The 144,179-nt window shown below is 37.7% G+C and overlaps 8 protein-coding genes, 3 long non-coding RNA genes and 1 pseudogene across 35 annotated transcripts; 4 read left to right on the top strand and 8 right to left on the bottom strand.

Annotated features, from left to right (window-relative positions):
- Positions 1–12,311: 12,311 nt before the first annotated feature.
- Positions 12,312–14,478, top strand: LOC129768158 (zinc finger protein 57-like). Of its 4 annotated transcripts, none has more exons than XM_055770821.1 (11): positions 12,312–12,467; positions 12,636–12,955; positions 13,006–13,089; positions 13,146–13,229; positions 13,285–13,368; positions 13,440–13,523; positions 13,580–13,663; positions 13,719–13,802; positions 13,857–13,940; positions 13,995–14,078; positions 14,133–14,478. In XM_055770821.1, exons 1-11 carry the CDS (start codon positions 12,445–12,447, stop codon positions 14,360–14,362), a joined length of 1,245 nt encoding a protein of 414 aa, XP_055626796.1. In that variant the 5' UTR covers positions 12,312–12,444; the 3' UTR covers positions 14,363–14,478. The 4 variants fall into 4 exon arrangements, with proteins under 4 accessions (XP_055626796.1, XP_055625997.1, XP_055627582.1 ...); XM_055770022.1 differs by having other exon boundaries at positions 12,314–12,467; positions 12,633–12,955; XM_055771607.1 differs by lacking the exon at positions 13,006–13,089 and having other exon boundaries at positions 12,314–12,467; positions 12,633–12,955.
- A 15,114-nt stretch (positions 14,479–29,592) lies between these two features.
- LOC129770361 (zinc finger protein 501-like) lies at positions 29,593–34,821 on the bottom strand. 3 transcript variants are annotated; one of them, XM_055774318.1, is made up of 10 exons: positions 34,736–34,821; positions 34,595–34,668; positions 33,692–34,236; positions 33,555–33,638; positions 33,416–33,499; positions 32,943–33,026; positions 32,803–32,886; positions 32,666–32,749; positions 32,527–32,610; positions 29,593–32,471 (listed from the first exon to the last, which is right to left on the bottom strand). In XM_055774318.1, exons 2-10 carry the CDS (start codon positions 34,615–34,617, stop codon positions 32,323–32,325), a joined length of 1,221 nt encoding a protein of 406 aa, XP_055630293.1. In that variant the 5' UTR covers positions 34,618–34,668; positions 34,736–34,821; the 3' UTR covers positions 29,593–32,322. The 3 variants fall into 3 exon arrangements, with proteins under 3 accessions (XP_055630293.1, XP_055629514.1, XP_055631108.1); XM_055773539.1 differs by lacking the exons at positions 34,595–34,668; positions 34,736–34,821 and adding an exon at positions 34,424–34,464; XM_055775133.1 differs by lacking the exons at positions 32,666–32,749; positions 32,803–32,886; positions 34,595–34,668; positions 34,736–34,821 and adding an exon at positions 34,424–34,464.
- Positions 34,822–41,810: 6,989 nt separating this feature from the next.
- Positions 41,811–55,287, bottom strand: LOC129761937 (zinc finger protein 271-like). 10 transcript variants are annotated; one of them, XR_008740515.1, is made up of 21 exons: positions 55,147–55,287; positions 54,381–54,904; positions 54,244–54,327; positions 54,101–54,184; positions 53,961–54,044; positions 53,821–53,904; positions 52,587–52,670; positions 52,448–52,531; positions 52,216–52,389; positions 51,971–52,054; positions 51,828–51,911; positions 51,688–51,771; positions 51,548–51,631; positions 51,313–51,492; positions 51,098–51,181; positions 50,955–51,038; positions 50,815–50,898; positions 50,675–50,758; positions 50,421–50,618; positions 42,015–42,191; positions 41,811–41,958 (listed from the first exon to the last, which is right to left on the bottom strand). XR_008740515.1 is itself a non-coding variant. In XM_055759798.1 (19 exons), exons 1-19 carry the CDS (start codon positions 55,167–55,169, stop codon positions 50,530–50,532), a joined length of 2,166 nt encoding a protein of 721 aa, XP_055615773.1. In that variant the 5' UTR covers positions 55,170–55,287; the 3' UTR covers positions 44,138–50,529. The 10 variants fall into 10 exon arrangements, 6 of the variants coding, with proteins under 6 accessions (XP_055615773.1, XP_055615790.1, XP_055615798.1 ...); XR_008740516.1 differs by having other exon boundaries at positions 42,015–42,181; XR_008740512.1 differs by having other exon boundaries at positions 42,015–42,098.
- Positions 55,288–61,102: 5,815 nt separating this feature from the next.
- LOC129761977 (zinc finger protein 501-like) lies at positions 61,103–80,002 on the bottom strand. Of its 5 annotated transcripts, none has more exons than XM_055759865.1 (14): positions 79,822–80,001; positions 79,191–79,579; positions 79,056–79,139; positions 78,916–78,999; positions 78,776–78,859; positions 78,639–78,722; positions 78,500–78,583; positions 78,365–78,448; positions 78,228–78,311; positions 78,092–78,175; positions 61,710–61,793; positions 61,571–61,654; positions 61,434–61,517; positions 61,103–61,382 (listed from the first exon to the last, which is right to left on the bottom strand). In XM_055759865.1, the coding sequence occupies exons 1-14, from the start codon at positions 79,842–79,844 to the stop codon at positions 61,234–61,236; spliced, it is 1,485 nt and encodes a 494-aa protein (XP_055615840.1). In that variant the 5' UTR covers positions 79,845–80,001; the 3' UTR covers positions 61,103–61,233. The 5 variants fall into 5 exon arrangements, with proteins under 5 accessions (XP_055615840.1, XP_055615849.1, XP_055615860.1 ...); XM_055759874.1 differs by having other exon boundaries at positions 79,724–79,978; XM_055759885.1 differs by having other exon boundaries at positions 79,191–79,739; positions 79,822–79,933.
- Positions 65,532–67,096, bottom strand: LOC129761999 (uncharacterized). The gene is made up of 2 exons (XR_008740521.1): positions 66,499–67,096; positions 65,532–66,439 (listed from the first exon to the last, which is right to left on the bottom strand). It is a non-coding gene; the product is annotated as an uncharacterized LOC129761999 (long non-coding RNA).
- LOC129761993 (uncharacterized) lies at positions 66,901–68,460 on the top strand. Its single transcript, XR_008740519.1, has 2 exons — positions 66,901–67,493; positions 67,553–68,460. It is a non-coding gene; the product is annotated as an uncharacterized LOC129761993 (long non-coding RNA).
- Positions 71,019–71,699, top strand: LOC129762001 (uncharacterized). Its single transcript, XR_008740522.1, has 3 exons — positions 71,019–71,265; positions 71,338–71,462; positions 71,539–71,699. It is a non-coding gene; the product is annotated as an uncharacterized LOC129762001 (long non-coding RNA).
- A 6,365-nt stretch (positions 80,003–86,367) lies between the features above and the next one.
- Positions 86,368–97,195, bottom strand: LOC129762081 (gastrula zinc finger protein XlCGF26.1-like). Its single transcript, XM_055760067.1, has 12 exons — positions 97,045–97,195; positions 96,347–96,864; positions 96,207–96,290; positions 96,068–96,151; positions 95,929–96,012; positions 95,646–95,873; positions 95,418–95,594; positions 95,278–95,361; positions 95,136–95,219; positions 94,997–95,080; positions 94,857–94,940; positions 86,368–94,800 (listed from the first exon to the last, which is right to left on the bottom strand). Exons 1-12 carry the CDS (start codon positions 97,065–97,067, stop codon positions 94,547–94,549), a joined length of 1,788 nt encoding a protein of 595 aa, XP_055616042.1. The 5' UTR covers positions 97,068–97,195; the 3' UTR covers positions 86,368–94,546.
- A 4,635-nt stretch (positions 97,196–101,830) lies between these two features.
- Positions 101,831–107,297, bottom strand: LOC129762799 (zinc finger protein 501-like). Its single transcript, XM_055761338.1, has 7 exons — positions 107,037–107,297; positions 106,904–106,987; positions 106,761–106,844; positions 106,621–106,704; positions 106,481–106,564; positions 106,341–106,424; positions 101,831–106,284 (listed from the first exon to the last, which is right to left on the bottom strand). The coding sequence occupies exons 1-7, from the start codon at positions 107,191–107,193 to the stop codon at positions 105,689–105,691; spliced, it is 1,173 nt and encodes a 390-aa protein (XP_055617313.1). The 5' UTR covers positions 107,194–107,297; the 3' UTR covers positions 101,831–105,688.
- A 2,806-nt stretch (positions 107,298–110,103) lies between these two features.
- Positions 110,104–110,261, top strand: LOC129763668 (U4 spliceosomal RNA; annotated as a pseudogene).
- Positions 110,262–112,895: 2,634 nt separating this feature from the next.
- Positions 112,896–117,269, bottom strand: LOC129763080 (zinc finger protein 782-like). 5 transcript variants are annotated; one of them, XM_055761838.1, is made up of 7 exons: positions 117,199–117,269; positions 117,069–117,145; positions 114,555–114,865; positions 114,401–114,484; positions 114,124–114,348; positions 113,985–114,068; positions 112,896–113,928 (listed from the first exon to the last, which is right to left on the bottom strand). In XM_055761838.1, exons 2-7 carry the CDS (start codon positions 117,089–117,091, stop codon positions 113,744–113,746), a joined length of 912 nt encoding a protein of 303 aa, XP_055617813.1. In that variant the 5' UTR covers positions 117,092–117,145; positions 117,199–117,269; the 3' UTR covers positions 112,896–113,743. The 5 variants fall into 5 exon arrangements, with proteins under 5 accessions (XP_055617813.1, XP_055617812.1, XP_055617816.1 ...); XM_055761837.1 differs by having other exon boundaries at positions 117,069–117,202; XM_055761841.1 differs by having other exon boundaries at positions 114,633–114,865; positions 117,069–117,202.
- A 7,053-nt stretch (positions 117,270–124,322) lies between these two features.
- On the bottom strand, positions 124,323–143,361 carry LOC129774325 (zinc finger protein 501-like). Of its 3 annotated transcripts, none has more exons than XR_008742722.1 (11): positions 143,225–143,361; positions 142,503–143,005; positions 142,319–142,402; positions 142,178–142,261; positions 142,041–142,124; positions 141,821–141,985; positions 126,031–126,114; positions 125,896–125,979; positions 125,754–125,837; positions 125,190–125,697; positions 124,323–125,115 (listed from the first exon to the last, which is right to left on the bottom strand). XR_008742722.1 is itself a non-coding variant. In XM_055778054.1 (11 exons), exons 1-11 carry the CDS (start codon positions 143,245–143,247, stop codon positions 125,468–125,470), a joined length of 1,374 nt encoding a protein of 457 aa, XP_055634029.1. In that variant the 5' UTR covers positions 143,248–143,361; the 3' UTR covers positions 124,324–125,467. The 3 variants fall into 3 exon arrangements, 2 of the variants coding, with proteins under 2 accessions (XP_055634017.1, XP_055634029.1); XM_055778054.1 differs by having other exon boundaries at positions 124,324–125,482; positions 125,534–125,697; XM_055778042.1 differs by having other exon boundaries at positions 124,323–125,697.
- Positions 143,362–144,179: the final 818 nt, after the last annotated feature.

Below are 144,179 nucleotides of genomic sequence, written 5' to 3'. Positions count from 1 at the left end.
AGAATTTTGGCTCAAATTATCATGCAACCGTGAGTACTTTCAACATTGTTTTGTATCTTCCATATACATTCCATATTGAATGCAAATGATTACGACACGATATTTTGCTTGCCAATACAGATATACTTCGCCTACTGCTCCACGTCTATATGTATCTCATTGATCAATGAGTAAATACCTAAGGGTGGGTTTAGACTAGTGATATATTCGTGTGAAGAAATATGATGAGATTTATAGAAATCGCATCAACCACTTACACTAGCATGAACTTATATAGCGAATATATTCATACTTCAGTCTGCATTCAACTTCATACTGCATTCAACTTCAGTTATTTCTCACCAGTGAGAAATTCACCAGCGTTTACATATGCCCGAATTTATTCTATTCATCTTATACATTTATCCCTCGGAGAAGTGTATCATATATATTCTCACCCGTTTACATCTATTTTCGGGTGAATAAATCCATCTATAGCAATAGACCTCCCTAAGGGGCTGTCCACATACCACGTGGACAGAAAAAGCACGATTTTAGACACCCCCCTCCGTGGACAAGCGTGGACTTTATCTATACCCCTCCCCCTGTTGTCCACGTGGACATTTCTCCATTTTTTGAAAAAAATATAAAATAATTGAATTGCGCTTCAATTTCATTTTAAATTTGTTCCTGTTTAGTTTTCTATGATTGGACATTGATAGAAATGTTAGCTTTATAAATAGTAACGGTTTGTTTTCAATTTTTCCCCAGCATTTCCCGTGACGTTATTTGTATAGCTGTTTAGTTTCTTCCAAATCCCATTGACGTAGTTATTACGTTATATTACGTTTTTTATTCTTTATTTTTTGAGACTTTAAGCTATTCTCTCCTGTTCTGCTAAACTGGTTCGTCTCAGCAAAAACGACCTAATAAGTGCCGCAAGGTGTATTTACGATGAACTTGATTTTACATACAGATACGGATAAACAGTTCCAAATTTTTATATCACGAGAATTTCAACACATTACAGGGTTACGAAAATGTCCACGCTTGTCCACGGTGAGGGGGGAGGGGGTTTTGATAATGTCCACGTGGATACGTTAAGTAATTTTGTCAAGTAAAACATTCATGTTAAAAGTCAAAATTGAATGTGATCTGTTTTGTATTTACACGATTTTTTGAACTTCACGCCCGCCCTGAGTACTCAGTATTCATTTATAAAAAGACTGAACTGCCTGAGAGTGCTGCTCGGTCAAACATCCATATTTTTTCATATGACTGAACCTCTTTCCGGAAATGTATATTCTGAAGGTAACGCACATGAACTACACAGTAAACATTAAATCGTATAATTTTACACGTGCGAAGTTCAATCAAAGTATGTATCGTGTATATTTGAAATCGCATAAAATGTAAAAACTCGGTTTTAAATACCATTAGCAAATTAAGTCGCAATTCGGTATAATAAACATCAATTTTATGATGCACATTGTCATAAAATATATTTAATCCGCATCATATGCGTATATTACGCTGATGCAGTTTGTGTGTCGTATAAGCTTATAATTTAAATCGATTCAGTACTGTAGTGAATCGTGTTGCATGTCGAAGAAAATCAGGAAACAGTGAATCATATTAGAGAATTTCAGATAGCCGCGCGAGATAGCTGGTGGATGATAATCCAGACGACCGGAGTTCGAATCCACATCGGAGCAGTTTTCACCAAACATCAATCTGTGCCATTTCAAACATTCATATTCCACTCCCAACACAAGTCAATCAAACAATTATTATTTCTACAAACATAAATACTCATATATAAAAATGGCAATTCGTGAGGCTATAATAAACCTTTCACGAAAATATTTTGCGCCATTTGTTTTTTTCTATGTCTGTAATAAATCGTATATGAATATGGCAAAAGTCGTATTTGGTGCTTTGACAATTCATGAATATATTCATATTAGATTGCACTTCAATTTCAACATAATCGCTATTATAGCCGGTCAAAGTTGCATATTCATCCAAACAAATTCGGTAAGCATTTGCCATGTATGTATATCCCAGCAAACATTAAGTCGTACGAATAGCTATAATTGGAGGCGATATACATACAACCAAGACACATTTGTATGATATATGATGCAGATAACTAGCATATACACACAAAAGTGGAGGCAATATACGTATATGCCATATTTTGTACGCATATAAAGCCATATATAACGATATGCGATGCTTTTTGGACTGATATGCGATTTGATACGACAACGTTACCACTCAATCCATCGATGACGTGGAAAATCGTGTTTTTGCATTTTATGCGATTTTAGATATATATGATCGATATTTTGATTGATATTTTATGCGATTGTGATTTGATACGAAATTATATGTGACTTATCATGTGCAAAGTTATACGATTTAATGTTTGCTGGGTATGGCCTCCACTTTTGAATGCATATGCCAGTCAGGCGCATTATATGCCAACCAAATTTTAGGGCATATGATGTTATATATACGCTTGTTATGCGATTTAATGTTTGCTGGGTTACGTAGCCAAGTTTCAGGTTCACTCATGAATATAAATATTTGTAATGAGTCTGCTATTTCTTGTGTCGTGTACTGAGGGTTATTCTTGATCTGCATCTCGATTTGATTAACATCAAGGGTGGCACGAACTTCCCGGACAACTCAATAGAAGTGTATTCCAGAGAATATTACATTTCAATGAAGATTATCTTCGTTACTAGGTACACTTATCCAGGGATACGTTCTGTGCACCATTGAAAAAAAATTGTTGTTCGTGTTTCATGTTTGCAAAACTTAGGAGTTCTAAAAACTTTTAAACAAGTAGTTTTTACATTGGTGGCGTTGTTTCCTCTACGTATTGGACCCTTGCCCTGTGGATGGGTTCCTCTCTCGCAATTACTCGGATGGTAAATTTAATTTTGAAACCACTTCGTTTTGTAAAAACGCTTAATCACACAACTTTTTGCTTTATTTCACAATACAACTACAGCTCGAGCTTGGGTAGACTGTACAACTCGTAGTTACTCTCCGTGATTGACCTGAACCAACCAAATTGCACAAAGAACACACAGAATGACGCTTGGGACTAGCAAATCATTCTCATTGTGCAATTTACGGTGATTCGGTTTATTTCACAATACATGTACAATTCACTAATTTATATTCAATTTACAATGAGTTCTTGGTACTTGGGTATAGAAATCGATTGTAGGTTTTATAAAAGGTTTGTCCTCCAATCCTTCCGAAATTGTAATGATTGGGGTTTTCTATTGGGTAATGGGTGTCTTGTTTAAAACCTTTTTGATCTTCTGTTCCTTTTGAAATTTATTTTCAATAGTTACAATACTTTCCCTTGTATTTATTGTTTTCTCTTTTCTATCCCTATCCTTTCCTGATTCTATTTACGTGTTTATGTATTGGTGAGTGAAGTTTAGAAACCAAATAATTCGACCTGTGCAGCAAATTTTGTTGTGCCCGGGGGGTTCACCAACTTCAATTTTCACTTGTATCCAACAGGCGTCTTTCATTTTCATCAATGACTCTCTAAACTAATTGAAAGTAAATCGAACGCTCTCAGTTCATGTACGTTAATCTCAGAATACACATTTAAGAAAAAAAAATTCAACGATATGAACAAATATGGACAGACAGTTCAACCCTGTTACTGATAAATATGGCTTTTCTTGGAAATGCAGAATAGGTTTCACGTATTGTTGAATACAGAAGTGATTTTTTTTAATATTCATTTAACGTGTCCACGTGGACATTATCTGAACCCTATCCTCCCTCACAGTGGACAAGCGTGGACATTCTCGTATCCCCTACCCCCCTAAAGTTGTCCACGTGACAATGAGCTTTAATTGAAAAATATTGAACTTGCAGAGAATATGGATCCTATTTTCGTAATTATTGATTGTAGTAGTTTTTTATGTTTTCATGGGTTTGGACTAGGGGGCGCTATATTTTTAAATATTTTTTCTTGAAAGCTGAGACTTTTTTACATAAAATATCTCGATATCAGAGATGTAATTTTTTTCGTTTTTGAAATATGATTTTTCAAAACTAATTGATGGTTCGAAAAACAATTTTCCCACTACAAAAAGCCATAACTTTTGAACTATTGGACCGATTCATATCATCGACATATCAAATTGAAGCTTACGAGTTATTTTTCTTTGAAAAAATATTACTTTTGCGAAAAAAAAACGAATTTTTGTTTTTGTAATTATTGATTGAGGTAGTTTTTCATAGTTTTCTCGGTTAAAAATAGGAGCGCTATATTGTTTTATATTCTTTCTGGAAAGCTGAGGATTATTTACCTAACATATCTCGATATCAGAGATGCTATAATTATCGTTTTTAAATCATAATTTTGTAAATTTAACATGTTTTAAGTCTTCGATCAATATTCCTATGTGACTAAACTAGACCTATGCGACTAGAATCCAATCTTCCTGCAAGTGTGATATTTTTTCAAGGAAGGCTTGTTTTAGCTTATTGGCTTCAATTCAATATATCGATCATCTAAATCGGTTCAGTAATTCAAATGTTATGATTTTTTGCAGAAAATTATAGTCTGTCCAACTGAACAGACTATAATGATTGAAATTTGGAAAATGATTTTTCAAATCATATCTAAAAAACGAAAAAATAGCATCTCTGATATCGAGATATGTTATGTAAAAAATCCCAGCTTCAAGAAAAAATATTAAAAAATATAGCGCCCTCTAGTCCGAAGTCATAAAAAAATAAAAACAACTACAATCAATAATTACTAAAATATAATAATTTTTAAATATTTTTTAATGAAAGGCTTGGTCATTAGTTTCAATTTTATATGTCGATTATCTAAATCGGTTCAGTGATTCAAAAGTTATTAATTTTCATTTGTCATTTTTGGGAAAAAGTAGAAAAAAATTATTTTTCGGACTACCCTAAAATGAGAATGGAAACCCCACTGAGAAAATAAAAAATACGGGTCTGATTTTTTGCGATAAAAAACAAAATTACCACTTTTGACGAAAATCGGAGAACCACTATATAGGTTTTGCACGGAATGGCTGTATATATACCCGGCAAACGTTGTTCTGTGATAAAAAATATTTCTGATGACAGCTGATGAAGGTTCAGTACGACGTGTTTTAATTAGTAAATTAACAAGAAGTAAAATTTTTCATTCAATAGTGAATATGTGAATATGTTAATTGTAAAATAAAAAATTATTTATGTGTTATAAGTGTGTTTAAATGTTTCAACGATCTACACATACATACATACACATACACACGCGTTGTTAATTTCTATAATCATTATAATCAGTATTTCTTCGTTGATATGTTGGACATCCACCAAGGCTTGCGGTCTTGTCGTTGGTGAAATTTATAAGAAAATGCAGTGTATATTTTCCATCCGCCATGAGAGGCTATACAAGCTTTAGATCACCACACGGCCATGAACCATGTCTGCTGTAACAATATCGAACAGTAACCCATATTTCGTCATAAGCAGACCCGAAAGCAAATGTAAGTTGTTGAAAATAGAATAAAAATTGTTATTCGATGTCGTTAAATACTTAGAAGACATAGTCCTGACCCTAACTTAACTATTTTTCTATAAATCTCCTTGAATTTCAGCAAAACGAGCTTATCCAGAACAGAAAATAATTATCAGAGACAATTTTCGTTCAAGATTTTTTCCTACCTGCAGAGGAAGCAATTTTTCATTAATTGGGAATAATCGTATCCTCTCTTTCGTCTGCAATGATGTCAGGGCAGAAGTACTTATGTGGATGAGTTCCAAACTTCATACACACCAGATGAGCCAACCAGAAAGTCTGCCGGGCCGCAGGTGTATCGCTGGTCTAACGTCATGTGTGTTGATATAAACTAAATATAATAACTTTTCTGTATTTAGTTGAAATGTAAATACATAGTAGTTATAAGATAGGTTTAAGAATTGAGTGTGATGAGTGTGAGTGAGAGTGTGAGTGTGAACATTGTCAACATATCCTTATATCCCATCCTATTCCTGATAAAAATATGTCGCCCTTCTAAACTCGAGTCTACCGCGAGTAATCGGTTTTCTACCTTATTCACAATAGAATTAAGGAAAATTGTTCATATATATATATATATATATATATATATATATATATATATATATATATATATATATAGATATAGTTAATATGTTTAGTTAAGAATTCAGCTCCTTTAAACTTATGTGACTGAGCCTGTAAAAATAAACGAATTAATAAAAAAAAAACTTTTCTGTATTAAAACTATGGAAAATGTCATATGGTGAGTCAAATGTCTTTGATGTGATGAATAGAGCCTCTTATTTTTCAAAAACCTGTGAAATATTATTGTATCCAAAAAGTCTACAACAAAAATAAAGTTTTTTACAGATATGTCTGTAAATTTACAAACATATTTGTAGTTCTGGCATCTCTGGTGGTCTGACAATTTATTGCCAGAAATCGCTTGAAAGCATGCATGAATTTGCTTGAAAATGAAGTGAATTGAGTCCGCACCACCTAGGTTTATACATGTCCCAAATACAGTAAGTTACATCTAATTCGACATATCACTGCACCACTAAGTACGGCATTAAGTGCGCTACACATACAGCGTCACCGTCACCGACCCGTCAACTATTCTCTTGGACTTATTTTGCCGACGTCAAAGTTGCCGGTGATTATGTATGTGAATGCCACCATACGATTTCCATAGGAGTATATTTGACATTTCATTCCTCTACGTTGACTTCACGGTGACGAGACGTTGTATGTGTAGCGCACTTTAGAGGCGATTGTGACCTGTAATTGGACTTTCTCGATGATAATGGTACAGTGCCTGGGCCCTGTTGCATAATCGAAATGTCACTAATAATATTAGTCTTGTAACTTGTAACTTGTAGATCCCTGTTGCATAATGAATTTAGAAGTACAAATCTACAAGTCTAATATTACAAGTTGTTTACACTGAAATTATCAGCGTAACATATCACATATTACAAGTAAATGTTGCATAAACAAAATACGAAAGCAAATTATTAGTTTCGACTTGTACTTTTTTCTACAACTTTGAGTGGACACGTAACTTTATTTACAAGTTCGGTTTTTTAAGTTCGATTTTTCTTTTGAATTTTGCGAGTACGGAAATGTACCGTTAAACTTTTAGGACAAATCGAATGACGAAGAAAGTGTTATTTTGTGTAAACAAAAATACCACATAGTAAAATATTACGCACCATGAACAAATTTCACTTTTAATCATGAAGCTGATTTTTATGCAGCGTTTCGGATGACTCCTGCGAAAGTAGAGGAGATTTTGCGGGTAATTGTTCCTGACATCGAGCTTTAAAATCGTGGAGGTGCACTCAAGCCACATCAACAATTGTGTACAGTCTGACATTGGTTCGGACAAGGGAGCGTATCAATGTACTTGTGTATGCCGACGACATGAAGCTTTTCGCGGAAATTGGAAATGAAAACGACATCGAAGCATTTCGAAACGAAATACATGTATTCCATACTTGGTGTGATAAAAATCTACTAACACTGAATGTGAAAAAGTGCAACTCTATAACATTTAGCAGAAAAAAACATGTACCAAATATTGTAATATGTCTTGGAAATCAAAATGTAGAAAAATGTGAAATAGTTAGAGATCTAGGCGTCGTCCTGGACTGTAAACTCACATTCATAGAACACTACAACTCTGTAATAAATAAGGCGAATAGTGTGTTAAGTTTTGTCAAACGCTTCTCACATAACTTCCAGGACCCATACACAATAAAGCTTTTATATATTACATATGTAAGGCCTATTCTGGAATACTGTAACATCGTTTGGAACCCGTATATGGTCGTACATGAAGAACGCATTGAGTCAGTCCAGAAACAGTTTCTTCTATTTGCACTTCGTAAACTCAACTGGACCTCATTTCCACTTCCTTCATATGAAGCACGTTGCATGCTCATAAACATCCAAACACTAAAAGAACGCCGTGAATTTGCAATGCTTTCTTTTGTTAATGACCTAATTTCGCAACGAGTACAGTCAGCTGAATTACTAGAAAAACTAAATTTCTATGTACCGTCAACTAAGCGTCGCGTCAACTAAGAACGCGAAATTTGTTTCTAACCAAAACATCCAGAACAAATTATGCAAATAACGCCCCTATCAATCGCATGATGCGTATATACAATCAGCACTGCGAAATAATTGACACAACAATGAATAAAAAACAGCTAAAAAGAAACATGTACCGCAAAAATAATATTTAACCTAAGAAAACATTGTAACATTAGTGTGTAGTCTACATTTGTTTGACGAAATGAATAAATAAATAAATAAAATAAACAAGGGAGCCAATACCATGGTACCGGGCCATGCCACGGAATTCACAAATCAACAGTGGGAAAAACGGTACTTCGCGTCGTAAAAGCGATTAACAGAAGACTGTTTCAGTGTACAGTTCGTTGACCATCGAACATCCCGGTAGTAGTGGAAAAAAAAATATAGGATTGCAATTATAGATGGATCGTTCATTCCAATCGATGCGCCTCCATTGAATGAGGAAGCTTTCGTTTATAGAAAAGGTTTCCATTCCATTAACTGTATGGTTGTTTGTGGCTTACAACTTGAGTTTTTCCACGCGAGTGCTATTTGGCCTGGAAGTGTACATGACGCAAGAGTGTTGCGCAGAAGTCGCTTATACCAGCATATGGAACAAGAAAACGTATTCCCAATGGTGTCATATTAGGTGATTCAACTTACCCGTTGAAGGTATGGTTGATGAGACCATTGAACAATGACCCAACGAGCGAGAGTGAGCGTAGATACAACAACAGATTGAGGTCTGCGGTATTCTAGATTTACAGTGTAATTGGTTTGACAGCACGAGTGTGTTGATTATTACATTTAGAGAGAAATGGATGTCGGTTTTCGAACAATTGATAGTGTTGTGTGTTGTTGATTGTGGGAATATCACAAGGTCCACCCGACAAACAGTTAAGCGGGCACTGGGAGTTCTCGTAGAAAAATTTTCATGCTTGAACTATTTGAGAATAGATTCTTGCTTTGCCAAACAAATAGTGAAATGCTGTGCAACATTATGCAATATAGCCAGGGAAAATGAAGCAAATGATCCAAATCTTGTAAATCAGAGCAACGTGAAGAAGAGCACAATTATGATTTGATTGATGATCACGTAGAAGATGATGCTCGTGGACGACAGTGGCAAAACATCCAATCTATGTGTTGAACGGCAGAAACATTTTCTCAGGCGTGTGTTGATATCCATAAGTAAACATAACTATGCCACTTTCGATTTTTTCGAAACGTTAATATAAAATATAATTACCAGTCAAAGCTTGTTAGAATACGAATAGCAAAATAAATGTAATCAAACTATGTTTTTGAATCTCAAATATATTTCTTTCAATCTTTATCAATCTTTATCTATTGTTATAATTCTTGTCCAAACATTGCATATCGTTTAAAATACTGTTTATATTTTTCCTCATCAGACATCGCAGCAGCCCACCATTCATACAGAACACTAGGTTTGTGATTGGGTCCAGTTGACTCTCCAACCGAATCTGATAGACAACCGTTTATCCAAGCGGTTCGTTCCGCTCGAAACTGACGCAATCAGCCACCATAATGGCAGACAGCTACCGTGGCTGAGTGAAATGATTCGGCAAGGTTCCCCTCGTTGACAGCATGCATCCAGAATATACTGTGGAACTTGTGTGGTTTTTCCGGAACTGGTGGTGCCTGACAGGATTATCACCTGATTCTGATTGAGACAACTTAATATAGCTTCTCGGTAGGGTGCTATTGGAAGTCGGGTGGGCTCCCGCATCACCTGTAGACTGGTGGCTGTTGGCGGAGAGACACATTTGACGATATTGTTCGGTGATCCCAGGTTCAGACTGTATGTGGTGAGACAGGGAAAAAGTCTGCTATCTCTTTTTGGAACAGACCCTGCTTTTGGACAAGCATCTCCACCATCTTCTGGAAGTTCTCTCTCATATCGAGACTAGCGTAATCGTCGACGATTGGCTCTAGAGGAATTCTGTCGGTTACCTTCTCAGGTTTTCCAAACAAAACTCTCCGCCGTCGCGATTCAAGCTTGATTTATTTATTTATTTATTTATTTTATTTATTTATTCATTTTCGTCAAACAAATGTAGATTACATACTTATATATTAATGTTACAATGTTTTCTTAAGTCAAATATTATTCTTACGGTACATGTTTCTTTTTAAATGTTTTTTATTCATTGCTGTGTCAATTAATTCGCAGTGCTGATTGTATATACGCATCAACGCTCCTATTGTTTGCATAATTTGTTCTGGATGACGCCCAGGTACATAGAAATTATTTTTTTCTAGTAATTCAGCTGATTGTACTCGTTGCGAAATTAGATCATTAACAAAAGAAAGCATTGCAAATTTACGGCGTTCCTTTAGTTCTTGGATGTTTATGAGCATGCAGCGTGCTTCATATGAAGGAAGTGGAAATGGGGTCCAGTTCAACTTACGGAGTGCAAATATGAGAAACTGTTTCTGGACTGACTCAATGCATTCTTCATGTACGACCATAGACGGGTTCTAAACGATGTTATAGTATTCCAGAATAGGCCTTACGTATGTGATATACAAAAGCTTGATTATGTATGGGTCCCGGAAGTTATGTGAGAAGCGTTTGACAAAGCTTAACACACTATTTGCCTTATTGATTACAGAGTTGTAGTGTTCTATGAATGTGAGTTTACAGTCCAGGACGACGCCTAGATCTCTAACTATTTCACATTTCTCTACATTTTGATTTCCAAGACGTATTACAATATTTGGTACATGATTTTTTCTGCTAAATGTAATGGAGTTCCTTTTTTTTATATTCAGTTTTAGTAGATCGCCAAGTATGGAATACATGTATTTCGTTTTGGAATGCTTCGATATCGTTTTCATTTCCAATTTCCGCGAATAGCTTCATGTCGTCTGCATACACAAGTACATTTATACGCTTGAGAACGAAGGAACGAAGGAAAACTGGTGAGAAAAGCGCGTATTAGCCATTTTCATTGTTCCCATAAGGCAATACGGAGGTATAATAAGGATATAATTCTGATACGTGCATTTTCGGCGAGAAAATGTAGCCGATATTGGGCTTCCGAATCATGGTTCTGCTTGACATATGTGTTTATTAGTACGGTCGAAAATGACTATAGATTGGTAGTATTTACCAAAAAATTCGTTATATTTACTAATTATTTCTCTCAGTGTAGATACAATTCAAAATACATATTCGAATTATACACTAAGTGTATAATTCGAATATGTATAAGTAAAGTATAAGTAAAGTTTCTAAGTGTACACAAACCAGATTGTTTTGTTTTCACTCCTGAAATATAAAGCAAGACGGGTCTATGGTACTAGGTGAGGCCGTTTCGTCACTAAGTTGGTTAGGGGAGCGGTATATGAAAACAGTACGGAAGAAAGCAGAAGGGGAATTATTTGCTTGAAGCGTGAAAGAGACAGACTGATCAGGAACGAGCTTCGGCACTAGCGTATTGTGTTTTGTTTACAAACAAAACACAGTAGATTTCCAAGATGCCTGAAGAGTGGTTTTAGCAAGTTGGCCCACCTTAGGATATACTTCTACGCGCCTTGGTTTTAGCCAAGGCGTTGTACTATAGGTGGACCGCAATGTCAAAATTGCTGTTCGGCCATTGCTCGTGAAAAAACAAATTTGTTTACAAAACAAATCGTATCTTTTGGTGACAAATGCATTCGTTGGCAAAAAAGCTGCTCGCGCTTTATTGTAGTATATCTTTTCGCCTTTCTTTCCAAGCAAAATGTACTTCTGTTTGGCTCCCATCGGCGGGGAAAAGAGTACTATCAGCTTACGGCGATGGTGACAAAAAATAACGCTGATTATGGCTCCACTGATTTCGCTCAGGGAGGAGGAGAATGCTGTGCATATACCGGGAAGGAGATCCAGAAAGGGCCGTTACAAGTAATTGGCTAGAGCAAAAGGAGGTTGTGCACTATCTTTCACAAATATATATTTGCTTATTTTTTCCTTCAGTTATTTTCCTGAGCAAGTTGACATTGAAATCATAACCACACACCCAAACAAAAAGTAAATAATTCTGAAAGTTACGTCTCGCTACTCGTCTCACGTCATGTCCTGAAAGTGTCAAGAACGAAACACCTATAGTTCATTATCTTGGATTTAGCAAGTTGGCCCACCTTAGGAATACTTCTACGCGCCTTGGTTTTAGCAAGTTGGCCCACCTTAGGATATACTTCTACGCGCCTTGATATAAAGGAAATGTTAATATTTCCATATTATAATTGGGCAGTTTTGAGGTTTGAATTCATTCTAATAAAATAAATAGCACCTAAGGGTTGAGATGGCGATTGTTTGCAAATACCCGTAAGTACATTGGGAAAACGGCTAGGAAATAACTTGAATTCTGTTGTGTTTGTATTTCTTCCTAATCAGTCAAATATTTGTAATCCGTATGCATATCGTGATTGCGATTGTAATATATTAGTAATACCCTAAATGACACCGATGTTCGACTGCATTCCGTTCTAGCAGTGACCAATGCAGCTTTTGTTCCGATTCATACAATGAGGAATTTCTTCACACACTGATCCCTACTCATCATCAAGAGCAGAAACTAAAAACTATCCTGCAGAAATTGAGCAGTTTTACTTCTCCGCTGACCAGTTATCCTACATGCGAAAAATGTCGCCAAGAGTTTATAACCGTCCACAATATTCCTGAGAGCTGCTTTCAAATTTTGTTCAGAGTTGAACCGACTGACATCAAGATTGAGCCAGAGTTAATGATTGATGACCTCGAGTTGTCGGATAGTGATGGCCATTTGGAGACAGACCATATACGAAACAACACGGGTGAGAGTGTGCAGTTATTTTTGTAAACATTGACTGATATTCTGTTTCAGAAAAGAAACCGTTAAAATGTGAAATGTGTGAGAAAAAATTTCGCTCGAAATACAAACTCCAAGTGCACGTTCGAACTCATACGGGTTGGTTGGAAAGCAATATATTTAATTAATCATTCAGCATGATCGTATCTTTGTAGGTGAACGTCCTTATTCTTGTCCACATTGTTCAAAAGGGTTCAAGGAGTCTTCAGCGCTCCAATTTCACATTCGAACACATACGGGTTGGTAAAATATGTTTACTATAATGAACTTCTCAGCAGAGTTATTGCCTTGCAGACGAACGTCCCTACTCCTGTATACATTGTCCGAAGGCGTTTAAGCGTCCTACAACTCTCAAAGAACACATTATAACTCATACGGGTTGGTGAAGAACATTTTACTGTCTCACATTTCACTATAATGAACTGTTCAGCAGAGTAATTTCTTCGCAGGTGAACGTCCCTATCCCTGCCCACAATGTTCGAAAGCTTTTAAGAATCCTAAAACGCTCCAATGGCACATTCGAACTCATATCGGTTGGAAAACAATGTTTTAGTACAATGAACTATTCACCAGATTTATTTATTTGCAGATGCACGTCCTTATACTTGTATACATTGCCCGAAGGCGTTTAAGCATCCGACAACGCTCCAACTGCACATTCGAACTCATACGGGTTGGTGAAAATGTTTTATTATAATGGAAGATTGGACAGAGTTATCCCTTTACAGGTGAACGACCCTATCCTTGTCCACATTGTCCGAAAGCGTTTAAGCAATCTAAAACACTCAAACAGCACATTCTAATTCATACTGGTTGGTAAAGAAAATTATTATAATGAACCGTTCAGCAGGGTCATTCTTTTGTAGGTGAACGACCCTATCCTTGTCCACATTGTCCGAAGGCGTTTAAGCAATCTAAAACGCTCAAAAAGCACATTCTAATTCATACTGGTTGGTAAAGAAAATTATTATAATGAACCGTTCAGCAGGGTCATTATTTTGCAGGTGAACGTCCATATCCTTGTCCACATTGTCCGAAAGCGTTCAAGGACAGTTCAACGCTCCAATATCACATTCGAGCGCATACGGGTTGGTAAACGGGTTCACTATAATGAACCATTCAACAGAGTCATTCCTTTGTAGGTGAACGTCCCTATTCGTGTCCACATTGTTCCAAAACGTTCAAGATATCTCCAGCGTTACAGTTGCACATCCGGACACACACTAATGAGAGGCCATACATTTGCGAGTATTGTAAGCGAGCGTTTATCCAGTCCTACAGCCTCACCAAGCACCTCCGTCGACAGCACGGCCAGATCAAATCGGACTCGGAATCACTGGTGACCGTAGAAGAAGAGAAAACTGGATGCTAAAGGATCTCTATGCCACGGAATATTGTGGAAGGATAATCGGAAAAAACGTTACTGAATTAGTTCATAAGACAAAAATTTTCAGGAATTTTAAAAATATATAACAATTTTTTTGGATATCGGGGATCTGTCATTGAGGTGGTGCTTCCCGTGACCGAGTAGTTAGCGTCACTCGTGTCTCTTCGGGTTGCTTTTGTTTCGATTCCCGGACGGGAGATTTTTCTTTCGATTTGCGCTTGTATACGCATATTATCAGTCCTCCAGAATTATATCAGGGTGTATTTTCCGGCATAGAGATCTCAACCTAGTACTAATAACAGAACGGATTTGGTGGTTGTCATCATTTTGAATGTCTCTACAAATGTGTGAGCTTTTCCGTTTGCACCCTTTGCTACCTTCATTGTTACCCAATCAGCAACTGATCGACGAAATTCCCGTCCGGATATGTCGTGGTTAACCCGTTTTATGCCAAGCGTTCGAAAAATCGAACAGAAACTTCGATAATTTTTCACGGCTTTGGAAAGGAAAGCCATACGGCAAGGTTTTGGCATCATGATAGCTTAGTATATTAGCTACCACTTACTACAAATTTCATTCAATTTTGTACAACTTTATTGGGTATTAGCTGACCCGGCAAACTTCGTCCCGCCCAAAATTAGTTTTTTGTTATCAATACCTTTAAACATTTACGTTTTCTTACTATGAGCGAGTTCATGGGTCCAATCGCAGAACTGTTCATTGATTGATCTTCTAATCGACCCCGTTGAATTTACCGTTTACTATAAAATTCCTAGTATTTCTACCAAAATTCATCATTATAATATCAGATTATTTTCAGACACAATTCTCGTTCAAGATTTTTCAACCACTTGCAAATAACATGTTTCAGTCCTAAATCGGACAATTCCTTCCTCGAGTTCTGCTCTTATTCCTCGAGTTCTGCTTTTATTGGTATAGATAGAAGAAGATATAGGAGTGCGTTTCATCACTTTAAAATACATTTCCAGTTTCGAACAAAGATCAATTTCGCTAGCACAAACATCAAATGGACTAACAGCACTTGTCACTATGTAATTGTAGAACATATGGGAATTTAATTTTCCGAATTTTCCCTTTTTCCTTCCGAGTTTTCCGAAAATTTTCAATTGTCATGTTTGGTTGGAATATTTTTGGTTGAAATATGTGTAATATTTTTATGGGACCCCTCTATATTCCAGAGGAGGGAGAGGTGTCATTCCATCATAGAAACATTTCTCATACCCAAAAACCCTCCCATCCCAAATTGTGCTTGATTAGTTCTCGAGGAAGGTGGGAGGAGTGTTGAAGCACTTTAGCAATATTTCTTGCCCCTTTAAACCTCCACATGCTAAATTTGGTTCAGCTTGCTTGATTAGTTCTTGAATTATGCAGAAATGTATGCTTCATTTCTAGGGCAGTATACCCCCCTCTCCCCTCAGATGGAAACGTTTCGTGTCCCGTGATATATATATATATATATATATATATATATATATATATATATATATATATATATATATATATATATATATATATATATATATATATATATATATATATATATATATATATAACTTACGTTTTTAAATTAAAGGAGAGCGTTTTTAAAAAAGAACTACACTTGTTCACTGTAAGATTAAGACTAACTTTATTATCGCTTCCAGTTTACATGACTTATGATTTATGCCTACTCAATGAGCCGAAGGGAATTTGATACCTACATTCTCGAGTTGCGTACCGTTGCCTGTTATGCTGATTCGTGTTGTGGTGTCTACGTTGAATATGTTATTTCAGTGAAGATGGGACGTTTGGCCAAAAGTGATGATGCCGCTGTTTAGGTTGTTCGAGCTGGTGCATGGCTGGTGTTGCCGTTTGGAATTGACGGTAACTGCTCCCTCATGAAGTTCGAACCGTCCCGGTTCGATTTTAGCGGATGTTGGTTTCTCTGAATTTTCCTTCTTCTCTGGTAATGTTCTGCGGGGTTCTGGGAATGGATGCTGGCCAATTTTAAATACGTTACTAGTGCGTTTGTTGATTTTCGTTATGGCTATTACTATTCCAGAAATTATAATTATCGAAAATATTCCGATATTTGTTGAGATATGGATTGCAAATGATTCTTCTATTGAATCCATTCGTTCACGGTTGCGGATGTTTAATTCTTGTAGGTTTTCTATAGTTATATTCTCCTCGAGAGCCTTTTTCTATTTGTAGACCATCTAGCGATATTGCCAGTGGTGTTTGTTTGTTGTGTCTTTCTCGATTGTCAAACTTTGTGCCATTGATGATTACTGCACAGTTTGAGAAGTATATTAGAAAACTACCTGATAGTGTTCTGTTTGTCAGTTTGCAATCCGTTTGTATGAATACTTTTTGAACGTCCTTCAGCACGATATGGAAATCAGTTAGCCGCTTGACGCCTGAATTGGCATCGTGATCCACGAAGCTGCACTTTCCGGAAAATCCTCGTAGGATTTTGGAATAACATGCGTCGTTGGAAACGTCTATCAGATTGTTCTGATCGCACATGGTATTTTGTCCCACAGGTTGGCATCGCCCGTTGAGAAGATAAGTTGATTGGCTTCCTACTATGGCTGTCCTTGATGGTAGTTTTAGAGATGTTCCGTTGATTGGTAATGGTTCCAGCAGCAACTCGTTAAATATTTCCGTTTTAACAAATGGCACTGAGATAACAAAATATAATTTGCTGTTCTTAAAGACTATTTTTATACTTATAAATTCATAAGCCTGTTCTGAATTAAGCAATGTAATGTTCTGTTTTTCTAACTGATGCACTATGACTTTTAATTCCTCCGGTTCTAGGAAGTTCCTCGAAATCACATTTACGCGAGCTAATTGAATGGTTTCGAATACGGTGTCTAGGTGGTTTCGTATTTGGTCTAGGTGAAATGAAACTCTGATTACTTTGCTGAGGGCCGTGAAATTTTGGTTTACATTGTTGGGATCTAATATAGCTTGTCTATTTGAAATAATTTGTTTTACCAACTTACTTTGTTGGTCATTAATGGATTGGATTATTTTATTTATTCTATTTTGTAGTTTTTCATTGATTGTTGCTTGTAAATTGTTTTCATTAATTAACTGTCGATTTCCTGCCTTGAGATGTTCAATCTCCGTGTTAATTCTGTCTAAATCTTCTTGGTCTAGGTTTCCTGTAATTAATTTTATTGTAGACCCTAAAAAATTGAAGGCTCCTCTTCTGTGTCTCTCCTTAGGGGAAAGGATTCTGTATAAGTTTGTAATTTCATGCATTTTACTACGCAACATTCTTGTGATTTCTCTGATGTTAGGAAAGGTTTCTAATCCGGTGATTATGGTGTTGAGTTGGTTAAGTATAGGTTGGTATAGGTCGAGGTCTACTTCGTGATAAACGTGAATATGTCCGTTTTTGATATATGTTGATTCCATTCGTATGGTCAATAGTCCGGGGTTTGTTGAAATGTCTTGAATTTGAATGATTTGTCCAAAATAAAGTTGCATTTGCAGAACAAGAAGGATCAACAGACAAAGTGCCATCTGAAAGAAAAAATATTATTAGTTATTATTTATTCTTTTTATATTATTTTTGTGTAATCTACGATTCGAGTCGTCAATAAAGCTTTTCAATCTGTCTTCGACAACTTGAACCGTTGAATATCGTTTTCTCGTTTTATTCCGAATTCCCTGCACTTTATGTAACACTTGCTGATCTGGGACCAATTTTGGTTCGTCTTCCAGATGCCGGTTGTGTTGTTTATGTGTGTTCCTTTGTGTTTTGGTCAGTGTTAATACGACTTCGTCATATAATTTATCTCTTTTTGCCAATATTTCTTCTTCATCTTGGTCCTTGATACCTAAAAAGATTTCTCGGGGTTTCATGTTAGTTGCAGAATGTATGGTTTCATTATATAAAGTGCAAGAAATTCTGTATAATTCTTTGTTGGATAGTGATTCATACTTATGCCTATTACAACGATAAATCTCGGCGAGTGTACTGTGGAATCTTTCCACTATTCCGTTGGTCTCGCTATGATTTGTCGGTGTAAAATATATTTGTATGCCTAGGTCATCGAGGAGTCCTCGAACCTCAATAGATCTCATGGATGGCTCGTTATCGCATACAATAAGTTGAGGTTTCCCATGAGTGCTAAAGAACTTCAGAAGGGCTCTTCTTATATCTTGTATTGTTCTGGACTTGATACTTACTAAAACTCCGAACCTAGAGAATTTATCTACAATGGATAAGAACATATCCGGTTGAGATATGAATATGTCCACATGGATAATCTCTAGTGGCCGTTTTGGGATGGGGGTCTGTCCTAGTTTGATTTTGTAAGGTGCTCTATCATATTTGGCTTTATTGCATTGATCGCATAGTCTTATGTACGTTCTGATTTTTCTTTTCATGCTAGGGAAATAGTATGTTCGAGAGATTTGCTGAAGATTTTCCTGAATACCTCTGTGGGCGAAATCGTGTTGTCCTCGTATGATTTCGTTCTGGCGTTCTTCGGTAGTAACGTCTTCTAAGGTGATTTGGTATATTCTCATTCTAAAAGTTTTATTTCGGCTAAAATAGTTTTTGTAGACTATTTGAAGAGAAGGTAGGACGGTCTCTGGACAATTGATGCAATTTAATTTTTTTGGATTTGTGTAATCACGTAGTATTCTTAGAAGGGTCGGAACTCCGAAATGTAATTTTGTTATCGTTTTTCTGAACACGCGTGGAAAAATCTCTTCGACTTCTTCACTGTCTGTCTGTCCAATTTTTAAAACTATTTGATTTGAAAATGCATTCAGTGGTTTTAGTGTCATAGGTATGAATTCCGAGTCATCCGTGTCTGCCGAATGAACGGTTGCGTCGTCGGTATCGTTTTCGTCTTCGTTATTATCTGTGTCTTCGTTGAGATTGATCTCTAGGGGAATCCGAGATAGGGAGTCGGCAACAGTGTTTTGTTTGCCTGGTCGGTATTTAATGTCATAGTCGTATTCTTCAAGATCTAATCTCCAGCGGATCAATTTACTGTTGGGGGTTTTCAAATTTAAACCGTAAGTCAAGGGCTGGTGGTCAGTGTATAGTGTGAATTTGCGGCCAAATAAATATGGTCGAAAGTATTTACAGCCCCACCAAATGGCTAGTAATTCCTTTTCGATCGTTGAGAGATTTTCTTCGGATTTGGTTAGAGTTCTCGAGGCGAACGCTACTGGTTTGTCTCGACCTATTATGCCTTGGGATAATACGGCTCCAATCGCGTGGTTAGAGGCGTCTGTGGTTAAGATGAAGTCTCGTGTAAAGTCGGGGTATTGCAGTATGTCGCTACTTGTTAATATATTTTTACATTTGTGAAAAGCTTCAATAAATTCCTCTGAATGATGGACTTCCTCACCTTTCCTCAAACAGTTTGTTAGGGGCTTTGCGATTTTCGCAAAGTCTCTAATGAACTTCCTATAATATCCTAACACGCCGAGGAACCCACGGAGTTGTTTCTCATTCTTAGGTAAAGGCCACTCTTTTATTGTTTGTATTTTATTGGGATTAGGCTTAACTTGAATTTCAATTTGGTGAAACCCACTAGCTAAGTCCAATGTAGAGAAATAGTGACAACGTCCCAGTTTGTCCAATATTTCATTTATATTGGGTATAGGGTACTTGTCTTCGATAGTCTTTTGGTTCAATTTTCTATAGTCTATCACTAGACGCCATTTTCGCTTCCCTGATGCGTCCTCTTTCTTGGGGACAATCCACACCGGGGAAGACCAAGGGCTGCTCGAGTGACGAATAATACCCTGATCGAGCATTTTGCTTATTTGCTGTTGCACTTCAGCTTTATGGCAATAAGGGTATCTATAGGATTTCGAGTGTACCGGTATTTCATCTTTGGTGTTAATTTCGTGTTTAATAGCACTTGTGAAGGTCAAGTTTAGTCCTTCTTGATGAAATATATCGCTGTATTTCTTTATTATTTTGAACAGATTTTGGCGTTCTTCTGAGTTTAGGTGGTCTGAGCGGATTTGTTTCAACAGTTCTTGAGGGTTATTATTCATTGAATCAGGAGGTGAGACTTCGTCAAAATTGTTTAATTCGGAAAAAATAGGTCTGTTTGAATTAACTTTCACCGGACAATGGCTAGTATTTCTAATCATGACAGTAGCTTTATTATCGGTTGATCGATAGAGTCCTGGAAGGATATTCACGTCGTTTGTTAAGGAGTAAAGTTCTGGAATATAGAAGTCACCGTTCTGTATGTCTATTGGAAGTTTTATAGGAACCTCTTCATTTGCATTCAAGTTGATGTCGTAGGAATTAGGATATTTCCTACTCATCTGGATGGTATAGTCTGGAAATTTAAGTGTGTTAGAAGAAGTGATTATGTCGGCTTCAAGTTCAGTCAATGTTTGATAGCCAATAAGTCCGTCAAAGTAGGGATGAAATTTGAACAAAAAGAATGTGATGGGAGGTTTTCCATCGAAGGGAGAAAATTCAACGGATTCGCTAATGGAATGGGTGCCGTTGATATTTCTGACGAAAGAATGATTTAGTTTGGAAATTTTTAGATTTGCAATTTTCGCAGGATTGATGTAATTTTTGTTAGCGCCACTGTCTATCAAAAATTTCATCTCTCCTATTTTCGTGTTTAATTTTACATATGGGATAAAATTTGTTATCTCCCGTTTGAACTGTCTGAATCCGGTTGAAAATTTAAATCATCTACATTTCCTTCTGTGTTCTCAGATGTCTCATTGGTTTCGATGTTTCCTCCGAAAATGTTTGGATCATTTTCTGAATAGATGTTGTTATGGGGGTCATAGTCTGGGTAATTTCCCTCAACCTTCGCTAAGGCATAATTGTCATTTTCAGCATGTCCATAATCGGGCAAATATGTTTCTTCACAATGTTCGAAATGATAGTTGGGACTTGGGTGAAAAGGATTTAAATTCTGGCGTGGTTTAAAATGGTTATTATTGTTTCTATTCATGTAATTTACGTTCCTACTTCGGATCGAGTGATCCACCTCCATAGGGACTGGTTTGGGAAAATTATTTTGATGGTTTTGTCCAAACTGATTGCGGGGAAAATTAGGATTTGGTTGCTGGGTGAAATTATTTCTGAAAATTGGGGGTCTCTGAATTGGGTTTGGAGAGAAATTAGGTTGCCAATTGATTGGTTTGGGGTTCGGTGGAAAACGGGGTACGTTCACAGGACCATTGTATGGTGCTGAAAATTTAAAAGGATTCACTGGCCGGGTAGGTATGTTTGGAGGAATAGGAGCTCTTGGATGATTAAATGGTTTCGGTGGTAGCATTGGTTTATATGATTTTACATAATTATAGTTTTGCTCCTCCATACAAAGTCGGAGAGCGTCTTTCATTGTAGTGGGGCATTGGGCTCTAATGATTGGTCCTAGCGGCTCTCTTAAGCCAGCGAGGAAAACTTTTAGCCCTATGTCCTGGAAAAATTCTTTCTTTGCTTGTTTCACGGCTGCATTTTGTTCTGTTATGCTCAGATTATTTGTGAGCAGTGAAACGATGTGCGATACCTTGGAGTAAAATTCTTCCACGTTTCCGATTTGGTTCAATTTGAAGAGGTCTCTGGTGAGGGAGACCTCGTCACGCCTGTCGCTGTAATGTGTGATTAGGGTTTGTTTTATCTCGGCCCACGTTAGGTTGGTGCCGTATAGTTCGAGTACGTTGTCAGCGTCCCCAATTACTTTTGTGCGGATCGCTTGAATCCACACTCTATAGACGTTAGTATTCTGTGCCTCATTCAGCAGAGGGATTATATTATCAATCCCCTTTAAAAATGAGTTTAATTTTAACGGGTTTCCGTCGAAACACGGAAGATCCCGAATAATTTGGGGCGTCTGTAACGATTTTAGTATCGATTCCGTTCTTTGCTCCGGCACTTGAATCACCTGCACGGGGTTCGCTTGCCTGTTGGCAGCCAGTTGGGCGGCAAGTGATTGAGCATTTCGCTCACCTTGCGCTGCTTGGATTTGTAATTGAGCGATCTGCTCATCCTTCTCGGCCAGACGGCTGGCCAGTTGTTCCAAACTCGCTTGGAGAAGTTCGAGCTGGTTCTCTGCCATGTCTCGGCCTCGATTGAAATTCCTAAATCGCTTAATTTTGGAAATTAAAATTTCCTTGTTTAAAAAAGTATTTTACTTGGTACCGGTTATAAAAATTCACCTTTTTATTCGTTATTAAATCACTAAATATTAAATCACTACACCTAGTCTCTAGGAAATTAAAATATCTTTTTATAAAGTATTTCACTTGGTACCGGTTATAAAAATTCACCTTTTGATTCGTTATTAAATCACTAAATATTAAATCACTACACCTAGTCTCTAGGAAATTAAAATATCTTTTTATAAAGTATTTCACTTGGTACCGGTTATAAAAATTCACCTTTTGATTCGTTATTAAATCACTTAATATTAAATCACTATACCTAGTCTCTTTTTGCTTACCTTAATTTTTGCGATATTCCTTCGCTGGTTCTGATCGCTTGGTTTTGTTAGTTGTCCTTGGGGTGCCACTACAATCGATAAGCCGTCGATTCGGTCACACACGCGAACTTCTAACTAAAACCGCAATCCGCACGACTGCGCCACTTACGTTTTTAAATTAAAGGAGAGCGTTTTTAAAAAAGAACTACACTTGTTCACTGTAAGATTAAGACTAACTTTATTATCGCTTCCAGTTTACATGACTTATGATTTATGCCTACTCAATGAGCCGAAGGGAATTTGATACCTACATTCTCGAGTTGCGTACCGTTGCCTGTTATGCTGATTCGTGTTGTGGTGTCTACGTTGAATATGTTATTTCAGTGAAGATGGGACGTTTGGCCAAAAGTGATGATGCCGCTGTTTAGGTTGTTCGAGCTGGTGCATGGCTGGTGTTGCCGTTTGGAATTGACGGTAACTTATATATATATATATATATATATATATATATATATATATATATATATATATATATATATATATATATATATATATATATATATATATATACCCAATATATAGGGTATAAAATTCGGTTTAAGGTGAAGGCGGAGAAAGCCCCAAATGATTGCCACAATGGCGCTCATTTCTTCCATCTCCCTCGGCAAACCCGGGTGTTAACGCGCCTAAATATTATCCGAAAAATGTGTTTGATGATGTATTGTAATACATACGTAGTAATATTTCCTGTCGATTAATGCAAACATCTTTGCGAACAAACGAGAAATGGTGGAACTGCAGCTTAAATATATGCTCTCTCCACTCTCATTGCCTGTTCAATTCTCGTTGCGTTTGATTCGTGTGTCAGTCAACTCACACAAACTATAAACACTTTTGCTCCTATGATACGCCTGAGGTGGGAGTGAATCCTAGCACATACCATAGTAAGGTTGTATTCCAAAATTCTAGGTAGCCTTCCATATCCATACTGGTACGGAAATTCCTCGTTCGTTGAAGTTACCTTCTTTGATACACAAGGCTTCCTTTTCTTCGATACTATTGTAGTAAATGTGAACGAAACTGCACTGGTATTTTGCAATATCTTCCATTCATTCCATTCTTATATCGTGTACATGTGTGTGATACTAGCATTGGGAATGAATGTTATCTGTTCGTCTTGCTGTGCTCGCATACTCGCTCGAGACTTTTATTTGAAATCGCGGATGGCTTATTTATACCAAAAAAGTTGGAAACGGGCGGAAACCAACGTATTAGTTGCTCGTTATTGACGATAGGAAAGCATCCAAACCAGCAGAACAAATGTACGGAAAAGTTGGAATGCTTCCAGTTTTCATTAATTTACACCGTTTAGGGATTAGGAAATGTATCAAACAAATCTTAGATAATTTTTGATTCGATTGGTATGCAAATCATCAGAGTTCGTTCGTAGTGAAACTAGTTATTAACGTTTTTTTCCTAAAAATGTAACCTGTTTTCTGATTTGGCACCCTTCCTGAAAGACCTGAATTCTCTAGTTCTCCGTCAAAAATCTGAATATTTGCATAAGCAGAGATTCATTATCCATACCTTAGCGCAAATATTCCTCTTCTGCTACCTCCCTCTTTGTTTATCGCGTCTGCCTAATTTGCACCACCCAACCATGTCCATCATAGCATCAAAATATTAGGTGATTGTTGCATCGCGACAGGGCCAATGCACACGGGAGTAGATATAAATGGGGTTTCAGTGTAGCGAAGATGCTACTGTCATGCGAAACCAAATCACACACAATATTTCTGAACAATTATTTTCTTGGTGAGCCGATGATAGCCTAATTTGATGATTCCCCACACAATTGTGTAGTTCAGAACCTTAATGGAATGACGTCAGTTTGATGTAATGATTGCAATGCCAGAGTCATCAGCGAGTAAGTAATTTGGTCGCGTCCACAGCTCAATCCGAAACGAAGACATGTGATCACACAAAACAAGGAAGAACAAGCGATATTCATTGCTTCGTATCTAGAACGATTCTGGAAGTTTGCCTCAGCGAGATTTTATATTTACACTCTAGTCAAATATTCTCCTTTGTTCTTAATCTGGTTTTTTTCTTTATTCACAGAGACTTTAAGTCATTCCCCTTCGTTGCTCGTCGATAAGTTGCTCGTTATAGACGGCACGGTTCGGGAGGCTCACAAATGAGCAGAACGAATGTATGGGAAAATGGAAATGCTTCTAGTTTTCATCAATTTAAACCGTTTACATACCGGAGGTTTATAATACATAACATAAAAAACAAATCTTAGGGAATTTCCGATTCGTTTGGTATGTGAATCGCTGAAATCCGTTCGGGACAAAAATAGTTATTAACGTTAACTTTATTTCATAAAAACGTAATCTGTTTTCTGATTTGACCCCCTCACGAAAGACGTAGTTCTACGTCAAAAATACGATCAACGAAAGAGAAATATTAAGGAATTATCAACAACGAGTGACTGTGCGGAAGAACTTGTTAATACCAAAAGAGCCCCAATTCGCATGTGTTATAATTTTGCTCACGTTACGCTCGCGTATAATCAAAATTTCACTTCAGTATTGAATTGTTATATTTTTTATATAACACTCCTATACTCGCGCATTGGTCTGTCAGACCGAGAAATCAATAATTCGTTCATTTCTCTGAAGATATCAACACTACGACTTTGCGATTCTCTCTAGCTTCTGCGGGCGCTACACGATTCGTCCAACGTTTCACTCGAACGGTGGACTCAAACATTTGACTCGATGAATCGACAAATGTTGTGACGAATGTGCTGCTACATGGTGAAGTGAATGTTCGATTCAATGCAATCGGTCCAAACAATCGGCGAGTATTTGAATCGAATGTTTATTGTTTTTATTTACCATCAAAAACGTTAGGAAACTGGCTGACGATGCGAGTATTGAAATTGCTGCCGTAGCAATTGTACTGATATCGGGCTTAGAAATACTTGAAATCAACATTATAAAACTGCAATATTTTGAATTTTATGAATTAATTTCATAGTTCCTTCATCTAAAACTTGTAAACAAACCAATCTGTCAAAGATAGATTCGGACGAATCGTGTAGCGCTGTATCGAATGTCATCGAGTGTCGAATCAACGAATGACAAAAATCCTTTGACTCGTGCCACTCGCGTTGGAAGGTAATCCACAACGAACGGATTACCTTCCAACGCGAATATTCGACACTCGCCATTGGAGGTTTGTAGCTCGTCAGTCGACTACACGATGCGTCGAATCATCGAGCGTCCAGCATTCGAGGGTGTTCGTAGCATCGTGTAGCGCTGGCTTTCGTTATTCGTCGTTCGTAATCGTTTAGCGTATCGCATGTGTTGGTACAAAGGGGACGTGTGCCACTTTTTCCACACTTTCGGTCTGACACACTGACGCGAGTATAGGAGTAATTTTTTTGGACAAGTGCCTTTTTTCATATACTAGAATATTGTTGAATGAAATGTATAAATTAATGTTAGTGGCGTGGAATATTTATTGAATATAATACATCAGATCATTACCGGACTATTCTTATTTGATTTCAGTCCCTTTTGTAACTGGGTTGAACGGATCCATATATTGACTATTCGTCGATATATTCGTCGTTAGATTCATACGTTCAAAAGTAAAATATAAATGTTTGACTTTCGTATAGTTATTCGCTAAATATACTGGTCATACATATATACACTTGTGAAAGAATTGTTAACAGTAAACTATAAACTAATCGGTAGCTTATGGTAATTTTTAACAATTACTGTTTCGGGGATATTTTTTTATAATGGATAATATCGACAAGAAAGCAAAAAAAAGAAAAGGAAGTTCCTAGAAATCCTTTTATATCATCTTTTTATGTCCCATCTAAAAAAGGCTTAAATTCGTGGTTTACCAAGAAAACAGAGACAAAGGATATTAGAAATATGCAAACTTCATATTCCAGAACCTTTATCATCTGGTAATTATCTAGAAGGTCGTTATACATTCTTCTCTTCGATAAAAGACCCGAAAAACACACAACAGCTGCATGAAATGTAAAAAATATGTTTGTTTCGAGCATGCAGTTATGCTATGTTCTGATTCTTACTCCAATGAAACCACAATCGATTAATACATTTTTATGTTATTTTATAGCTCTTTATACTTCCATGAATTATATTCAGTTGCTTACTTTTAATTAATAACAGTGAAAAATTCGAATTTCGTTATTTGTGTTGAAGTATCAAAAATTGCTCTAGTTTAAGGAGGCTGAATAAGATGACTATTAAAACATAATAAAGACGAAGTAAACATACTGTTTGATTACCTAACACATGTAGTTCTGACACTCACTTAACCATTTGTCGATGCATTTCCTGTTTGTTCCACAAATAATTACTATTATAATATAAAATCATTATATACATAGTTTTCGTTCAATATGTTTCTGCGATATCGAAAAAAACCTCTTATTTCATCACATACAACAAATATTCGATACGTTAAAGTGAATTTTCATTCATAATTTTGATTTTGAAAGCAGGTTTATTCCACCTGGATTTCCATCATTATTTTCGCGTCCTAATAAAAGCACACGTAGCTTAATGCCGTCAACTCGAATATACTCTTCAAAATCAGAATCCGAATTGGATTGTGTATTACGCGTTACGTACAAAAGCAAAAGCAGCAGGTTTTCTATTTTCATAGTCTTTATTTTTAGATTTTCCAAAACAATACTCGGAACTTGACAGTTTAGTATAGTTGTATTGGTGAACCCGAGTGCCAACCCGTGAAACATCTCAGTGCGAAACTAACAGTTTCGGAGCGAACCTAGTGCGACACTGAGTGCGAAACTGAGTGAATAAACAAACATTTTGACAGCAGTTAGTGCGGCACTGGGGTTGAAACTGAACAAAAACGAATTCGATATAAGACGCATGCAGTGCAGTGAAGCGCCACACAGTCTGATGTGAAAAGTAGTGAAAAGTATCCCATTAAAACACGTGCTTTTACCTATACCACTACAATGGCTTCCTTCCACCTTCACCTTAACGAAGCGAAAATGTATATTTTATTTATTTTTTGACATACCTCCCTCCTCAAAATAACAAGTTCATTTAGTTGAACGGTTAACGACTGAACTGTTCATCAAAGTGAACTGTTATGCCCATCTCTAGTTTGCCATTGTCATAAAATTTCTATAATACATGCATTGTTTCCACGCGTAGAATAAATATTCCAGTCAGAACTGGGGTGACATTGCGCATTTCGAAACGAGTGATTTTTGTTCGTTTCGACCACTTTTGCCATTATGAATTTCGAAGCCAACTCGAAACGAGCGAAAAGGCAGTAGTAGAGTTTCGAGCAAAGTTTGACATTACGTAACATTATGTTCGAGCATTTTTAACTCGAAACGAGAACAAATGTCTCGACAAGAAAGGGTTGATCGTCGTATGGGAAAATGTTAGTCAAACGTTGATTTTAATACTAAACCTTACATCAAAGAAAATTTCAATTGTATCTCCTTTGGTTTTGACGTCTATTTATACAAGTATGTGAGTATAAATACAATACTTCTATTCCAGCATGATGGAATCACAAAGAAATACAATAAGTGTCACATACATACAGTACATTTGTTCATTTTCCGTAGGCCTTAGAATGGGTATATGAGTACCATCAATACACCGAGTATCTTGAATTTGTAGAAGGAATATTGCTTTGTTTCAATAAACGATGTTGTATGCAATTCGATCAATTTTTCGCATAAGCTTCTTTCCAGAAGTGACATCATTTCATTGAGCACTGATGAAACTGTTGGTTGAGCCACACCAAGTAAAAAGTTTTCTCCTTCATTACATTAATTTGGTGCGACCAGAAGCCACAAGATTCAAAACGACCTTTCGCTGCAGGAGTAGCTGTGCTTCTGAGAGTTGTTTGGAACACGGTTGCATCCGAAGTATTTTTAAATGCTTCTCGACTAAGTCTGATATACTGCCTGTCGCGAACAGATAGGACTTTGTTGTAAATAAGCAAAATTTAACATTATATTTAAACAAGACCCCAGCTGAGCGAAGGAAGAAAATGATTAAGAGCAAGACAAACACAAGTGTTTGCTTTAATTGTATAGATTAAGTTCCAAAATACTTGTGGTCCTTTAGTTATTGCTTATCATAAAACCCAAATGGGAAATAGTCGCTTAGTTAGGACGAAGCGCAACATTTAGATTGGGTCTTGTAAACAATTTATTGTATGCATCACTTAGGATGCATTTTATTGCCCTTTTCATATTTAGCTGCGCGCAAACATCTACCAACGGGAGAAATAAAACATAATGCATGTTTGTTCGAGTTTACACAGCCTATCGCTTAGGCGAAGGATGGAAAGGACAGTATACACACATAGGAAGATTGTCCACGTGGGTGATCTAAAAATGAAATCGATGTGTTATCGGTTTCAAGAAAAAGAGAGGAGATATTCCTCATATTTTATATTAAGATGGTGTATATAAATATTGCACATGTTGAAAATAAAGTCAGTCTCAAATCGCGAACTCACGCGAAAGCGTTAAATTTCTTGTTTTTTAAGAAAGAAATTTTCACTGCCGAAATTTTATATAGGAAACGTATATAAGACAAACTCACTTATTTTCACTTAGCGAAATAGTCACTTTTATCTCTCAACTCTCTCCTCTGTAGAATAACCGTACTCTCTTCTCCACTATCGTCATCGTCAAAAAACATTTCGCGATCTTTTCTTTCTAATCACAAGTCTAATATTATATCAAATTAAATTTGTTTTTCGGCATTGATATTTGCAATAGCCATGAAGTTTACTTTGTTTACAAACCCAAAAATTTGACATTTCCCTTCGAGACAAAATCTAGTACACTGAAAATAATAACTCGAAAAAGATACATAATACTTAAATCAATTAGATTCGAGTTTGAATTATCTCAAAACGAGTTACTCGTTTCGAAATGCGCAATGTCACCCCTGTTTTCTTTCCCTTTCTGTCTGTTATGCCGGCGCTATACGATGCTACGGACAGCCCCGAATGTTGAACGCTCGATGGTTCGACGCATCGTGTAGTCAATTTGACACTCGATAGTATTCGATACACCGCTACATAATGCGTTCGAATCTATCTTCAACAGATTGGTTTGTTTACAAGTTGAAAATGAAGGAACTATGAAATTATTTCGTGAAATTAAAAATATGCGGCAAGATATTGCAGTTTGATAATGTTGATTTCAAGCATTTGTTATTTAAATCCGATATCAGTATAATTGATACGGCAGTTATTTCAATACTCGCATCGTCATTCGATTTCCAAACGTTTTTGGTGGTAAACAAAAATAATGAACATTCGATCCAAATACTCGCAGATTGCTTGGACCGAATGCATTAGATCCAACATTCACTTCACTGTGTAGCAGCACATTCGTCTCAACGTTGGACGAATCGTGTAGCGCCCGCATTAGTTGAATTCCAATGACCGTTTCTGCTAATTTTATTCTAGAGACTGACGTTCCATCAAACTAGTGGCATGCATCAGCCAAAGAGATATTCTTTAATTGCTCATTTTTCTCATTCTTATTAACTGATACTCTTTCGGACCAATGGTGCCAATGTTTCCGAATTATGTTTCTTTTACTTCTAATGTATCCGAATAATTGTATAGCCTATTTGGCAACGCTGAACGGAACAGAGACAAATTAGAGCTTTTTCTCATTTCGCTCTTATATTATTTTCCTCTCCTTATTTGTGGAGGAATGTTCTCACGTCTTGCTTGCGTGTTGAGTAATCCAAGAATTCATTTGCATACAATGCCAACGCTTTACCAAAGATCATGAGCAGATGAAACACAAAGATTTTGTAGCCGATTTATATTTATATTTACCTATATTTTGATTATTTCGCATTTCTTCTCTTGTCTTGTCTCATCTCCTACAAAAGAATTTTTGGCATTCGCTCAATTTGACACTCGATAGTATTCGATACGCAGCTACATAATGCGTTCGAATCTATCTTCGACAGATTGGTTTGTTTACAAGTTGTAGATGAAGGAACTATGAAATTGTTTCGTGAAATTAAAAATATGCGGCAAGATATTGCAGGTTGATAATGTAGATTTCAAGCATTTTTGATTTAAAGTCCGATATCAGTATAATTGCTACGGCAGTTATTTGAATACTCGCATCGTCATTCGATTTCCAAACGTTTTTGGTGGTAAACAAAAATAATAAACATTCGATCCAAATACTCGCAGATTGTTTGGACCGAATGCACTGGATCGAACATTCACTTCACCGTGTAGCAGCACATTCGTCACAACATTTGTCGATTCATTGAGTCAAATGTTTGAGTCCAACATTATGCGGGCGCTACACGATTCGTCCAACGTTCTACTCGAATGTTGGACTCAAACATTTGACTCGATGAATCGACAAATGTTGTGACGAATGTGCTGCTACACGGTGAAGTGAATGTTCGATTCAATGCAATCGGTCCAAGCAATCGGCGAGTATTTGGATGGAATGCTTATTGTTTTTATTTACCATCAAAAACATCAGGAAACTGGCTGACGATGCGAGTATTGAAATTGCTGCCATAGCAATTGTACTGATATCGGGCTGTAAATTAGAAATGCTTGAAATCAACATTATTAAACTGCAATATTTTGAATTTTATGAATCAATTTAATAGTTCCTTCATTTAAAACTTGTAAACAAACCAATCTGTCAAAGATATATTCGGACGAATCGTGTAGCGCTGTATCGAATGTCATCGAGTGTCGAATCAACGAATGACAAAAATCCTTTGACTCGTGCCACTCGCGTTGGAAGGTAATCCACAACGAACGGATTACCTTCCAACGCGAATATTCGACACTCGACATTGGAGGTTCGTAGCTCGTCAGTCGACTACACAATGCGTCGAATCATCGAGCGTCCAGCATTCGAGGGTGTTCGTAGCATCGTGTAGCGCTGGCTTTAGAGTCAAACGTTGGACGAATCGTGTAGTTGAGCCATGTTTTAAATGGTTTCAGAAAACATTTCTGCTATGGGCTTTAGGGCCTGATTCTCGAATACACTTCGAATACACTTCACGGTGGAAACGGAATTAAACGTATTCGCGATGACAACGGTACGGTGTCGACATCTGGATGCGAGATTAGTTTCCCACTAAACTTATCAGAATAATATCAAATTATCTTCAGATAAAATTTTTGTATGGGATTATTATATCACATGAAGAAAACAACGTTTTCCACTCACATTGAATACCAGTTTGATACGAAGAAGTTAATTTTCATTAATAATTTTTTATTTGAAAAGTGCTCATTCTGCATGAAAACTCATTATTATCTTCGGCACTTCACTAACTCGTAAAACGTAGTTCAATGCCGTGCCGTTTATTTCGTTTCCACCGTGAAGTGTATTCGAGAATCAGGCTCTTATTCTTCAATCGACAAAGGAATTCATCAGCATCCAGTCATATCTTCCCTTGCGGTCGTCAATGATTCCATCCCGGAGCCGCCTGTTTCATTACAGTGTGTATGCAGGTGTTTTCCAAGAACTGTAGACTGCCTAAACGCTTTGAAACAATACGGACATGAATAGGGACGTTCATCTGCAAAGTAGTTACGCAATCGAATTATTTATTGTAGTGAAACATTTTTACGTACCCGTATGAGTTCGAATGTGCTCTTTGAGCGTTGAAGCCTCCTTAAACGCTTTCGGACAATGTGAACAAGAATAGGGACGTTCACCTGTAAAGGGATGACTCTGCTGAATGATTATTTGTAGTAAAACCACTTTACCAACCCGTATGTGATCGATTGTGCTTTTGGAGCGCGGAAGGATTCTTAAACGCTTTCGGACAATGGGAACAAGAATAGGGACGTTTTTCTGCAAAGAAAATGCTGCTAGATGGTTCATTAAAGTGAAACATAGTTACACACCCGTATGAATTCGAATGTGCTTTAGGAGCGCGGAAGGGTTCTTAAACACTTCTGGACAATGTGGACAGGAATAGGGACGCTCATCTGCAAAGGAATGACTGTTCTAATTGATTCATTGTGGTAAAACTTTCTTTACCAACCCGTATGAGTTCCAATGTGCTGTTTGAGAGTTGGTTGATGCTTAAACGCTTTCGGACAATGTGGGCAAGAATAGGGACGTTCATCTGTAAAGGAATTATTCATTTGAATGATTCACTATAGAGCAAATCCACGCCATATCAGCCGATTTTGACGCGATTTTTTAGACCTTGTACATAAGGTGGCAGCTCCTGAAAACGCAATTTTTATAGAAGCGTATCCAAAATAATTGAATTCTTTCCAAGAAACTGCAACCTTGAATGTAATGAGGTTTTGGGTATTTTTAAAAAATTATAAAAGTTCATTGCTCTGCGGAATCGTAACCATTTCAGAAAATAGCAATAACTGCAAAAAGGTCAATGAATCTGGAAATTGTGATTTCAGGTAGGTGCCACCATATGTACAACATTTAAAAAAAATCGGAAAGCTGAGACAACGGCCGACTGTTTTGGTGTGTTTGGCATTCTTTATCAACCCGTATGAATTCGAACATGCAGCTTGAGCGTTGTATGTTGCATAAACGCCTTCGGACAATGTGGACAAGAAAAGGGACGTTCACCTGCAAAAAATTACAATGCTGAATGGTTCAATATACAAAAGCATTCTTGATCAACCCGTATGAATTCGAATGTGCTGTTTGAGCGCTATATGTTGGGTGAACGCCTTCGGGCAGTGTGGACACGAAAAGGGACGTTCGCCTGCAAAGAAATGACTGCTAAGTGTGCATTGCAGCAAAACATTGTTTACCAACCTGTATGAATTCGAATGTGACGTTGAAGCGATGAAGAGTCCTTGAACGCTTTTTCACAATGTGAACAAGAATAAGAACGTGAAGCATTCAAATTATTTTTTCTTCGCATATTTGTTCTAGCAACCGGAATCAATGGTATATTGTTGCCTTCTCCGTCAATTTCACTGATGAAGAATACCTCTCCTTTTTCTCCCTTGATTTGCACTTCGGCTTCCTGTGCAAGTGGCGCAAAGTCCGATCTTGTATCTCTCTCAAAAATGTTGTCAGTATTCGATAGTTCGTGGTCATCGATCATTAACTCTGGCTCCGTCTTGATGTCATTCGGTTTGGTGCTGGGCAAAATTTGGAAGCAATTCTCAGAAATGTTGTGGGTGATTATGAACTCTTGTCGGCATTTGTCACACGTAGGATAACTACTCAATTGGGAAGTGACACCGCTCAGCTTCTGATGAATAGGTTTCAGCTTCTGCTCTTGAAGGAGAGAAGGAACTAGCACATGATGAAACTCCTCATCGCACATAACAGAGCAAAAGCTGCATTGGTCACTATTGGAATGGAATGTGTTCAAACATTAGTGTCTTCCACGATATTTATGATTGTTCGATTGAGATGCAATTGTTAGTTAATAGCTATTGAAGCATGCAAACCCTTGGATGCTTTGATAATTATTTACTTCATTGAGTTATTCAAATCCGACGAGAATTCAGAGAAGAAATATATTATTTACATCACCTTCTTCTTTTTGATTTGCGGATCATTTTTTAATGATTTATTACCGAAAGCAGAATAGTATTAACAAAAATAGAACGCATGAGACTAAAATACAAGCATGTCATGTCACCCTATCGAGTTATTCTGGGGATGCGATGGTGCGGCTTTAAAAGGTTTTCTCAACAAACTTACAAATTGTTGCTAACAATCGCCATCTCACTTTTGCAGCCGAAATTTAACTTGATTGAATGATTTCAAAGACCAACTTAGAGGCGAATGAACTGCAAAGTTTAAAGCCTCTTAAAAACAAAGAAACAAACAACAAAGACCAACACTGTCCAACTAAAACATTGAAACGCTTATATTTTATATTTTAGAGGCAAAACAAGAGGTTCTTCTTGTATAATTTGAATCCCTTGCATTGTTTTGATTGAAGGTTTATGCAAAATCAAGGCTAATATATATAAAGGTTATACATGCCGAAAATAAAACATGAATGTAATGTCATTTGTATCGCTTTCGTCAACAAACACTGTAAACTATCAGCCACGTGGGCAACTGAGGCTAAGGTTACTTTGGATCGGAGTAGGCACGAAAATTTGATTGTACGAAGAGACACAAACAATTTTGTTCGATAGGGCTCTTGCTACACATACATGCAGAGCATCTGTTGGGCAAACATTTTTTTTTTTTTTTACATTCGTAGCTTCTATGCAGCAGAAGCGGATTCATTATCAATCGACGTTCTTGTAGATGATTTAAATATATAGTTGCGGTCTTTCTTTTAGCGCGAAATATTTCATAGAACTAACATGAACTTTGTGAAACAGTTAGGCAAGCTATTTACCGAACAAGAGCTTTTGTGTGACGCATATTGATTGACTTACTAGAACCTATTTCGCGATGTTCATTGAGCGACTTTCCCACTAGATTTGAATCGAAAAAAAGACGGGTGGGTAATGTCGGGGACATAACCGGAGTGACGTAGGACTATACAAACGGAACAGCTTTTGTTAAATATATATTTTAAATATATTGTTTTATTTTCTTCTCCTACGTGAATACCTACCTATCTACCTGAAAAATGGATTAGTTTACTGTTTACTCTTTATGAACATGTTGATGGTTCTGAAAAGAACCTTTGGTGTTGTGTTTTTGTTATCACTCGATATTCCCATCTTGTTCGGTTAAACCTTCCTGTTTAGCTATTGCGTTTGCCACTCGTCACAGCTTTCACAGTTGGAAAATTTCTTCCTATCCAGCTTGTACATGTTGTTCAATAAATTACATTTAATGCGACGTGCCGGAGAAACACTTTGCCACTCACTGAAACTAATTGTTGCCTTGATGAGCGCCGAACCGAAGCTGCTCTGTTCTTGATGCGGGTTTTCTGATTGTCGTGAGCAGCTTTGCAAGCCAACTCGAGCACTCCGACGGCCGAAACTCTATAATCGCTGCTAGGAATATTGGTGCTCCGGCACCAATCCGTTCGGCCTAGTTACCCTTGCGGAGCAATCAGTGAATGCGACCAACAGGGAACTGGAGACCTGCACGGTTCGAGTGAGACTTTGCCTTTCCCTTAACTTGTCCTCCTTTGTTACGTCCACGATGCCGATGCCGTACAACCACACGGGTTTACGGTTTGAAAGAAAATAAGATATTTTTTTGGGGTCCGCGTGTTTTATACTCTAGCGGTACACACTCACAGAATAGAGACAAATCGGCAGACTCAGCCAGAGGGGCGAGTCCAACGAGACGAACGAATGAGCGTTAAAAGGGAGCGATGGCAAAAAAATACATTCATTACGATTTGTTCGCTCGTTGGATTCACATGCAGGCTAAAAAGGGTCCTTTTCAGGATCACAAAATTATCTTCAATCTAAAGAGTTTATTGTTTTGTTATCACTCGATATCCCCATCTTGTTCGGCTAAACCTTCCTGTTTAGCGATTTGTTGCCACTCGCCACAGCTTTCACAGTTGGAAAATTTCTTCCCATCCAGCTTTGTGACATGTTGTACAGTAAATTACATTCAATGCGACGTGCCGAAGCGCCACTCAGTGTCGCATTGGAGGCGATTTTAACCTGTAATTGAACATTTGCGATGACAGTGGTACAGTGTCGACTTTCAATGTGGGGTCATAATTTGGATCTCTATGTTTACAAAAATGTCCAACTAAATAAGTCGCATTACATGTCCGTCCAATTAGCTAACTGTCGAACTAATTGTAAATTGCTGTACTTTCAATCTGGAAACAATTTAAGAATTGGTGAAAATTGAATAATCAGGAAAGTCCCCAACTATCAATAAGCTCAGAACAACTGCCAAATTCACATACTCATCAGATCCTGGCAAACAAATTATGAAAAAATCAATTTGTGTTTTATTATTATTTTGGATAATGTTTTAGAAAGCATTGAACTGTATTTCGTAAACTCTTTTTTGGAAGGTTTAATGGCCCTGAAAAGCGCCTTGTTTTATGGAATGGTTCCAATTTAGACAACTTAGTACTCGTGGTTTTGAAAAAAAACCATTTCGAATGCCCTCGATGCCGCCTTGTTCTGGATTTGCCACCAACGCAGTTTGTATAAAGAACAAACTTTTTTCTTCTGGTACCTGATGCCGTTTTGCGATTGCGTTTGCCACTCGCCACTCGCTGCAACTGCCTGTTGTCTTGATGTCCACCGAACCAAATGTGTTCTGTTCCGAATGCGGGTTTTCTTATCGTCGCGAGCAGCTTTGCCAGCTAACTCGATCACTTCGGCGGCCGAAACTAAACACCAGCCTTGAGAAAGGCCCTTTGAAAACTCTACTCTATTCTACTCCAGCGCTACCACCTCCGCCCTCTTGCCTTGAGAAAGGCACTCGATCCCTCGCCGTCCAGCCCGTCCAGCAACGATGTTGTCCAGTCGGTGTCCACACAAAGAATGATCGTTACGGCAGCGGAGCGGGGATTTTTAAGCTGACTGGCTGGCTCGAGAATTACGCATGTGTGAGACTGCGACCAATGTATCGTTCATTTTTTTCTTTTTCCTTTCCAAGCGTGCTTCATTCTATTTCGCTGCTGCCGCTGGTTGCCCGTTTTGGTCGGTACGATTTGAGGAGCACAAAATGGACCAATCAAAAATGGGCACATAGTGCATTTTGACAACGCTTGATATTTCACAATTATTCAATTATTTATCTCAAGAAAAATGAAATGTTATTCGTTATGATAGATGCGTAGATATATTTCCTATCAATTGATGCAAAAACCTTTGCGATCTATTGAGAAATGCTCGTGTTATAAGCGTTCCAAATCTTGCATTTTTTCCTACTTGTTCAGTGCCTAGATTTCCATTTCACCCCCTATATCTTCCGGTTAGACGTAGTCCTACGTCAAAATAACAGGAAAGGATTATCAGCATGTTCGGACCTAGATTCAAGACACAGAGGCTCGAACTCACGTTCGAATGCTTCCTTGTATTTTCCATGAATTAGCCAATTGATGGATTTTCTTGGTTTCCGATAAATTTTCTTATAACCATATTTCACTTCTCCGCAGAGCATTCAGGTACCCGGAAATCATATCTGAGAGTTGGTTGATCTTTCTAGCTGAACATGTTCCTTATTTCAACATGATCATCTGCTTTTTTTGGCGAAACAAACCACCGATTAGGGTTATCTGCACTTGAATATTCATTATAGTTTACTTAATCACGAGACCAGCATTTCAGGGCAAAAAGGACAAAGCCTAAATGGGAGCACACTTCACCTAAACCGGCTATTCAATCGCAATTTGCAATTTGCATTGTTTCTGTAAAACTTTTTGAATAATCAATCTGCTTCTATTGATATGAATCATAGCCATAACAGAAATTTCTATTTGTTCCGTGTATTTGGCTTTGACGCTAAAAGTAAATATTTTTATGTAAGAACATATGAGGAGCTTAGAATAAAAGGGGTGTAAGTGATTTGATCGATTTCTCTGCATTGACTCTCTCTTTTGGTCATAACTTAGCTGCAAACTCATTCCCAGCTGTGTTTGACAATGTGGAAGATAGGTCAGAACCTCCTCTATCGGATTCTATAGCAAACTCAAATTGGAATGTTTTTGCAGTTGAATTATTAACTAAAGAAAAAGTTGATGAAGAGAAATCGATCAAGTCACTTACACCCCTTGCATTCTAAGCCCCTCATATATATTCGCATGTTATTAATATAGTTTAGTGCGTAATTTCTATAACTATTTCACTAAATTAATTATTTAAACAAAGCTCAATCTTGTCGATCCATATAAATCCTCTGCAGCGATCTCTTTTGCCTGCCCAACAGATCACTAATACATATGCACGCTGCAAGCGCCCTAGAGAAATAGTTATAGAAATTACGCGCTACACTATATTAATAACATGCGAATATATGTCTCTTTACACAAAAATATTTACTTTTAGCGTCAAAGCCATATACACGGAGAAAAATAGAAGAAATTTTTGTTATGGCTATGATCCATATCAATGGAAGCAGATTGATTATTCAAAAAGTTTCACAGAAACAATGCAAATTGTACATTGCAATTGTATAGCCGGATTAGGTGAAATGTGCTCCCATTTAGGCTTTGTCCTTTTTGCCCTTTTTGTCCTTTTAAGCCGCCTTACGAAATCATGCGAATCTGTCAAACTATCGTCCTCACACAAAGTACGTAGAATATTACATTGATGAGTTTTTTTCTTTATTTCATCCATACATAACACATAACATACATAACCATCTCGTTCAGGGCCACAGAGGGCGCCTTTCATCATATCTCATTCCACTTTTTTAGATGAGTTGAGCTGATCTGAGCTGTTCATCATGATGAGCTGAATTGCACGCCTAGTGATCTCCGATAATCGTTCGATTAATCGATTAATCGAATACTTCCTAAATAAATCGATTATTAATTGAATCGTTCGAAGCGAACGAATAACTTTCGTCGATTAATCGATTCAAATTCGAGAGAAAAAAACGTACGGTCGCTGCAGTTTTATCCTGAAATTCAATCATTACACCGAAACTAGCGTTAGTAGAAAACATTTCATCTTTGGCAGAAATGCCATTTCGTGTGCTGGAGGGTCAAATGCGTAAATAATGAGCTGTTTTAAAAGCTTCAAAATGGTTTGTATGCATGCAAGCCGACATCTCTTCCTGTTTTCTTTTCTCATTTCATTTGGGATTGTGCCAGAAAAAAGTCCATACGACGTCAATGGGATTGAACCAAGGCCGGCTGGAATGCAAAGCTATTTCAGACGACCACGCTATCCACATGGCTTCGGCAGTTGCTCAGCAAATACGTCATAATATTGCACCTGGTTATATAATGAAGTTGGAAAGTGTTTTCTAAGAGTAAAAAAGGAGCGCATGAAGGAGAACAATATCTATCTCGGTTTCGCTCGCTCGTATTAATCTTATATTGCAGTACCATGTATATTATACAAATGCTTACCAGTATTTGTGAGTCATGACATTTTCTGTTATGTTATATCTCATTTAATGTCATAAATCGGGATGACAAAACATGAGCAAAAAATCAATTTTGGGTGTATCTTTGGCGATCCCTTATTTCGTGTTGACTGCATTGAGCTTTGTTTGCGAGTTTGAGAAAGCGTAGAAGATGATAATTGATTTTCAGGCGGAATGAACGCTTTTTTGATTCCAGATGGCTTTCTAGCAAATGAGAAATATTAGTCTAATTATTTCTCTCAGTGTGACGATTAATCGATTATTTGAGACGATTAATCGTATCGAATAACAAACTGCTGAAAAGTATTCGATTAGCTGGTGAACGATTAATTTCAAAAATCGGGGATCACTATGAACGCCTCTTATTTTCCCCAGGCAGCTTGGATTTGATGGCTCTGTTAAGGAACACATTTAGATGGGAACAAAAGCTCCCCCTACTTTCATGTGTTTGCAATGCCGATTTCCCTCAGGCAGCTTGATTTTAATGTCTCTGTTAGGGAACACACTTCGGTGGGAACAAAAGTTCCCTTTACTTTGATGAATTTGCAATGCCGATTTCTTCGTATCATAAATCTCGACTAATCAGAACGAGGTATTTCCGTTTGGAGATTTTTCGATTGTTTGATAGTTAGTTTCATATGATATATTATTGTATCTATTTTGATGAATTGTTATGGTGTGCTCAGATCGATTGATGCAAATATCTCGTAAATCCATCAGGAAATAACTGAACAATAATTGTATGTACATGAGCCGCCGCATGTGTCGTCAATTTCCACCTATCAGAAGTGGGTATTTCCGTTAGGATAGGGGTTGAGATTTTTAAATTGTTCAATAGTTAGTTTCATGACATATATTATATTATTCAACGTAAAAAATTGTTATGGAGTGCCGAAATTGATTGACGCAAAAATCTCATCAATTCATCATGAAATGACAGAGCAATAAGCGTTTGAAAATGGATAATTTTCACGATGTGCTCGATTTTCGATTTTCAATTTGTACCCCCAATATGTTCCCGAAAGACGTAATCCTACGTCAAGAAAATGACTCGAAACCAGTCTAACAGCGTATTTTTTTACATTCAAGGAAAATTGTTCCGAGCTGGCGATAGTCCAGGAATTTTTACAGTCATCAAAGGCAGCTTTTTAAACATACCAAAACATTTTCTCATATAAGGGATTTAGAATGCAAGGGGTGTAAGTGACTTGATCGATTTCTCTTCATCAACTTTTTATTTAGTTAATAACTCGACTGCAAAAACGTTCCAAATTAAGTTTGCTATAGAATCCGACAGATGAGGTTCTGACGTATCTTCCACATTGTCAAATACAGCTGGGAATGTATTTGCAGCGAAGTTATGACCAAAAGAGAGAGTCGATGTAGAGAAATCGATCAAATCACTTACATCCCTTTCATTCTAAGCCCCTCATATGGTATTCGCACGTCAGGCCTGTTTCGGTTATCACACACTCAATTTTTACTACGTGTGAGGGAACACGGTACTCCAACGTAGAGTGTTCGTCGATAATAATCTGGTTTGTGTGCTTCCGATCAGGCCACGTTAACTCACAATTTGTGTGGTTTAACCTTCAAACCTTTAGTCACGGAGGTGGCGAGGCTAGGCGAGGACGAGAGTTCGGTAGGAGCGGAGAAATGGTGTGCTATTTGTGTGTTTTTTGTTATTTACTATTCAAATAATTTTTGATTTCTTCCCCGAGTCGCCTGTATCTTATGTGTTTTCAGGTGTTTTCTAAATGTTGAAACATGCGAAAACGCTTTGAGACAATACACGAATAGGGACATTTACCTGCAAAGGAGTTACTCTGAATTTTTTATTCTAGGGAAACATTTTTTCCTACCCATATATATTCTAATACGCTCTTTGAACCCTGAAGTCTCCCTAAACGCTTTCGGACAATGTAGACAAGAATAAGGACGTTTCTCTGCGAAATAACGATTGTGTTTAATTGTTCATTGAAGTAAAACTTTCTTTACCATCCCGTATGTGTTACAATGTGGCGTGCTGTTTGTGTCCTATGCTCCGCCGGACAATGTGGGCAAGAATAGGGATGCTGCAAAGGAAATATCCTGCTGAATGGTTCATTAGAATAAGACATTCTTTACCAACCTGTATGGGTTCGAATATGCAGTTTGAGCGATGTACAATTCTTGAACGCTTCCTGGCAATCAGAACAAGAATAAGGACGTTCACCTGTATAATAAAATAGGATGGTGGTGTTCAAGGTAGGATGAAACTGATAACCAGGGTTGCCACATTTAATTCTATAAAATTTTCTGAAAAAAACTGTATAACTGTATTTTAGCAAAAAAAAATCTGTATCGAAAAATGAAAGTAAAAAATTAAAATAAAGGTTTATTTTCATTTTGAATTTATTTTTCCTATTTATGAGTTGTTGAAGTCGTGTCAATACATCACAATAAACCATAAAAAGGTTTTCTTCCAATCCTCTGAATTGTATGATGGTTATACATGGTTCTGTTGAGCTTTGACTTCAAATAATTCGTCAATTTCCTCCTCGAAGCTCTTCCTTGTGCCGATATATAGTTTTTCGCTTTCAAAATAGAGTCTATAATTGTGGGGGCCAACCGATTTCCGAATTTTGTTTAATTGTCATTGGGAAGCGAAAATATTCAACAAATTCCCATCATGCCTTTTGACATCCAACAGCAGGGACCATTTGAGTCACTCAATTTTTGCTCAATGAGATTCGTCTTGAGTAGCCTGAATTCTTTATCCAAGCCTTGTCTATTACCGGCTTCAACGAGTTGAGGAAATTGGCGCATCAAATCATTAAGGTTTGGTAGCTTGACGAAATTTTGACGGTTTATTAAGGCCGCAGTTTTGATAACCGGATTGTTGAAATCAAATCGCTTTGAAATATGTTTCACGAGTTCAATATCGAAGTCACAACAAATCGAATTGAAGGTCAGCCTCCTAGCTGCATCCCATACTATTTCAGCTTTTACTTTTCGATACCAACGTATCCTAAGGATTCTTCAGACAGTCTTCAAATCTTTCGCGAATCGTTGCACCTAGTTCTTCAAACATAAGTTACCCAACATAATCAACAATAACATTTTTGTCTAATTATAAAGTTGTAAAATTGAGAACTTTCTGATTGAAAAGTGCAATTGACGTGATTGATGAGCGGTAGACCAAAGTTTAGGAACGGTAGAATCGGTTTAGTCAGAGGATCGTTTAAATGAGTCAATATACGTTTGCTGGTTTGATTATGGTTATACTTAATTTGGAACGAAAAGAATAGTTTAAGCTCTTCAAATCGCTCAAGATTTCGCTAAGCAACTGATTACAACGAAAGCCATCTCGTTGCGTTGCCTTCAACTTTTTTTATAAATCAAGTTATCCATGTATGCACTATAATAAGTTCAATATTCAAAATTGAATTTAAAAAAAATCTGTAATTCTGTATATACAGATTCTGTATCTAAAAAACAGGAAGTGGGTTATATCTATGGTATAACCGCAAGGGTGACGTAGGACTATCGTTGATTTAGAGATCATTTGTATGATGTTGAATCTGAATTCATTCTGAATGAATGAATATTTGGAGAACTTCGAAAACGAGAGCGGTTTATGCATCCAATATTGGATACGGAAATATCCTACTGATGGGGAAGAATAATCTTCAGAAGCTATCCTGTTGATTGCGATTGATTGAAAAACCACAAAACCAAATGTATTTGGTCACAGTGTTACATGGATAGAAAACATTCAATTAAACTCTTTCACATGAATATATTTTGAAAATTCCCAGAGGAACTGGCAGATTATTTTCAGTAACGATTAGATATTTCCACATTTTCCTCGATACTGGAAGCCCACCAGTGGTTAATACCAACTCGATAACCACCTGTTAATTGCACTTGATTGAAACATATTTGGTCACAGTGTTACATGGATAGAAAACATTCAATTAAACTCTTTCACATGAATATATTTTGAAAATTCCCAAAGGAACTGGCAGATTATTTTCCAGCAATGATTAGATCTTTCCGTAACTTTCTCGATGCTGAATGGCATCCTAACGGAAAGAGTTCTGCGCGTGTATGTGTCGATCCTTCGCCGTCCACCTCCTCCAGCACGTTAGGCAACGATGTTGTCTTGTCGATGTCCTCACGAAAAATGAATGTGTCTCACCATCAGAATATCGCTTAAGTATGCTTTTTGTGTGTGATTGAATCGAGAGAAGGTGTGGTTTACGATGGCAATTTGGAAGGCAAACGAGAGGGGAATGAACTCTCTGAGCTCGGAACTTTCGGCGATTGAGCAATAATCGATTGCGGGCGCATACAATATTGGATACGGAAATATCCTACTGATGGGGAAGAATAATCTTCTGAAGCTATCCTGTTAATTGCGATTGATTGAAAAACCACAAAACCAAATGTATTTGATCACAGTGTTACATGGAAAGAAAACATTCAAATAAACTCTTTAACATGAATATATTTTGAAAATTCCCAAAAGAACTGGCAGATTATTTTCAGTAACGATTAGATATTTCCACATTTTCCTCGATACTGGAAGCCCACCAGTGGTTAATGCCAACTCGATAACCACCTGTTAATAGCACTTGATTGAAACATATTTGGTCACAGTGTTACATGGACAGAAAACATTCAATTAAACTCTTTCACATGAATATATTTTGAAAATTCCCAAAGGAACTGGCAGATTATTTTCAGTAACGATTAGATATTTCCACATTTTCCTCGATACTGGAAGCCCACCAGTGGTTAATGCCAACTCGATAACCACCTGTTAATAGCCGCGCGTGTATGTGTGTGTAGCGATGTCTTCCCAGGGAACCGTTTGTGGCATCACTCTCCTCCTGATAGATTCCCTTCTGGCCTAGGGTGCACAAACAGGCTCTTGGTGACACCGTTCATCCGCGCTTTCATGATAAATAAAGAGCTTCACCGTAACAGCGACAACATGCTCCAATCGCTGTTCAATTAGAACTGAGTGTATTTCCGAGCGCCGCTCGCTTATATACCGATTGGTGATTTCAATAGCCTGTTTTGAAAGCAATTTTAAGACTATTGAAACAAGTTTTTGGATCAAAAAGTAACAAGTATATAACGCGTAGACATTTTATCTTTCGAATGCAGTGTTTATCATACCATTTCGTTCAGTTGTTTAGGAGCTATTAACGCTCAAAATCTCGGTCTCCGGCGTAACGCTTTCGTTTTCGAAACTTTGATTTTACACCCTGGTATAGAAATGAAAGACGTAGTCCTACGTCAAAATATGTGAAATATAGAATGTTCTGTATATGTGGAAACCCTGTTGTTAACGTAGGACTGCGAACTCATTGCAATCAATTCGCTTGTTTATAACTTTTCATATTTTCTCAGAAATGAACGAAATTATAATTTTTTAATAACCCTAAAGCGTGATTGATTTGGTTGTAACTTTACCGTAACCTTTGAAAACAGATTCTAATCCTCATGTCTTTGTTAGATCGTATCCTCTCATATATACACATATACATTTAAAACACTTGCAATAATATTTATCCTGCATGCAACGTAACGTGTCGGAATAATATAAATCCGACTTGAACTGTGATATAGCCTAAAGAAACATTCATACCACCCATATTCACGATAAAAATATCACACTTCCACGTTCGACCGGAACAACAGTCAATAATGAGCGGTGATTGGGGCTCTTCTGGTATTAACAAGTTCTTCTGCACAGTAACTCGATGTTGATAATTCCTTAATATTTTCCTCCGTTGATCGTATTTTTTTCAAATATTCACGTTGGAGAGCCTTAACCCTTCTCTTCGTTGGGCAAGGTATTTTGATTGAATGTAATACTTCTCCGTTTACTATTTTTTGACAGCAGAGGCAGCCGTGGCAGTGTTCCGAGCTCTGCAATACAATTTTCTTAACCAATGTTAAAGTTGCTAAAACTTACATTATAGACTCATTAAACGTAAATACAATAATTGTATTGATATCAACTCAATTTTATTTTTTTTTATTTTATTGAATTTCATGACATGAAACGCTATGACTCAGGAGTAACATTCTATTGAGTGGTTTTTATAGCTGTTCCGATAATGTTGTCTGACATCAGTGTCGAAAAAAAAACAATGCTTTCACCAATTACAAACAAAATCATTGCGGAAAATTGAAAATTTTACTTCCAGAGCACTAGCTCGAGTTTTCCGACGTTTTTCACTATACATTGCGACGGCAGATGAAAATTTAATATCTTGTAAGTAATCGATTAGAGTTTGGTTTATATTACTTGATGGGAAGTGTGCGAAAATGATCACTTTCTTCACACTGTTTCGCAAAATTATTGGCTTTAGGGCGAGGGAAAGAGATGAAAGAAATGAGCGCTATTGTGGCACCTTCACCTTAAAGTTGCATACGATTCAATAAATAAATTCCAGTTTAAACCTGTACTAAACGATAAATTCGTTTGTGCTGCTCAAAACCCGGTGTCCGAAGATTTTCCGCTGCTCGCAACAAGCGGCGTTTAACTTCCGCGTTACGATTTTCAATAGATCCAGTCAATTCATCTACTTCGCTGATGACGTAGACATTGTCGGCAGAACATTTGAGACGGTAGCTGAACATTACAGCACACTAAAGTACGAAGCAGAGAGAATTGAACTGAAAATCAATGCGTCTAAAACCAAATACATGTTGGCTTCCGGATTCGAGCACGACAGGACCCGATTAGGTAGTAGTGTAATGATCGACGGCGATGAGTTCGAAGTAGTAGGTAGATGATACCAGCCGTGAGATCCGGAGACGCTACTATGGTCTCCACAAACACTTATGGTCAAACAGACTTAGCATTCGTGCGAAATAACAAAACAGGGAACAAAACGCTCATAAGACTGGTTGTTCTCTACGGGCACGAAACTAAGAGGACCTGCGAACACTCGGAGTCTTTGAACGACGGGTGTTAAGAACCATCTTCGGCGGTGTACAGGAGGATAGCGTATGCAGGTGAAGGATGAATCACGAGCTCACGCAACACACCGGCGAACCCAGTATCCCAGAACCCAAAACCCAGTAGTGACCAAAGCTGACACGCCGGGCAGGACATGTTGCAAGAATGTCGGACAACTGTCCTGCAAAAATGGTGTTCATCGGAAATCCGGCTGGTACGAGACGACGAGGACCACAACGAGCATGGTGGTTAGACCAAGTGGAGCATGACATGGTGAGCACGGGGTGCCCGCGGAATTGTAGAGAGATAGTCATGAACCGAGTTACTTTGAAAAAAAATTGTGAATCAGGCCATGTTATAAAGATGTCAAGCCAAAATAAATAAACGATAACGATAGCTTCCACTAAGTCGATGGGATCGACTTGCTCGGTATTTATAATAGAAAAATAGAGTAAATTTCTTCACGACTCGAATTACATAATAGGGTCCAATGCATGACATTTTCCGGTTGTTCAAAGTTAATTTCAGAGAATATGTAATATTCTTTTTTGTAATAGGTGCATTGAAATATGAACTATCGAATGATGCAAATATCTCTGCGGTCTATCGCGAAATGGTGTACAAATTCCCCTCAGAACGAACGCTGCGCTTGATTCGCAAAACAAATATATGAGGAAATGGGAATGCTTTTAATTTTCGCTAATTTAAACTGTTTACGATTAAGAGAATCATAGCATATGAAACAAATCTTAGAGAATTTCCGATTCGATTGGAATACAAATCATCCAATTCGTTAGTAGTGGAAACATTAGGTGTACCGGTAAGTTTCTACGCTTTTACACCGGCGTAACTTGATTATTATTCTAGTGAATTAAATTTCCAGACATTCGTTGGAAAGGTACTGTCATTGCGCGTCTTTTTCAGTATATGTCAAAAAGTTGAAGCGTAAACAATATACAGGGTTTTCCAACTTCAAATTCCGAAAGTAAATTGAAATAAAACACACTTAGAATTCGAATTTCGATTAAACTTTTATTTCAAATTAAAGTTTGGTTTATGCCATTATGTGTGAAATACAACATCATTCAAATGTTCACCTAGGGCTTCCTCGCACACCTTGATCCGGAACAGGTAATTTTCGATGACTTTTCGGCACATATGGGACGGTATCTCGGTCATAAATTCACGAATGTTGTCTTTCAAATGTTCAAGAGTTTGCGGAGAGTTGGCATAGACACGGTCTTTCGCATAACCCCACAAAAAAAAGTTTAGCGGGTTCAAATCGCATGATCTGGACGGCCAATTGGCATCACCAAAACACGAAATTATGCGTCTCTCAAATTTCGAAATATGGCCATGTTCGGTCGTGTTGTGTGGCACGTGGCGCCGTCCGGCTGAAACCACATGTCATCCGTATCTATATCTTCAATTTGTGGCAAAAAAAATCGGTTAACATGCGGCCATAGCGCTCACCATTCACAGTTACCGTCTCGCCGTCCTCATTTTCAAAGAAATACGACCCGATGACTCCACCAGACCATAATGCGCACTAAACAGTGACTTTTGACGGATGCAATGGCCTCTCAACAATCATGTGTGGATTTTCTGAGCCCCATATACGGAAATTTTGGGTGTTCACATAGCCACCGAGCTCGAAATGTGCCTCATCTCTGAAGAAAATTTGATGCGAAAAATCAGCATTTTGTTGCTGTTGTTCGTTCACCCAATCGACGTATGCCCGACGCATTACATGGTCACCACGCTCTAATTTTTGTACCAGTTGGACTTTATATGGATGTAGGTGCAAGTCCAAATGCAAAATTCGCCACAATGATGTGTTTGACAAGCCCAATTGCTGAGCACGCCGTGGAATCGAAACATTCGGGTCATCCTCCACACTGGCAGCAACAGCAGCAATATTTTCGGCCGAACGCACATTACGATGATGCACAGGTTTCACAATATCCGCTACGGACCCAGTTTGTTCGAATTTACGCACTACATTAGCGATTGTGTGCTCTGTAGGCCGTCCATGACGACCAAAATCCGTCCGTAATGCTCGAAAAACATTTGCCGGTTTTTCATCATTTTTATAGTATAATTTAACAAAATTAACACGTTGTGCGATGCTAAAACGATCCATATTGTAAAATGGCAGACATTCAACTAACGATATGACGCTTTGGTTGACAGCTATGTCAAACGGTTGTCAGCGCAGGGCTGTATACTTTCGGAAGCCCGAAATGGAAAACCCTGTAGTTTTTTGCCACTTCGAATATGTCAAATTTCATACCAACGAGAGTGTTTTGCGGGGAGTGTTATGTCATTACTTCAATATGAAGAAAAAGGTTACGGAAAGTCATCGCATTTTGGTGGAAGTTTATGGTGACCTTGCTCCAACTGAACGAACGTGTCAAACGTGGTTTGCATGGTTTAAAAGTGGTAATTTTGATTTGGAAGACGAAGAACATTCCGGACCGCCAAAAAAGTTTGAAAAAAAAAGATTTGGAGGCTTTACTCGATCAATATCCGTCACAAACGCAACTAGAACTTGCAGATACACATGGAGTAGCTCAGCAAACCATATCCGATCGTTTAAAAGCAATGGGAATGATTCAAAAGATAGGACATTGGGTGCCGTATGAATTGAAGCCACGAGACGTCGAACGCCGTTTTTTCACGTGCGAACAACTGCTCCAACGGCATAAAAGAAAGGTTTTTTTTGCATCGAATCCTTACTGGCGATGAAAAGTGGGTCCATTACGACAATCCTAAACATCAAGCAACGTATGGATACCCCGGTCATGCATCAACATCGACGGCCGCGCGGAATATTCACGGCCAGATGGTTATGCTGTCTATTTGGTGGGACCAGCTGGGTGTGGTGTACTATGAGCTGGTAAAACCGAATGAAACAATTACGGACGACTTCTACCGACAATTGATGCGTTTGAGCCGTGCACTGAAGGAAAAATGGCCACAATACGAGCAAAGACACGATAAAGTTATTTTACAGCGCGACAATGCTCGGTCGCATGTCGCGAAGCCGGTCAAAACGTACTTGGAAACGCTGAAATGGGAGGTACTATCCCACCCGCCGTATTCTCCAGACATTGCTCCGTCCGATTACTACAGTAAACATTCACTAACTGGGCGGAAAGGGAAGACCAGTTTTCGACATTTGCGTTTTAACTGGTCCGGCATGTTAAACGTCAAATAAAATCGAGGGAAGCTTCAATGAATTGTTTGATTCGGGTTGATCATGAAATTGGATAAAAAAAAGGATTCCAATGGAAGTTTCGCATTGAGTGCCACGACAGATATGAAATATAATTTGAGGAAATTATTTTTCTGTTTCTGTCATGCGAAAATAATGTCAATTTTCACAACATTTCAAATTACATTAGAATGCCCCTAAGCAAATAAATATGGCGTCGACTGTTTACGAAATTCTGCTTTTTAACATCCGCCCAGTTAAAACGCAGACCAGTTAAACCAGGATCAGTTAGCTAACGATTATTGTACCTTTTTGCAGAATAAAGCATTAATTTTTGAAAAAACGAAGAAACTTACCGGTACTCCTATTAGTTATTAAAGTTAACACTTATTCCATAAAATCGTGACCTGTTTTCTGATTTGGCACCCTTATTGACAGACGTAGTCCTACGTCATCAATTCTCAATCAACCCGTATGAGTTCGAATGTGTGCCTTGAGAGATAAACGTTTTCTGAATGTTTCCTGACAATGAGGACACGGATAGGGACGTTCGCCTGCAATGAAATGACCCTGCTGAATGGTTTATATCTCTTAACAATTCTCTACCAACCCGTATGAGTTCGAATGTGCTGGTTGAGGGATGAACGTTGGATGAATGCTCTCGGACAATGTGGACAAGAATGAGGACGTTCACCTGCAAAGGAATTACATTGCTGAATGATTCATTATGTTGTAATATCATTTACCAACCAGTATGAATTCGAATGTGCAGTTTGAGCGTTCTACTACCCTTAAATGCCTTGGAACAAAGTGGACAAGCATAGGGACGTTCATCTGCAAGGGAATAACGAAGCTGAATATTTCATTGTAGTAAACCCTTTTTTACCAACCACTATGAATTCGAATGTGACGATTACACGATGAAAGATCCTTGAACCTTTTTGAACAGTGTGAACAAGAATAAGGACGTTCACCTACAAAGACAAGATGCTTCTGAATTATTAAATTATTGAACAGAACTAGTTCAACCAACCTGTATGAGATCGAACGTGAATCTCGAGTGCTTGTTTTGAGCTATATGGTTTGTCACACTCTTCACATTTAAACGGTTTCTCTCCTGAAATAGATTGTCAGTTAATGTTCACAGAAAACAATAGTCTTTCATCAAACCTTCGTTCGCAAACCCTTTCTTATGTTTATGGCGAATTGGAGGTGAGTGAACTTTCTCCTGTGAACCATCCAACTTACCTTTTCTTTGTGTATTTGTTCTACCAACTGGAATCAGTGATATATTATCGTCGTTTTCGTTCATTTCGCTCATGGAGAATAACTCTTCTTTGTCATGCATTTCGTCTACTTTTTGAATTGGCGCAGAGTACGGTATTATGTCTGTATCAGGAAAGTTACTATTATCCGACCACAGTTTTTCTGCACAGGGAAGACCCTGCTTAATGAGTCACTATAGTAAGACATTTTTACCAACCTTTATGAGTTTGAACGTGCTTCTTGAGCTCTGAAGGTTGAATAAATCTTTTCATACAATGTGGACAAGAATGAGGACGATCATCTGCAAAGGAATTACATTGCTGATTGATTCATTTTACTGAAAAATCATTTACTAACCAGTATGAATTCGAATATGCCGTTTGAGCACTGCATTATTCTTAAATGCCTTGGAACAAAACGGACAAGTATAGGGACGTTCATCTGCAAAGGAATGACCATGCTGAATATTTCATTGTAGTAAACCCTTTTTTACCAACCCCTATGAATTCGAATGTGAAGATTACACGATGTAGAATCCTTGAACACTTTTGAACAGTGTGAACAAGAATAGGGACGTTCACCTACATATACAAGATGCTTCTGGATTATTGAATTATTGAACAGAGCTAGTTCTACCAACCTGTATGAGATCGAACGTGGATCTTGAGTCCAAATTTTGAGCTATATGTGTTGTCACACTTTTCACATTTAAACCGTTTTTCTCCTGAAATAGATTGTCAGTCAATGTTTACATAAAATAATACTACATTGTCTCCCGAAAGTAACCAACGTGGTCTTTCATCAATCCTTCGTCCCTAAACCCTTTCTTATGTTTATGACGAACTGAAGATGAGTGAACCTACTCCTGTGAGCTATCCAAATTACCTTTTCTTTGCATATTCGGAATCAGTGATATATTATTGTCGCTTTGGTTCATTTCGCTAATGCATAACTCTTCTTTTGCTCCTTTGACATGCATTTCGTCTACTTTATCAATTGGCGCAGAGTGCGATATTAGGACTGTATCAAAAATGTTACTATCATCCGACCGCAGTTTTTCTGCAAAGGAATGACCATGCTGAATAGTTCATTGTAATAAACGCTTTTTTTTACCAACCCATGTGAGTTCGAACGTGCGCTTTGAAAGAAGAAAGTTGTCTGAATGCTTTCTGACAATGAGGACACGGATAGGGACGTTCGCCTGCAATGAATGTGCCTGCTGAATGGTTTATATTGCTAAAAAATTCTCTACCAACCCGTATGAATTCGAATGTGCTGTTCGAGCCCTCCTTGTTGGGTAAACGCCTTTGTACAATGTGGACAAGAATAGGGACGTTCATCTGCAAAGGAATTACCCTATTTAATGATTCATTATTGACGAATTTACGTTAGAATTGCAACCAGATGGCGCAGCGAGTAAAATGATGATGTTTTGTTTTTTTTTGCTATGGAATTGGTTTGATTTGTTTTGAAAAATCAGACATTTTCCGCATATTTCCCGGAGTCAAATATTCTTTCTACGCTGGAAAGTTAGAAAATCATCTTTTACATTGTTTAATTCATTACATATGACGAATGATTGGTACAAGTGTTATAATCTACCACTTTTTCACTAGGCAAATGATGGTTGGCATTTGTTGCGCTTCAAATACTGAAGATCCTTCTCGTATCAGCCGAAAGGAAGCCGCTGCATAATCAATGATATCAACCAACTTGATATGATATCGATTGCATCGTCATTATTCGCAGTTTGAGCTTCTGAAAAATGTCCGGTAGTTAGTACTCATAACCTATATTCACGATCAAGCATAAACATTTCGAAGATTATCTATGTCTTTGGTCCAATCGGGTGTTGAGACCATTGTAAATAGACAAAAATATTATTTTCTTACGATTAACTGATGACATTCAATGGCGAAAGTGATTTTACACAGAAATTAATGAAAATAATCACGACCGATCCGCGCTTTAAGTGCACAGAATAAACAAACATCATCACTTTTGTAGTTCAAAGCTCTAATGTAGTTGTCGCATGAGCTGACTCAGCTTTGCGTAAATTCGTCAATACACTGAGAGAAATAATTAGTAAATATAACGAATTTTTTGGTAAATACTACCAATCTATAGTCATTTTCGACCGTACTAATAAACACATATGTCAAGCAGAACAATGATTCGGAAGCCCAATATCGGCTACATTTTCTCGCCGAAAATGCACGTATCAGAATTATATCCTTATTATACCTCCGTATTGCCTTATAGGAACAATGAAAATGGTTAATACGCGCTTTTCTAACCAATTTTCAGATATGACAATATCCAAGCTTACTAATGTTATCGAGTAAAATATACTAATCTCTGGTAGGGATGCGGGTTTGTTGACAATATGTACAAAAAATTTGTACATTCTACTAATTTTGCATTACCAAATGTATTTAGTAGTTTTCGACCGAGGATTTTTCTAAGGGTAGTGAGACATTCTTTACCAACCTGTATGAGTTCGAATGTGCTGGATGAGCGATGTATGATGCTTGAATGCTTTCGGACAATGTGGACAAGAATGAGGACGTTCATCTGCAAAGGAATTACATTGCTGAATAGTTCATTATTTTGAAATATGATTTTCTAACCAATATGAATTCGAATGTGCCGTTTGAGCGCTGTTTTACCCTTAAATGCCTTGGAACAAAGTGAACAAGTATAGGGACGTTCATCTGCAAAGGAATGAGCATGCTGAATATTTCAATGTAGTAAACCGTTTTTTACCAACCACTATGAATTCGAATGTGAAGATTACACGATGAAGGATCCTTGAACACTTTTGAACAGTGTGAACAAGAATAAGGACGTTCACCTACAAAAACAAGATGCTTCTGAATTATTAAATTATTGAACAGAACTAGTTCAACCAACCTGTATGAGATCGAACGTGGATCTTGAGGCCTTGTTGTGAGCTATATGTTTTGTCACATTTTTCACATTTAAACGATTTCTCTCCTGAAATAGATTGTCAGTTAATGTTCACAGAAAACAATAGTCTTTCATCAAACCTTCGTCCGCCAATTCTTTCTTATGTTTGTGGTGAACTGAAGGTGAGTGAACATCTTTCTGTGAACCATCCAAATTACCTTTTCTTTGTGTATTTGTTCCACCAACCGGAACCAGTGATATATTATCGTCGTTTTCATTCATTTCGCTACTGTAGAATAACTCTTCTTTTGCTCCATTAATATGCATTCCCACTACTTGTTCAACTGGCACACAACAAGATATAGGATCTGTATCAATATTACCATTATCCGACGGTTCATATTCATTTATGATTAACTCTGGCTCCATCTTAATGTCAGTTATTTCGGGGCTGGACAATGTTTGGAAACTACTTTCGGAAAAGTTGTGGACCATTATGAATTCTTGGCGGCATTTATCACACGTAGGATAACTGCTTAACTGGGAAGTGATATTACTCAATTTCTGCAGTATAGTCTTCAGCTTCTGCTCTTCTACTTGAGTGGGGACCAGCGCGTGACGGAATTCCCTATTGCATATACCCGAACAAAAGCTGCATGGGTCACTGTTGAATTGGAATCATTGAGAAGCAATTGTTCGTTCAAAAATATCGAAGAATGCAAGAACGTTCCTTAAGTCACTGAAATTCGAGGTGAACAAAGTGCCATCGAGAAAGAAGAAAATTATCCTTCTTTCTTTCGTTTTATTCACTCTTCCATGTTTCTCTGTGATTTATGCACGAAGGTTGAGTAGTATTCAACTTGCGAGAATATATTCTGCGATAAAAAGGAATCACAATAAACTTACGGATTGTTGCTAGGAAATGCCATCTCACTCCAGTGAAATTTTATTTATTCAAATGATCTCAAAGCACAAAACTATCCAATTCTTAACACTTTCTCGTATTTCAAAAACAAACAAAATAAGCTATTTTGGGTATAAGCAAGATGGTGGAGTTAACAGGTGGCTCGTAATTTACACTATTTAGAAAAGACGTTTGAGGAATGGCAAGACGAAAAGTTTGGATTTGTTTATGTTATTACTTACGTTGGTATGGTTACATTTGATTTCGTCGAAGGTATTTGAAGCATTATAATAAATAAACAGTTGTCGTTGAAAATAGTAACCTAGTAACCTTTATGCACATGCTTCCGCCAGCTGACTCGGCTAATGTGATTCAGCTTTGAACATGGTACCGCCACTGGCGCATAATTTGTAGCTTTGTTTTTTGTGCTTGTTCATAACGACAATCAACCGTGCCGGCGAAACTGTAGTCAATGTTTAGTGTTGTTCTATGTAAATAAGTTCAAACTTACAGGATATGTCCGAACGGCAATTCTGACATTACGTTTTACCTTCCACTCTACTTTCCTTGGGTATAAGTTTAGTTTGGCAGTTTCAGACAAAAATAAATAAATAATACAGGGATGCCAAATGTTTTTCTTAATATTTTGACCTACACTCTCAGCAAAAATTTGTGTATATGACGAACATGACAACTTTTTTGATAAATATTACCAATGATTAGTCAATTTTTGCAATTTTTTTGTACATATTACGCGATAAAATTGGTAAAAAAATGTGAAACCGGCCAGTATAAGCCGTCGGTTCAACGTTGTTTTAACTTAAATTACATTTCAGGAACTCCAGGGTGGCTTTTCATAAACATTTGTGGTTAGCTTAGAACTCTACAATCCCTACACGAAAAGGTTTACAAATACACAAGAATGATTGAGGATTACAAGCTCGTTGGGAACAGATTTGTTGCGCTTCTATCTCAGGGCAATGCAAAGCTAGATACTCTTGCCAATCAAAGTTCATTAAGTTCAGAAATGTTAACAGATAACAAAAGTACCTCGCTTTACGGCCTAGATACGTTCCACGAAATTCGGCCGCAAAGCGAAAAGCCGTATAAGGAATCAATTATTCTAATACCAATTCATTTGTTAAATATGTAACATGGTTTATCATTCAAATTGCATTTTAACTTTTTATTTTTATTTAAATTGAATCAAAAATTAAATTCGTTTAAACTTATTTCATTTAAATAAAAAAACACACATAACATAAACATGAAACATACATAAGAATCAACAACAAACAAAAATGAAACAAATTCATGTTTCATGGAATATGTGTATGTATACAAACTTAATTTGTATGTTGCTTAAGTTATTGTCTCACAAATATTTCTTCACTTCTGTTCGCTACGGAACGGGTGATATCCGATCGCGGCTCCTTGCACGCGATGGTACGGTGAAGAAATCCCGGCGGTGGGTCAGCGACACAGGCTGAAACAAATCCTGGATGTTGCTGGGAATTTCCTCAGGTGGGGGCAGTAGAACTACTGCAACGGTAACCAGTGGACTGTAGAAAACTTTACTATTTACTCTTTAGTCTTAAAAAAGTCTTTTGTGGCGAGAAAGGCCTGGCAAGCTACACAATAGAAACACGTGTGTGACAATTCAACTGTTATATATATTTCGATGTTCACTTTACAGAGTTTGGATGTGGAATGAAATTGTTCTCATTTTTTTTTTTCATTATATATTTAATTTTATTAATTTAATTTTTGATTTACAATTAGTTTACAATATAAGAGATTCCACATGGTGATTCAATCTTTAGTTCAGCTGTTACTGATATAATTAATTTATATAAAATCAAATTTTTCCTAGATGGTTGTTGTATCATTTTGTCAGTTGTTACTGAACTATTTTGGTTTGATTTAAACTTACTTAACCTACTATATACACACACTTAAACTACTATATACACAAATTTACAACATTTAGGGATAAAGGTCCCTGATTTTGTGCCATTCCGACTGTCGGGTTCTGGCCATGTGCCGTTGTTCGAACTGCTCGATTCTAGTTCCTATTGAGTCGAAGCAAGTTAGCCGGTGGACGTCAGTGGTTCTCGTGTGCCACGGAAGATTGAGTATTAGTTTCAGGAAGCGGTTCTGAACTACCTGAAGCTTATTCAGGTGAGACCTTGCGCATCCACTCCAGACCGGAGAGCTGTACTCTAGCATCGGCGACACCACTTGTTTGAATACTGCCAGTTTGTTCTCAGTACATGTTTTAGCCCGCCTGGCGATGATCGGGTAGAGGTTACGAAGCATGGTGATGGCTTTGTTAACGCGATCATTTACGTGCGAACGGAAGATGAGTTTGCTATCTAGGATCACACCAAGGTAGCGAACCTCGGATGACCACTCTATCTCGCTGTTCAGTACTTTCACTCTCGATGTAGGCTTAAGTCGCTTCGTGTTACGGTGTGGGAAAATAATCGCTTGGGTTTTAGCCGCGTTTACCCGAATCTTCCATGAAATTGTTCTCGATTGCGCTCCTCTATTTATACCAATTTGTGTTGGGGGGATTTATTTCGTCGATGATCGGATGTGATGTCTGTGTTGGGGAGATGGAACTGGCTGGCTGTTGGTTGGTTCGTTCCGTCTATATTGCGTTGTACGCAACAACTTCTTTCATAGTGATTTTTGAACCAATCCTCAATTTTTTTTGCCGTTATAACGAAACATTTTAGGCCGTAAATAGAAAACGTGTCTGAATTGGAGAGAGCCGTTATAGCGAAATGCCGTATAAAGAGCGGCCGTATAGCGAGGTATGGATGTATTTTATATGGCCCCCCTTTGGCGTCCAGAACTTCCTGCAAACGCCGAGACGAGATTTCTGGTCACTGTAGACGGAAGTGCCTCCCAGATCTCCGTAATCGTCGTTTTGAGTTTCGCTCTGTTACCTGGATTTTTATTTTTTCAGATGGTTCTTGATTTCCCACCATAGATACTCAATAGTGTTCAAGTCCCGTGATTGCGAAGGTGTTTTGAGTTGATTGGAACATTATAGAGAAGGTATTCCCGCACGATGAGGTCAGTTTGCTTCGGGTCGTTATTCTATTGAAAGTAGTAAGCACGAAGAAGACCCAATTTCTGAACGGGAGACTGCAATTTAATCTTGTCCATCGCCGAATCGGTAAACTCCATGGTTCCAGTTCCAGAAGCCACCAATGTACCATACTGCAACTGACTACCACCACCGTGTTTCTCTGTGGGAACCAAATGCTGAGCCTAGAGCACCGATCCTGGTTTGATCCACACCATCTATCTTCCATTCGATTCAAATAGATTGGTTTCCGGCTCATCCGTATAAAAGACCTTGTTCCTGAACTCCTTAGGTCTGTTTACCTAAGCCTTAGCAAACTGTAGTCGTTTTCACCTTTGAGATACTTTCCACGGCCAACGTGACCTCCCATATTGTTCCTGTATGCTGCTCTCCGGACAGTGTCTGCGCTGACAGGTCTTCCAGTGATGCCGGATACTTCGGTAGGCAATTTGAAATGTTTGTCATCAGAAGATAGGATCCGTTTGCGTTCTCTACCCGGGAGATTTTCCATGGTTCTTTCGTATTTCCACTTGTTTATGATTTTCTTTACTGTAGAGTGGGTTCTTGCGACGGCTGCTGCTATTTTCATCAATGTCATCCCTCGACAAGTCTTTTGTACTATTTCTTTCATCTTACTTGCCATTTTGATAAAAACTTCTTGAAACATCTACAAAAAACAAAAACCAACACTGCCCAAGCAGTGGTTTGGTGTGTACGTCACAATCTGACGAAAAGAAGTACGCTAATTTGCAAAGATTAAGATAAGAAAAGGAAAGGTTGATTTGTTTGGAGAAATTTAAGGTGTACACTCAATTTTGCGATGCTTAAAATAGAGATTGTTTTCAATTTTTTGGAATAAATAATTAGCAAAAAACTTTTCGCGAAACTTTCTTACGCGCATAGTTAGTTAAATGTGTGTGTTAATCATATGCATCGAAAGAAGAAATGCGTTTACTCAATTTTGGGATCGACTACACATCAAAACAAGAAGTGTTCCGTTGAAGAAGTGCAATTACTGGAGTATGACGGACCAAATGAGATGGACATTACTCAGTGTGAAACTGTTAGTATTGCAGAATATCTTCCCGAATTATGTCTATTATGTCTTATATATCTACTGAGTTCATATTCTCACGGATATTTAATGCAAAACTCAGTGTTTCCTTATAACGATACATTTTATTTCAATAAAATCACCTCAAATGCATCCCATAGCCGAAGGATACTCGAAAAGGTTCTGAATCCTACAATTTCTGATTCATAGATGCCTTTCGCAACTGCGTAGAAACCATCTATCAGTGAATTGATTGATTAATGTATATTCACTTGATATGATTATACAAGAGAACTAAGACTTATAACAATTGAGTGAGTGATTCAATACCGAAAAAACAGGAAGTGGGTTATATCTATGGTATAACCGCAAGGGTGACGTATGACTATCGTTGATTTAGAGATCATTTGTATGAAGTTGAATCTGAATTCATTCTGAATGAATGAATATTTGGAGAACTTCGAAAACGAGAGCGTTACGTTGGAGGCACAAGGTTTTATGCATCCAATATTGGATACGGAAATATCCTACTGATGGGGAAGAATAATCTTCAGAAGCTATCCTGTTGATTGCGATTGATTGAAAAATCACAAAACCTAATGTATTTGGTCACAGTGTTACATGGATAGAAAACATTAAAAATAAACTCTTTCATATGAATGTAATTTTAAATTCCCAGAGGAACTGGCAGATTATTTTCAGTAACGATTAGATATTTCCACATTTTCCTCGATACTGGAAGCCCACCAGTGGTTAATGCTAACTCGATAACCATCTGTTAATAGCACTTGATTGAAACATATTTGGTCACAGTGTTACATGGTTAGAAAACATTCAAATAAACTCTTTCACATGAATGTATTTCTAAATTCCTAGAGGAACTGGCAGATTATTTTCCGGATCTTTCTCGATCCAAACGGAAAGAATTCCGTGCGTGTATGTGTGTGTGTAGCGGCTGCTTCGAGATCTTCCCGGGGAACCGTTTGTAGCATCACTCTCCTCCTGATGGATTCCCTTCTGGCCTAAGGTGCACAAACAGGCTCTTGGTGACACCGTTCATCCGCGCTTTCATGATAAATGAAGAGCTTCACCACAACAGCGACAACATGCTCCAATCGCTGTTCAATTAGAACTGAGTGGATTTCCGAGCGGCGCTCGCTTATATACCGATTGGTGATTTCAATAGCCTATTTTGAAAGCAAATTTAAGACTATTGAAACAAGTTTTTGGATCAGAAAGTAACAAGTATAGAACGCGTAGACATTTTATCTTTCGAATGAAGTGTTTATCATACCATTTCGTTCAGTTGTTTAGGAGCTATTAACACTCAAAATCTCGGTCTTCGGCGTAACGCTTTCGTTTTCGAAACTTTGATTTTACACCCCGGTATAGAAATGAAAGACGTAGTCCTACGTCAAAAATCGTTGTTTTTGCTGGTAACTGGCTTGGAAACTTGTTTTTCGTCTAAAATTTACAATTTTTAAAAGTTTTTCATCTTCGTCGCTGCTTGGCTGCGTATCGTAATCAAGGCAATTACATCATATTAGGAATTTGACATATCAAGATCCGCGATGTCAATGTTGTGCAAAATATTAGCTGAATTGGACTTTATTTACTAGTATCGTAGGCGTCAATATGTGAATTTTTTCACCCAAGGGAAAAATGCATTCGGGAGTTCAAAAAAAAATATGCCAAATGTCTTAAAATTGACAAATGCGTGACGCTAACCTTTCCGCCAGGATGAATATGCCTAACAAAATTGTGGAATGTTTGTGTATTTGAATTCGTTTGAATTCGTAGTGCTTGATTATTGAAAACATGGCAACACCCCGATCAGAGCTATTTGCTTTCTTTTTTTGTTATTTCAACTTATTTTTTGTAAATTTATGAATTCCACTAATCCACTTTATTTTTCAATCGCTTCCAACTATGGATTCTTCAGCATCCAGTTATCTCTTCTTTTACGGTTACCTGTGATTCCTGCCCCAAGCCGACTGTATCATTAGCATGTGTTTTTAGGTGTCTTCTTAGCGTTGAAGAATGCTTAAATGCTTTGGGACAATGTGGACACAAACAGGGACGTTCACCTGCAAAGGACCCTGTTGAATTATTCATTATAGGAAAACATTTTTACCAACCCGTATGAATTCGAATGTGCCGCTTTAACGTTGCGGGATCCATAAACGCATTCGAACAATGTGGACAAGAAAAGGGACGTTCACCTGCAAAAAAAAACATGGTGAATGGTTCATTACAGTAAAACATATCTTCCGACCCGTATGAGTTCGAACGTGATGTTGAAGCGCTGAAGAATCCGTGAATGCTTTGGGACAATGTGGACACGAATAGGGACGTTCACCTGCGAAATAATTACCCTGTTGAATGATTCATTGTAGGGAAACATTTTTACCAACCCGTGTGAATTCGAATGTGCCGCTTTAGTGTTGCAGGATCCATAAACGCATTCGAACAATGTGGACAAGAAAAGGGACGTTCACCTGCAAAAAGAAACTGGTTAATGAGGCATGATACACTATTTACGTAAGGCCGGTTTTTGGACTTCCTACCTATCATCCACTATGTAACAATAAGTAACGCTAAACAAAACCCCCTTTCCCTTAAATTACGTAATCCCATTTGAAATCAAAACGTTCCAATATTGAAAGTTTTTTCCAAACATTTCGGTATTCCATACTACGTAAAAGTAGGTAATCAATAGACCATTTTTCCATCTCATTATTTCATTGATTTACGTCGTTCGTGGGTTTTCTTTTACATCCTGCATGATTAGCGTGTCCGTTTTTGCATCAGTCTTACGTTTCGGTTCTCCTCCCGGTGGATCGGCACGCTGTCGAGAATCTGTTGCTTTCGAATGACCAGCTGGACCGCACCCCATACTTCTCAGCAATGTTGAGACTCATTACGTTGGAAGCCACGCACAATCAAATTTCGGACCTGTGTTGAGATTGTCTCCCCACCCATTTTCCGGAAGATTCCTCAGTATCATAAACACTATGCACGAAAAGTTGACTAAACAACTGAGAAAATTACATTACATTCAAATTTTGAAATTTAAAACCGGCTTCGTGTCTTCTAATCTGATAGAGATTACACTAACGAGTAGGGAACCCAAATTCTAACCCTAATTTGAAGTCGCTACCAGACCAAGAAACCAAGATTTCCTTCCTTCAGCATACTCGATAAATATCATTTTTACCGCTTTCATGTCGAATTTCTTTTGGTACTCGAACAAATACCTCACAACCAAAAACTCTGAGGCGGCTGAACGATGGTTTCTTATTATGCCACATTTCGCAGGGTATCTTCTCGATCGTTGAAGATGACAGCCGATTCTGTAGGTAATTTGCTGCAAATATGATTTCTGCCCAGTACTGCTTACCTAACCCCGCTTCTACTAGCAAGCATCTGGCCATTTTCATCTCACATCTGTTCTTCCTTTCTGCACGTCCATTCTGCTGAGGTGAATAAGGGGCTGTCAACTGGTGTAAGATATCATTATCACTAAAAAATTTCCTCAATTGTAAATTACAAAATTCCCCTCCACCATCCGCTTGGATCACCTTTGGAAAATGCCCAAATTGTGTTTTCAACAAATATTCCTTCACCTTGTCTGCAGTTCCAGATTTAGACTTCAAAGGGTAAAGCATCGTGTATTTACTGTAGTCGTCCAACATCGTCATATAGAACCTGTTTCCGCCTGGCGTCGTAACTTCCATCGGATCTCCCAAATCCGAATGAACAAGATCGCCTATCGCAAAATATTTACTTTCCGCTTTCTTTAGGAATGAAATACGGCTCATCTTCCTTAGACAATAAATCTCGCAAACACACTTAACACCGCACTTCCTCATTTTCAGTCCAAATCCCAGATCATCACGTACGATTTTCTTCACTTCGTCAAAGTCTCAATGACCGAAACTTCGATGCCATAAATGTTCACACAATTTTGAATGTCCGATTTCAACTTTCATAGCTTGTTCCGGAAACAGTTTCAAACGATACAATCAACGTCACTTCGCCGTTTTTCCTGACTTGGCAGCCCTCATTGTCGAACAAAATTTTGAGAGATTACCGGCACATGGCACATGGTGGTTGAGATCCGTCATGATTATGCTAACTCCCGGGAAAGAGGTGTAATCCGACGTTCAACTCGATTGAAAGCACTGCGTCCTGGAACACATGTAGCAACGAATATTGCATCAAGATTCAACTGATTCAAATGATGACTCGCCATATCAATAGGCTTTTTATAACTAGTTCATGTCTGGTCCTTCATCTGCATTAATTATGATTACTGACTTTGTTATTCCTTGATACCCAATAACCCCGAATTCAGGCAGATCGCACACCTCTTTGAAATCGAATACATGAGCAAATCCTTTCAAAGAACAGTGCCTTTCTTAACGAACTGCAACATACCAAGGTGCTCTAGGTTTATTCTGCATTCTGCGATAACAGATAGAATAAGCATATACTTAACAACCATGACAAAATCATGATACGGAAGATTAACGCGATATTCGAGTTGAATTAATCGGTGCCTGTTCGGATGACTAAATATTTTACGGCATCACTTTTGGAGTGGCTCAAAACTGAAATTATATTCATTAATTCTCGCGTAACTTTTGAAAAGGTCCAATGTAACATTTTCGTCAACTCGAGAAAAATGAAGTTGAAGACCCGAACATTATTCCGCGAATTGTCTTCAAAGGTATCGATCTTTATCACTACTTTTACCACTAGCAGTCAATAATAACTCTGAAAAACCAATCGTAACAGTTGTTCCGTGATTTGAGCTTAAATTTGAAGCCTCGGAGCGAAAAATGTTACTTTGGACGTTTTGACTGCCCCTGTTTGCACATTGGACATATTACGTTTCACGATAAGAATTTGAAACTAACTACTTAAGAACAATCGAAACATCAGCATTTCATTCTAAAGACAGATTATTATTGTCATCACTCGTTGAATTGCACTGACATAGATAACAACACCTGAAAGAAACAAAAACTCAAAACGACCGAAGTACGACTTCGTGTTGTTTTGATTGCTTTGTTACTTCGGACGTTTCGAGCGTCGGAGAAAAGAGGCGTCTGAAGTAACAGCCGAGTGCTTAAAATCCGAATCTGTACATTGGATATTTTTTGCATCGGCGATTAAAAGATGAAGAAGATAGATACGTAAACGATTGTTTTTGTAATGCATTCAATGATTGAAAACTAATAGCGTGAATCCATTAACTCGATTTGTTTACATTTGTTACATAGGACCTTTTCAAAAGTTACGCGAGAATTCATATTTTGTTTACACCCTGCATTTGCATCACTTACAAAAAATAGTTTCCTCTCCCCTTACGATGTTTAGCCTTCCTAACCTGTTTCCACTGTTACTCCTTTCTCGCTTATTTTTCCCTATTATTCCTAATTTATCCACCTTATCACTCCTAACTCTGTTCCGATCGAAATACTTAATACACTTAATAATGTGCGATTCACATAGAACGTTACGGAAAAGAACATCCACGTTCCGTCAACGTCTCCTCCAATTCATACATGCAGTCAATGCTTGCACCAGCACCGTCACGTAAAATGTGAAATGTCGCCATCTACAACAATTTAAATTGCAATGCCCTCTATCGAATTAGCTTGCTTAGAATCAGTTCTAAATATAGAAAAATTCAATGAAAATCATTAAATTATATTAATGCTTAAACTCCGTAGTCCCGACCCTTATTCAACAATAATAATATATAACCATTTTTCTCGGCCAGTCGCGAATGATTTTGACTTCGAAATTGGGAACTAAGAGATTTGTTGGCATAAAAAATACAACCAAAATCAAAACAAAAGCCGAGACAGAAAGCCCAGACAAAAATCCAACGAACCGTCCGTCTCCGTCAATTATTCTTTTCTACAAATCCTGCCGGTCGTTTTCGTTGAACGCATGCTGACGGGTCGTTACGTTGCCGTTGTATGTGAATGCCCACATTCCGTTTTTCCTGCCAAGATCGGGTCGATGAAATGTCAACAATCGACCTCAAATGCTGCCACCTTGCAATCGAGTTATCGACCTTTCATATGCATTCATCGAACAACTTGACGCCACTTTTTCGCCAACATGTGCAAGGCGTCGACCTGCTTGCAGCGCTGCTTTCAGCACTGCTTGCTGCTTGTTTGTATTGGTTTGTTATTGAAAATGAAAAGGAAATACATTGATCGATTTTAATCATTTTATTGAAAAAAAAAATAATAAAAATCCATGTATAATAAAAATAAGGTATATAATGGAATCGGTGCATCCGGGTTGTCTGGATTGACGATTCAAATCCGACTGAGTACATTGATGAATACCTCCTTGCCCTTGATGACACAGATATGTGGCTGAGGAGGATTCTTCAATGTGCGTGAAGCACGGGATCTCCGATGGGGAAAATTGCTCGAAATACTATCGATGGCCAGGACCTGCTGTTGCTGTTGATGCTGTTCCCCGGAATAGCACCCTGGACTTAAAGGATACTGCTGCGGGAAAGCTGATGCTGTTGGCTGGTGTGACAGAAGTGGAAATAAGCAATGTGGTGATGAGGGAAATCATCTTTCTCACTCGCCGATTGATTGAGTCGGATGTATTCATAGCCGAAACAAAATAAAATGATTAGTAAGTGAAAAGCAGAAATGAATTCCCTACTCACCAGTTGTATGATCCGGATAAAAATGCGAACATTAAAATATCATGCGATTACGTTCGCTTACCTCACCTATTTTCATTCTACTATACAACGGAATCAGTGCATTCGGGTTCTTCCGGGGTGGTAATTCAGCTGAGCAAGTTGATAAATACCTCCTTGTTGAGTTTTCGTGTCTGAAGAGGATTTTTGAATGTGCGCGAAGCACGGAACCTCTAATGGGGAAAGTTCTTCGCAATACCATACCATGGTCAAATTCTGCTGCTGCTGCTGTTAATGCTGTCCCCCGGCATTGCCAACAGGGGTTGTAGGTTACTGCTGCAGGAAAACGGATGTTGTTGGCTGCTGTGATAGAAGTGGAAATCCGCACTGTGGTGATGGGAGAAATCATCTTTCTACCTTACCGATTGATGGAAGCAAACGAGTCGAATGTATTCATAGCTGATAAGACAAGATAAAATAATTAATAATTAAAAAGCCGAAATATATTTCATACTCACCAGTTGTATGATCCATTTGTTTTTGTTTGAGATGACAGTTTAGCGGAGTGGAAAAAAGAACCACCAGTGATGCCATTTGGTTTGTTTAATTATTCAGTATTTCGACTAACGGACTATCCGCGTTGACGATATTGGGGAATAGGCATGACAGTATGGATTTGCAGAAGGAATAAATACACTTTTAAAATGAAAATTATGAATGAACATGATTTTTCCTTAATCAAATTAGTACTCTATGTAAGTGAAAATCACCATTGCCTGCAAGTGGTGAAAAAACGTCATAAAAAATATGTTTGAAGATAATTTTATATTATAATGACAAGTTTTTTTGAGAATATCTGAACGTCTATAAAAAATAATTCAATTTAGGGTCATGACAACTTAAAGTACGTGGGCACCCACAATCCAATCGACGAAAAAAACATCGACCTAACAACGACCGTAACGCTGTTACCTATTCACGATGACGACGATTAGGTATCGACATCTGGATACGGCATTAGTTTGAATGAGGCAAACTATTCTCTATCATATTAGTCGGCCCGAATCAGTTTTTATTTGCTAAAATTTGTATGAAATTTTTTTCTTGGCATAATTTTTTCAACTTAAAGTACGTTGTCATGACCCTAAATTGAATTATTTTTTATAGACGTTCAGATATTCTCAAAAAAACTTGTCATTATAATATAAAATTATCTTCAAACATATTTTTTATGACGTTTTTTCACCACTTGCAGGCAATGGTGATTTTCACTTACATAGAGTACTAATTTGATTAAGGAAAAATCATGTTCATTCATAATTTTCATTTTAAAAGTGTATTTATTCCTTCTGCAAATCCATACTGTCATGCCTATTCCCCAATATCGTCAACGCGGATAGTTCGTTAGTCGAAATACTGAATAATTAAACAAACCAAATGGCATCACTGGTGGTTCTTTTTTCCACTCCGCTAAACTGTCATCTCAAACAAAAACAAATGGATCATACAACTGGTGAGTATGAAATATATTACGGCTTTTTAATTATTAATTATTTTATCTTGTCTTATCAGCTATGAATACATTCGACTCGTTTGCTTCCATCAATCGGTAAGGTAGAAAGATGATTTCTCCCATCACCACAGTGCGGATTTCCACTTCTATCACAGCAGCCAACAACATCCGTTTTCCTGCAGCAGTAACCTACAACCCCTGTTGGCAATGCCGGGGGACAGCATTAACAGCAGCAGCAGCAGAATTTGACCATGGTATGGTATTGCGAAGAACTTTCCCCATTAGAGGTTCCGTGCTTCGCGCACATTCAAAAATCCTCTTCAGACACGAAAACTCAACAAGGAGGTATTTATCAACTTGCTCAGCTGAATTACCACCCCGGAAGAACCCGAATGCACTGATTCCGTTGTATAGTAGAATGAAAATAGGTGAGGTAAGCGAACGTAATCGCATGATATTTTAATGTTCGCATTTTTATCCGGATCATACAACTGGTGAGTAGGGAATTCATTTCTGCTTTTCACTTACTAATCATTTTATTTTGTTTCGGCTATGAATACATCCGACTCAATCAATCGGCGAGTGAGAAAGATGATTTCCCTCATCACCACATTGCTTATTTCCACTTCTGTCACACCAGCCAACAGCATCAGCTTTCCCGCAGCAGTATCCTTTAAGTCCAGGGTGCTATTCCGGGGAACAGCATCAACAGCAACAGCAGGTCCTGGCCATCGATAGTATTTCGAGCAATTTTCCCCATCGGAGATCCCGTGCTTCACGCACATTGAAGAATCCTCCTCAGCCACATATCTGTGTCATCAAGGGCAAGGAGGTATTCATCAATGTACTCAGTCGGATTTGAATCGTCAATCCAGACAACCCGGATGCACCGATTCCATTATATACCTTATTTTTATTATACATGGATTTTTATTATTTTTTTTTTCAATAAAATGATTAAAATCGATCAATGTATTTCCTTTTCATTTTCAATAACAAACCAATACAAACAAGCAGCAAGCAGTGCTGAAAGCAGCGCTGCAAGCAGGTCGACGCCTTGCACATGTTGGCGAAAAAGTGGCGTCAAGTTGTTCGATGAATGCATATGAAAGGTCGATAACTCGATTGCAAGGTGGCAGCATTTGAGGTCGATTGTTGACATTTCATCGACCCGATCTTGGCAGGAAAAACGGAATGTGGGTGCTTTCATAAGAATTGCATGGTAGAGTAACTGTCGTAACGTGACGTAACGGGACATGAACGTGACGTGGATATTGTATGTGAATCGCACTTAGGGCATCCGCACCAATGCGTTACTATTCAAGGCTTCTAGTCTCGAGTTTTATCCGTTGCCAATTTATTAACACGTCGATTTGCGCACCCGTCGTTGCTATAGTATCACTTCTTTTTCGCATCGCAGGTTGCTAAATACGATTGCTATTACTAGAAGAAATGACAAGTGTCAGTTGATTCTCTTTTCGTCGCGTTCATTTTTTGGTAGATAAATGTAATATATACACTTCCGAAATAATACTTCAGAGCAAAATCACAAAAAAATGAACACAAGACGAATGAAACCCACAACAGATATTTGACATTTCTTGGAAATAGCAGCACGCGATAGCAACTGAGCCACGGTTGCTATCGCGTCGCCAAATTTGTTAACTCACTATTCACCGAGAGGCAGATTACTATTTCCCACACCTGAACCGCAACCACCAGTGGGGTTGCTGCGTTATGGTGAGGGTTGTCAAAATGTCTGTAACAACGCTTTGGTGCGGATGCCCTTAGGGCATCCCCTAATGGGCACCTTACACGATCAACCGGATTGACAATAAGTGTCTTCAATATCGTGACAGCTAGGCTTTCAACATCTGATCTAACCTCAATCAATATTTTTCCACCTTACACGGTCAATATCGCCCTCAACCCGAGACAACGAAAATATCCGCGATGGCTAGTGGCGACATTCGAGTTTGGGATCCAAACTATTCTCTATCAGATTAGAAGGCTAAACGGCAATTTTCAATTGGTAAAATTTGAATGAAAATATCTACTTGGTATTATTTAAATAGTTGAAGCGCGTAGTCCTAACCTTAACTTAACCTACTTCCTCTGAATTTTCAGATATTCCTACTAAACAGTATTATTATAATATAACGTCAATTTCAGACACAATTTTTGTATGGGATTTTCTCATCACTTGCAGAAAAAAAGTGATTTGCATTCACATAGAATACTAATTTGATTCGTAAAAGTTAATTTTCATTCATAATTTACACTTTAGAATTCGGTTTTTCTTCTCAAAAATACATCATAATACTCGTTTCACAAATACAGACTGTTCCTTTCAGTTTCAGAGATGCCAGATTATTTTAGTTTGCGAAAATATATGCAAGTTATTTTATCTGCAAGCAAATGTTTTTATTCCATAAATGAGACTATGACAGTAGAACCCCGATTATCCGCGAGCGGCTTCGTGACTGCGAGTTCCATAGTAAATCAATAGGCCTTTCCGGAATTTGTTAGTGAGTGGTAGGCCCATGCTCATTTGTTGTGGTCATGACTTTTACATTATTTAGCCACTGGTGTACACGACCTTATAGATGGATAGTTGATTGATTTTTGTATTGATAGAACATAGTTTTTATGTTGAAACATCTCTTTTCGTGTTTGCATTTTTTTGTCCTTTAATGGGTCATCGCGATATTCGTTAATCGCGGTGAGTTTGCCCGACTATTCCGCGGATAATCGGGATTCTACTGTAGCTTGAATTAACACATGATGTTTTTTTCATCTGTGATTTCCCCAGATCTTCTCATTCTCCAAATTTTATAGCGGAGTGTGAAGAAACACACACCCCGCTCACTAGCGCAAAGAATGACCGAGTTCAACGTTAAAAAATTCCTAAAACGTTGTTAAGTTTCATCCACTCTCTCACCATCATTGTCAGTTTACTTTGAAGTTTTGATTTGTATCGTGAAAAGTACCGTATTTTGCTATTCAAAGTATCGGTTTTCCAAACCAAAAGCTTCCATTTATGATTCCTACAATTTCAGTAGTTTATAAATTTTAATTGCAATCGCAAAAAAGACTAACAAAAATTAAATGTGCGCTTGCATATCTGGCAACTCACTCTGGAAGTCCGTGAGGTAAAACGTCAACATCATGCATCTATATGAAATGTCACGATATTGATGCTCGAAAATCAGAAAATCCGGATTTCTGCGTCGTCGGCCATGTTCAGCTGTCATTATGCTCTCAAATGTCATCATATTGTCAATAAAGTTGACCGTGTAAGGTCCGCTTAAGATAAGGGCACCCGCACCAAAGCGTTGTTACAGACATTTTGACAACCCTCACCATAACGCAGCAACCCCACTGGTGGTTGCGGTACAGGTGTGGGAAATTGTAATCTGCCTCTCGGTGAATAGTGAGTTAACAAATTTGGCAACGCGATAGCAGCCGAGCCAAGTGTTGCTATTTTCAACAAATGTCAAACATCTGTTGTGGGTTCCATTCGTCTTGTGTTGTTTTTCTGTGATTCTGCTCTGAAGTATTATTTCGGAAGTTTATATATTGTGAATTTACTTGACTGTTGGATTCTGATGTCATTTCAGCTGCCTGTTTAAATCTTCGCTTTTTTCGAGGGGTGATTGAATTCATGGAAAACCCATACGGATCACCCCTTCAACTTTGTTCAAATGTCAAAAAGCAAGTTAAAAACAAGCCATAAATAAATTAACTGATTAAATAGTGTTCTGAAAAAAAGGTTCGATATACAATTTTACGGTTGGACTACAATAGTTTTCCTGTATTTTTTTGTAATAATAAATATTTATAGATTTCCAGAAGGCGGTTGACATTCCGAACAAATTTTTTGGTGAGGATGCTGGTTTTCGTAATTTGAAGCTCCTGGAATCAGGTCATGATAGTGACGGCTATGAAAATACAGAGAGAAACAATATAGTAAGAAAAAATAACAAATCACTACCATCTAACTTTCATTCTAAGGAAACCAGTGATACAAACTCTATTGTTTCAGGATTTGAGTGAAGATCCAGCTGTAAATTTTGGACCAAAAGAAGATTTTACATTCGTTCATTTCGTACACAACATTTATCGAACCCGACGTACAAAGAGATGGGATGTGAGATGGACAATGGAGCAGACTGCGGATATGACCGATATCATACATCCAAAAGAATGAACACAGAAAGACTAAGAAGCTATACACATTAAACGATTTGAGAATAAATACCAAGTTGTTATCAAAATGGCGTTAAAGTTAACATTCCGTTGAGAGTACATCACATACATTGTGGAAAATAGTGAGCAAAAAAACTGTATTTCGAACAAAAAGCAAAAGCAGGAGTGCCAGCCACTCAGGAAATTTCCAATTGCATCAAACAGTTGAGAGCAATATACTCGCACTGCATTGCGTTATACGCTTCGTGGGAAAAGTGGACGAATTACATCCTTGTGCAACCGGGAGATGTGTATTCAAAGTTAATGATGGAAGCTCCATATCATAGTCTACAATTGGTTTATTATATTACCGACAGTATTTTGTCATCTAACGATATTTTGTATGAACGAACTGACTCCCTCGTTATGAAAGCTTCGTTTGTTCATGCACAGATACAAGAACTCAAAGTGAGAAATTTCGGTTCATTGTTGGATCCAATGAATTCTTTGGTGCCGCAAAAAAACGAATTCAGAATTCAGAACATTAACTTCTGTCCTATAATTCTGGGTATCCTCGGTTTCACATGATTTCTCTATTTGCAATGGCAACTTCGCCAAGAAGCAAGAGCTGATGAAGATCCCATTGGAAACAGCTTAACTCATATTTTTTTTTTTGTGTAAACTCGTATCCGCATAGTTTCTATCCAAGAGTTTCGAAGTCATTCCATATGCATGTAGTATAGAATCAAGTTCATCAGCTAGGTTCGTTTGTCTACATCATGCTTTCGGAAAGTCGTTTGCTACGTCTTATTATTCCTCCTTATTCATGAATTATGTTCCAGTAACAAATTCTTGATTTGCACTTCGCGTAAATCGTGATAATCCCAGGAAGTGGTAGCCTTATGAACAATGATATTATGTGTTTATATTAGCCCGACGATGCTGAACGTTTTAAGAATTGAATTTTGCATGCTGTTATCATTCATTTAAATCTCACGAAAACACGATAGCAGAGAAGAGAAGTGGAACTTGAGAGAAAAAAGTGGCAACGATTTGTGGCAAGAAAATGTAAACAGTGAAATAATTGACAGATGGTTTACGCTCTAAAAATTGAACATATTGTTAAGTTGTCTCTAAGAGGGTGGGAGACATCATATATAAGGTGGGAGGTTCGTATATAATGTTAGCATCATCATGATAAACACGGCGAATGGGATAGAAATTATGAACTGAAAATTGAATAAAATATACATATACACGCTGAAACGCTGTGGACAAATATTATAATGCATTTTTATCGGCTTATGTATAATGCATTATCAAAATAAACCCATATGTATTGTAATCATAACTTGCTTTTCTATTCATAACAACATTTATGGTCGTATTCCACCAATGATGACAAATGTGTAATTTACGAATGAAGCTTCGCCATAGAAACTGAACATTGAAAAAAAAATTAAAATGTGGTAAGAGCATCAGTTGAAATATTTTAAAGCATTCTCATCGGAATAAATTGAATGATACAATAATTATACGACTAAATAATGTATGTACGCTTAAAAAACAACTTAAAAATATGATTTCTGAATAAATTTCTTTTTTTTCAGTTTCGAACACACCCCGTAAAAAGCCATTTTTTTTAAATACCCTCTGTTGGTATTGTATCTAGAAGTTACAAGGTAATGAAACGTTGACGTCAATTAGTTTTTAGTAAACAGCTTTTTAGCTGCCGTGGAAATTAACACCAAACTATATACTATATATATATTCCATGCCAATTATTGTTCGTAATTGTTCTTTATAGTTTTCATTCAAGGGCGCTAAATTTTTTTATATTTTTTCTCGAAAGCTGAGGATTTTTTAGACAACATATCCAAAAATGTGTCCTTCTTCGTTTTTAAATTATGATTTTTCAAATTTAACCGATGGTTCAAAAAATCATGTTTCTCCTTTTTTCCAAAAATTACGTTTTTCAAAAATTCATAACTTTTGATCTACTGAACCGATTCAGATAATCGACATAGTTAATTCAAGTCAATAATTTCACACTTGCAAAAAAATATTTTTTTATTTATAAAAAAAACATACAATTATTAATCAAGAAAACAAAATTAATTTTTTTCGCAAGTGCAATATTTTTCCAAAAAGTTCTAGGCTTTAATTTGATATATCTATCATCTGAATCGCTCTAGCAGTTCAATTGTTATGAATTTTTGAGAATAGGAAAAAGGGGAAGAAATTAATATTCCGAACTATCGGTTAACTTTAAAAAATTATAACTCAAAAAAGAAAAAAAGAACAAAAAAAAAATTTGAGTTAAAAATCCTCAGTTTTCAAGAAAAAAAATATAGAAAAATATAGCGCCGTTGGTCCCGAAACCATGTAAACTATAAAAACGGATACAATCAAGAATTACAAGAAAAAAATTCAAATTTCTTGCAAGTTTGACATTTTTTCACTAAAAAGACTAGCTCATTAACTTCAATTTGATGTATCGATAATCTGAATCGGCTTGGTGGTTCAAAAGTTATGAGATTTTGATAAAAGTCATTTTTGGGAAAAAGTGAAAAAAATCGAATCACCCCAGCAAACATTAAATCGTATTACTTTGCATATGATAAGTTACATAAATTCGTATCAAATCACAATCGCATAAAATATCAATCAAAATATCGATCATGTATATCTAAACTCGCATAAAATGCAAAAACACGATTTTCCATGTCATCGATGGATTGAGTGGTAACATTGTCGGATCAAATCGCATATCAGTCCAAAAAGCATCGCATATCGTTATATACGGCTTTATATGCGTACACAATATGCCATATACGTATATAGCCTCCACTTTTGCGTGTATCTGCTAGTTATATGCATCATATATCATACAAATGTGTCTTGGTTGTATGTATATCGCCTCCAATTATAGCTATTCATACGACTTAATGTTTGCTGAGATCCAACAAAAAAATAATACAGGTTCAATATTTTACCATAAAGAAAACAAGCCACCAATTTTCACGAAAATCTGAAAACCACTATATCAGTTTGGCATGGAATGGCTGCAATAATACTGCAGTAATACTGCAATAGTTCACAAATTTCAAAGTTCGCGTTTTTCTTGTTGTTTTTCATGTCTTTTAGTGCGGCCATAATAATAATTAAGATTACTGCATTTGGATTGATGGTAGAAATTATCATTAACTTCCTTGAATAGTGGATGTGATATAATCCACTTTATATATGTATATATATTAATAAATATTTTCAAACGAATACATTTGTCAAACAAACTGCAAAACTAAATACTTTTATACTGTGCCTTAATTTTTTGATTTTAACGTTCAAAGACTCTTCGATAAAAATGGCATTGAAAAACTGAGTAAAACTGACATACAATTATGACGGATGATTGCTTCTTGATTGACGCGTGCTCCAACTGGCGAACTGCCTATTAAAAGGCACTCCAACTAAAAAAGCGCTATAAAACTACTATAAAACTGTGAAAAATATATAAAAAATATACGAAGACTCTTTTTGTCGTTTATGAGTTTGTTTTTTTCTAAGTTACTACTAGGCATGTTTGCGGATTAATGGAAAGATATGATATGTTGATCCTTGATATGAGAATGAAAGTTAACAATTGGAAAAAAAAATTAAATTCATGTGAATGGAGACGATTTTTGTGTACAGCACATGCCACGTGGGCCTTTTGCTGATTAAATAAGTAAGATTTCTTCCAAAACGTCATAATTTTACAACCATTGAGTCGATTTCAAAAATCGTAATATCAAATGAAATCTTATTCTTCTATGAATCAACTTCAATCTGTCATTCAAACAAACTCAAAAATTAAATACTACATAAAAACATTAATTATAAAGTTTAGAGAATTTGCGACTTAATTTTCTACAATTCGCTCTTTCACACCAAATTTCTATCTTGTCGCAATTTCAAACCTCTTAAAATGATAGGTCAAAGAACGAAAAGCAGGAAAAATTAACAAATAATGGGGGGTAAATAATAAAGCAAAGGTAATCATGGATTTTTAATAGATTAATCTCATAAAAATATTGAAAAAAACATTCCTTTTTTAATTTCTCTTTCAAATTTTGATAAAATTGCACAGAATAGTTAAATAAGGGCAATATTAATATTTGAATAAACTTATGTAATTATAAACATGTTTATATAAACCTTCCCATCTTCTCATTTTTCATTAAAGACCTTGCGTCAAGACAGCTAGAAATCCATACACTCTCAAATCAAGTGTGCCTGAAAAAATTATATTCTTCACGTAAACAAGCGATGAAAATGTGGACACTTTTTAGTTAGAGAATTGTATGGAGTTCCACTGCTGTGACGATAGTATGATTTGTCACATATGACATATTTATCTGTCAAAAGCAAACGCGACTATTTTTACGACCGTTCCAATCGCGACTGTTTCGAACCGTCGTGTCCAGTTAGGGAATAGACGCACAATATTACATTTATCTATCAAAAAATGAACGCGACGAAAAGATAATCAACTGACACTTGTCATTTATTCTAGTAATAGCAATCGTATTTAGCAACCTGCGGTGCGAAAAAGAAATGATACTATAGCAACCGCGATAGCAACGACGGGTGCGCAAATCGAAGAGTTCATAAATTGACAACGGCTAAAACTCGCGACTACATTGGAGGCGAATGAACTGCAAAGTTTAAAGCCTCTTAAAAACAAAGAAACAAACAAACTCGCGACTAGAAACCCTGAATAGTAACGCATTGGTGCGGATGCCCTTAGGCAGCGGTTACACTGGATGCAGAAAAGTGATCGCACGAATTGTATGCAATAGTGAAAGTAAACAACCACATTGAGTTGCATTGGTGTGGTTACATTGCTTCCCCTTTGCTTCGTTCGAATTCGTCAGCTTCTATCGAACAAAATTGTTTGTTTCTATTCGTACAATCAAATTTTCGTGCGTACTCCGATCCAAAGTAACCTTAGCCTTAGGCGGCTCGCACACCGGAGCAATAAACAACTAGCAAACTGCAATACGCAATATGCAACAGGAAACATATTTTGTTGTTCTTCGCATACCAGAGCAATAAAAACCCCCGACATTATGCAAACAATCGGCTTAATGTACGAAACTTGTCAAAATATGGGCGATAAGTTGCTCTTCAACCGACACGCCGTGTTGCTAGCGACATGTGTTGCTCTGTAAAGGCGACAGCGATATCGTATTGCGTCGGTATGCGAGATCAACAAAGATTAAATGGAAAAATCCATTGGCGATAATATTGCTTATTGCATGTTGATAGTTGCTAGTTGCTTATTGCTCCGGTGTGCGAGGCGCCTTAGGCGGCTCGCACACCGGAGCAATGAGCAACTAGCAACTGTCAACATGCAATAAGCAATATTATCACCAATGGATTTTTCCATTTAATCTTTGTTGATCTCGCACACCGACGCAATACGATATCGCTGTCGCCTTTACAGAGCAACACATGTCGCTAGCAACACGGCGTGTCGGTTGAATAGCAACTTATCGCTCATATTTTGACAAGTTTCGTACATTAAGGCGATTGTTTGCATAATGTCAGGGGTTTTTATTGCTCTGGTATGCGAAGAACAACAAAATATGTTTCCTGTTGCATATTGTGTACTGCAGTTTGCTAGTTGCTTATTGCTGCGGTGTGCGAGCCGCCTTAAAGCTCCCGTTTGCATAATCTTGCCAAAACCCTTTTTATTTATTGTTTCTTTTTTTCTTCTTCTCCTATTCTTCCCTTGTAAATTCGCTTCCACTTTTGAGCCGCCTTGTCAGATATCAGTAAAGTGCGAGTCACATACAACATCCACGTCACGTTCACGTTCCGTCCCGTAACGTTGCGTCAATTATTCTTCCAAGCAGTTCTTATGCGAACATTCACATACACCGGCAAAGGCAACTTCGACTTGCCGTTGCTGGGATATGTGAATGCTTCAATAGGAATTTCATGGTCGAATAATTGACGCAACGTGACGTGACGGAACGTGAACGTGACGTGGATGTTGTATGTGAATCGCGCTTAACTTTCACCGATCCGTCACACGAAAACGGTACTCACCAATTACACCGACTAGCTACAGTCGATGTCCGGTTGCGTGGACAGTGCCTGCATTTTGGCCGCTATTTGGCCCATTTCAAACCGAGCTCTGTCATATTGGCTCAGGAAACATACCTTGTTCGGACTCAGAATCAAAGCCAGGTGCTCAAGCATATAGGGGCGTGTTATTTCATTTAGGTATTCTGTCCATAACTCCCTCCCACACACACGCCTCCATGCCACATTAAGTAACACAACCTCCATTCCCCTCAACCTCTTCATGCATTACGTAATTTGTGCATGACGCCTTACTGTAAAACATATTTACCTACCCGTATGAGTTCGAATGTGCTTTTGCAGCGATGAAGAATGCACATATGCTTTGGGACAATGTGGACACGAATAGGGAAGTTCACCTACAAAAAAAATCTGGCCAATGGTTCAATCCAGTAAAACTTATTTACCAACCCGTATGAATTTGAATGTGCCTCTTTAGCGTTGCAGCATCCATAAATGCATTCGAACAATGTGAACAAGGAAAGGGGCGTTCGCCTACAAAAAAAAAACTGGTGAATGATTAATTATAGTAAAACATTTTCACCAACCCGTATGAGTTCGAATGTGCTTTCGAAGCGGTGTAGAATGTATATATGCTTTGGGACAATGTGGACACGAATAGGGACGTTCACCTGCAAACAAATCTGGTAAATAGTTGATTACAGTAAAACATATCTACCGACCCGTATGAGTTCGGATATGCAGTTGGAGCGGGGTAAAATTCGTAAATGCTTTGGAACAATGTGGACACGAATAGGGACGTTCACCTACAAAAGAATTACTCTGTTGAATTATTCATTTTAGGGAAACATTTTTACCAACCCGTATGAATTCGAATGTGCCGCTTAAGCGTTCCACGATCCCCGAATGCATTAGGACAGCGTGGACAAGAAAACGGACGTTCACCTGAAGGAAAACTTCTGATGAATAGTTCATTGCAGTAAAACTTATTTATCAACCTGTATGGGAACGAATGTGATGTTTGCGCGTTGAAGGATTCCAAAACGCCTTCGGACAATGTGGACAAGAATAAGTAGGATGATCTGCAAAGGAATTACCCTGCTTAATTGTTCATTATATTAGAAAATAATTTACCAACCAGTGTGAGTAAGAATATGTTTTTTGAGCGTTGTATGATACTTGAACGCTTTCGAACAAACCAAACAAGAATAGGGACGTTCATCTGCAAAGAAATGATGCTACTGAATGGTTTAGTGAATAGTATTTTTTTCAACCAACCTGCATGAATTCGTACGTGCAGTTTGAGTCTTGATTTTGTGTTGAATGTTTTATCACATTTTTCACATTTGAGTGGTTTCTTTCCTGAAATAGATGATCAGTCAATGTACACGAAAAATAACACCACATTCTTACCCGAGTGTAACTGTATGTGGTCTTTCATCAATACCTCTCCCTTATTTTGTTTGATGTGCATTACGGCTTCCTGTGAAATTGGCGCAAAGCTCACCTCAACAATGTTATCATTATCCGATAGCTCGTGGTCATCTATCATTAACTCTGGTTCCATCTTGATATCTGACGGTTCGGCGTTGGGTAAAATTTGGAAGCAGCTCTCGGGAATTTTGTGAACGGTTATAAATTCTTGGCGACATTTGTCACACGTTGTATAACTACTCAATTGGGAAATGAAACAGTTAAATTTCTGTAGGATAGTTTTCAGTTTCTGCTCTTGATGTTGAGTGGGGACCATCGTGTGATGGAATTCTTTATTGCATATATCAGTACAAAAGCTGCACTGCTCACTGTTGAAATGTAAGATAGTCGATGATCAGTGTCATGATGTTTATGCTCGATAGATTGAAAGGCAGTTGTTCGTTGAGAATTTTCGAAGCATTCATGTACGTTCGTTAATCACAAAAAAATTATGTTGAAAACAGTGTAAATACCTCACTTCCTATCATGCTATTCATTCATCAATGTAATCGAAAGAAGAATAGTATTCAAGTTATAGGGAATATATGAAAAAGCATCACCATAAACGTACAGGTTGTTGCTAACAAACGCCATCTCACTTCAACGAAATTTCATTTATTCAAATGAATTTACAAAACTGCCCAATCGCTAACCCTTTTTTTCGTGGGCAAAACAAAACAAGATTTTTTTTGTGTTTAACGTTGTTAATCTTTTGAGCCGCAATATAAGCCGCAAATAAGTAAATAAACCAGGGATGCCAAAAGATTTTCTGTACTATCTTCGAACGGGACGACAGGAGGTCTTCACATCAAAAAATGAAAGAAATCATAAGGGACCGTCCACATAACACGTGCACAGAAAAGTCAGAAAAAGCATATTCCAATTTAGATTAGTTCCATTATATATTTTATGTTTCTATTAAAGAATACAAAAAGTGAAGTAAATAAATTTTAAGTTTAGAACAAAAAGGCTCAGTGGAGCCATCCTTCTTTCGAGGTAAGGCAACATTGTTTCACTTCTGGGACTAGAGATGGGCGAGCGCTCACGAGCCGCTCATTTAAGCCGGTTCGTCAGGAAGAGCGTACGACCCACGGTTCATTAAAAATGAGCCGCGGCTCTCGAATGAACGGCTCTTAAATGAGCCATGGGTCTTTTGTGAACCGTGGTTCATTTAAGAGCCGTTCATTCGAGAACCACGGTTCAAAAAAGAACCGCGGTTCATAAAAGAACCGTGTTTCTTTTAAGAGCCGGCTTTTTGGTGATGAACCGTGGATCGTATGCTCGTTCTGACGAACCGTGGCCTGCGGCAGTGCGGAAGAAATATATGTTTCCCATGTTGCTTTTTAATAGGTTTTATTTGGCTGTTTGTATGTTTGTAAATGTTGGCGGATTACATATTTTCTTGAAACCCCATAAATATGGGTATCAAATGAAAGGGCTTGATTAGTAGAACACAGTTATTTATGAAAAATGGAAATCCAAAATGGCCGCCATCCCAAAATAGCGAAATATGTATTTTTTTCGAAACCCCATCAATATGGGTATAAAATGAAAGGGCTTGACTAGTAGAACACAGTTATTTATGAAAAATGGAAATCCAAAATGGCCGCCATCACAAAATAGAGAAATATGCATTTTTTTAGAAACCCCATCAATATGGGTATCTAATGAAAGGACTTGACTAGTAGGATACAGTTATTTATGTAAAATGGAAATCCAAGATGGCGGCAGTTACAAAATGGCAGACTACAAATTATGTCAAAACCCCATCAATATGGGTATCAAATGAAAGGACTTGACTAGTAGAACAAAGTTATTTACGAGAAATGGAAATTCAAAATGGCCGCCATCACAAAATAGCGAAATATGTATTTTTTTCAAAACCCCATCAATATGGGTATCAAATGAAAGGGCTTGACTAGTAGAACACAGTTATTTATGAAAAATGGAAATCAAAAATGGCCGTCATCACAAAATAGCGAAATATGTTTTTTTTTGGAACCCCATCAATATGGGTATCAAATGAAAGGACTTGACTAGTATATTTATGTAACATGAAAGTCCAAGACGGCATCGGATTATGGTTTCATCATATACTCAACGATTTTATTTGAGTCTCAGTAATGTTTTATATAAGGAATTCCCAGACTATTTTGAGCAAGAGACCCCTTTATAGAATGAAGTGATATCATCGACCTCTATAGCCAAATTTCTCTAAAAAATTTATCTTTTTCTCGTTCATACAAAATACTTATAGGCATAAAATTCAGTAAAAATCAAGTAATTAATAATTATTAATACAAATTACAACATTAATATTTCTACTAAAATATTTGTCATTCTTATAACAGGTTGGTTCATGTAACATTCTACCCTAAGGGGTCAATATCGATCTCTTCTAGATTCATCTACAAAATCGAATTTTACTCGTGGTGTACTTGCATATCATAGGGCGCTAGTACGCTCAGAAAAGTAGTGAAATTATTCGATGTGGACCCATCGAATTGTTTGCATTTGGTCCATTATTTTGGAAATTCAATCATAGGCAAAGGGGTTAATGAAGAAAGAGGTTACTTGTCTAATAATTTCTTAGCTTTCAGTACATTATTTGTTTGTTTTATGTTGAATCACAATGAAACCGTTTAACTTAAGTTTGTTCTACTTATTTTTCAATAATATGTTTGCTACAAGAGCTCATTTGTTACAACGTCTTTGTTAGCCAGCTAACGACCAGCTGTTCGAACAATCTAACAGCAACATTAATAATTTTTCATGTCTTTGGGAAGCAATCATATTATAAAGTTTTTGCACCAAATAATAGCTTAATTTCTTAGCTACCAAATACCATCAATTTAATTTCGAATAACTTTATTGGGCAATAAATTCGATTTCAAGCAATGAAGTACGGAAGAAGTTTCAATTTCAATAAAAGAAACCTAATAAAATGCAAAAATACCACAGCACTTCTTCGATGAAAAAAACATACATTGTGATGTAGGACAAAACCATTCGATTAAACCTCCTATAGAAAAAATTGGTGGAAAAATAAAATGTTCGATAGATCAAATAATGACATTTTGTTTCTGTTGACTAATAACCAAAAAATCTGCGACCGCAGCGCATTCAAGATTTATTACTTCGAAAGATTTTTTCATTTGTTTTTGCATTTCCTATTGTGAATATTCATATGCATCGATAAATTTATAAAATATTGATGAAAAGTTACGTTTTCGTTCGCAATAGCCTTAGGTAATGGCGTTCCGTACAATTTCGAATGTGGTGGAGCTGGCAGAAATCATTGGGACAAGGAACGATGGTTTCAATAAGATTGTTGGTGCGAGTATTCTTCCGCCAGTCCCGGTGGGCCATCTCACTGATGAATATTCCAGCTCAATGCTGAGAAGTACCATAACTCTATAATAATAAATAATAATAATAATAACACGTTTTTAAAATTGAAATTATGAATGAAAATTAACTTTTCCGTATAGACAAAATTAGTATTCTATTGCAATGAAAAACACTTTTTTGCAGGTGGTGAAAAATTCTCATACGAAAATTGTGTTTGAAGGCAATTTTATATTCTAATGGAAAGTTTCTATAAAAATGTCGGAAATGTATAGCGTTATAGTCAGGAATTAGTGTTTCGATTAGTTAAATAACATGATGTAGAAATTTTCATTCAATTGTTAAGATTTTTAAATTGCCTTCGTTCCTGATGATCTGACAGAAATTACACTATCGAGTTTGAGACCCGAATTAAAGGTCGTCACCAGACGCAGACACTGTACCACTGTCATCACGAATGTGATCAACGAGAGTGTAAACAGAAATGAATAAATGAACCTAACGATTGATTCTCATTCTAACAATCCTCTTCAAGTACAGGGTGAAAGAGATGGGAGTAGCTACGCTGTGGATTTTGCCTTCGGGATACATTAGTGTGTAAAAGTATGTAGGAATGAGATGCAAATCAAGCATTGAGCGTGTTCCTTCAACAATTAAATCTCCCGACTGATGATTCGTCATGTTCATGTTCGTCATGATGATCAGTTCCCGTGATTATAAAAAAGCTGTGTAATGAATTGATTTCGGAGCTGGTAAAACGATTTGCAGATCTTGAGTCAGACGAATTGGTAGCCCAATCAATACTGCTAGATCCGCGCTTCAAGCAGTAAGGTTTTGGGGATAATATAAAGTACAACAATGCATACCAGTCGTTGATAAGGACGCTAAAAATGACATCCATAGAATACACGCCTGCAGAACCAGCACCAATCGTTGGTGATGAAGCGCGGTCATCTGTATGGGAGGAGTTTGATGCATTGGTTGGCAATCTTCAAGCTCCACATGATCCAGAAGCTGCTGCAATAGCTGAGTTAGATAAATATTTAGTGGAGCCATATTTGCTGAGAACAAGCGACCCTTTGCTTTGGTGGGAGGAAAGGAAATCTATCTATCCGCGGCTCTACGAAATTGCTTTGAAAATATTATGTATTCCGGCGACTTCAGTACCATGTGAGCGAATTTTTTCGAAAGCAGGACAAGTTTGTAGTGAAAGACGTAGTAGACTTACGTCAGGAAACATTGAAAAAATAATGTTCATAAATCAAAATGTTTAATGAAGATTTTTTTAATAGAAATATATATGAGAAAATCTTCTGTGAAATATTATTTTTTCTATTCTCTGCACTAATTATTGTTTCAAGCTTAATTTTTTACGTCCCATACCCGAATAAACTGCTTCCTGAAAAGAGCCGCCGAGCCGCTCAAATGAGCCGGCTCTTTTCATTGAGCGCACGGCTCTGAGCCGCTCACTGAAATGAACCGTTTTGCCCATCTCTATCTGGGACCAGTAGCGTAAAACTGGTTTGATGGTGAGTAACCACTGTTTTTTTTTTCTATTTTTCGATTTTTTAACTAACATTTCAACCTAACATTGTCCAAGATGTTTTTTTATCGCTCGTAATTTTTTTTCGATTCCATTTTGTAGTCTTGATTTTCCCCCGCAAACATCTGCTTCATAATATCACCTTTACATACAGTTTACTATGAATCAATTTCACGTCAAACTAATCGGTCGCTGTCTCGATCCTGCCAGATATTTAATTTACCACTCAGTGTCGCATTGGAGAGGATTTTGACCTGTAATTGGACATTAGCGCGATGAGAATGATACAGTGTTGACGTCTGGTGGCGACTTTCAGTGTGGAGCCATAATTTGGGCCCCGAACTCGATGTTTACAAAAATATCCAATTAAAATTGTTACACTACAGGTCTGTCCAATTAGCTAAATGTCGCATTCAATGTAGCTTACTGTATACGCTGGAGGATTTTCAGATTACAATTTTCACTGTAATAAAACTAATACTCATAGCGACTGATTTTTTTTTAAAGAGGATATCCACAATCGTAGATTTCGAAAATCACAGGCTAATTGTCTATAAAAACACAATGTTGTCGACATTTTGTTGCAAAATCATTTGATTTTCTAGGGAAAATTAAAAAAAAAACTTTGAATTGACAGAATCGGGATGATTATCCTATGCATTATCCTTTCAACGCGCTTACGACTGAACAATGGATCCATGAGAAATGATACATCCTGCCAACTAGCACATGTGCGATCTATAATTTGCGTTGGCGGCAGCTTCGTATTCCGAGTTTGGGAAGCGTCAAACGTAATGATACATTTTCAGATGGAATGAACGCGTTTTCAAAATAAGTATTATATGTAAATGAATATAAATATGAATAAATTTGCAAGTTCCATACGATGTTTTTTTAAATATTAAATACAGTAGTTTATATTTAATACGACATGCTCGCTCAGTGTCGTGTCGTGTCATTCGTGTCGCATTACAGATCTGTCCAATTAGCTAGATGTCGAATCAGAGGTAGCTTACCGTACATTGCCCATCGACCATTATTTTATTTTTTCAGACAGTCTCAGCTCAATAGAGGCAATCCGCTCAATGAGGGTTGAATGTAGGTCGTGATTTCATTCGCGTGATATCTCGGCTTATGTCCAATCACTACAACCTAAACGCGCATCTTTATCGCATTGGGCTCACAGCAAACAATCTTTGTGATTGTGGCGATGGCTACCACGACATCGAGCATGTTGTCTGGTCGTGTATCCGGTTCCATGCTGCCCGCTCTCAGCTCTCCAGAGCATTGAGGGCACAAGGCAGACAATCGGATATCCCCGTCCGGGATATCTTAGGTAGCCGTGATCCTGATCTTCTGCTCCATCTATACCTGTTCCTCAGAAACGCCGATGTCAACGTTTAATGATGTTTCCTTCGTTGTGTCCTTGATTCATATCCCTCCTATCCGATCTATAAACACACTCTTTACAGATACACGGGCCGAAGGTTGTGCAGTCCACTGATGATTCAACAAGAGCCAAAGGTTGTACCGCTCATGACAACTCTACACGAGCTGATGATTGCGCCGGCTAGTGATCATTCTATCCTGGATTCCTCGAGTCGAGAAAGACGCACCACGCTAGATATGGGGTGCAGACTAGGGGGGCGTTGCTGATTAACGGTCAGCTGCATCCCAATAGGAAGTTTCCCGTGTCGGGCACACGTACCGAGCATTGAAGACTGCAACATCCCAACTATGAGAACACTTGTAATACTAACCTCGAGCCAACCGCGAGAAATCGGTTACATATTACTAACATAGTTGTAGGCAAACATTGTCAAAATATTGAACTCCCGGCCCCGTTAGGCTGACGCCATATGAGCCTTAATAAAAATATATATTTTGAATAAAAAAAATCTCTGAAACTGAAAGGAACAGCTCGTGTTTATGAAGCGAATATTATTATGTGTTCTTGAGAAGGGAAAACGAATTTTAAAGTGTAAATTATGAATGAAAATTAACTTTTTCGAATAAAATAAGTATTCTATGTGAATGAATTTTTTTTTCTGCAAATGGTGAGAAATCCTATACGAAAATTTTGTTTGTAATTGATTTTCTATTATAATAAAAAGTTTTATTACGAATATCGAAAATTCAGAGGAAATTAGGACTACGTGCTTCAAGTAATCAAATAACGCAAAGTAAAAGTTTTCATTCAAATGTTACCAATTTAAAATTGCCGTCGAACCTTCTAATTTGATGGAGAATGATTTGAATCCCAAACTCGAATGTCGCCACTAGTCATCGCGGATAATTTCGTAGTCCCAGGTTGATGACGAATATGATTCAAAATTGACGTTTCACCTTATTCTATTGTTAGTAAGAAGGGATTTGAGTTCTCGCGAAGGAAAAGGAAATGTCCTTATAAGGATATAAGGACATTCACACACGAAGATCGATACCTTTTAGGTAGACATATATTCGGGATATGTAATCAAGGTCTAACCAGCACAATGGGCTGCCTTCCTCTGGCCCGAAGAGAGTTGCCTAGATTGGATCTGGCAACAAGATACACCTCGCACGACCAAACAACGTGTACATATATTGCTATCGGCATGATTAAGGCTAAGGTTACTTTGGATCGGAGTACGCACGAAAATTTGATTGTACGAAGAGAAACAAACAATTTTGTTCGATAGAAGCTGACGAATTCGAACGAAGGAAGTGGTAAGAAATGTAACCACACCAATACAACTCAATGTGGTTGTTTACTTTCACTATTGTATACAATTCGTACGACCACTTTCCTGCATCTAGTGCCACCGTCGTCTAAAACGAAAGAGTAGCGCGTCTGACGAACAGTGATTGGACATGAGTCGGGAGAATGTGCGAATAAAGTCGCTTTACTTTCGTTTCCTGATCCGATTGGGTGCTTAGCCTCGGAGCTTTGGATCGAATCGCTTTGTGATAGAGTGGTGTCGCTCTCAGAAAAGAATTGAATCGAAAGACAAAAATGCGATGCGATGAAAATATAACTTTTCGATGTGCTAATGCTCGCAGGTGCGCACCTAACAGTTGTGGTCTAATAACTTTTAAAAGGAAAGCCAATAGGGTTCAGTTTGCTTACTAAATAGTAACTATATATAACCTTCGAAACGCAATCTATAAATGCTTCGAGTTTTGCTTGTCCAATATTTATTATAATACAAATTGTCAAAAGCGGATTTTTGTCCAATAGTGGAGGCACAAGTTCGCAGCCTATGGGGCAAAAGATCGCACTTATTGAAATAAGCTTTTGAGATAACTTGTATCAAAAATCAATTATTTATCATTGGTAGCGTGTGAAAAAATCATTAATAGCGTGTGTAGGCATCATCCAAGAGGGGATGGTAGTTGATTACTTGCTGGCTAGATTGATTTGTTGTAAATTTCGAAAAGGCATACGATGCATCCTCATGAAGCTAGATCTCGTCCCTCTAGTTTTGTAACCTGGTTGTATCCGCGCTGGACTTTGATGGCTTTCGCAAAAACACCAAATCTTTGAAGAAATCGTTTTGTCCAATGGTCTGTAATGGATGATCAGTTTCTCAGACTGCTCACTCTCGACTAGAGATGAAACGGAATGTTGATTTTATTTTCACTCCGAATGATCGAATTTTCCGGATAATCGAATCATAAGAAAATTAAACGGAAATCTCTCGGTAAACGTAAAATAACTATGATTTGCACTGACTTATTTGTACAATGCAGTATCTTAGCCACAAATTGACTAGCGCCCCATGGGGGAGGAATAATGTTTTGAAATTCGAAAAAAAACATTGCCTTGTTACAGCTCATGAACCAAAATATTATTCAAACGATCAAGTCCAAATACAAGCAAAAGCTTGGCATCCAGGAGCCAAGGAGAGTTCGATGAGATGGTTAAGCGAATCAACATTAGGGATGCTATGTTTTGGGTGGCCGAGGCTTGGGACGAGGTACCGAATGATTCCATTGATCCCGTTGTTGGCTGTAAAAGAACGCATGAACGCATGAACGTTGATTCTGTGGTTTTCGGATGACTCAAACTTTGGCGTCTTTACGACAACAGTAAGTAAAGTCTGAACGAGCTAAAATATTGTATAGTGTATTTTTTCGAGGTAATTTTTTTTTTCAGGAAGTCCCATTCGTAAATTTGAGATGACCATTCTCATTGGCACTCTAATGCACATCGTTACTCGTGAATTTATTTTTAAACCAAAATAAATAATAATTTGCAAGAAAAAAATTAAATTAAATTAAATCTATTCTGCGATAATATCGTAACATATGAAGATGCGAAATAGACATCTTTTGAGAATCCAATAAATCAAAGAACTATCCAAGCGGATTCAAAGATTAATCACTTATTTTGTATTCTTTGCAACAATCTCAACACTCCTACCCCAACTTTTCCTTTTCCTTACTACATCCATGATTATTCGAAAGATCATATGATGCACTGTTGATAACCGAATTAAAACATACTAAACAGACATTGCTCATCCTAACTACATCCATATTTCATCAAATTATCATATTAGGTATGTTTAAATATTAAATCGATGTATTCATTTAAATTTGGAATTGCCAACGTATATAAATTTACTGCAGATAATCGAAACTAGTTGTATAGAGTCCGACCTGTACTTACTCTTTCTTAACTTATATTAAAATTATTTCAATATAACCCCAAAAAATCATAATTGTAACCTTTTCTGTTATTAAGTTCTTAACAGAAGAAAAGCTGTTCAATATTTCTTGCAGCATACGTGATAATCTATTAATATGTGTTCTTCGCCTTAACTCAGTTTTTAAAGTGATTTAATTCATCCTCTTTAAAACAAAATTATTGATTGTCGGTCTGAGAGACCATTAGCGCGAGTATATTAGGGTTAAAAACAGGTTAAAAACGTTTTGTTGGGAGAAGTAATGGATACAATCTGGAACGTAACGTTATTTGATGGTGTGAAAAGTTCTTTCGGATTTACATTAGAACTTCATTTCTTTCCTGAAGAAACATTCCGCAAAAACTGAAATATGTATATTCGGAAGATTACTGTATCGTATTTATTTTCCATCGATTGGTGAAACGCTATACTCCATGCGAAAACTGGTAAATATTGACCATCCGGATAACATAAAAATTCTTGCTATCAATTTCATATCATATCTGTGTGTATATTCTCATGCACCAGACTTTTTTATTCGATGTTTTCTTCTTTACGTTACCGGTGGTCCTGTTTATTTTGGTCGTTAAAAGTTACTTGCTGGCGGTTTTCCAATGTCCTTTATGCTGCTATTCTTCGGAAGCAAACTACTGTACCACAAGCATTTACAAATCATAACTTCTTTTATCGTATATACAATTAACCCACATTAATATAAAATATGTATTACACCTGATAAATTTAAAGAATAAGTAGGGGACATTCAAAAACAACTGATCGAATAAAAATCGCCGCCCTGCTTATAAATATTTGTACGGTATGCATCACAATATACAGACATTTGCTGCATTGGCCCTTAAAACGCTTGCTGTCGGTATGATAATTGTTCAAATGAGTACAATCACGGGAAAATTATCGCTTGGCGATCCTTCTCTGTCTCATCCGCACACAAATCCGATCGACGGAGAGTGAATCATTGGTCGACAGAGCTGCTGTTCTTTCTACTTACGAGACAGAATGAACTTGTCTACCACATGTTTGGATTCGCTCACTCACTGAGTGGTATCGTATGATGCGAGACGAACACATTGATTGAAGAAGTTGTTTTCACATGTTGAAAAAAGTTGGATGCTTTCGTCGATTCTCTCGTCAATCACCAACATTGCTTGCATTCACTCGCGGCAAAACACTCTACACCAGCGTTGCCAATGTTCCAGTTTAAACTGGATTCTTCCAGGTTTTTGACGTGGGACTATGTCTTACCGGAGTATATGGGGGGTAAAATGAAAACCTAAACACAGAACATGCAGGAAAAAATGAAAGATTCCGAATGTTTATAACTCGAACATTTCGTACTGGATCGGAAAGATGTTTGCATCAATTGAGAAGGAATATTTCTACGTTTCTATCGCAATTAATAAAATGTTATTTTTCATTAGATAAACAATTGAATAACTGTAAAATGTTAAGCGTTATCTAAACGCCCTAACTGCCTCATTTTGATTGGCCCGATCTACGGTTTCCCTAACACAGCCATCAAAACCATGCAGCCTTGGGGAAATCGGCATTGCAAATACATGAAAGTATGGGGACTTTTGTTTTCACCGAAATGTGTTCCCTAACACAGGGCCCTATTATAGAAATCGAGGCTATAAGAATTTTGCTCGTTAGCTCTATTTTACTATTATAGAAATCGAGCAATTCGATAGCACCGAGCGAGCGATAACTATCGATGCAAGTGTCAGAACTTTTCGAGTTGTTTGGTTCACTTGTTGCATATCTTCAGAGAATTATTTTGTTTTGGCTTGTATCCCTTTGGGAAACATTTCAGAAACGCTTCAATATATGCAATTTGCAACACATGTTCGTTTGTTTTGATCAGCATTTGTTTTACGGTGCTGCCAGAATAGTCTATGCAAGGTAAGTGTTCAGTTGTCCTTTATACTAATCATGTTATAACTTACAATGTAGAATTTACTTCCAGCGCATATTTCAGTGGCTGAAAATGAGTGGCGGAAGAAAAAAAAAACCAAATCACCACCAGTTTGAACGGCTCCTTGAAACAATGGAAGCGAATGTAGACATTGCTCGAGGTTTTTGTGGAGGCAGTTCTAGTATAATCCCGGTATAGAAAAAGTTGGAGGAATTCAGTGAGGAGCTTAATGCACTGAGACCTCCAATGCATCTAGGTTCAGAATGGCAGAAAGTAAGTATTTCTTTTACGATACACATAACTTTCATAAGTAAATTTTATCATACTCTTTGAATTTCTTTCAACCGAATTTCCTACCTAAAAATTGCTTACTTCTACTAGCATACATTAGTACGTTATTTTTGGCAGCAATTTTCTTTTTTATTGCTATACTATGCCAAACTATACCACTTTCACTACAATAGATCAAACTAATGGTCGGAGTGGTATAATGCTCTATACCATATGCTAAAGCTATCCTGCAAAACAATAATGATTTTATTTAAATTACAGGTTTGGATTGACATGAGGGGAAAGGTAAAGAAAACACTAGCACACAACAAGCGAGAATTTAGAGCAACAGGTGGTGGCCCCAATACAATAAAGCTATCGACGCCGCTAAACAAGAAATCAACGCTACATGAAAATTACATGTTGCATTACATGAATAACAAAAATTGTTTTACTAAAAAAACGTGAAATTCGTGCATGACTCTTTACGGAATTCCATAGATTTTCTAATAATTATATTTTTTGTACAGCAAATTGTTCCACGCTGTCGTTTTTATTACACATGCATGCGTGCCTTACGCCTATTAAGCTTTATTCTTTGAGGGAAAATCAATTTACTCCAAAACATAACCATATTAACACTTTTGGAAATACATTTTCATAGCAGGTGCCTCAAAAAAAGATTTGGCATCCTTTTTATAGTGCTTCATGAAACATTTCAGACTTGTTTCAAAATATTTCATCACACCCGCTGACATTCGAGCTTGCTAACGAATTGAGCAGTTTTCCTCGATTTCTATAATTCCAGATTTTACTCGGTGTGATAGTGATAGTGATTGTATCGAATCCTCGATTCGATTTCTATAATAGGGCCCACAGACTTCAAAACCAAGCAGCGTTGGATAGATCGGCATTGCAAATACATGAAAGTTGGGGGTATTTTTGTTCCGACTGAAATGCGTTTCCCTAACACAGACTTCAAATCCAAGATGTCTGGGGAAATAAGCAAATAAATGCAATCTGCGAGTTCTTTTGTGCTCGCTTGCCTTTGTGCAAACTAGAATATGTTTCCTTAAAACGGTCTTCCGGGGCTACTTCTGCACTCGCATGTTTTTTTACACTCCGAAAAGTGTATTCCTAACATGGATTCGATCTGTTTCTCTTAGAACATTTAAGGGGCAAAACGTTCGAAATAGGTTAAGCGAAATTATAGCTCGAACGAAACAACGATTTCTAATGAAATGGAAAACAGGCGGAATACAGAATAGGGCTGACTATGTCCTCGGCCTAACAGTTAGCCGCACACATTATCATGCCGGGGGTTCGGGTTCGATTCCCGTATTAGGCGGATCATTTTTCGTCAAAGAAATTTCTTCCGACTTGCGCGAGGGTCACGCGTATTCTAGAGCTTACCACTCCAGAATCCATTCAAGACGTGTTGAGTGCCACTCACATACAACATCCACGTCACGTTACGTCAATTACTCTTCCATGCAATTATTATGGAAACATTCACATACACCAGCAACGGCAAGTTCGCCGTCGGCAAATTAAGTCTAAAGTGCGCTGCACATACAGCTTTACCGTCACCGTCCCGTCAACTATTCTCTTGGACTTATTTTGCCGGCGCCAAAGTTTCCGGTGATTGTGTATGTGAATGCCAGCATACGTTTTCCATGGGAGAATATTTCACATTTCATTCCTTTACGTTGACTTCACGGTGACGGGACGTTGTATGTGTAGCGCACATTATTTGGCATAGAAATCACAGTTTATAAAAATGACGCAAATAATACCTACGTTGAGAAGGTAGAAGTTCCACTGGAACCGTTAGTGCCACACACTAAGATGGTCAGTTGAAGGGCCATGAGTTATGAGCTCATGATCGTTCGCTTAGTAGCGGACACGCAACCAATTAGGCTACAAAGACCCCCGAATGGTTGACGGTTGATCTGATTTTTCTATTATAGACGCTTTAAACTACAGCATTTATCGTCTCTAGCATTGAAAAAGACCAATCAATTCATTGAGGGGACTGGAATTGAATCCACGAACGTTCGCTTAGTAAGCGGACGCGCAAACATCTAGATTACGGAAATTACCTTGGTTGATGGCTGTAAATCAACATGTCTTACACATGGTTGCCATTTATACTTTAATACCATGGACAGACATACAACTGTACTAGCGCTGTACGTGTACAGCGTTGTACAGGTACCACGATAGCATGACACACATACTTTGGTTGTACATTGTACCGCATGTCAGACTGACAATCAGAAGTTTGAATTTATTGCATTGTATTTTCACCAATATTTCAATGAAAAGGGTTTTTATTTAGCGTCTAAACTATCGAACACAACAAATATGTTTCCAATCTGAGTTATTAACTCAAGAGAAAGTCAATGAAAAGATTGTATACCAAATGTTTTGATTCGTTTTGTTCATGCTACCCACCACTAATCGTCTATGGCGCTGCGCACAGTACAACTGTAGCCATGTACAGCGGTAAAATAGGTCGGTACAGGTATAGCGATTGTACCGAGTTGCTTGCATGGTTCTAGCGCTGTACATGGTGACAGACATACAATTTTCGAAGTACAACGCAATTACAGCTGTATGTCTGTCATAAGTATAAAATATACTTCTACCTCATGTACTTACGGTACATACTCTCAACCTGGGTTCGATGACAAAAATAACAGTAAAATACAATGTGTTGCAAAATATGTAAGAGTTATGTGTTACGTCAACCATCCAGCATCTTTCAATTTTAGAATAAATATACTACGAAGACCTATGTTAGAGTGTGGGAAAATATTATTCAGAAATCCTATAAAATTTGATAACAGACACATATCGCATCACTGGGGGTCTTCATAGCCTAATAGGTTGCGTGTCCGCTACAAAGTGAACAATCATGAGCTCATAACTCAGAGCCCCTCAACTGACCATCTTTGTGGGTTATTCTAGCTACTAGGTCCACGCAACAATCATCATGTGACGGTAATCCCAGTCCCTTATTGCTTACATTTTCGGTCTGCTACATCGGTAATTGACACTATTAATAACACAACAATGGAAGCCTCATATCAACAGTCCCGCTGTGAACAGTCCAACTGTGAACAGTCCAACTGTGAACATTCGAACAATAGGAATATTCTTACGCCGAAAAAGGCGACATGTGTATCGATAAGATAGGAATACTCTTACGCCTAAAAAAATGGTAACAGTGTAATATACAACAAAAGTTATCTTAAGATAAAAATGTACACAAATAAATTCGGCTCTGTTACAAATGAATTGCTAAATGAGCCTAATAAAATAAAATGATGAGATAAAAAAATATTGCATCATTCGGCCTCCCAGAACACATGTCAAAAAGTAGGAATATCAAAAATCTTAAAAACAATATTTTTCGGTAAATTCATGAAAATATTCTTCTTATGAGATAGCAACGAATGAAATGCAAATTTTAATTTCCCTTTCTTTTGAGCTATTTGCCAACCGTTTTTGGTGATGAAGGAATTCTTCAGCTACCAGTTATCTCTTTCTTCACGGCCATCTGTGCTTCCTGCTCCGAACCACCTGTATCCTTATCGAACTGGTCGTGCTTACTGTGCTGTCGACGAATGTGCATGGTAAGGTTGTAGGACTGGCTAAAAGATTGCGTACAGTGTTCGCATACGTAAGGCTTCTCTTTGGTGTGGATCCGAATGTGGACGCGCAGTGCTGCAGGGTTTGTAAACGTTTTGGAACAATGTGGACAGGGATAGGGACGTTCTCCTGCAAAAGAAAGATTCTGCTGATTGGTTCACTGTAGTGAAACATACATTACCAACCCGTATGAGTTCGAATGTGGGCTATGAGTGTTCTACGACTATTTAACGCTTTCGGGCAATGTGGACAAGCAAATGGACGTTCACCTGCAACGAAATAACCCCGTTATATTGTTCATGGTTATCAAATATTCCTCACCAACCTGTATGAGTTCGAAAGTGCAGCTGGAGCGCCGTACATTGCTTAAACGCTTTCGGACAATGTGGACAAGAATAGGGACGTTCACCTGCAAATGAATTACCTTGCTGAACTGTTCATTAAAGTAAAACATTTTTACCGACCCGTATGAGTTTGAATGTGCTGTTTGAATGTTGACTGTGTCCTACAGGTCTTTGGACAATGTGGACAAGAATAAGGGCGTTCATCTGGAAAAGAATGATTCTGCTGAATAGAGTTCATTGTGGTAAAACATTCTTCACCAACCAGTATGAGTTCGGATATGCACTTGAAGCGTTGTACGTTGCCTAAAGGCTTTCGTACAATGTGAACAAGAATAGGGACGTTCTCCTGGAAAGGAATGGCTTTGCTGAATGGTTCACTGTGGTAAAATATTCTTTATCAACCTGTGTGGGTTCTAACGTGCTGTTTGAGCGTTGTAGGTCGCTTGAATGCTTTCGGACAATGTGGACAAGAATAGGGACGTTCACCAGCAGAGGAATGATCCTGCTGAACGTGCTCTTTTAATCTGTGTTTTGAGCTAAATGTTTTCTCACACTTTTCACATTTAAACGGTTGCTCTCCTGAGATAGATTATCAGTCAATTATTACAGAAACTTACTGCACGTACTCACCCGTGTGTAACCGTATGTGGCCTTTCATCCGAGCTTCGTCTTCCGCGATGCCATCCGAGCCCTTATGACCTACTGAAAGTGATTGAACTTCTCTCTGTGAAGCATCCAAATCACTGTTTCTTTGTGTAATCGTTTCCAAACAACGTGTATGAATTCGAACGTGGAGTTGGAGCGTTGTACGTCGCCTAAACGCTTTCGGACAATATGAACAGGAATAGGGACGTTCGCCTGGAAAGGAATCACTCTACTGAATGGTACAATGTATTGAAACATTTTTACCAACCAGTATGACTTCGAATGTGGTCTTGAAGCGTTGAATAATTTTTAAACGATTTTGGGCAGTGTGGACAATTATACGGACGTTCACCTGCAAAGGAATGATCCTACTGAAGACTTCATTGTAGTAAACATTCTTTACCAACCTGTATGAACACGATTGTGAAGTTGGAGCGATGAAGGGTCCTTGAACGCTTTTGGACAATGGGAACAAGAATAAGGACGTTCACCTGCAAAGGAATGACCCTACAGAATGGTTAATTGGATATAACTGTTTTTACCAACCCGTATGAGATCGAACGTGCACTTGAAGTCCGTATTTTGATCTAAATGTTTTTTCACATGTTTCACATTTAAGCGGTTTCCCTCCTGAAATAGATTATCAGATACACCCGTGCGTAACCGTATGTGAAATTTCATCAAACCTTGATTAACTATGCCTGCCTTACAACTTATTGAAAAGGAGTGAACTTCCTTCTGCGAAGCACCCAATTCATCTGTTCTTTGGGTATTTCTTTTAGCAAACGGAAATAATGATATATCGTCGCCTTTCCCATCCATTTCGCTGATGAAGAATATCTCTCCATTTTCTCTTTTGATTTGCATTTCGTTTTCCGGTTCAACCAGTCCAAAGTTTGTCGTTGGATCTGTTTCAAAATTCTCATCGTTATCTGGCAGCTCGTGGTTGTCAATCATTAATTCTGGTTCTGTCTTAATGTCAGTCGGTTTGGCGCTGGGTATAATTTGGAAGCAGCTCTCGGGAATGTTGTGAACGGTTATAAGACCCTGACGGCATTCGTCGCATGTAGGATAACTGGTCAACTGGGAAGTGAAACTACTCAACTTCTGCAGGATAGTTTTTAACTTCTGCTCTGGGTGAGAGGGAACCAGTAAGTGATGGAGCTCTTCATTGCAAATATTGGAGCAAAAGCTACATGGGTCACTGTTGATATCGATTGTGGTTAATTGTAAATAAATCGGGTAGTTAATTTTCATCAAATTCTTCAATGTTATCTCAACGAAGTAGAAAATTGTAATGTATATCAATAGAAATAGAATACAAGTAAGCTACATAGCTGTAACCGTTTTGCTAGTTCAATAAATATTCTCGCAATAGACTTACAATTTGTTACTAACAATCGCCATCTCACTTTTCCTCCTCTTTTAACTCGATGCTCAAAACTGTCCAATTTTAACAGAGAAATGCTAAACCATGCATTAGTTTTAGGAGCAAATAAAAGTAGTTCGTGTACAATTTAAATCTCTTCAATTGTGCTCAACTGACAGCTTTATCAAAAATAAATAGATAAATCAGGGATGCCAGTTTTTCCCCAAATATTCTTCAACGAGACGTCTTAAGGGGCCGTCCACATACCACGTGGACAACTTTAGGCGGGTAGGGTTTACGGAAATGTCCACGCTTGTCCACGGTGAGGGGAGAGGGGGTTTTGATAATGTCCACGTGGACATGTTAAGTATTTTTTAAAGTGAAACATTCAAGTTAATAGTCAAAATTGAATGAGATCTGTTTTGTATTTACACGATTTTTTGAACTTCACGCCCGCCCTGAGTACTCAGTATTCATCAATAAAAATACTGAACTGCCTGAGAGTGCTGCTCGGTCAAACATCCATATTTTTTCATATGACAGAACCTCTTTCCAATCGGTAATAGAGGGCCATAAATCCGTCAGGATAAAGACACCCAATAACACAACGAATGTTGGATTTTTTGTAGTAATAAAAATCACGACTTAAGTGCGGGTTGAATTCAGCTTTTACTCTTGATGACAAAATCGTTTGGTTTTTTTTCGGAACTCTCAAGGATTTCTGAACATTTCTTGCAATGATGTTGTTCTTCATTGATGTCTGGTAATTTTTGTAATACGCTTCTTTTGAGTTGTCTGAAAAGTTCATGCTGCTACTGCTGATTAATTAAAAGAAAAGATTAATCCTTGATGCACATGAATTAGTAGATTTGCTACAAATGCCGAACATCACCGTTCATGAGAAACGAAACATCACGAAAAACATTCATGCAACATGCAAACATGCAACAATGCATGGACTACATATTAACCCACATTACGGAACCCGATCGGATTTGACATATCGCAATCCGAACGAAACAAACTTTTGCATTCTGCATTTCAAGGTTACAACATTTGCACAATCCGATAGGATTCGTCTCGATCAGATTAAGGGGGATAAAGACACGAATTTCGTACGTTTCTTCGAGCTCCGAAAAAGTAATACAAAGAATATTTTACCATCCATTATATCACTATTTGTTTATCTATCTTTCAACAATAAAACAAAAATTGAACGGAAAAAATATATCCATAATTAGAAGCTGATCAAGTGAGGGGGTTCAAAAAAAGTTGTGCCATGGTACACGATTCCAGTCTTTCTGGTTATTTGAAACGAACAAATCGAACAGATTCTGAATCAGTAAAGATGCCGCTATCGCATGAACGTCAGACAAGTCAAAAACGTGTTTTTTGATGGTGGAAATTTGAATTTCCAAATTTTCTCGCCGTATAAACTTCCCTCGGGTGAAAATGAACACAAAAAACAGACAGCTTAAACTAAACGACCCGTTCTCGAACGGGAACACACCTTGGTTTTTAATTTTAGGAAATTAAAATAAATCGTTTCATATATCAAGTCATTCTTAGCACAACTGCTACCATATACAATTTTACACTTACACTTGTGCTAAATTTTTCACAATAAACGATCGGTCATTGATATGAAATTTCATGGATCATTGCGCATGAAAAAAAATGTGTTTGAATGATGTGTTTTGGTAGAAACATCAGGCAATGTATATAAAAATTTATATAATTGTTTTGAACAATCAAAAATCAAAATAAAATCAATAAATACATTTAAATTTTATCAATTCAAAACTGCCTTCGGGCCTGCTAGTTCGATGGGAGATTAATCTGCCTCCCTAAAAGAATATTGCTCATGGCGTCGCTTGGTGCCACCGAAAGCAGACTCGTTTGCTGAGGAGTGCTGAGCGACAATGAAAATGTCCTTCTAAAGATAGGTCGAGAAAGAGTATGAACTAGTTTTCTTCGCAAGGGCCCTTCTCAGGGCTAGAGACGAATGAACGTAAAGTTTAAAGTCTCTATAATTCAAAAGAAGAAAAATATTGCTACCAGATGTCACGAACTTCGACATTTTTTGCTACTATGGTGCTACTCGCCCGTGTAGTTGGCGCAAAGGCACCGCAAAAATATTATTTTATAGAATTCCTTCATGCATTTGTCTGATACGGGCTGTGTATCGTTCGTTCTTGTTTTTGAAGGGACTTTAACCCAAAGGTCATTCGTCCCTAACGGGCTGTGTATGACTGGAGCGTTCCGTTATATACGTGCATGCATATGTCCTTCGCTTCTTTTGCCAAATCCAGTAAAAGGTGGTTGATGAAACGTATGTTTTTGACGTGATACGTTCCATGTTAGTTGTTAGTAGAAAATGTAAAAATAAGCAGTATTTTTGATCGGTTTTATATAGTTTTTGTGGTAAGTGGAAAACAGTAAAATAAACTCTTTTGTTTCAAAACAAATTGATAGTCCTGAGAAGGACTGGAATGGTTTAATGGGTTGTACGGAATCTGCTGCGTTTCAGTCGGATGTAGCAGTTTAGTTCTGGGAGCGGTAGCTTTTACGGATTCGCTGATGCTTTCCTTGACTTTGGCGCCATCGGCTTCTGTGTGTCAATTTGCGAGGGTTTGATTGGCACCACCACGACGAGCTAAACGACGGATAGCGGGTGTGATACGATGCGATGCACTTCGCTCCTCTGCCTCCTTTGCCGCATCCAATTGTTGATGTGAAGAGGAGCGCACCAGCAATGCATACTAGATTTAATTCGATGCTCTCCGCTGCTTCCTCTTCTTTGCTCCCTTTGCCGCACCGCATCCATCGCTGGTTGCCGATGGCTTCCTCTCCTTTGCCGCACCGTATGGTGTTGGTTGATTTGTAGAACACTGCACACTAGAAGCCCAGATGTTTGCCGATCTGAGCGCTGAACGAGAATGAGATCCAAAAATGCTACCGTCCTTTTATATCAGTTGGTATGTGAGAAATTGGCGCTCCCCACTCGCTCACCATGCAAATATTTGACTTATCGGGGAACGAAAGAACCGAAGCAGGCAAAAAAGAAATGACGTCAATTTCGACTAATCAGTACCGTTTGGATAGGGGTTGAGATTTTTCAATTGTTCGATAGTTAATTACATGATATATATTATTTTATTCAAGGTGGAAAATTGTTATAGAGTGCCGCAATGTTTTGATGTAAAAATCTCTTCAATCCGTCATGAAATGACTGAGCAATAAGCGTTTGAAATTGGACATTTTTCACGATGCGATCGATATTCGTTTTTCAATTTGTACCCCAATATGTTCCCGAAAGACGTATTCCTACGTCAAAAAATAATTGTTTTTTAAATTTCTAACTAGAATACCGTCTTAAAGAACACAACATTGTGCTAATTTCAAATCCGACCGGATTCCGGAATAAGGGTTTATTTTACCGAAAAACACTTGAAGGGACTTATCTCAATCTGCGATTCGTTTCATAAACGCGACGAAAATACATATTTGTAGCGAATTGTAAAGGGCAAATCATTCACAAGAATGTTGAGTTGAAAAAAATCTTAGCAAGTGAATGGAACCCCGAAGCAGGTTTTGGCTTGAAGAAAGTTATGGCTGGGTCTGGTAGGACTGGAAGAAAATCTGTATCGTGAGCTTTTACCAAGCAACTAGTTTCGATGAATTCCAACAAGTACTGCTAGCAGCTGAACGGTACGAATTTTTCAGGACAATATTTAGCATGATTTAACAATTAAGGGTTGTAGGTCAACGGAATCATCGATCACGATGATACTGCAGATGTTTTGTTTTTACTAGGTTCATTATAGCCATCAGGCACTACCGAACCTGTAAAAGCGAAAGTCATTGATGTTTAGACGATAAAATTATGTTTTCAAACAAAGTGCTTGATTTTATTGTCTGATTTTTTGAAAACTCAAACAGCCAGCCAGCTTTAATAAAAATACTCGAGAATAAGCTCACAATCGATATTTTAAAATGGATATGGAGATAACGTAAATGGAATTCGGAAGGAAATAATGAGCTCCCGGACAATGTTGAAAAAAACAAAGATTTCAAGACAAATCGTTACCAATGGTAAGGCTATAATTTTTTATCAATAAACATATGGAATAAAAAATAGAAAAAAAAACTTGAAATGAAATTTAAGCGAAAAAAGTTGAATTTCTTGATTTTCCTCAAAACCGGAGGAATGTCCACGTGGACAACAGGGGGAGGGATATAAGGAATGTCCACGCTTGGGACGGGGAGGGGGGTGTCTAAAATAAAGCTTTTTCTGTCCACGTGGTATGTGGACAGCCCCTCTGGATTGTTTTAATAGAAGACATTTTACGTGTTTGAAATAATGTTACAAAAAATGTAATTTCGAAAATTAAAAAGAAAAGAAATTATCGATATTTTACTCGTTTATCTTGAGTTGGGGCCGCGTGTGCAGTACTACACACGGGTAGTTTTTACCCTTATATGGTGGATGGGGATGAAATTTTAAACTAGATGGGTTCCTGGCACCATCTAGTATAAGAATCAACCATTGGATCCTTCAGATTTTTACAAACATTTTGGCCAAAATACCATGGTCGTCAAAGTATTAAATAAAATTGCCGCTGAAGTTGACCAACAGGGAGTCCATTGATAGAGGGAACAAAAGTACGAAAATTCATCAAAACTTTAACGGATTTTTGTTCTCAATACCTTTTCTGATAAGAACAATCAATTATCTGCATTTTGATATAAAAAAAAATCTTGTACCTTTAATCAATCCTTAGATACAACGGGTTTTGTGATTCTGGATTCTTTATGAATCGAGCCTTAAGCAGTGTATTTTTTTTAATCCAGAACAACGTACACAGCCCAAAAGTATAAATACTGAGTACTCAGGGTGAACGAAGAGTTTAGTTATAAAAATACAGAACATATGATACACATTGATACTCGACCAAAAAAATTATTGGGACACCTTGCATCATTGAGGCTTTTGAGTGATTTTTGAAAGGCTATAACTTCGTGATCAGCGTAGAGAGATGGAACGCACATCATTGTATACTTTACGCTCGTATTTTTGTCTTGCTGTGTGTAAGTGTAGGTCGATTGGATTGTTGACTTGGTTGACTTAGCAAAAAAAAAAAAGCTTTCGTAAAACAGGAGCAAATCGATTTTTTATTTCTTCTCATTATTTTTGTCTAGTACACCTACACACAGAAAATAGAAACATGAGCGTAGAATGTTCGAAAACCACAAACTTTCAAAATAATGTACATCCCATCTTCATTTTCCAAAAAGTTAAAGCCTCTCAAAAATCACTCAAACTCAAGAATCTCGATGTTGTAAGGTCTATGTTTTGTCGTTCAGCTGTTACTAGCTGCAATCGGATTTTGATGATTAATTGCTGTGTGAAATTATGATAGTATTGTTAATCATTTATTAATAACTACCACAAGACATTTGTTTTTTGATAATAATTACAAATGGCATTATGAATTAGTTCGAGCTTTCTAAATTAAAGATAATTCTGTTTTATCATAAAAACAATCATAACTTAATTTCCCAGTTAAACTACTTAATACATTTATTCTTAAATGCTACACTGCGTTTCACAACTATAGAAGCACTCCATTTGTCTGTATAATAACTGTCTTCATGGCTATTTGAACTTTATTGTTGTGTCCAGTCGCGAAACATTCGAAAAACTAAAATTCCAGTTTTTCATAACTATAAAACCAGATGAAAAAACTCTCACTCTCTTACAAAATCAACGTCGATTTCACATGAATTACAATAAATTTCTAATTGGTAGGTTATCTTTAGTTCTCAATCAGTTCAAATAACCCATTCGGAGTGGTTTCGACCAAGCTGTGAGATGTTGTAGTGTGTATCTCGTTCTACGCAGCGGGTACTGCTTGTTTAAGCTCTTCAAATCACTCATATTGCTTGTAAGCTGTACGATCACTCCTCATAAGGTCTTGATATGGTTTTGATCTGGTAAACAAGCTGATCAGTTCAGAATCTGAAGCCCCTATTCATTAAACCATGCAATGACTTTCCGGATTTTATGAATTAATGCCAAATTATCCAATTATCACGGCGTTTTTGATGCAAAAACAGAAGTCAATGATTCTGAAGTACTTCTTTGCTGATCATCTGTTCTGATTTAGCAGGACATGTCCTGATTTTAAGATCTATTTGGGGCGTTTTTCACAATCTAGCCTTTGTCCTGATTTTTATGAGAAATTAAATTTTGTTGCAGAATCAGAATTATTCTCAGTGTATTATGTTTTTAGTAAAACCTTTTTGATTGAAGACTAAAGTTTTGGGAGCATATACAGAGTAGCAGTTGGATCTTCCACGAGATCTTTCAACTATTTTCATTTAGAGATTTTGTTTCACTGGTCACGGTGATGTTTTTGTGTTTTGGCTCGTTATTCCAAGTTTTTTTTTTTCAAATGTCCAAACGAAAGTGTCATTTGACCGACGAATTGCGTCAGAAGTATTTTTTACAAAAGAACTTAAGGATTATGAAGCCAACGCTGCATATGGGATTCATAAGTGTCGATGGCTCATAGCGGTATTCAGATTTAGGCATTTTGATAGAAACAGATTTTTTGAAATAAAAAATTTGATTAGGAAAAGCATATCCCAACATCGAAAAATTGCAAGAATACTCGATTGGCATTCACTTCCAAATCCATGTTGAACTATGTGGTGCAGAAATTTGGGTTGCACAAGGAGCTCTTGTATTTTATATCCGTGGCTTGTACTTCGGTACTATTGCACTTGATGTTTGATGACTCTGAGACCGCCAAAACAATCTCCTGTGCTTGTAAAAAGACAGAAGCCATCACGTCCGGAGTATTTTCACCGCATGGATCGCCCAAGAAATATGTTAAACAAATAAATTTCAAATTTATTTCTAACTCAAAGAATCATAATGGTTTGGTCTTAATCGTAACTGTGACAGGTGTCCTGATTTTCAACTCCGGCCAGATGGTAACCCTATTTATTTCACTTCTGGTTTAGGCCTGGTTTAGATAGCTTACCATCAACACGAATGAACAGTCAGGAGTGCAACGAAGTATTTCAGAATCATTTACTGCTGTTTCTGCATCAAAAACAATGTGATAATTGGGTAATTTGGCAACAACTCATCAAATCCGGAACGTCATGGCATGGTTAATTGAATAGGGGCTTCAGATACTGAACTGGTCAGCTTGTTTACCAGATCAAAACCCTACCAAGAATTTATGAGGAGTCATCGTACAAATAGTAGATGCAGCTTACAAGTAGTATGAATGATTCAAATAGCTTAAACGAGCAGTATCCTCTGCGTAGAACGAGATACGCACTACAACATGGCGCAGCTTGGTCGAAACCACCCCGAATGCGTTCTTTGAGTTGATTGGGAACTAAGGATGCCCTACGAATTAGAAACTTATTGTAATTCATGTGAAATTGACGTTAATTTTGTATAGGAGTGAAAGTTTTATCATCTAATTCTATAGTTATGAAACACTGGAATATTAGTTTTTTGAATGTTTCGCGCCTGAACACAACAATAAAGTTGAAATAACCAGCCTTACGGTAAATTTAGACTAGGGATATACTCATGTGAAAAAATATGATGAGGTTTATAGAAATCGCATCAACCGTTTACACTAGCGTGAATTTATATAATGGATATATTCATGAATTCCTTTATACAATTTCAAGTTATGATAAATGTACAACCCGTTTACATATGCATATATTTATTCTTAATTGTGCATCTTTCTACCACTTGAATAATCAGCAGTGAAATGCAATTTTGGATCAGTTAATTTATTTCAATTCTAATCAATTCTTTCTGCTCACTCTTATCAGTCATGACAATAAATTAACCAGGAGCAGGAGCAAATTAATATAAACTGATTTAAAAATGAGCGTTGTTTACATCTGCTGACAGCAAACACATTCAATTGCCTATGAATACGAGTGCAAGAAAGATAGAATGAGTCCTCTATCTCTTTTTCGGTGAATTTATTCACCTGAAGTAGAACTGCGGTGAGAAATTCACCAGCGTTTACATATGCTGAATTTATTGTAGTTATATATACCTCGAATAAGTGTATCATATTTATTCTCACCCGTTTACATCTATTTTCACGTGAATAAATCCTTCTATAGCTATAGATCTTCCTAATGTAAACCCGCCATTATAAATGAAGACAGTTATTATATCCTACACTATTTACTTCGATTCAACCGACTTCTCACAAATGTCTGAAAACTCAGAAAAATGGAGTGATTCTATAGTTATGAAACGCAGTGCATAAGAAAAAATTTCAGTGTTCAATAGTTGTGTAGAAATTCCATTTAATCGCAGACTTTAACAATGAAAGATTTAGATACCAATCAAACTGAAAATTTTCTGAGACTCGCTTGATATAAAATGGTTTAAATTTACGAAAATTGGAAGCATTCCCATTTTACAATACATTTGTTCTGTGAATTCTGTGAAATTCTGTGTCTACCCATGACCAACCTCAGTATCAATAATTAGCAACTAATAAGGCGCGCGTTAATCGCTCGCTCGAAATGCAAATACATTTGCCACTTTTGGATTATTTGCCAATAGCTTTCGGTGGCAAAGATTTTTCCCCACGACTAGTTATCTCTTCCTCCTCTTGGGATTTCTGCTCGGGCCATCTGTATCCTGTGATTCATGCCCCGAACTATCTGATTCCTGCGATTCATCCCCCGAACTCTCTGTATCCTGTGACTCTTGCCCCGAACCATCTGTATCCTGTGATTCCTCCCCCGAACTATCTGTATCCTGTGATTCCTGCCCCGAACCATCTGTATCCTGCGATTCATCCCCCGAACTATCTGTATCCTGTGATTCATCCCCCGAACTATCCGTATCCTGCGATTCATCTCCCGAACTATCCGTATCCTGCGATTCATCCCCCGAACTATCTGTATCCTGTGATTCCTGTCTCGAGCCATCTGTATCTTGCGATTCGTCCCCCGAACTATCTGTATCCTGTGGTTTCTTTCCCGGCCTATCTTTGTTCTTATCGATCTTATCACGCTTACTGTGCCGACGGCGAATATGCATGGTAAGGTTGTAGGACTGACTAAATGATTGCGTACAGTGCTCGCATACGTAAGGCTTGTGTCTGGTGTGGGTCCGAATATGTATGCGTAGCGCTGCAGAATTCGTAAACGTTTTGGAACAATGCGGACAGGAATAAGGACGTTCTCCTGCAAAGGAATGATCCTGCTGAATGGTTCATTGTTTGAAAACATTCTATACCAACCCGTATGAGTCCGAATGTGTAGTTGGAGCGTTGTACGTTGTATAAACGTCTTCGGACATTGTGGACACGAATAGGGACGTTCACCTGCAAAGAAACGACTCTGTTGAATAGTTCAATGAAGTAAAACATTCTTCACCAACCCGTATGAGTTCGAATGTGCTGTGTGAGCGATTTACGATTTTTGAACGATTTCGGACATTGTGAACAAGAAAAAGGACGTTCATCTGCAAAGAACTGGCTCTTTTCAAAGGTTAATTATAGTAAAACATTCTTTACCAACCCGTATGAGATCGAAGGTGCTGTTTGAGCGTTGTAATTTGCGTGAACGTCTTCTGACACAGTAGGCAACCATATGGACGTTCGCCTGCAGGGAAATAGATCTGAATGGTTCATTATAGTTAAATATTTTTTTTTACCAACCCGTATGAATTCGAATGTGCTCTCGCAGCGCTGAAGGATTCCTAAAGGCTTTTGGACAATTTGTGCATGAATAGGGCCGTTCACCTGCAATAGAAGGATCTCGCTAAATGGTTTGTCAAAGAAAAACATATTTTTGAGCCAACCCGTATGAGTTCGAACGTGCGCGATCAGATTAGCTTTTGAGACAAATGTTTTTTCACATTCCTCGCATTTAAATGGTTTCTCTCCTGAAATGGATAATCAGTTAATGTTTACTGAAAATAATCACATATTTACCGGTTTGTATGTGGTTTTTTATCAAAACTTCCTTCGCAGGGATTTTATAAAGAACCGAAGGTAAGGGAACTTCCTTTTGTGAAACATCCAAATCACTTTTTATTTGGGTATCTGTTTTGCCAACAGAAATGATTGATGAATCGTCTTCTTCGTTCATTTCGCTAAAAGATGCCTGTCCGTTTACTCGCTTTTCAACGCTTGTTTACATCAACGAATATAGTTTTTCCATCATGTTCCATCAGTGTTAAGCGGACCTTACACGGTCAATTTTATTGTCAATATGATGACATTTGATGGCATAATGACAGCTGGACACAGCCGACGACGCAGAAATCCGAATTTCATCAGGGTACATATATGGCAAGGTAGTCTGGACCAAGGCGCTATATCAATGTATAACTGGTGAAGCAACATCATCACTTTAAAAAGAAGGGTATTACGGTTTGTGGAGCGGGGGTTGTTCGTTTTGTTATTGCTAGGATACGTCATTTTTGCATTTTTACATGCGAGAGTAGTGGAATTGAGAATGAAATTCTACAAAATCATTTCTTCTTTTTCACATAAATTCGCGAAAGCCGAACATAGTAGCCATCGTTCGAATAAGCGTCGTAGCAGTTTGTAGAGAACTGCCGGTAGCGTTCTGAAGCTGTTTGTAAACAAAACCGACAGCAATTCCAATATGGCTGAAAGTGCATTTCATATAATTGTTTCACCTGGTACATATAGAGACGCCTTGGTCTGGACTGACTAGTGCATCAGTAACAGGGAGGCTGTGACGTATTAGCTTTGCAAGTATCATGGAGCGGCATAATAAATTTGTCTAAATGACTTTATATATTTTAGCTTAATGTATATATTTATTCATTTCAGCGTGAAGATAATCTATTTAGACTCAAACCCTAATCAAAACATAGGGGAATTGTGGTTCGGCAATTCGGATTTTAGCTTCCTGAAGCTCTCTGTAGCTCTTTGATACCTCCTGCCGCAGTGCTTGAATTAAGCTATCAGGTAGCAGTTTTCGACGATTTTGTACTTCCAAGCCATCGATATTCACAAAAAAATGTACATGTTTTTAGTATTGCTGTTTAGGTCTTGTTCGAAGAATCGAAACCATTTCTTTCGAATGGTCACATTCCTCGGGAATCGATAAAATGATAATTCGAGTTGGACTCGAGACATCGATGACGGAACGCTCACGCATCTGGGTGCTACTCATCGAGCCATAGAGTTGTTCGAAAATGAAAATATTTTATATATATTATGTCGCAATCAAGCCGCAGTATAAAGACCAGTTTCAAAAAGCTGCACAGAAACAACATATTCAGGGTACTAATTCCGAAAATCATTAACGTTAATGGTTCACTAACTTCTCTATCTTACGTATTATTGACTTTTTTTTAAAAAAAAGTAGCAAAACACGTAATATTTGCAACAGAAAAAAACACTTGCTATGAATTGCTTTGCGATCCCTGCTGTTCGTCAAAGCTAAGACGTCATAAATGAAAGCTTTTGGTTGGGAAAACTGATACTATTAATAGCAAAATACGGTACTTTTCCCAATACAAATCAAAACCTCAAAGTAAACTTATAATGGGATGGTGAGAGAGTGGATGAAACGAGGAGAAGTTTTAAGAGTTTTTTTTTTCTAATGTTAAACTCGGTTATTTTTTGCGCTAGCATGCGGGGCAGCCACTTTAGTCTATGTTGTGTGTTTCTTCACATTCCACTATGAAATTTGGAGAATGAGAAGGGAAAATCGTAGTCGGAAAAAACATCACGTGTTAATTTAAGGTACAGTAGAATCACGACTATGTGAATGCAAATCACTATTATTTCTGCAAGCGGTGAGAATGTTCTATATCAAAATTGTGTCTGAAATTGAATTCATATTATAATAATAAGCTTTAGTAGGAATATCGGAAAATTCAGAGGAAATAGGTTAAGTTGAAGTCAGAACTACGTGCTTCACAAAATTAAGTAATGCCAAATTGAAATTTTCATTCAAATTTTATCAATTTAAAATTGCCTTTGTACCTTCAAATCTGATGATGGGTTTGGATCCCAAACCCGTATGTCGCCACAAGACATCGCGGATACTTTCGTTGCCCCGGGTTAATGACGATATTGATTGAACGTGTTAGCAAGGCACCTAGAAGTAGATCCTAAGGTGGGTCAATGTGTAAAAACCACTCTGCAGCCATCTTGGAAATCTACTGTGTTTGTGCCCAAGCTCGCTCGTGATCAGTCTGTCTCTTTCGCGCTTCAAGCAAAAAATTCCCCTTCTGCTTTCTTCCATACTGTTTTAATATACATATACTTTAATATATCTTAGTGACGAAACGGCCTCACCTAGTACCATAGATCCGTCTTGCGTGTAAGGTTGGAAAATATTGATTGAGGTTAGATCGAATCGGAAAGCCTGGCTGTTATGATATTGAAGACAATTATTGTCAATAATTTTGATTGCGTAAGGTGCCCAATACCGAAATGTAAGGTGGGAAGATTCTAAAATCTGTGACGTCACAGATTTTGTTTATGTATGTTATTTTACTTATAATAGTCCAATACATAGGAAAAGTATTGTTACCAAAAGTATAATTAATCGGATAAAATGATCGAACCAATTTTTTCTCTTAAATTAATGTTAGCGTTCAATACTATAAGTTCACAACTGACATTTTAGCAGAAACGGAAATTTCATTATTATAAAGGTGTTCTAAACTTAAAAGAATAACTATTGAAACCGACAAAGAATCTCCATATTTCGACCAAAAACGTAAATGAACCAAGTCCGAGTCACAAAATCGTTTGTTCCTCAAGCGGACAAACATTTGACAGTGTATAGGAAAATAGGTTGCAAGTTTTTTTTCTTGTAAAATGCACTTGAAAAATTTTTTTATTGATTCCGTATGACCCAAATTGAGACGAAAAGTTTTACGGTTGCGTTCAAGTTTAAGACGAATGAAGTGTTCAACTGTGAAAAAAGTAATTGCAATTGCTGACAAGAGATAAACTTCCATGAAGCTTCTCCAACATCCAAAAATAATAGACATTAGAATACCAATTTAGTTTTGCGCAGTGGCGATATCGTAACCAATGAGGTACATCCGAGGTGCGATTATTGCTAGTTGAAAAAGAATACTACTTCTGATATTAGAAGTAATATAGCAAAAAAAATGAAACATTCTAGTTCGTGACATGTTCTGTTTTTCTCAAATGATGAATGTTGTGCAAAAAATATTTTTTTGCAAATATGTAATTAGTTTCTGTATATTCTTTTCAACGTTATTTGTTGTCACATTTAATTCTGTACTATTTGAGTAACTGACTGGTATGCCTGATATGTGAACTTTCTATCTTCCCGATTACTAATACAATCAAAGTTTGACACAACCAGAACCCGTAAATCTTTCCAACTTCTATCCTCCATCTCGGCGACTTTGAATGTGAGGTCATGGATGCCAGGTAATTTTTTCAAATGTCGTCACATGGTACGAAAAAATGTCTTCAAATGTCTTCACAATCGTATCGAAGGAAACTAAAATTCATAACTTACTTTTGAACAAAGTTTGATAGCTTATTCATTGTTTATTCTAATTGGCATTTTTATATAGCGCATTTCATTGAACTTACCTTGAGGTTTTGAAGTTTATTTCAATTTTCCAGTCCAGTTAAAGAGAAAATTATGTTTTCCCTCCACACTAAACAATAATTCCGCTGCTTCCGCCAGAGCAAAACGTACTGAAACGCTGACGGCAATCCAAACAACGCATCGGAATAATTAAGTGCAACTAAAATGCACAGTCAATTTCCCATTAAACATAAGACACAGAATGTCCATCTGACCATCTGTGTTACTCTAGCTACTACGTCCAACGTCCAACAATCATCATGTAACGGTAATCCCCGTCTCTTACCGCTCACATTACGGCCTGCTGCATCGGTAAATGGTACTATTAATCAGGGCCCGAAATCTTTGAAGATGAAAAATGAAGATCGACTCTCCTCTCTGTAGCTTCGCTTCGACTAGGACTACTCCGGCATTCGCCGTCAACAGAAGTGAATTGACTGGAAAATAAATTGACGAGCGTTGAGAGTGAGGATGACTGATGAACTATTCTAGTCAATACTTTTTCTAATCGACGTGACTAATGAATACTAATCTGCCTCTTCATTCAACTAACTTCAATCCACACTTCTACTTCCCCCTGACACGAATCTCTTTACCCGCGTACGCAATCTTACTTTTAGGCTAGGCGCAAATTGTGAAGCGTATAGCGCTCGTAAGCGAACACGAGACTATCAACACGACTCATTCGTGCCACAAACGTAGCGTGGTGGAGCGCATATTGAGTCGCAGTTTAGTGTAAATGACGTGCCACTCGCATACAATGTCTGATTCACACAGAGTTGTGCGATATATTTATTTACTAACACAACCTTCCGACCGGTACAACCATACAGTATCAGACTCACGGCGCTTTATGATTGTTCACCAACACAACCAACACAACCAGCATGAGCAGCACGAGAAACTGTGGCTCAGCCACAGCGTCGAGCGAGTCGTGTCTCACGAGCGCTCCTCCATCTCGCGTCATCTGACCAATATGCGCCGTTCCATCTGTTTCCATTAGCCACAAAGACAGGCGCTACATCGCGCCATACGCGTCTCAATTTGCGCCTAGCCTTATGTCCATATAAAGTGAAACGAAAACTTGATTTCTGATGCAAAAAAGAAGTTACACCATTAATGGAAGGTTTATTGTCTACCCACCGTGAACTCACAGAAATGAAACACAAATTTCTGCATAAGTCGAGAACTAATCAAGCAAATGGAACCAAATTTGGCAATGGAGGTTTTAGGGAGCAATAAATGTTTTTATGGTGGTTTGGCACTCCTTTCCCCTCTCTAAAGAGGGGGGAGGGTGCTGAATAACTCGAGAACTAATCAAACAAATGGAATCAAATTTATCATATAGAGGTTTTACGGATCGATAAAGGTTTCTGTGGTAGTTCGACATTCCTCCCCTTCTCTAAAGGGGGGGGGGGGGGTCCCATGCGAATGAAATACAAATTTCTGCATAACTCGAGGTCGAGGTGTGGAGGTTTTAGGGGGCACGAAACGTTTCTATGGTGGTTCGACACACCTACCCTCTCTCTAAGGGCATGGGGGCTGCCGTACAAATGAAACATAAACTTCTGCATAACTCGTGAATCTAATCACTATGATGGAATGACACCTCTTCCTGCTTTGGAAAGGAGAGGGGGTTCCATAAAAATGCACATATTTCAACCAAACATGACAATTGAAAATTTTCGGAAAACTGAAGAAAAATGGGAAATACAATTCGCATGTAATCTACAAATACAAATTGATAAGCGTTGTTAGTCCATTTGATGTTTGCGGTAACGAAATTGATCTTCGTTCGAAAGTGGAAATGGATTTTAATGTGATAAAATCCACTCCTATATCGTCTTCTATCTATATAAATAAAAATGGATCGCCGAATGTGTTGATGAGAGCGAAACTCGAGAAAGGAATTGTCCGATCTAGGGATGTCTTCATTCTATCATATTTTCTGTATCAAAAATTCATTCCATGTAACGGAGAAACATGTTATTTGCAAGTGGATGAAAAATCTTGCACGAGAATTGTGTGTGAAAATAATTTGATATTGTAATGTCGAGTTTTGATAGAAGTACAGAAATTTTATAATAAAAAATTATTTTAAAGGGTAGATTAGAAGATCAATGAATGATCAATTCTGTGATTGGATGTGATACCGAAAAATAAATTTTGGGCGGAACGAAGTTTAATTTTAACAACATAATTAATTTTTACCTCAATGATGACTGAAATTTAAATTTTTGGACTAATAATTTATTAAACTCTGATATAATATTTCTTATTCAACCTTTGTTGTCATAATCCTAAACTCAGACGAAACACTCTTTGTCGAATTATTTTCCTACAGGACAAGGGAAGAATGTCTGAATGAATAGTCAAATAATCTTATGCCACGATCCATCAAATTCTCTCTTCTCTAATATCACCTTCATCTTCATCTTCATCATAAAGAAGAAATTGTCAGAGGTACATACCTCAACGGTCTTGAACTCAATACGGTGTGATCAATCATTCAAAACAGAACCATCTATTGAACGACTTGAAATTGGCAGAACAAATTGACATCTGATGAATTAGTTGGGATTTCTTATGCCAAATAACACGCCTTGAATGTATTCTGAGTGGCAAGCTCTAGAATACGCATGGCCACAGTGCGGGTCGGAAGAAATTTATTTGACTAAGAATCCTCCGACCAGAAAGAGAATCGAGCCCGAACTACCGGCATAATAATGTGTGATGATAACCACTTGACCACGGGAGCACCCACGTCTACTAAATATATGGCAAATATATACTTGTTATTTTTAAGTAAAACTTGACGGTTCCACTCTTCGTATTAAAAAATACGTATAAACATCGTATACATCGTATACGTATGATACAGCATACATTTACTTCTTCTTCTTCTTCTTCTTTTTAGCTTTAAAAGACTCTACACTTTGCATTTGATTCGCCTCATACATCTTCTTCTGCAACCAGGTATCTCTTCCTTCATGGTCACTTGTGATTCATGCCCTGAGTCACTTGTATCCTTATCGAACTGACCGTGTTTGCCCCTCGAATGGTACGGCATATTGCGCTACAACTTGATCTTCCTGTGCTTATTGCGAATGTGGATTGTACGGCTGTAGGACTGGGTAAAAGGTTGCTTACAGTACTCGCAAACATACGGCTTCTCCTTGGTGTGGATCCGAATGTGTACGCGCATCGCATCAGAGTTCTTAAACGTTTTGGGACAATGTGGACAGGGATATGGACGCTCTCCTGCAAAAGGATGGGTCTGCTGAATGCTTTATTATATTAAAATATATTCTACCAACCCGTATGAGTTCGAATGTGCTTTATGAGCGTTGAAGAAACCCTAAATGCGTTCTTACAATATGGGCACGAATAGGGCCGTTCGCCTGCAAAGCAACGATCGTGTTGAATGATTTATTGAACAGTGTATTTTAAACCAACCCGTATGAGTTCGAATGTGCGCTTCAAGTCCGTATTTTGAGGTGAATGTTTTTTCACACTTTTCGCATTTGAACAGTGTGTCTTCCCCCTGCGAATCATCTAAATTATCATCTTTCCGTTTATTTGTGTCCAACAAACCCGAATGAGTTTTACGCATATGTTTTTTAAGCGTTGAAGAATGCCTGAATGCCTTCGAACAATGTGGACACGAAAAGGGACGTTCACCTGAAAAAAATACCTGCTGAATGGTTTATTGAATGAATTTTTCTAAACCAACCCGTATGAGTTCGATCGTGCTCTTTGAGTCCGTATTTTGTGGTGAATGTTTTTTCACACTTTCCACATTTAAATGGTTTCCCGCCTGAAAAAGATTCATAGAACCAGATAAGTACATACTCATCCGTGTAAACGTATGTGATCTTTCAACAAACTTCCTTCCCCGAAGCTCTTCTTATATTTATGATGTACTGAAGGTGAGTGAACTCCTCTCTGTGAAGCATCTAATTCACCTGTTCTTTGTGTATTTGTTTCAGCAACTGGAATCAATGACATATTGTCGTCTTCGTTTATTAGGTTGATGAAGAACACTTCTCCGTTTTCTCCCTTGATTTGTAGTTCGACTTTCTGTTCAATTGGCCAAGAGCTTGCTATTGTTTCTGTCTCAACAATGTTATCATTATCTGACAGCCTGTCATCAATCATTAACTCTGGATCCATCTTGATGTCGTCAGTTGGATTGACGCTGGTGAAAAATTTGGGAGTATTAATTAGTAGTAACCCCATGAGCAGGATTAAGTGCGATTCACATACAACATCCACGTCACGTTCACGTTCCGTCCCGTCACGATGTGTCAATTATCTTTCCAAGCAGTTCTTATGCAAATATTCACATACACCGGCAACTTCGACTCGCCGTTGCTGGTGTATGTGAATGCTTCAAAAGGAATTGCATGGAAGAATAATTGACGCGTGACGTGACGGAACGTGAACGTGACGTGGATGTTGTATGTGAATCGCGCTTTATTAGGTGGAGCAGATTGTACAGTTTGCGACCGTAGTGTGCGTGATAGCATGCGCTGCCATCCGCGTTGACGGCATTGAGCTTCGTATTACGGAATGGGAGAGTAGGCATGACAATCAGCCCTATTCTATATTCCGACGGATTTCCATTTCGTTCGAAACCGTTATTTCGTTCGAGCAATAATTTCACATTCCCTATTTCGAACGTTCTGCCCATTTAATGTACGAAGAGAAACATGTCGAACGAAATGGAAAAGGAACTCGAACGGAATACAGAATGAAATTTTATCAAGGCGTTCGAAATATTTGGAATCGATCAAAATACAGACTAGGGATGAATATGGGTTTGCAGAAGAAATGAACACTTTTAAAATTAAAATTATGAATGAAAATTATTTTTCCCAAATCAAATTAGTACTCTATGTAAATGAAAATCACTTTTGCTTCCCAGTAGTGAAAAAAAAAACATGCAGAAATGGTGTCTAAAGATAATTTTATATTATAATAATAAGTTTTGGTGAGAGTATCTGAAAATACATAGAACATATTTTAAATTAGAGTCAGAATAACGTACTTCTAGTAGGTAAATAACACCAAGAAAAAAAATTCATACAAATTTTAGCAATTTACAACTGCTTTCTTATAGGGAATAGTTGGCCTCAAACAAACCAATGTCGTACCCAGACGTCGACACCATTCCGCCGTCAACGCGAATAGCTACTTCTCCAATCGTTACGTCAATATTTCAGTCGCCTTCCACATCCATGCGAAAATACCATTTACAGTAAGTTTGTTATCAATTAAAACAGATATTTTTTTGGAGTTCCCGCTGATTATGAGTATTATGTGACATTGTGCAGAGGATATTTGTAGAATCATGTCTAAGGGTGGGCTTAGACTAGTGATATATTCGTGTTAAGAAATATGATGAGATTTATAGAAATCGCATTAACCGTTTACACTAGCGCGAACTCATCTAATGAGTATATTCATATTTTCGGTGAATATATTCACCTGAAGTAGAACAGCATCCAACTTTAGTGATTTCTCACCAGTGAGAAATTCAGCAGCATTTACATATGCCTGAATTTAGTATCATATATATTCTCACCCGTTTACATCTATTTTTGGGTGAATAAATCCATCTATATCTATAGATCTCCCTAATGTAAACCCGCCATAAGAAGATGAATAAAAGGGCCTGATTACGAATGTCACTTCACGGTGAAAACGGAATAAAATGCACACAAATTGCATACAATTAATTTCGTTTTCACTGTGAAGTGACGTTCGTGATCAGGCCCAAAGTAATATTTTTGTGTCATTTAGAGCCCCCGCACACTACAGACCTTTTTTCAGCCGACAGTTTGGTTGGATCGGCCTACTGGTGCAAAAACCAACCCAACTGAATCGGTGTAATGTGCGCACATGCATACCTCTCCGTACTGATTAAGAAGCCGACCGAACTATCGGTCGACAAGTCAATCTGCAGTCTGCGGGGGCTCTTACACTCTCTCATCTTGATAGAAACAAACAAAGTTTCATTATTTTTGCGATAACTTGACGATATCTTCGAGACTCACAGTGTCGGTGTATGTGATTTGAGACAAAAACGTACAGTTAAGCAACATTTCATTGAAAATACTGCTATTCCCGAGGACTAGGAATGCGACTGTTCTCTGGACCTTTTTATTCCTTAAATGTAGAAAATAAGTCTCAATACAATTGTCATCTATTATAAACAAACAATTTCAAGATTTTTATCAGCAATTTTGCTCTTAACATCATGAAACCGTGAGTTATTTAAACATTGTTGTTCTTCTCCTATATACATTCCATATTGAATACAAATAATGACAACACCATATTGGTCGTAGGGGTACATTTCACTTGCGGTTTTCCGTACATTTTCTCAATATACTCACAGTTTGTTGCTAGCAAACGCCATTTCACTTCTCCAATTTTATATGTTGGAATGAAATCAAAGCTCAAAATTGTCCAGCTACAATAAGAAATGTTAGAACTGCCTATATTTCTGGAGCATGCAAAACAAACCAGTTTGTATCGTTTGTATACAATTTGGATCCCTTGTGATGCGCTCAATCCGCGATGACAGAGGAATTGTGTCGACGTCTGGTGGCGATTTCAATTAGGGGCCATAATTTGGGTCCCAAACTCGTTATTGTAATTCCTTGTCAGAATAGAAGACACGACACGTTTTCAAATGATAAAATTTGAATGAAAATTTTTACATCATGTTATTTAATTATTTGAAACACTTATTTATGACTTTAATTTAACCATTCGTCTATTCAACTCCAACATTGTTACTGAAACTTTTCATTATAATATAAAGTTGTCTTCAAAAACAATTTTCGTACATGTTTTTTTCCACGGCCTACAAAAAAGTATTTTTCATTTAAATAGATTTTTTTTATTTTAAATAATTTGGTATGGTAAAGTTAATTTTCATTCATTTTTTTAACGTATTCATTACGCCTGAAAATCAATTATTTTTGACGCTCCCCTAAACGAGTAAATGAAGCTCAATGCCGTCAACGCAGATTGACACCTTCAGCAAATATAAACTCAGGGATGCCAGGAGATTTTCTCGAATATTATTTATTGAAGGGATTTTTTTAAATAAACAAATTTGGTATATTTCGTTGTTCAATCAAAGCTATTTACAATATTAATTTTGAAATTCAACTCGTAAATGGAATTCAAATTCTCCTAAACTTATCACAGTTTATGTTAAACACTACATAGTTGAAAAACTTCATAATTTATGTTTTGATTTCTCCACTCAGTCCTCTCAGAGTATTTTTTTTTTATCCAAAATATATATTTTATTAAGGCTCATATGGCGTCAGCCTAACGGGGCCGGGAGTTCAATATTTCGACAATGTTTGCTTACAACTATGTTAGTAATATGTAACCGATTACTCGCGGTTGGCTCGAGGTTAGTATTACAAGTGTTCTCATAATTGGTATGTTGCAGTCTTCGATGCTCTGTACGTGTGCCCGACACGGGATACTTCCTATTGGGATGCAGCTGACCATTAATCAGCAACGCCCCCCTTTTCTGTACCCCATATCTAGCGTGGTGCGTCTTTCTCGACTCGAGGAATCCAGGATAGAATGGTCACTAGCCGGCGCAAACATCAGCTCGTGTAGAGTTGTCATGAGCGGTACAACCTTTGGCTCTTGTTGAATGATCAGTGGACTGCACAACCTTCGGCCCGTGCATCTGTAAAGAGTGTGTGTATGTATTGCTGCGACTAAGTAAAAGTTTATCGATCGGATAGGAGGGATATGAAACGGGGACACAACGAAGGAAACTTCATTAACACGTTGACTGCCAACTACGAGATAACTCGTAGATTGCGATCTTTTTAAGGAAGCCAACTATGAGTTATCTCGTACTATGTTTACTTACCATTTTTATGAAAAAAGCAACAACAATTTTTTTTTTATGATACCTATGTACTAGAATTTGAGTTTTTAATAGAATAATGTGATAAAATCAAATTGCCATTTTTGGCCAGATTTCTGAAAATTGCCTTGGCAGTCAACGTGTTAAACGTTGACATCGGCGTTTCTGAGGAACAGGTATAGATGAAGCAGAAGATCAGGATCCCGGCTACCTAAGATATCCCGGACGGGGATATCCGATTGTCTGCCTTGTACTCTCAGTGCTCTAGAGAGCTGAGAGCGAGCAGCATGGAACCGGATACACGACCAGACAACATGCTCGATGTCGTGGTAGCCACAATCACAAAGATTGTTTGCTGCGAGCCCAATGCGATAGAGATGCGCGTTTAGGTTGTAGTGATTGGACATAAGCCGCGAATGAAATCACGACCTACATTCAATCCCTTGAACCATGCACTCGTCGAGACCTTAGGGATAATCGTGTGTAACCAACGACCGAACTCATCACCACTCCACATGCGCTGCCAACTTACGAGCGTATACTGACGAGGAATGTGGAAAAATTCATTATAAGCAATTTGCCTTTCAAAAAGTGTGCCTTCTAAAGCGCCCACCTTAGCTAGCGAGTCCGCTTTCTCATTCCCCGGAATCGAGAAATGAGAGGGAACCCATGCTAAGGTAATCTTGAATAATTTTTCGACCTAAACACTCAATAGTTGTCTTATTCTTGTTAGGAAATAAGATGAGCGTTTATCAATTTTCATTGAGCGGATTGCCTCTATTGAGCTGAGACTGTCTGAAAAAATAAAATAGTGGTCGATGGGCTATGTTTCAATGATCCCTGATGCGTAATATATCGCACCCAGTTCAGCGACATACACGGAACAAGGATCTTTGAGTTTGAAAGAGGCACTGGAATTTTCATTGAAGATGCCGAAGCCAGCATCTTCAATGAAAATTCCAGAGTAGGTTTGATTAAGTCATCGAATAAAAGTCTCATGCGGCCTTCGTGTGTCGTCGCTTATATTCTTTCTAAAGTGCGATTCACATATAACATCCACGTCACGTTCCCGTTCCGTCACGTCACGTTGCGTCAATTATTCTCCCATGCAATTCTTATGAAAACATTTACATACATTTACAACATCGATATGTCGGTGTCGCAGATTGTCACAATATTTTGCAACGAGATCGAACAGAAAGCGATGTGTAACTTGAACCTGGATCTGTACAAGCTGTATCGAACGACGCCACCGTACTACGAAGAGGTTATCAAACTGCGTGACTCACTCAACGAAAATCTAATCAACACCGATCTGAGTAGCTACTCAAATAACTCATTCCAGTTATGTTTTACGACAAATTCGTCGAGGTCTCAAGTAAGATATCCGATACTTGTTTTATATAACTTTTTACTAACTATCCATGTGTCTGTCCACACAGAAATTACCAGTGATGCGGTAGCAGTTGAACAACTCTGGTTGCATATCCAGGATCTGTCAATTTACCTTTAGGAGGCGATCTGGCGTAGTGGTAACATCCATGCCTCTCACGCTAAAGGTCACGAGTTCAATTCTCACTCCCGACATTCTTCCAAAATTGGAAGTAAAAATGACGAGCCAGCCAAATGAGTTGAAAATCACTATAATACAGATAAAAAAAAATACCACAACATGACGCTCAAGTACATCATGATCCATCTGATACGAATATGCCGAATACAGTACCAGCGGGGACTGAAGGAGGAACCAACAATACTGATACAAGTTTGGTGCCATATTCTAATGCGTCCTCCTTGGGAGAAAATTGTGTAATTATGCGTCAGCCCTGTTTGACTGACACATGTAAATATATGTATTCATATAGACCGCACAGTCTTACTAGCAACACCACTACAGTGAGAAACAAAAACTTTCTTGTTTCAGCTCTTTTCCCATTCGCTGCACTTCGCAAATGGTGACCGAATGATGACGAAATTTTTCTGGTATTATTTATTGCTTTGCACTTGTCTGTGCAGCGGTTTTCGCTATAGTAGAACGAGACGATATAAGTGCGATTCACATACAACATTCACGTTACGTTCACGTCACGTCACGTCGCGTTACGTCAATTATTCTCCCATGAATTTCTTATGAAAACATTCACATACACCGGCAACGTAACGACCCGTAAGCATACGTTCAACGAAAACGACCGGCAGGATTTGTAGAAAAGAATAATTGGCGGAGACGGACGGATCGTTGGGTGTTTCTCTGGGCTTTGTTTCTTTGCTTTTGTTTTGATTTTAGTAATTAAACGCAATGTTTTGGTTTGGAGTTCTTTGGAAGTTGTGATGTCTGACGTATGAAGTTTCATACGCTGAGCCGATACAGTATCAAAAATGGAAATCATTTGAATATCGAACAAAACGGTTTTATTTCATAAAATTCAACGTTAAAAACCATTTTCATGGTTTATTAGCACCTTAGTGTACTGCCGTTCTACGCATAAGTGTCCCCCGGTTCAATTCCTAGAAATTTGTACATTTCCGGTACGGTCACACGGAATCTTGTATCTCCTTTTAGCAGTGCGTACTTATTTGTCTCTGTGGTGATTAGTCCGACGAAATCTGCGTCAAATAGGTAATGGAACATTTGAACGGCAGACCATTTATGTTTCGAGCAGAGATCACTAAGATCAGGTGAATGTCCTGTGTCTGGCTCTCCGCTTCTTGCTGCTGCCCGAGGAGCATTCTTGTGATTGGTCTCGTTCAATGTTGCTCTCGACATTCACTTGCTTGCCAAAACCGGAAGTGCCGTCCTTCGAGTCACTGGGCCTGATTCTCGAATACACTTTACGGTGGAAACGGAATGAAACGTACCCGTGATGACAACGGTACGGTGTCGACATCTGGATACGAGATTAGTTTCCCACTAAACTTATTATTATAATATCAAATTATTTTCAGATGAATTTTTTGTATGAGAATATTATATCACATGAAGAAAACAAAGTTTTCCACTCACATTGAATACCAGTTTGATACGAAGAAGTTAATTTTCATTAATGATTTTTTATTTGAAAAGTGCACATTCTGCCTGAAAACTCATTATTATCTTCGACACTTCACTAACTCGTAAAACGTAGTTCAATGGCGTGCCGTTTATTTCGTTTCCACCGTGAAGTGTATTCGAGAATCAGGCCCACTATCTCCAGCATCCACATCGCCGTCTCCACCGCTTGGGGGCACGATGACAAAGTCAATATCATTTGTTGACACTAGATTTTCGAAAGCGTCTTCGTCCCAATCAATCAGATAATTGTACAGTTCCTCCGGATTATCGGGAAGCTGATATATCCTATTGGGAAATAAATATATCGTAGTTGCACATCGTATGAAATTTCATACGCTCAAAAGTAAACAAAAAAAAAAGGTTTTTTTTTGCGGTTTAATAATTTTCTTCTATTTTCTGTTTAAATCGAGAATCGACTTTGCGAAGATGATAGGTGGATGTTTTCTGTCTCAAATAAGGTGAGGCATGAACAAATAATAGAAAGGTGAGTTTTATCTATGAATGAGTGTTGTTGAACGAATTTCGATGCAATTTTGCCCATACCTGGTCGGGACTACAGGTTTTAGGCATTTAAATAATATAATTTAATGATTTTCATTGATTTTTTTCAAAATTTAGAACTGATTCTAGGTATGTTGATTCGGAAGAGGGTATTGCAATTTAAAACTGTTGTAGGTGTCGAAATCATTCGTTTGACATTTGACGCGACGGTACCTGCATGTGTGAATTGATGGAGATGTTGAATGGAACGTGGACGTTCTTTTCCGTAACGTTCTATGTGAATCGCACAATATGCGGTTCAAACTTGTATGTAGGCTTTGAAAATGGTATGCGATGTTAGGTACTGCTCGGATATGCAATCAACAGGTTTTGTTCCCTCGCTTCGTATAATCATTTAGTGTAACACAATTGAGTACTGTCATTCATACAAGTATCTGAATGATACACTCATGTTTGGTTATATATTCGTGAGAGGTTACTTACATGAGACATTGTGTATCATTTGGTTTTGATCGATATCCAAACACTGACAGAGAGGCGAACAAACTTTCCAGTTTAAGCTGAAGGTGGAAGGAATTCACAAATGGCTGCCACGATGACGCTCATTTCTTTTATCTCCTCCCTTACCCCTCGCCACAAAATCAATAATTTTGCGAAACATTGTGAAGAAAATGATTGTTTTCGCACACTTCCCATCAAGTAATATCAACCAAAATCTAATCGATTACTCACAAGATATTAAATTTTTATCTGTCGTCGCAATGTATAGTGGAAAACGTCGAAAACTCTAACTAGTGATCTGAAAGTTAAATTTTCATTTTTCAATTCTCCGCAATGGTTTTGTTTGTATTGGTGAAAGTATCGTAATTTTTGCGACACTGATTCCAGACAACGTCATCGAAACAACTATAAAAACCACTCAATAAAATGTTATTCCTGAGTCATAGCGTTTTTTGTCATGAAAATCAATCAAATAGAATCGTGTTGATATCAATACTGATATAAATAGTTTTAGCAAACTTTAACATTGGCTAAGAAAATTGTATTGCAGAGCTCGGAACACTGCCACGGCTGCCTCTGCTGCTAAAAATAGTAATTATAAAATTACGATCAACGAAGGAAAATATTTAGGAATTATCAACATCGAGTTACTGTGCGGAAGAACTTGTTAATACCAAAAGAGCCCCAATTCGCATGTGTTATGAATTTTTTCATGTTACGCTCGCGTATGATCAGAATCTTACTTCATATCCAAATACACCTTCAATATATATTTATATTTACAATTGTTCATCGGAACACGTCGTTAATATGTTTTACTTCAGTATTGAATTGTTATGTTATTCAAATGTATTCTAAGATTCATGTCCGTGAAGCGCCACACAGTCTGATGAGTGAATTGATCTATTTACGTGTGCTTTTCTCTTCTCTCACATACACTATTACCCCGTCTTTACACGTGGTTTTCCCTATACTACTACAATGGCTTCCTTCCACCTTCACCTCAAAGCCTCCATAGCATAAAAAGTAGAAATTGAAGCTTTTTATTCATGCAAGCCGGGGATACTTTTGTACCCGCATGTTTTTTTTTTGCACTCCGGAACGTGTAGACCTAACACGGACTACAAAAGTGGGGAACGAACACAACGCTTTGTCTCGATTATTCAAAATGCATTGGAAGATATGCCTTCATATCTTCTGCTCACTGAATTCTACGCATACCGTTTAATGATAAGATAAAATGCTGAAAACCATTTGCTGCGATAACATCGATTGATTCAACAATATGCGTTGGGCATGCTTCTCAAAATCGAAACAGAGTGCCTGAAGTTCGTCAAACCAAGCGAATTCGCGGTTCGAGAACTATGTACACATTCAGAGATGCAATAATTTCAGAGCTAAATGTAAAATACAATGATCGTTTGACAATTCTTCCGTTCACCTATTTTTTGGTAGTCCTAGGCATCATATCAAACGTAAGAGGACGGTCATCGAATTTACTTGTAACGAAGAACATTATTTCATACAATGCATGAGTTGATCTTACATGGCATTTGTTCAAACTGTTTACTTACAAAGCAAATATGTTGAATTCAATTGAATTCGAAAATTGTTTCATTCAATCAATAATTTAATAAATAAAAACCAATGCTTACTGAGCCAATAAAGTGGTTTTTCGGATGAATAATTATTAATAACAAGACCGACGAAACTTTACGCAGTATAAAAGAAAACGTGTTTATTGCTTTTAATATTATATAAGGGTGGGTTTAGATTAGTGATATATTCATGTGAAGAAATATGATGAGATTTATAGAAATCGCATCAACCGTTTACACTAGCGTGAACTTCTATAATGAATATATTCATATTTTCGGTGAATTCATTCACCTGAAGTAGAACGTCATCCAACTTTAGTGATTTCTCACCAGTGAGAAATTCACAAGCGTTTACATATGCTGAATTTATTCAAGTTATATATACCTCGAATAAGCGTATCATATTTATTATCACCCGTTTACACCTATTTTCACGCGAATAAGTCCATCTATAGCTATAGATCTCCCTAATGTAAACCCGCCATAACATGGAGTAATGAACGGAAGTGAACTAGTTCTGTCAATTCTGAAAAAGTATGGGCAATTTAGTTCCCACGGTTGCTATGTATGGTGAGTGCAAGAGACTGGTTCTTCAACAGCCAATGTCAACATTGCGTTTATATCCTAGATATAACCCACCCATTTCTTCATCTAAAAAATGTTTTGTATCGTTTCAAGATGTTTTCCTCCTGATTTATATATGCACTGATGAATTACTAACAAAAAGTGTTTGTTTTCGTTCATGTTCACGAGAGGTTTAAATCGGCCTTGATCAGGCCTTCTATGTTTTTGTACCCCAACTTAAGCCATCCTGAGAAATACTTATGTTATTATTCATCCTGTTACATTCCCCAAAATCCACTTGTCCATTCCGCTTTCCGTCCCTGTAAATAAGCAGCACACTTTGAGATCAGTACACTACGGGAACCACCCAAACTTCTCAAGAGAGCATTCAGACCTTAAGACATTTAATCTGAATCATCTAGCGATACAGTAACGGCTCCGGATTCTTTGTACCGCTTCAAATTTTACAACCCGTTTGAAGGATATTCAGTTCATATAACAGACGGCTAATTTTTGGGGCATTATTTGGAGTATTAAAAAAGTAGAATTTATCGATTTCAGAGCAGTTAAAATAACTCAATTCAGAGCAACTGTTCCCAACAATCACAGTCTTTTGTCTCCCATCCGTGTAGCTAGGTATAGGCGATCCTATTTTTGCACATTATTCACATTTCAATGGCTCTTCTCCTGAAATAGATTATCAGTCAATGTTTTCAGAATATAAAAGCACATATTTACCCTGTGTAATCGTATGTGATCTTCCTCCTGCGAATCATCCGAATAACTATCTCTCTGTTTATTCGTTTCCAACAAACCCATATGAGTTGTTCGCAGGTGATATGTGAGAGATGGACGAAGTGTGAACATTTTCGGACAATGTTGACAGGAATATGGACGTTCACCTGCAAAGAAATGGTCCTGCTGAATAGTGCATTGAATAGAACTGTTTTAAACAAACCCGTGTGAGTTCGAATATGGTTTTTGAGTGCAGTATTTCGCTTAAACGCTTTCTGACAATGTGGACAAGGATAGGGACGTTCGCCTGCAAAACGAATGGCTCTGTTGAACGATTCATTGTAGTAAAACATACCCTAACAAACCCGTATGATTCCGAATGTGCGAAACGAGCTCCGAAGAATCTTTAAACGCTTTCTGACAATGTGGACAGGGATACGGACGTTCACCTGTAAACAAATAACTGCTGAGAAGTAAAATGAACAGATTTGTGTACCAACCTGTATGAGTTCGAATGTGCACTTTGAGTCCTAATTTTGAGCCAAATGTTTTTTCACACTTATCGCATTTCAATTGTTTTTCTCCTGAAATAGATTATCAATGAATGTTTACAGAAAATAACAATATATTTACCCGTTTGCCCTGGAAAGCGAATTATTTGATAGACAGATTTTTTACGATTATTTTTCAATTATTGTGTCAGAGTTCCCTCTTGAGTTGGCAAATCGATTGAATTATACCAAACGTTCGAAAGCGTGGATCAAAGGTTTGCATGTAAATCGTGACTTTATTCGTGTAATGAGTAGACCTATGTCCAACCACTACTCGGTAGATGTGCATCTCTACAGAACAAATTTTGTTCAAAGCGCAATGTTTGTCGGTGTGGAAACGGTTACTGATATCCTGACTAACATTTAATTTTGCCTGATTTTTATGAAATGATCCTGATTTTACCTGATTTCGTACTTTTTATTTTATTAGAATGAAAATTTTCCATAATAAATATATGAAGTGTTCCTGGTTGGAAATGAGAATTGTCATGATAGCCTACACAGAAAAAGCTCTCCAGTCCGCATTTGTATAATGTTTTATCTTTTTTTGTTTATTATTCCGAAGCGATTTGCTTTGCCGAAGATACTCTTTCGACATTTAATAAAGCTTGAATTTACGTGATAAAAAGATACTCTACCAGATTAGCACGCCCAAAGGCAGTTCCAAATCGTTATATTTTGAATGAAAATAATTACTTATTGCTTTTTGAACACTTTAAACACGTAGTACTCATTCTTACTTTACAACTGTGTCAATTAATTTCCAGATATTTCCACAAAAACTCATCATCATTAGCATAATCTTTCGAAATTGATCTCGAAGCTGAACTTATTCATTATTCTCGAAGCTCCATTAGGAGCTTCTACTAATCAAACAGTCGATAAATTCCCACAACTACTGCTCGCAACAAACTGAAGGAACTTCAGGAATTAGTCAATGCGATAGCCGTCGTGTTCCATCAGAACAACGCTAAATTTCATGTATCTTTGACCATATGATAATTTATTTTGGAGTCTGTCAGGAATGTGCTATCCCACCTGCTGAACTAACCGGATATTGCACCATCAGATTATCACAGATCATCCTGATTTCTCCTGGTTTTTATTCTCATTCTCCCTGATTTTTGAAAATAATAGTTGGCAACCCTGGTTACGATGACATCGATCATGCAGTTTGGAAATGTACGGATAATTACGCAGCCAGAGAGAACCTTCTGAACTAATAGCGAATTCGTTTTTGTTCAGTTTCAACCTCAGTGCCGCACTAACTGCTGTCAAAACGTTTTTTTATTCAGTCAGTTTCGCACTCAGTGTCGCACTGGTTCGCCCCGAAATCTGTTAGTTTCGCACTGAGATGTTTCACGGGTTGGCACTCGGGTTCACCAATACAACTATACCGAACTGTCAAGTTCCGAGTATATTTTGGAAAATCTAAAAATAAAAACTATGAAGATGAAAAACCTGCTGCTTTTGCTTTTGTATTATTGGAATCGTAATCCAATTCGGATTCTGATTTTGAAAGTATATTCGAGCAGACGGCATTAAGCTACGTGTGCTTTCATTGGGACGCGAAAATAATGATGGATATTCAGGTGGAATAAACCTAAGTGGTGCGGACTCAATCCACTTCATTTTCAAGCAAATTCATGCATGTTTTCAAGCGATTTCTTGCAATAAATTCTTAGACCACCAGAGATGCCAGATTTACAAATATGTTTGTAAATTTACAGACATATCTGTAAAACACTTTTTTTTGTTGTAGACTTTTTGGATATAACAATATTTCACAGGTTTTTGAAAAATAAAAGGGCTCTATTCATCACATCAAAGATATTTGACTCACCATATGACATTTTTCCATAGTTTTAATACAGAAACGTTATTATATTTAGTTTATATCAATACACATGACGTTAAACCAGCGATACTCAACCTGCGGCCCGGCAGTCTTTCTGGTTGGCCCATCTGGTGTGTATGAAGTTTGGAACTCATACACATAAGTACTTTTGCCCTGACATCATTGCAGACGAAAGAGAGGATACGGTTTTTCACAATTCACAATTAATGAAAAATTGCATTCTCTGCAGGTAACGAAAAATCTTGAATTGTCTCTGATAATTATTTTTTGTTCTAGATAAGATTGTTTTGCTGAAATGCAAGGAGATTTATTGAAAAATAGTTAAGCTAGGGTCAGGACTATGTCTTCTAAGTATTAAAACAAATCGAATAAAAATTTTCATTCTATTCCTAACAATTTACATTCGCTTTCGGCTCTGCTTATGGCGAAATATGGGTTACTGTTCGATATTGTTACCACAGACATGGTTCATGGCCAAGTGGAGATCTAAAACTTGTATAGCCTTGCATGGCGGATGGAAAATATACACTGTATTTTCTTATAAATTTCACCAACGACAAGACCGCAAGCCTTGGTGGATGTCCAATATATCAACGAAGAAATACTGATTTTTATAAAAAATAACAACGCGTATGTATGTGTATGTATGTATGTGTAGATCGTTGAAACATTTAAGCACACTTACAACACATAAGTTATTAAGTGCTCCAAAAAATCAATTTTTTCCACTTTTTCCCAAAAATGACAAATGAAAATTAATAACTTTTGAATCACTGAATCGATTTAGATGATCGACATATAGAATTGAAACTAATGACTTTGCCTTTTATTAAAAAATATTTAACTTGCGAAAAAATCATTATATTTTAGTAATTATTGATCGTAGTCATTTTTTATTTTTTTTATGACTTTGGACTAGAGGGCGCTATATTTTTATATTTTTTCTTGAAAGCAGAGGATTTTTTACATAACATATCTCGATATCAGAGATGCTATTTTTTTGTTTTTTTGGATGATGTTTCAAAGTAATCCGGTGGTTCGAAAAATCATTTTTCTCCCTTTGTCCAAAAATAACTTTCTGCAAAAAATCATAACATTTGAACTACTGAACCGGTTTTGATGATCGATGTATTAAATTGAAGCCAAGAAGCAAAATTTGAAAAAAATATCACACTTGCGGGAAGGATTCTAGTAGCATAGTTCTAGTTTAGTCACATATGAATATTGATCGAAGACTTAAAACATGTTAAATTTACAACTTTATAACTTAAAAACGATAATTATAACATCTCTGATATCGAGATATGTTAGGTAAATAATCCTCAGCTTTCCATAAAAAATATAAAAAAATATAGCGCTCCTATCTTAAAACGAGAAAACTGTGAAAAAATAACTCAATCAATAATTACAAAAACAAGAATTCAATTTTTTCGCAAAAGTAACATTTTTTCAAAGAAAAATAGCTCGTAAGCTTCAATTTGATATGTCGATGATATGAGTCGGTCCAATAGTTCAAGAGTTATGCTTTTGTAGTGGGAAAAATGGGGAAAATTTGTTTTTCGAACCATCGATTAGTTTTGAAAAATCATATTTCAAAAACGGAAAAAATAGCATCTCTGATATCGAGATATTTTATGTAAAAAATTCTCACCTTTCAAGAAAAAATATAAAAAATTATAGCGCCCCCTAGTCCAAAGCCATGAAAACATTAAAAAACGACTACACTCAATAATTACGAAAATAGGATCCATATTATCTGCAAGTTCAATATTTCTCAATTAAAGCTCATTGGCTTCAATTTGATATGTCGATCATCTAAATCGGTTAAGTGGTTCGAAAGTTATAAATTTTTGAAAAAAGTCATTTTGGGAAAAAGTGGAAAAAAATGATTTTTTGGGTAACCCTAAAATGGAAATGGGCACCCCAATGAAAAAATAAAAAAATACGAGTCTAATGTTTAGCGATAAAGAACAATATTACCACTTTTGACGAAGATCTGAGAACCACTATATTGGTTTGGCATGGAATGGCTGTATATATATACAAAATACAATCTTACGTGCATCACGATGTACAAAGTATTAATGAATATGTGAAAATTAACGTTAAAAGACATTTCTATAGATCTGCACACTTTTCCACATTTTTAACAGACATTCACATGTTTTTACAGACTTTTTTTTCAAAATCATCTGGCATCTCTTCCTACCACTTTTTATCGAATATTTTCAAATCGCAGGAGTAAACATTTACGTGACCCTGACTTCGTTTGTTTTTATTTCGTTCGGAAAAACGTTATGTCAAAGAGAGGGGACATTAAAAAGGCGTAGCTCAGTGAAAGGCTGAGATGCTCTTTCAGAGATGCAATGGTTAATTAAACAATTGACGGAAAAATGTAGTTCGTTCATTTTATTGTTTGAATTATTTTTGCCCCTGACAACAATACCTCTTTTATAGTGTTGATTATCATAAGAAAAATAACACTCCTGATCGTTGGATCTCTTTTGACATTTCAATTGGATCTTTTTTGACAGCCGTTTTGATTCAGTCCGCACTACCTAGGAATAAACCTGCTTTCAAAATCAAAATTATGAATGAAAATTTACTTTAACGTATCGAATATTTATTTCATGTGATGAAATAAGAGGTTTTTTTTCGATATCACAGAAAAATATTGAACGAAAACTGTGGCTAATGATGATTTTATATTATAATAGTAATTATTTGTGGAAAAACCAGGAAATGCATCGACAAATGGTTAAGTAAGTGTCAGAGCTACATGTTTTAAGTAATAAAACAATATGAAGTGAAAACATTCATTCAAACTTTTATATTTTTACACTGCACTTGGCCCTGCTGATCTGATAGAGAATAATTTACCTCCCAAGCATTAATATCGCCATTAGACGTCGACACTGTACATTTATCGTCGCGAATATAAACAAATCAGACTATATAACGCACACCAACAAAACACCGCATTCGTGAAACTGAAAACGTTTTTTTATTACAGAGTCAGTTTGGCACTGACTCAGTTTTAAAAACGAATTCGCTATAAGACAAGACGTGACAACTGGCTTCTTACTCTTCTTTCTGCATTTTCGTCAACCAAGTGCTAGATAACAGGGAGCAAAGCCACGCGAGATGTGGAGGTTGCCAAATGTTATAAAATTTCGGAAGATTATTTTCCCATAAGAGAAACATGTGTTCTTCGTATCATGTATTTTTTGAGCTGTACAATTTTTCATATTAATTATAAAATCGGATGTCATATTTTAAACAGTTAGTATTTTCCTGTTATTTTGGTATCCAAAACAAATTTAAATGCAGAGAAAGCAAAAAGAAATAGAAAACGTAGATTTGATAACAGGAGTATGATATGTTGAAATACATTTTTTTTTTGTAAATTCGTTTACTTTTACAGGCTCAGTTACATAAGTTTAAAGGAGCCGAAATCTTAAATATATTTTTAAAAATATATATATGAACAATTTTCTTAAATCTATGGTTAGTAATGTGGGTAACCGATTACTCGCGGTGGACTCGAGATTAAAAGGGTGACATATTTTTCTCAGGAAAAGGATGGGGTATAAGGAAATTATTACAATGTTGATAATCACACACACTCAATTCTTAAATCTATTCATACATCTGTTGTGAATTTACATTTCATTCTCCTGTTTATAGCAAGCGGACCAATTACTCACAAAGGAAGAAATGGAGGGTATAAGGATATAAGGATAATCACACACGAACATCGATAGATTTAAGGAAAACATATATTTGGGACATGTAATCAAGGTCTAACCGAGCCAACACATCTCTCACCGGCACATTGGGCTGCCTTCCTCTAGCCCGAAGGGAGTTCTCTAAATTCGATCTGGCAACAAGATACACCTCACACGACCAAACAACGTGTTCGATGTCGTGGTAACCTCGGCCACAAACGCAGATATTGCTGCCGGCCAGATTGAAACGAAAGAGTAGCGCGTCTAACGAACAGTGATTGGACATGAGTCGGGAGAAGGTGCGAATAAAGTCCCGACTCAAGTCCAGACTTTTGAACCATGGTTTGAGGCTAACCTTAGGGATAATCGAGTGAAGCCACCGGCCCAATTCATCTTCGTTCCATTTGCGTTGCCAGTTAGCGATGGTATTTTTACGGACTAAAGAGTAAAATTCATTGAAGGCGATTTGACGCTGATAAATATCGCCTTCAATCGCACCTACCTTTGCTAATGAGTCAGCCCTCTCATTACCCGGAATTGAGCAATGAGAAGGGACCCACACAAAGGTAATGACATAACAGCGTCTGGATAAAGCACTCAAAATTTTTCGTATTCTCTCAAGGAAGTACGGCGAGTGCTTTTCCGGCCTCACTGAACGGATAGCTTCGACAGAGCTAAGACTATCCGTTACAATGTAATAGTGTTCAACAGGTCGTGAGGCGACGCTGTCCAGCGCCCAATGAATTGCTGCCAATTCAGCAATATACACTGAGCAAGGATTCTGAAGACTGTGTGAGGTGCTAAAAAATTCGTTGAACACTCCAAATCCTGTGGACTCATTTATAGTGGACCCATCAGTAAAGTACATATTATCACAATTGATACCCCTATATTTTTCATCGAAGATCGTTGGAGCGATCCTCGATCGTTGGTAATCTGAATATCCATGGATATCTTGCTTCATGGACAGATCAAAATGCACAGAGGAATTGATGTAGTCAGGGAAACAAACACGGTTGGGAATATACGAAGAAGGATCAACCTGCATGGAGATGAATTCATGATATGAACTCATGAATCCGGAGTGAAAATTTAGCTCGATAAGCCGCTCAAAATTTCCGATCACCAATAGGTTCATGACCTTACACCGGATGAAGAACCGAAGAGATAATAAATTGAAGCGATCTTTTAGTGGGAGTAGGCCTGCCAAAACCTCGAGACTCATGGTATGCGTTGAGGGCATACATCCCAACGCAATACGGAGACAAAGATACTGAATTCGCTCGAGTTTAATTAAGTGTGTTTTGGCAGCTGATTGAAAACAGAAACTGCCATACTCCATCACTGAGAGAATAGTTGTTCTATACAACATTATAAGATCTTCGGGATGGGCTCCCCACCAGGTGCCGGTAATTGTACGGAGAAAATTTATTCTTTGTTGGCATTTTTTACTCAGATACCTAATATGGGCCCCCCAAGTACATTCGGAGTCGAACCAGACCCCAAGATACTTGAATGACATAGCATGAGTGATCGGTTTACCCAAAAGTTGAAGCTTTGGTTTTGCTGGTCTATGCTTCCTAGAAAAAACCACCATCTCTGTTTTCTCCGTGGAGAATTCGATCCCTAGCCCAATGGCCCAGGTTGAAAAATTGTTCAAAGTATCTTGTAAGGGTTCTTGTAGGTCGGATTCTGTTGATCCTACGACAGAGACCACTCCATCATCTGCAAGTTGTCTTAGGCTGCAATTTTGTGTAAGGCAATTGTCGATGTCGCTTACATAGAAGTTGTACAAAAGGGGGCTTAAACATGAGCCCTGGGGGAGGCCCATGTAAGAGACCCGACTTACTGCCGAATCTCCGTGAGAAAAGTTCAAATGCTTCTCACAAAGCAAGTTATATAACATATTATTCAATAGAGGCGGCAGACCCCGAGAGTGTAATTTGTCTGTCAAAACCTCTATTGAAACAGAGTCAAAGGCCCCCTTTATGTCCAAGAATACTGAAGCCATTTGTTTTTTTCCGGCGTAAGCCATTTGAATTTCTGAAGAAAGCAACGCAAGACAATCATTCGTCCCCTTGCCCCTGCGGAACCCATATTGTGTATCTGAGAGTAGGCCATTCGTTTCAACCCATCGATCAAGGCGAAACAAGATGATTTTCTCCAACAATTTCCGTATACAAGACAGCATTGCTATTGGGCGGTACGAATTGAAGTCGGACGCGGGTTTTCCGGGTTTTTGAATAGCTATAACTCGTACTTGTCTCCAATCATCTGGAACAATATTATGCTCCAGAAACCGATTGAATAAATTCAACAAGCGATGTTTCGCCACATCAGGGAGGTTTTTCAGCAAGTTGAACTTAATTCTATCCGATCCCGGAGCAGAATTGTTACATGAAAGGAGAGCAAGAGAGAATTCTACCATCGAAAACTCGGAATCAAGATCGCACCTATCTTGTGGTATATCTCGTATATATCACACTCGGAATCAAGATCGCACCTATCTTGTGGTATATCTCGAACAACTTTTTGCACAGGAGCAGAATCAGGACAAACCTTCCGTGCAAAATTAAAAATCCATCGATGTGAATATTCCTCGCTTTCATTTGTTGAAGAGCGATTTCTCATGTTTCGAGCTACTTTCCATAATTTTTTCATTGACGTTTCTCGTGACAAACCTCCCACGAAATTTCGCCAATAAGCACGTTTTTTCCCTTTGATCAAGTTTTTAAATTGATTTTCAAGGTCAAAATACGTTTGAAAATTCTCAATGGTTCCACGTTTCCGAAAAGCTTTAAATGCGTTCGATTTATCCTGATAAAGCTTGGAACATTGGCTATCCCACCATGGATTGGGAGGCCTTTGGCAAAAAGTGGAGCCTGGGATGGGTTTCGTTTGAGCGCGAACCGCGCTGTCATATATCAAACGAGAAAGGAAGTTATACTCCTCCAATGGAGGCAAACCATCTCTGGAATTGATGGCTAGAGCAATTGCGTCCGCATATTTTTTCCATTCAATGTGTCTTGTGAGGTCATATGCCATGTTTATAGATTCAGAAGAATTCGAACCAATGGTGATGGAAATTTTGATTGGCAAGTGATCACTACCGTTGGGGTCCTGGATTACATTCCACTTGCAATCTAACGATAATGAATTCGAGCAAAGCGAGAGGTCAAGAGCACTTGGGTTAGCAGGAGGTTTAGGTACACGTGTTGTTTCCCCAGTATTCAAAACGGTCATATTGAAGCAGTTACAAAGGTCATATATCAACAATGAACGATTGTCGTCGTACTGTTCCCCCCAGGCAGTTCCGTGAGAGTTGAAGTCTCCCAAGATCAATCGTGGCTCAGGAAGGAGTGAGCACATGTCAACAAGTTGCTTGCGGCTAACCGCAGCTCTCGGAGGCCAATACAAGCTGACAATACAGAGGTCTTTGCCTCTGATGTTTGCATGACAAGCAACAGCTTCGATCCCTCCAATAGGTGGAAGGTCAATTCGAAAAAATGAGTGGCACTTATTGATACCCAATAGCACCCCTCCGTATCTGTCAACACGGTCCAAGCGTATAATATTAAAATCGTGGAAAGAGAGATCATCTCGCGAAGAAAGCCAAGTTTCGGACAGAGCAAAAACATCACAATTGAACTTATGAATTAAAAATTTGAATATATCCAATTTAGGGATAAGACTACGACAATTCCACTGTAAAACAGTGATATCTCCGACCTCTCTATTTGAATTAGACATCAAGAGAGATAATCATTGCAAGGAGGGGCCATGTTTGCATCAATTGTTGCAAAATTGTCTTTAATACTGGAAGCATTGCGGTGACAATGGTTCTGATGGAGTCGGAAACATTAAAGCATGTGAAGATTTGAGCCACAAGGTCAGTCAACTTTATAAATCCCGATTGGGAAGTTGAACTTGACGGTAAAATAGGGACAGTTGGGGTTTTTGATGTCCCTTCGAGTGCTGGGTCGTTCGAAGGTGAATTATTCCCACGGAAGCCAGGAGGAACCTGATTTTGCTTGTCCGCTGCACTCGATTTTTTAGGCATGCTAACAGAGGGTATAACCGGAGGGGCTTGTCCTTGAACTTTGGGAGTGGTCACATTTTTGCGCCGGGGATTCCCTTGGAAGATGTACGGTGTGCCCTCGTTAGCTGTATCCGCTTCCATTTCGTCAACTGGCAGCGAAGCGAAGACATTGTTTGCGGTTAAAGGTTGTTGCTGTTGGGCCAATGGAGAAGCGCCCTTCAAAATTTCCGCAAAAGTGCGCTTCGAGCGTTCCTTTAAAGAGCGCTTCTGCTTCTCCCAGCGACTCTTGTAAGTTTCACAAGCCGAGAGCACGTGCGGAGTTCCTCCGCAATATGGACACTTTTGCTCAATCGCACTGCAGGATTTGTCCACATGTTGCTCTCCGCAAGTGGCACAGCGCTCCTTGTTGGCGCAGTAAGCTGCTGTGTGACCAACTGACTTGCATTTCAGGCAAGTCATGGGCTTTGGCACGAAGAGTCGCAGCGGTAGCCTTAATTTGTCCACCATAACGTAGTCAGGGAGGGCGGAGCCAGCAAAAGTGACTCTAAACGAGTCGGACGGCGTAAATTTCGATTCTTTCCCTTCCTGAGAGACTTTGCCGAGTTGTCGGCATTGTAAGATTTTAACCTTAATCAAAGGCAGCTTTTTAAATCTGCCATCTCCTTCCATAATTGATTTGCACGTCAGACCTGTTTCGGTTATCACCCCCGAGATTTCTACGTCATGGGAAGGCACGTAGGCACGATATTCCAGGGTAAACCTCTGGTCGACGACAATACCGTTTGCGTCTTTCCGATCAGCCACGACAACACGCAGTTTGGTCGGTCTAACCTTCGTAATTTCTGTCACGGAGGAGTATCTTGCCAGATCTTTCATGATCTGAATAACATTAAGTGCTTTTCCGTTTGGCTTAGGCCTGAAGAAAACAACCCACGGACCAGTTCCAGGTGCATCTTCAGGATAGACCTTGACACGTGGAGAGAAGACAACAGGAGGAGAAGGAGATGACGAGGATTGAAGGGGATCGGGGACAACAGGATGGGGAGGCGAAATCTGAGCTGGGGTAGGAGCGAGGGGGGTTGGAGAGGAGATATTTGCAGGTTTTTTAGAGGGGGGCTTGCTAGAGTTAGCAGACTCGTCCCCGGACGAAACATCCTCTGATGTAGGAACGCGTTTAAGTGTCTTCGCTGTTCCTTTATTAATTTTTTCAACCAGAGGGGAGTCATCATCAGAGATCTCCATATCTGGAGATCCTCCCCCTCCTTCTGCCATTCTGTAATCGGTACTTATAATCTAATATTTTGTTTTAATAATAATAATAATAAAAAAATAAAAAAAAATAAAAAAAAATAAATCTTATATCTTATTTATTTCTATTCACCACAATGCACCCCAGTGCTGATGAACTGGCAACCGCTGCTTGCTTCTCAATCGGAGCGCTTGAGCGCTCGGCACTATCACACACCACTAAGAAGTGATGCTCTCCTTCACACTGCTGTAAGTGAGCAGCGAATCGCGCTGGTATTGTGTGCGTGCAACTGAGCACCGATGTCCGACTTCGATTGCGATGGCGACAAATCGGCGAAAACTGAAAGCCGGCTGGCCTTGCCAGGCTTTGATGATTCTGCTTCTCACTAATTCCGAGTTCACACTGCGTTTTACGATATCTCGAACAGTTCGAAAACGCGCGAAAAAAGCACACCCGGGCGATAAAAAAAAACAGCCAACGGTAACCGAAAACAATGCTTTAACGGAGACGCTCACAGCACATGACCGGTTACTCGAAGCTTATGCCGAAGAATGATGTTGAAATACATGAATTGAATGAAAATTAACTCGTATCGTATTAATGTTCAATGTGAATGGAAAACTTTGTTATCTTCATATGGTATCTGAAGATAATTTTATATTTTAATTGAGAATATCGGATAATTATATGATAAGATATATATGAGATAATTATATATTTGAGATAATTATATATTTTAATGAGAATATCGGAAAGTGTATAGAAAATGGGTTATGTTATGGTAAGAAAGACGTGCTTCAAGTGAATAAACAACGCCAAGTAAACATTTTCATTCAGATTTTGACAAATTTAAAACTGCCTTCGGGCCGGCTAATCTGATGTGGTGAGAGTAGTAAGCCTTGTTAAAAACTAATTTTGTTTCCAGGTGTCAACATTGTATATTTGTCATCGCGGATACACTTCATTTCGTTTTCACCGTGAAGTGTATACGGAAATAAGGCCTTATAATTCAACTCTGACATCGTTCAAAAACTAACAGTACCGTACAATGTTTCCCTCTCTTCGGGAACTGAACACAGGACGTAACAGAAACGAAAATGTACAAAGAATCCATAATAGAAATTTTCGCTAAATTGAAATATGAATGCAACTATTAGTCAATTTTGAATATATTTGGCAACACTGTGAAAATGTTGAAAATCCCATTTTAGTATATTTATCTTTGTCAACTGTTTTCCTCATCAACCAATCAGGAGTCGAGTTACAAGTGGTCCGAGTTTGACAGAAAAAGTGGTCCGGAATCGGCCCCCTATTGTCATGTCTCGTCTCAGCTTCTGAAAACCCTTTAGGCCGAAAGAAAACAACCCTATGTTTCTATTAGGAACGTGTTGGGAACTCGCGACGTCTGCTATATGCAGTCGATTTGTTTTTGTGAAAAGGTTTAGGTAGTGATCCCCGATAATCGTTCGGTTAATCGATTAATCGAATACCTACTCCATAAATCGATTATTAACCGAACGAGTACTGCACAACCAATAATCGAAGCGAACGAATAATTTACGTCGATTAATCGATCCAAACGCAGAGAGAAAAAAACGTACGGCCGCTGCAGTTTTATCCTGAAAATCAATCATTATCTTTGACGCTCCCTTAAGTTCATAAACGAAGCTCAATGCCGTCAATGCGAATTGAGCCTCGTTTACGACTTTAGGGGAGCGTAAAGGATAATAATTGATTTTCAGGTGAAATGAACTTTTTTTTTGATTCCATATGGCTTTCTAGCAAACGAGAAATACTAGTCTAACTAATTATTTCTTTCAATTTTGCGATCAATCGATTATTTGGGTCGGTGAATCGTATCGAATAACAAACTGCTGAAAACTATTCGATTAGCTGATGAACGATTAATTTCAAAAATTCGGGGATCGCTAGGTTTAGGGCATGATACACAAATTACGTAACGCTAAAAATGCGATCCCTCCTATGTAACACTAAGTAACGCAAGACAAACTCCCTCCTCTCACCCTTATGTAACGTAATGCTAACATAATCGGTACACAAAGTCAAATTCCTTTGAAAATTTTCATAATACTATAGCTTTTTTTAAGTAATGAAAATATCAACGTAAAATAATCAAATGTTCATACGAAAGTTTCTTATATGCAAGTAGTGCCTTGAACTCCCGTGACCAAGTGGTTAGCGTCCCTCATTTTCATACCGTGGGTTCGGGTTCGATTCCCGTTCTAGCCGGGAGATTTTTCTTCAAAGAAATTCCTCCCGTCTTGCACTGTGGTCACGCGTATTCTAGAGCTTGCCGGGTCCCTTGTTTTGAGTTTTTACATCCAAGTGAGATCCCCCATGTTCATGGGGAAACATTGAACCTGATAACTTCCTGGAAAGAGGAGCCACCTGATGTTCAACTCGGTTGAAGGCATGTCTGGAGCATTTGAAGCAACGAATATTTAAGTGATTTCAATGATATATCGAAAATATCTATGACCTTTGTCAAACAAGATTTTGTCGTCTGGTCCTCCACACATATTAATTATGATTACTTGACTTGATTATTCCTTGATACAGAATAATCTCGGATTCAGGCAGCTAGCACACCCTGTTGAATCGAGCCCATGAGAAAATGCGTTTGTGCATTGGACTACTGTATTGAACTGCTTCAACATGACCGAGATACCCTAGCTTCATTTTGCCTCCTGCGACAACAAACGGAATTAGCTGATGAACGATTAATTTCAAAAATCGGGGATCACTAGGTTTAGGGCATGGTACACAAATTACGTAACGCTAAAAATGCGATCCCTCCTATGTAACATTTAAATATGGGAAAGTTAGATCTGATAAAATGTTCTTTACTGACGTTCTTTCATAAACGGGTCCACTGGCTTCGGCATCTTCAATGAAAATTCCAGTGCCTCTTTCAAACTTAAAGATCCTTGTTCCGTGTATGTCGCTGAACTGGGTGCGATATATTATGCATTAGGGATCATTGAAACATTGCCCATCGACCACTATTTTATTTTTTCAGACAGTCTCAGCTCAATAGAGGCAATCCGCTCAATGAAAGTTGATAAACGCTCATCTTATTTCCTAACAAGAATAAGACAACCAATGAGTGTTTATTCAAGATTACCTTAGCATGGGTTCCCTCTCATTGCTCGATTCCGGGGAATGAGAAAGCGGACTCGCTAGCTAAGGTGGGCGCTTTAGAAGGCACACTTTTTGAAAGGCAAATTGCTTATAATGAATTTTTCCACATTCCTCGTCAGTATACGCTCGTAAGTTGGCAGCGCATGTGGAGTGGTGATGAGTTCGGTCGTTGGTTACACACGATTATCCCTAAGGTCTCGACGAGTGCATGGTTCAAGGGATTGAATGTAGGTCGTGATTTCATTCGCGTGATATCTCGGCTTATGTCCAATCACTACAACCTAAACGCGCATCTCTATCGCATTGGGCTCGCAGCAAACAATCTTTGTGATTGTGGCGATGGCTACCACGACATCGAGCATGTTGTCTGGTCGTGTATCCGGTTCCATGCTGCTCGCTCTCAGCTCTTTAGAGCACTGAGAGCACACGGCAGACAATCGGATATCCCCGTCCGGGATATCTTAGGTAGCCGGGATCCTGATCTACTGCTTCATCTATACCTGTTCCTCAGAAACGCCGATGTCAACGTTTAATGATGTTTCCTAAGTTGTGTCCCCGTTTCATATCCCTCCTATCCGATCGATAAACTTTTACTTAGTCGCGGCAATACATACACACACTCTTTACAGATGCACGGGCCGAAGGTTGTGCAGTCCTCTGATCATTCAACAAGAGCCAAAGGTTGTACCGCTCATGACAACTCTACACGAGCTGATGATTGCGCCGGCAAGTGACCATTCTATCCTGGATTCCTCGAGTCGAGAAAGACGCACCACGCTAGATATGGAGTACAGACGAGAGGGGCGCTGCTGATTAATGGTCAGCTGCATCCCAATAGGAAGTATCCCGTGTTGGGCACACGTACAGAGCATCGAAGACTGCAACATACCAATTATGAGAACACTTGTAATACTAACCTCGAGCCAACCGCGAGTAATCGGTTACATATTACTAACATAGTTGTAAGAAAAAAATTGTCAAAATATTGGACTCCCGGCCCCGTCAGGCTAACGCCACATGTGCCTTAATAAAATATATATTTTGGAAAAAAAAACAAACGGAATATGCTTATGTTTAACAGACATGACAACATCATGATTCGGTAGATTAACGCAATATTCGAGATGTATTAATCAGTGCCTGCTTACTGGCTGTAACAACACGTGCTCTGTCATTTTAGCTCAGGATACACATCTCATTCGGTGCCAGAATCTAAGCTAGCTGTTCAAACATACAGGGGCGCGTGAATGTATTTAAGATAAAAAATTGAATTTTGTTTTGTAACGATCACGGCTGTCCCCCCTCCTTCCCATGTCACAATAAGTAACGAAGCCTTGACTTCTTCTCGCGTTACGTAATTTGTGCACGACGCCTAGCATAAGAAATGAATGCCTTTGTGATCTTCTTTTTCGTTATTAGTTTGTTTGTCTTGTTCCCTAATCTCACTGTCGTCCACAGCCACAACGCTACAGTACGTGTGGCAACTTTCGGTTGAGACAATATTCTCCCATTTCCATATCCCAAACTTGACAAGTCCCACAAACTTGTTGCCCCTTAACCTAGAGTAAACCATGAGTAATCGATTGAAACCTTCTAGCCATAGACTATAAATTGAATAATGTAAACAAACACAGAATTGGCGGCTCCGCAAAGCCCCAGCGATTGAACCTTACACATCAACGATTTGGAAAAAAAATATTCACCCGTTTGTAACCATATGAGATCTTCCTCCAGCGAATCATCCAAACTTTTATCTCTCCGTTTATTCGTTTCCAACATACCCGGATGAGTTGTTCGCATATGATAATTGAGCAATTTATTATTACTAAATGCGTCCTGACAATGTGAACACGAATAGGGACGTTCACCTGCAACGGAATGACTCTTTTGAATGGGTTATTGAATGAAACAGTTTTAACCAACCCGTATGGCTTCGTATGTGGTCTTGGAGTGTTGAATGTTGTATAAATGTTCTCGGACAATGTGGACAAGAATGGGGACGTTCACCTGCAAAAACACTCTGCTGGATAATTTATCATAGTAAAACATATACTACTTACCCGTATGAATTCGAATGTGCCTTAGGAGCGTTGAGGATTCCTTAAATGTTTTCTGACAATGTGAACACGAAAAGGGTCGTTCACCTGCAAATAAATGAACCTTCTAAATGGTTTATGGAATAGAACTTTTGTTTTACCAACCCGTATGAACTCGCATGTGCACTCTAACGCTGTGTTTTGCGGTGAATGTTTTTTTACACATATCACATTTAAATGGTTTCCATCCTGAAACAGATTCATAGATTCAGATCAGTACATACTCATCCGTTTGTAACCACCATTTTTTGGTCTTTCATCGAACTATTGTCCGCGAAGCCTTTCTTACGTTTCTGGCGGATTGAAGATAAGCAAACTTCCTTCTGTGAAGAATCCAAATCATTTTTTCTTTGTGTATTTGTTCTAGCATTCGGAATTGTTGATGCACTGTTGTCTTCTTCGTCCATTTCGTTGATGTAGAATACTTCTCCATTTTCTCCATTGATTTGTTTGTCGGCTTCCTGTTCAATTGACCCAATATCAACTATTGGATCTGTCTCAAAAATGTTTCCGTTACCCGGCAGCTCGTGGCCTTCAATCATTAACTCTGGATCCATCTTGATATCATCAGTCGAATTGGTGCTGGGCAAAATTTGGAAACAGCTCTCAGGAATGTTGTGGACGGTTATGAATTCTTGGCGACATTTGTCGCATGTAGGATAACTGGTCAACTGAGAAGTGAAATTGTTCAACTTCTGCAGGACGGTCTTTAGTTTCTGTTCTTGGTGAAAGGGGACCAGCACGTGATGGAATCGCTCATTGCATGTATTGGAGCAAAAGCTGCACTGGTACCTGTTGGTATGAATTATAGCCAAACATCAGTGTCATTTAAACTATCACCGATATTTTTGCAACTATTTGTTCGATACATAATAAATTGTTATTTAAGAATAACCGAAGCATGTCTTGTTATGCTTTGGTAAATAGAATAAAAAATAGGCCAACTCGACGTAACCGTAGGAGTAAATTTCGGCTTGCGGAGGTTTACCAAATATTTCCCAATATACTTACAGGTTGTTTCTAACATAAGCCATATCACTTCTCCAATATTATTTGTTCGAGTCAAATCAATGCTCAAAATTGTCCAGTTACAGCACAAATGCTAAAACTAAATATTTCTGAAGCAAACAAAACAAACCAATTCTCGATGACAGATGTACAGTGTCGACGTCTGGTGGCGACTTTCAAGTTCGGACCAAAATTTGTGTTGGGAACACTGCACTGAGCGCAAAAATCCCGCCGCTGAAAATTAGGTATGTTTACTAAGTGATCGCAGACAACTTCGGGAGCTATATGTTTGAAAAATAATCCGTCGTTATTTGAGCGGCATCTGCAAGGAACTTTAGAACGAAATTATAATTGTTAGTTTTATTATAAAATTTGGAAACAAATTGTTACTAAACTAAATGCAATAAATTCCAGCTTTGATCTATCATAAACAAGACCGATTCAAAGAGTTTCGAACTAAGTCCGAACAATTTGGGTCCAGAACTCGGAAAGCTCGGAAACCTAATCTCTATCAGGGGTGGCATTCCGCATTTTCAAACTCAAATCGAATTAAATTTGGCATTATGTATCTTTTTCGAGTTATTATTTTTAGTGTACTAGATTTCGAGAGAAATTTGTCTTGAAGAGTAAAAATTTTGGGTTCGTAAACAAAGTAAAGTGAACGGCTATTGACGAATTTACGTTGGATTTACAACCAGATGGCGCAGCGAGTAAAATGAGGATGTTTTGTTTTTTTTAATATGAAATTCGTTTAAATTTGTTAGAAAAATCCGATTTTTCCTTCAAATTTCCCGAATGCAAGTATTTTTTCCACGCTGAAAAGATTAGAAAATCATCATTTTATAATTTATTATGTATATTACGAGGAATGGCTTGTTATAAGTATTGTAACTTTATTTTTTTTTCTACTAAGTAAACGATGAATAGGGTGTTTTGCGCTAAAATACTGCAAATCCTT

The sequence above is a fragment of the Toxorhynchites rutilus genome, chromosome 1, assembly GCF_029784135.1.
Source record: "Toxorhynchites rutilus septentrionalis strain SRP chromosome 1, ASM2978413v1, whole genome shotgun sequence".
Classification (NCBI taxonomy): domain Eukaryota; kingdom Metazoa; phylum Arthropoda; class Insecta; order Diptera; family Culicidae; genus Toxorhynchites; species Toxorhynchites rutilus.
The sequence above is the reverse complement of the archived record's forward strand: the minus strand, read 5'-3'. Positions and strand labels throughout refer to the sequence as shown.

What these genes read in the sequence shown, in the direction of transcription:
- LOC129768158 (XM_055770022.1), top strand. Translation starts at nt 12,445, where the DNA reads ATGGCGATTGTTTGCAAATACCC. An exon ending in GCGATTGTTTGCAAATACCC is followed by an intron (nt 12,468 to 12,632) that starts GTAAGTACATTG and finishes ATTCCGTTCTAG; the next exon opens with CAGTGACCAATGCAGCTTTT. An exon ending in ACACATTATAACTCATACGG is followed by an intron (nt 13,369 to 13,439) that starts GTTGGTGAAGAA and finishes ATTTCTTCGCAG; the next exon opens with GTGAACGTCCCTATCCCTGC.
- LOC129774325 (XM_055778042.1), bottom strand. Translation starts at nt 143,247, where the DNA reads ATGGCTTATGTTAGAAACAACCT. An exon ending in GCACATTCGAACTCATACAG is followed by an intron (nt 125,980 to 126,030) that starts GTTGGTACACAA and finishes ATTTGTTTACAG; the next exon opens with GTGAACGTCCGTATCCCTGT. An exon ending in CCATATTCGAACTCACACGG is followed by an intron (nt 125,698 to 125,753) that starts GTTTGTTTAAAA and finishes ATTTCTTTGCAG; the next exon opens with GTGAACGTCCATATTCCTGT.
- LOC129762081 (XM_055760067.1), bottom strand. Translation starts at nt 97,067, where the DNA reads ATGGCGATTGTTAGTAACAAATT. An exon ending in GCACGTTAGAACCCACACAG is followed by an intron (nt 95,362 to 95,417) that starts GTTGATAAAGAA and finishes ATTCCTTTCCAG; the next exon opens with GAGAACGTCCCTATTCTTGT. An exon ending in GCATATCCGAACTCATACTG is followed by an intron (nt 95,220 to 95,277) that starts GTTGGTGAAGAA and finishes ATTCTTTTCCAG; the next exon opens with ATGAACGCCCTTATTCTTGT.
- LOC129761937 (XM_055759798.1), bottom strand. Translation starts at nt 55,169, where the DNA reads ATGGCATTTCCTAGCAACAATCC. An exon ending in CCACGTTCGATCTCATACAG is followed by an intron (nt 54,185 to 54,243) that starts GTTGGTTGAACT and finishes TTGTTTTTGTAG; the next exon opens with GTGAACGTCCTTATTCTTGT. An exon ending in GCACATTCGAACTCATACGG is followed by an intron (nt 50,619 to 50,674) that starts GTTGGTAGAGAA and finishes ATTTCATTGCAG; the next exon opens with GCGAACGTCCCTATCCGTGT.
- LOC129762799 (XM_055761338.1), bottom strand. Translation starts at nt 107,193, where the DNA reads ATGAACGAAGAAGACGATTCATCAATCATTTCTGTTGGCAAAACAGAT. An exon ending in AAAAAACCACATACAAACCG is followed by an intron (nt 106,988 to 107,036) that starts GTAAATATGTGA and finishes TATCCATTTCAG; the next exon opens with GAGAGAAACCATTTAAATGC. An exon ending in GCACGTTCGAACTCATACGG is followed by an intron (nt 106,845 to 106,903) that starts GTTGGCTCAAAA and finishes CTTCTATTGCAG; the next exon opens with GTGAACGGCCCTATTCATGC.
- LOC129763080 (XM_055761838.1), bottom strand. Translation starts at nt 117,091, where the DNA reads ATGGCGTTTGCTAGCAACAAACT. An exon ending in GAAGAGCTTCGGGGAAGGAA is followed by an intron (nt 114,485 to 114,554) that starts GTTTGTTGAAAG and finishes AATCTTTTTCAG; the next exon opens with GCGGGAAACCATTTAAATGT. An exon ending in GCACATTCGAACTCATACGG is followed by an intron (nt 114,069 to 114,123) that starts GTTGGTTTAAAA and finishes GTTGCTTTGCAG; the next exon opens with GCGAACGGCCCTATTCGTGC.
- LOC129770361 (XM_055773539.1), bottom strand. Translation starts at nt 34,449, where the DNA reads ATGATCCGCAAATCAAAAAGAAGAAG. An exon ending in GCACATTGGAACTCATACGG is followed by an intron (nt 32,887 to 32,942) that starts GTTGGTAAAGAA and finishes ATTCCTTTGCAG; the next exon opens with ATGAGCGTCCCTATTCCTGT. An exon ending in GCACATTCGAATTCATACGG is followed by an intron (nt 32,750 to 32,802) that starts GTGTGTAACTAT and finishes TTTTCTTTGCAG; the next exon opens with AAAAACGTCCCTATTCTTGT.
- LOC129761977 (XM_055759865.1), bottom strand. Translation starts at nt 79,844, where the DNA reads ATGGCGTTTGTTAGCAACAACCT. An exon ending in CCACATACAGTTACACTCGG is followed by an intron (nt 79,140 to 79,190) that starts GTAAGAATGTGG and finishes CATCTATTTCAG; the next exon opens with GAAAGAAACCACTCAAATGT. An exon ending in GCACATTCGAATTCATACGG is followed by an intron (nt 61,383 to 61,433) that starts GTTGGTAAAAAT and finishes GGTCCTTTGCAG; the next exon opens with GTGAACGTCCCTGTTTGTGT.